Here is a 144179-nt window from a genome sequence, read left to right as displayed (position 1 = left end):
TCAACCCAAATGGTACGCCATAGTATGTCTTTAGGGTCATCTAAAGAATGCTCCCACTTAAGGGATCAATACAGAGAACCTCCCAGTGACTAGGCCAGTTAGCAGGACACCCCAATCCACTATACCACAGACACCGAACCAGCTATAAATTCCCTGTGGCTAAAAAACAAAAAAATTATAAAGATGCTAGATCTAGGGCTGTAAAGAATACACTAGGTAACGAATACGATACGTATCACAAATACAGGGTGGCGAATATGAATATTTATTCATAGATATGAATTTCAATGAACAAAAGTAATACTGACAACTTGACATGACATTGTATAGTACTGAAACTATGGGTATTGTCAATTTGATTAATTGAGTATCATGCATACTGAAAATATGAAATATAACACTTTGAAATAACAAGACACTGACAAGAACTGCTTAAACTTTGAACACAGCGCCAGACAAAACGACGTGTATTTGGCAGGGCAGGTCAACGATATCAAATAGCATTCACGTTGCTACTATGCTCCATGTTTGTTGTTAAGTTGCACGATCATTGGCGTAAAGATAAACAAAAGAAATTTCATCTGCCAAATCTTTTGTGTGTATGTTTGAGCATCAAAGCACTCGTATTTGCCTAAATAAACATTAAACAATCATCAAAAGATTTTTTCAATTCAATGTAGTTAATATTCAACCTGTGCCCGCCATTTTTGTTGATAATCTCACTGTGTACATAGTGGGTGGGGTAAACATAATGAAAAACGCTGGAATTAGGAGATGACCATTGAATCTAGGGGTTTATTGTATGAACCTTCATTTGAGAGGTAAGATGATTAAACTTTCAAACTCAAAACCACGTTGTTTGTATTCGCCAAATATTCGGTACGGGAGGTGGCGAATAACGAATACGATTCGTCCTCAGCCGTATTCGAGTAATTCGAATATTCGAATGTATCGTTACAAGCCCTAGCTAGATCTTTAAGCGTTGAACATGTAACTCGTTTTGAGATTGATTTTTTGGGATGCATTACTTAATTATTGCAACAATTATACTATTTTGAACACAATCATGTCCATATATTTATAAAAATACATGGTTATCAAAAAAACTTAAAAAGCTTTTGGCCCCGTAAATTAGGTAGCACCTATAATCATATTACTGAATTCATATAACACGGGGAACCAGTTTTCGGCAGTTTTCGTAAAAGGTAAAATGAAGAACGGTGTTGTATTATATATCTACCAGACAAATTTTCTAACGTATTTGCCACTATACTTATTCAGGTAAAGTGGACTTATTTATTAGACAAATTGCATTCGATTGTAATCCCTATTTCGAGCGTTGGGCTGTCATTTGGTTAGTGAATAAGGTCTGTTTGAAGTTAATGGACGTAAACATGTGATCATTAACGCTTCAAACGTCAAACATAATGTTAAACGTCAAAACGTCCCATAATATGATTGTGACGAAGGTGAGTTACCATGATCAAAATGTCTAAGTGTTGGCTTGTTTAACTTTAACTAGTAATTCCATACTGTTTCGATGCACATACTCGTTGCATTGTCTGTATCTAATCAACTCGTACCTATGTTAGTTAAATCATATCTTTTCAAATTATTCATTTTAATTTATCATCAATACGGCATAGACATTCATATATAATTAAAATGGAAAGCAACGTGACAAAATAAGTATGCTCAGTTACCTCATTTATAAACAAAAATAATTATCTATTCAGGAATTAAATGGTTTCTCTTTGTCATTTCAAATTATTCTATTCTAATACTTGTTTATACTCTTATCAGTATGTTGACAATCTTACACCTGTTTTTGTATATTGGGTACGAGATGACTTTGGATAGGTACCAGTTGACCATAAAACATGTATAAGTGACCAAAATGGGTTTGAGTTGACCCACGGTACGAATTGAACGGTTACCTAGTATTTAAAGTAGTAAAGATAGCGTCTTGAAACAAACACATTTTGATGAAGAGTTTTCTTGTTTAGACTTAAATGGTAGATCGATCTTGTTTGTCGTGCATATATAATGCGTGGCTCAGTAACCCAGTTAAGGTTTACGTTTTGTAACTCAGGGATCCTGGGTTTAATCCTCACATGCGGCGCTGATTTTTGTCATGGGAGTTTCCTATGGCATGACTGCAGAGCCCTAGCCTAGTACTGGTGAAACCAACCCATGAAGCGTAAATAAGTGAATTCATTTCCTTAATTTAAGTTTAATACACGGACATTAACACCATACAAACAAATAAAGATGATTGTAGATGTAGGATAATAGGGGGGGTGTTGATGAAGATTTTCATAAAGATGGTACTTTGATTATCAAGCAGATGATATCATATTTCTGAGTAAAAGTATAGACATTTTTAGATCAGAAAATGAATATCTGACTACGTAACAGTTGTTATCTCTTACTCTATCATTATACTACATAATAGTGACTTGCTTATTTTAATGTTCATGTATACATATACAGATATGAGCCAACAGCAACGAGCAGCTGCTCTTTTAAGGAAGGAAGCAGTTTTGTTGAATGTCAGCACAAGATACAGGAGTACACAATACCAGCTCCTGCACCAGTAACCTCTGTACACAATACAGCTCCTGCACCAGTAACCTCTGTACACAATACCAGCTCCTGCACCAGTAACCTCTGTACACATTATCAGCTCCTGCACCAGTAAACTCTGTCAATAGTTCTAGTCCTGCAAAGGCGATTTAGTGTTAGCCTATTAATTTAAGCTCCATTGCATAAAAAGCCTATGGCTTATTTGGAAGGCTCTCGAGTCCGTTTCCTGGGACTAGAACCAGTACTTGGTGTCTATGTGGGAAATCTAAAGACCGCTCCCACACTGGATATCAAACCCGTGACCTCCCGTTCGCTAGGCGGACACCATATCCGCTACACCACTGCGACCTCTTTCTTTGTTTCTTAGTAAAGCCTAAGCTTTTCATCAGTCAAGCTAAATATTAAAAGATTTCAACCTTAACAATACAAACGTGTTGCATTCAGTAAATGTTTTGATGCTGATGTGCTTACTGTAAAGCCGTTCATATTTCAGATTCAAAATACTTTTTTCTGCATTTCATTAGTGTATGTTTCGGGAAAATAACGCCTTATTAATCCATTAAGGCCGCCGGAGGAGTTCTGCTTGCGTACGAATTTCGTTCCACTTTTAATTGGTGTATAGAGCCGAAGTTGGGAGTTCAGCTCAAGTTTCTTGTAGGTATGCCTACAATAGTTGCCATTGCCAACAGTAATCCAGAAACCCATAATCACATGTATAAAAATAAATGGTAATTATTCTGTAGCCCATCTATGAAATAAATGCTTAAATTGCATTGCTTCTATGATCTTGTTTTTTTCTCTTCGATATTTATGAATATTACGAATGAAATATATCTCAAATGTGTGTGTTTTTCTTCTTTGATTTTTTTTATTTGCTTTTTACTGACCAGTACGAATTATGTATTAAAGTATAAAAAGCATACATGGGATATATTGTCATGGCCTATGTGGACCATTACCACCAGGAATTACTTTCAAAAAACAGTTAAATGAAACCAAAGTGGTAATTTATGCATTTTACACGCTCCAACATGTTTATTTTCTATGACCCAAATGATGTATTTTTATACGAACTAAAATAGTGTTATTTCTACGAACCAAATTTGTGTATGAACCACAAAGTGTATATTTAAATGAGCACAAATGTTTTTCTCCAAAACTTAATGGTGTATAAATGTGTCTGTATATCAATATGTCTATTTATCTAATAAAACAGCAGGATTCCGTATGTGACTGCCACAGCTGAAGAACACCAATCTCCGCGCACAGTTGTCGTTCCATGCCCTCACATACAACCTCGGGAAGTACAACCTCTTCCATTACAAGAAAATCCTACCTGATTTGGTAGCATTTTATTTATTTTGTTAAAGTATTGTATTAAAAAAGTAGGGGTTTTTTTCTTTTATATTTTGAAAATAATAATTTGAGGTTCATTCTAAACAAAATACCAAAATTATAAAAAGAAAAATAACAACGGCAAAATTATAAAACACTTGGCTAGGCTATCATCACGTGTTATGAAGGCAGGAATTTGATCCAGCTATGCTGATTCCAGTCAAATGTGTGCAGGTAGGAAGAACAAAACAGAAATGCTGCGGTGATTGCGCGTTTTTAAGTCCGGCGTTATATCACATTGAAATTGTAGTGGGAATGACAAGCATGTTGGTATATCGTTATCAATAAGTTTCGAACCTAAGTTTTATTTTTTTCATAGCAAGATTATTAATTTGCTTAAAATAAACACATGTATGCGGTGACGGCATCACATACGTAACATAATGATTGGCGTTTAATAATATTAATAAAAGGCTTTAAATAATTTCAATATTGAACATGTTCTTAATCCTCTAAAATGTAGTATTATTCAATATTTTTCATATTTATTAATTTAATTGTGTTGCAAATTATTTGAATGGAGAAATGTTCCATGTGGAATACGTGTAGAATTCTGATTGGTTGTTTTCGGATGACTCCGCTGTCCCCTTCCCGCCAAAAACCTTCTCTCCGTACTTCCGATTCGTACGCCTTAGGGTACCATGGAAACGGTCGAACAAAATTGTATTGGTTCCGAAATTACAGTGGAAATGCCTGCAAATATAGAAATCAATTGAACTTGTATTGTTTTAAAATATATGATTTGTTTGATCATACTATTAGACCTATGCCATACTTGTTGTAAAACATTAAAACGCTTGATTATGCATATACGTGATTTATACTGAATTGTAAATGATCTATGTTTCTGTTTAAGTGTTTGTTTTACGGAGTTCACAAATATTTTTTAATGCAATTGTATTGTTAAATAAAAACACAAAAAGTTTTGGGATCATACTGTAAGACCAAAGCCACACAATTTGTAAAACAATAAAATGCACAATTATGCAAAAACGAGATTTTTACTGAACTGTAGAAGATCTATGGAGCTGTCCCATAAAGCATGTCACGCTCTAGGCCGGTGGAGGGGTGTAAGAAATTGTGACCGTTTGTGAGAGGAGTGAGGGGAGGTTGACGTCATACATTTATTTATTTTTTAATTTATTTCTAATGTATTCATTAATTTTTAGGAGAATTTAATAGCATTAATTATTTGAATTAAATTCATCTAAAAATAGAATGCATACGTTTCTTTTGGATGTGTTGTTCACGATTCCTCTCGTTAGGAATGCAATAAAATGTTCAAAAGTGTGACGTCATTTAAGGGGAGGGGTTAAGAGTTTTGTGAAAATGCGTGACAGCGGGTAGGGGAGAGGTTAACAATGGTACAAAAAAGGCGTAATATACTTTATGTACGGCCCCTTAATTTCTTTTAAGAAATTGTTTTGAAATTGTTTTGACTCAGTTCAAAAGAATCATTTTTATTCTTAAACATGATTGTATTGTTTATAAAAAATAGTCCGCATGACTACGGACGTTCTCATGCTAGGCACCTGTGATGGTCGTCATGGAACATCGTGGACGGTTGCCATGGCCACAGTGCGTCCATCTTGATGCCTGAGTGGTCCATCATTCCGTAGTAATAGCCGTACAGAAGAATGGTTAGGAAAACGCCTGCAAAAGAAAGGTATATTGAGTTCACGGCGTTTACACTTACTGTACGGCATAATTAATATTGGCAGGTTATGTTACCTTTGCTTCCAATGTGTAAAATCGTGTATGCATTTTCTAAACTGACACGTAAAACATTGTTGTCTTGAATTTTGGCCGCTCACACAAAAACGGTATAATTAACATCGACAGGTTTTTTACCCTTGCTTTCTAAGTGAAAAATTAATGGTGCATTTCCAAAATTAAAAACAAAAACAAAATGCACTCAACTTAATAATCAGATAAAAGTTTGCATCTCCGTGGTCTGGTCCAGCGTCAACACAACAACAAGCTAAACCCAATACAAGTAACCAGCATATGCCAGTGTTAGTGCAAATAGTTTGAATGTGTGTGAACACGAAGAAATGGTATTCATATGACATGTTTCATCTATTGCCTCATTAGATCGTAACTTTTTACGATTAAAGACGACGGTTGTTAAATGTAAGGTTTTACTGGCCTACGTTATTTAATGAACAGTTTTTAATACATTAGTGAATGAGAACGGACAGTTGAAAGTAAATATATGTATTAAATTTGGACTTTGCGTTCGGTGCTCAATTTAGGTAGTTCGAATCTCGGCCGGCTTTAATATTACTAATACGAGTGATTTCGCTAACCCCAATAATTCAAAACTAAAGACCCGAAGCACAAAATATTGTAGTAATAACTCTTATTTGTACTGACGTGCGTAAGTAGGTATTTAACATACACAAAAAACACACAAGAAAAACGAGCTCATTTTTCAGGCGAAATACTTTAGAAACAACTTGGGTATGAAAACTATCATGTCATTGACATTACATGGTTATAATAAAAACGAATAAGTTATTTATTCTTAAAAAATATATTATCTTGTCGAACCTTATTGCTTAGAACAGGGAAATTATAGGCAGTATTTTACCAACATACACTTAAAATGTATGTTTGTCAAAATTCACGAATTAAGTTGTTATTGTTATTTTTGGTTTAATAAGTACTGATTTTTCATTACTGATAGTATCCCATCTGCCTGTAACGGTACAGAGACCACCTCACGTGTGTGTTCTGGTACCAAGAACAACTCGCTCGAGTGTAACGCTGGAGAAAACAACTCATATGCATGTTAAGATAACCACTTACCTTCGTGTACAGGTACAAAAAACAACAACTCACCTGCTTGTAACGGTACATAGTACAACTTACCTTAGTGTAACGGTACGGAGAACAACTAACCTTAGGTAAACAGTACAAAACCAACACAACTGCGTGTACAGGTACATATAACAACCCACCTGCGTGCACAGGTACAAATAACAACCCACCTGTGTGTCAGGGTACATATAACAACTGACCTGCGTGTAACGGTACATATAACAACTTACCCTTGTGTAATGGAACCAAGAACAATTCGCAACGCGTGTAACGCTGGAGGAAACAACTCATCTGCGTGCTCAGGTACAGAAACTACAAACAAGCGTGTACAGGTACAGAAAACCACGTACATGCGTGTTCGGGTACAGAGAACAACTCACCTGCGTGTAACGGTACGACAATCACGGGCCATGCCACTAAGATCTGGTAGAAAATGAACTCAAGCGGATGCGTGGCGAATACACCATACAACGTGGGGCTCTTGTTACGATGGTGAACCTTGTGAAAGTGACGATACAGGAATGGGGTATGGAACATCCGGTGAGCGTAGTAGATAATCGCCTCGTTGTAGATGAACAGCGCAGGAACGGAGAGGAGAAGGTATGCCAAGCCGTACTCGTCCGGCCTCGCGTATAACGTGCATTTACCTGAAGTTGAAAATCATGACAACGAGATGACTAACATATGGTAACAAAAACATGAGGTAAATGTATTAGTTAAAAAGAAGTTGAAAACGTCATCGACCCCCCACCCATCCACCCACCCCGACCTCACATTTCTGTTCATGTTGTGTAATGGTAGAAGGATATTTTGGATATTTACGCGTGACGATGAGCAAACTAAATCATAAATCATGGTAGCAAAACAAAATAAATCCCGAGAACTGTCTCACCTCCGTTCATGATATAACATGAGATAAATCCCGAGAACTGTCTCTCACCTCCGTTCATGATATAGCACGAGATGAATCCATAGGCGACGGAGCTTATGAGCACGTTGAAGGAACCCAGTAGGAACTCGTGCCACTCGGTAGAATTCGAGAGCCAGCGATCTGGCTGACACTTCCACTCCTCCGCCTGCGAATGAAATTTCGTTCAGTATTTGTGCTTAAAGTGTAAGCAACATTTTAGTACTCATGTTATCCTCCAACAAAGCGGGATGGGGGAGGGGCATTAAGCCTTTAACTAAAGCATTAAATAGGTCGCCGTGTCCTAGTGAATATGGTGTCCGACTAGCAACCGGGAGTTTACATGTTCGATACCAACTCATGTAGCGTTCTTTAGATCTCCCAAAAGGAAAGAAAGTATTGGTTCTACCCAGTCAACGAACTCGAGAGCGTTCAAATTGGTCATAGCCTTTCGATGCAATCGAACTAAAATAAATAGGTCAAACTAAGAGGGGATTCAGTTCTTGTGAAATACGTGACATGCTTGTAACCAACAATCTATTACAAATTTAATCCACCCACAAAGCGGGGTTATTATAATTAAACATTTTGACGATATATACCGTATAACTGAAACGCCAACTCATGTTGCCACCGAATATGTGATTTTTGCGTGAATCATTATATTTTTATTTTTAAAGATACACAACAAACATTTTGTTAAAGATTTTTATTTATAAAACACACACGTGCCGTCAAACGTCCAGTGCTCATGACGCTTTTCGTAAGGTCGACTTATACTGGTTTCGACCGAGGCTTTAGGCTAGCACAAACATACGTACCTTATATTTTCTATTCCTGTAAAAGTAATAGTCGAAACTCATCCCGATACCCCAGAACGTGCTGAAAGAGACGAGGACAGTAACCGCAACGTAGATTGGCAAGTCTTTAAACCCCGCAACCTGCAGCTGACGTCCAAGCTGAGACGTAGTATTCACTTTTACGTCAGACGTCGGCATGACGTCACGTAGGAAGTCCTTTCCTAAATATTTGGCGACTAGGAACCATTCGCCTATCAGAAATAAAATATGGTATTATCAATAAACACCATTTTCATATAACTACCTATTATTTTGCCATGATGACCTAACATATTACATGTTTACGCCTTATCCGATGTTCACAGATGTTTCATAAAAAATACATTATACAATGGAGTGAATGTCAACGATCAGTTAGGTTTAATTAAGCGAGATTTCGTTGTTAGTGAGGGGAAAGGTTGGCGGATTTTGTTAAACAATTTGCGCATAAGCGTTAAATTCAATCTGAATGTGTGTGGGGTTTTTTTTAAAGTAACTTTGTATATACACAACTTAATTTTAATACTGTTTTGATAAGCCGGGAAAAAAGTTTAAAATAAAATGATTATTCTTGTTGATTGAAGAAGTCTTAGTTCTTGTTTCAGTATCGGTAACATATATTGTAAGTACCGGCAGAAGTATAGGTTAACACGGTTGATGACATACAGAAACGATCATATGTTTGTACCCAGAGTCGATCCTATATTTACAGTATAGTTTATGACAACAATGCGCTTCGATATAACGATCTCCCATGTGTCCTCTCACTTTCGATAAAGAATGTTTTTGTTGTTTTTTGCTCTAGTTTTTTTTGTTTTTAATTTTTAATTACAACAATACACAGTGCTAATATTCACTTCTGTCATTCTAATTTGCGATCAATAAATTATGGTTCGATTGTTTTTCGTTGAATGTGTCCTCTATTTGATTACATGTCTTAAATTTCACTTTGTTTTATTTCTAAAAAAATCTTTTAAAAATGATGCATTGTCTTCACGTTTTTTTTTGTTGGTAAAAGATAGTCTGTTTTTTCAATGATATCAAAAAACGCGTTTATATTTTACCATCGCAGTTCTTACTGTATCACAAACAGATCAAATACAGGCAGGGTGTTGCGCCCGGTTTGGTTAAGTGTTGCTCGTTATAAGACATTGCTGATTATGTATCTTCGGATTAAACAACGAACAACTTTGTGGCAACAACAAAAAGGCTTAACATGCCAAATGTTATTGCCCATACATATTTCAACTATTTATCCACTTCATACCTGTTTACGAGTTCAGCTATATGACTCTTGATTTATAGCATCGCGTATAATCGCAATCAAGCTACATATATTAACCCATGTATGCCTAGTGGACTCTCCCATCCTTCTAAATTGGATGAATTTATTTCCAAAATTAGGGTTGTCTAGTATATTAAATTCTTTATTAAGAATAATTCTTAAATAAATTCCTTTAAGTTAATAGCGCAGACCCAGTCTCATCTGGGTCTAAGCTGTTTGCCAAGGCCTTTTTCTGGACGCTAGGCATTTAGAAGGATGGGAGAGTCCACTATGCATAAATGGGTTAAACCATGCGAGACGGCATTAACATAAGGCCTTTAAAGAGAGATCAATATTGCACTGTTCAAACAACAGCGTATGTAAAAGACAATAGTTAGACAAGTTCAAGGCTGGCCTTGACTTGATATCGCGCAAGTCGGAATTTACATAAGGTATTTAAAAAGCGGTGACAAAAGAACTGTTGAAACGACAGCTTATGTAAAATTCTTAAGAGGTCAATTATGCAAACAAAATTAAACGTTGTTTTCGGGGGGGGGGGGGGGGGAGGGGGGAGGGAACTGTATAGGAACCATCCATACTGATATGATATTAAATATACCTCTGCATAGAATAGAATATTGGAGTAATTGTTTAAGATGAAACATATAAGTATGAACGAACTGGCGTTGCTAATACTCTAAATGTGTGCAACTGCTGTGTCCGCTTATTATTTTTAGCGGAAATAAAATAGAACATATAAGCTGCGTTCTTAGAAAACTGGGCTTAATGCAATCTGCACAGGCTAATCAGGGACGGCACTTTCCGTTTTTATGACATGTTTCGTTTAAATGAAGTCTCTTCTCAGCTAAAGATCCAATTTAGGCGGAAAGTGTCGTCCCGTATTAGCCTGTGCGGACTGCACAGGCTAATCTGGGACGACACTTTACGCACGTGCATTATGACTAGTTTTCTCAGGACACGACCTATATGTTCTTTTGTTCTGAACAATCATTTTACATCGTTTTAAACGCAATTCTGCATGCCAATACTTTTCAAAAAAAAAGTGCAATTTTGTAGATATACAGTTTCATTATATGTTTATGAAACTCAGACAGCATTAAGTAGATTGCACGTTTTCTATTGCTCACAGTTTTTGTGTTTTAAGCATTTTTTCCTTAAACAAGAATCATTTTCTTAAGACACATACAATAAACATTCAAAACACCGACAAACCCATTCGTAAGCTTAAAATAACTTGCTTTCAATCTGTGTATATACTTAAGACTTTAAACATGACAGAGGTTAATAATTCTTCTAAAATGGGATGCATCTAACATTCTTTCCTTTCCGATCACTTTAAGTGGAAGTGATTGCACATAGTTTCGCGGACTTTACATCTATTTGTTATATACTGTCAAAGGGTCATACGTCTGTTTAAACTGGTCGCCTAAAGGTATGACCATCTAAGATCACTCACGTACAGTCGGATGGTAAAGCGCAAAAATTGACCCCCCCCCCCTTTATGCGTGCATAAAAATCCTTCCATATCTGTAATGGTGGCGGCAGTGGTTATACTTAGCTACGAACGTTTATAGCGATAAATGTAACATATAATGGAGGTATCTACAGCGAAGAGTGTGTAACCTATCAACAAATAAACCGCGTTATGGGCGTAGTGCATGTTCTTAAAGTGTCGTCCAAGATTAGCCGGTGCAAACTGCGTAGGCTGTTCAGAGACAACAATTTCCTCCTATTTTGGTTTAGAATAGACATCCTTAAAACGAAAAATTATATAAAGCAGAAAGTGTCGTCCCTGATTAGCCTGTGCGGCAAATGCATTAATTACGTTTTTCTTTTTCAGAATGCGGCTAATATAATTGCATACACTCTGACCTACCTCTAGCTGCGGTCGCCAAAACGAATACGCCGACCATAAACACTCCTTTACTAACAAGTCCCCAGACGTCCCACGATGATTTTAGCTCCATCCCCTGTTTATGAACATTTGTTGTCGTCATGCCTGGGCGTGTCCTTCCTTATAAAGAAAAACGTACACAGTTGTATTACTGTATTTACAAGTCATTAGTGTTATATCTTACATTTGGATGAATCAATGTACGTTAAATAATTATATATATCCTCTGATTTGAGACACGGCTATTGTTGCAAAAAGGTTATATTACAATAGCTAAAATCATTATCACATACGTTTTACAAAAGTCAAACATTTTAAAGATAAATGTGCAGATCCCTTGTGTAAGTACTTTAGAAATAAGACATTACTATTTTACTGAGTCTGAATCAATATCGTCTACAACAATAAATATCAATGCATGCAGTTGGTAAAACAACATATTATACACTTTTAAAAAAACGATAATTCCAAGATTGATGTATTATTCCAACTTGACATCGTCTGTTTTATTTTACAGTACATGTATATTGATTTGAATGGGTTGCTATATTTTGAACTCATAGAAAAATTATAAAGTTTTAAGACGCTTAAAAATAATTGTCAATTCCATGTCCTAAAATTTAGATACTTAAACATGTTCTCCGAATACTGTGTCCGAAAATTTAAATACAAAATAATAATATACCTACCGGTAATGAATGTGCATAGAATCAACTACGTACAATAGCGTGTGTTAGTCTATACCGAACAGTTTAGTATTAATTACCAGAGAATATGTTTTTCTTTTAATTTGCAATTAGTTACACCCATTTATGCCTAGCGTCTAGAAAAAATGCCTAGGCAAACAGCGTAGACCCAGATGAGACTGCGCTGTTTGCTAAAAGGAATTTCTGTAAGAAATGTTCTAAATATAGAAATAAATATACTAGACATCCCTAATTTTGGAAATAAATTGATCCAATTTTAAAGGATGGGAGAGTCCACAAGGCAAAAATGGATTAATATTATCTATATTGGTTTACCGAAATATATTCCAAGGCTGCACTAGACAACATACTGCAATAATTACAGTTGATAGACTGCCGTATGGATTTTTTAATATCACCCAAACCAATTATGAAAATTTTGATAACGTTGTCTTTAAAACTATGACATTTGCCGCCGTAAATTGTATGAGACTTGATCACACTAACGCAGAAACATATGGCGACTTTATCACACTTGCGCATGAACATATGGCGACTTTATCACACTTTCGCATGAACATATGGCTGTAGATAATTTGATTGTCTATAAAAAGTGTGCAACAAATTAACATTTTTAGTACTCATTTATATCATAAAGTGTACCTGGAGTGATTTACACCTAAACGATCAAATGTTTTAATCAGAAACGTTTTGTCTCCGTAATATGATCGCTTCATATCATGTGAAGCCATTGTCTAGTATAGGTGCACATACCTAATTACCAAAATAAACGAAATATAGGTTACAATATACTAACTCTTTTTGGAGTGCAAACCTATACCCTCTAAAATATGGAACGTCATTTATTTGAAGATACAATTCTCTCTATGGGCACTTGCCATGACTTTATTTTTGAATATTTCTGTGTGCATGTGGTAGGGAAAACATTGTTGTATACTACAAATTCAGTGTTTTGCTTATAGGTTGGAGACTACATGAGATTTTGACAGATGGTGGGAAACCCTCATCAACTGGAGATCAGCCGGTAAAAAGGTGGCCTTAAAACAGTGACCGTTGATTCGCGTCGAGTTCTTTCTTACATACGCTGGGTATGCGGATACTTTGATAACAGATGGCACTTCGATACCATATAACACCAAAAGCCACGCGCGCGAGGCAAGTTCATCAGTTTTTTTTTATAAAGTTATATCATAAAGATTAGTTTTTTAGACAAGGCGCATGGTCGAGTTTATAAATGGTGTATCCTTTTCTATTGCAAAGAAAAAAATCACGGAAGAATGGTAGATTTTTTCCCAAAAATATAGAAAATTCGGTCGGAAAACAGCATAAACTGAATGAACAGGAAACATTTCAACAAAATTTAACTCCTTAGAAATATTGCAAGAAATTGTTTGATATTCCAGCATGTAGAGTAATCAATGTGCTTCAAATACAGAAATTTGTATAGTATTTAAAGAAATATAAACGAAGATAGAGCACGTTTTAATGGGTGGTATTTATGAAGTTGCGGATACTTTGATATAGGGCACTTCGGATTACAGAGACTTTCAACATAGTGGGCACTCTGATAACCGAGTTTTGTCTTCTACTTGAAATGCATTTATGTATATTATGGCTATTCTTACCAAACAATTTGAAGTACGAATCAATTTCCATCGTAAAGCTCGACACATTGGGAATCTATGCATAACGTAATTACATACACACGTAAAAAAACCAATGGCGTTGTTCGTTTCCAAAAAATCTTATTACTTTTAATTTATATAATTAATATTCAGTGGAAGAAACTTCCAGTTAGGGAAACTAGGGGAATCCCCATATTGGTTTCCTGATCAGGAAACTCATAGACAAAATCTGCATTTTTATTCCCGATCGGGAAATAAAACAGCAATTTTATGGGGTTCAGAAAATGGGCTGGGGGAAAACTTTAATATACAAAAAATCTGTTTTTAACACCACCTTTCTGTAGAGGAAATACATATCTAAATTTTTACCGTGCTGATTTTTAAAGTCCCTGGTTATCGTTCAATAAGGTTGCAAACTTTGTATAATCTACGTAAAAATGTTAAAATCAGTGGTTTCCTGAATTAGAAACCAAATTTCCTGATCGGGAAACTATCAGAATTGACTGAATAGCTGTTCATGCTTGTGGACTTTACCACTGACAATTGCTCTTTTCTACGAAAGCCTATTATAGTACCACTTAATTTTTTAAATAAAAGAGTGCAAAAACGTATAAAAGCGAAAAAAGGCGCAAATAAACACGTAGTATCGAAAAACAAATGTATTATTACGCTAATAAACATGAAATAACGCGAAATAAAGGCATAATTGTGCGAAATAAAGGCGTACACATGCTAAAAATGGCTTAATAACGCAAACTTAAAGGCGTATAGACGCTAAAAAAGTCGTAATAACGCCAAACTTGAAGGCGTTCATACACTAAAAAGGGCGTAATAATGTAAAGTAAAAGGCGTAAAAACGCTAAAAACGGCGAAATAAAGCAAACTAAAAGGCATAATAACGCCAAACCAAGAGGCGTACATATGCTAAAAATGCGAAATAACGCAAACTAAAAGGCGTGCAAACGCTTAAAATGGCGTAATAACGCCAAAAAGCGTAATAACGACAATTTCAAAGGCGTACAAACGCTTAAAAAGGCATAATAACGCCTAAAGTACTATATAAAGTGATGGCTTCTTTACAGACATTATTTTAAACCAAAGCTTTATGAGCACATTTGGGTTTATTATCCCCCGCCTTAGGCGGAGGGATATTGTTTTGGCGTTGTCCGTTCGTCCGTCTTTCCGTTCGTCCGTCCGTCACTTTCGTGTCCGGAGCCATATCTCGGAAGTGCTTTGGCGGATTTCATTGAAACTTGGTATGAGCATATATATGGATAAGAGGATGATGCACGCCAAACGGCATTGTAAACCATCTGTTAATAACGGAGTTATGGCCCTATGTACCTTGAAAAAAATGTTTTTGTGTGTCCGGAGCTATATTTTGGAAGTGCTTTGGCGGTTTTCATTGAAACTTGGTATACGTATATATATGGATAAGAGAATGATGCATGCAAAATGGCATTGTACACCATTGGCTAATAACAGAGTTATGGCCCTTTGTATCTTTAAAAAATGCTTTTTGTGTGTGTCCGGAGCCATATCTTGGAAGTGCTTTTACGGATTACATTGAAACTTGGTAGGAGTATATATATGGATAAGAGGATGATGCACGTTGGCGTTGTCCATCCGTCCAGAAAACTTTTGTGTCCAGAAGTATATTGGCGGGGGATATCAATTCAATGAATTTGCTTGTTGAATCTGTAAAGACAATTTCAGTCTTTTACGAAATCGTCCCTGAAAGCCAGAATAGGCAACCGACATTTGTACGGAATCAACTTATTGTCATCCCCTATGAATGGATTGGTTTTATACGAAATACTCAATAGTGCGACGATGTTGTTATTGTTACCATCCATACCGGAAGGCGACAGTAGGATGACGTGAACACATCATAATGAGGATGATAACGCGACAGTTTGATTATGAAAACGCAATACCACGGCAATGCAATAACGATAACGAGACAATAAGATAAAGAAAACCAAATATATAACGACATTATGATGGTGAAAATTACTGTAGTAATTTCGCGTTTTCATTATTAAGCTACTATCATCGTGATTGCGCGTTTGCATCGTAGCAATATCGAGTATATCGCGTTTAAGATCAACCCGTTCATAGGCAATATCCATATCAGGATTGCGTACATTTGCCCGTTTGCAGTTAGTAGGACAGCTTGATTTCAATATTCAATCTAGTATCGTGCCTAGATTTTTTCATTTATAAACTGAAATGAAATATACAAGTTTATTTGTATATGATGAATGCAGCTAGCAAACTGAAAACAAGAGGACCTGAAAAGCCCAAAGTCGCTGCCTGAGATAACAAGATATTATTGGGACAAATTGTTAACCCGTTTCATGAAGATCGGAAAATACATGTGGCCTTTAGAGTGTTACCAATGTTTTACTATAGCCATATAGGAAAAATTCCCCGCCCTCTTGCAGCCATGTTTTTCAACCAACCAGCATCATTTTTCAACTTGTCAAAGATATTATTGGGATAAATCTTCTGACCAAGTTTCATAAAGATCGGACAGTAAATGTTGCCTCTAGAGTGTTAACAAGACTTTACTAAAGCCATATAAGGAAAAATACCCCGCCCCTTGGAAGCCATGTTTTTCAAGCAAACATAATTATTTTCGAATTCATCTAAGATATTATTGAGACCAATCATCTGACCAAATTTCATGAAGATTGGACAATAAATGTGGCCTCTAGAGTGTTACCAAGGTTTTACTATAGTCATGTATAGCCATATAAGGAAAAATGCCCCGCCCCTGGTGGCATGCTTTTAAAGCAACCATACCCATTTTCGAACTCATCCAAGATATCATTGGGACAAATCATCTGACCAAGTTTCCAGATGATCGCAAAATAAATGTGTGTTAACAAGGTTTTACTATAATAGCCATATGAGGAAAAATGCCCCGCCCTCATGGTGGCTAGGTTTTTCAAACAACCGGCATATTTTTTAACTCGTCCAAAATATTATTAGGATAAATCTTCTGACCGAGTTTCATGAAGATCGGACTATAAATGTGGCCTCTAGAGTGTTAACAAGATTTTACTATAGCCATATTTACATATAAGGAAAAATGCCCCGCCCCTTGGCAGCCATGTTTTTCAAGCAAACATAACCATTTTCGAACTCATCCAAGATATTAATAAGACAAATCTTCTGACCAAATTTCATGAAGATTGGACAATAAATAAGGCCTCAATAGTGTTAACAAGGTTTTACTATAGCCATAATGGAAAAATGCCCCGCCAACTGGCGGCCATATTTTTCAATCAATCGGCATCATTTTGGAAGTCGTCCAAGATATTATTAGGATTAATCTTCTGACCAAGTTTCATAAAGATTGGACAATAAATGGGGCCTCTAGAGTGTTTACAAGATTGTACTATAGCCATATATAGCCATATAAAGAAAATGTCCCGCCCCTTGGCAGCCATGTTTTTCAAGCAAAGGTTACCATTTTTGAACTCATCCAAGATATCATTGGGACAAATCTTCTGGCTTAGTTTCATGAAGATCGGAAAATAAATGTGGCCTCTAGAGAGTTAACAAGGCAAATGTTGACGCCGCACAACGCACGACGCACAACGGACGACGGACAAAAGGCGATCACAAAAGCTCACCATGAGCACGTTGTGCTCAAGTCAGCTAAAAACGACAATTTAATCTTTGTCACCAATTTAATTATTTAGAAACGTACAGTTTACACTTAAATTTGTGAAATCAAGATATACGCAAATAATTTTTTTTCAAATGTTTTCCTTGTTCAACATAACCAGATATGACACATTTTCAGTTAAATACAATTTGAACTTGTGTCGCTCGTAATACGATACGTAATGCTGCTTGAGTGATGAAACTGTATAAACATATATTAACCAGCATGCGCACTTGCGCGTCTGGATATTTTGGATCATGTTTACGTATGCACAGTTATGGCCCATATTTAGCAAAAAAGGACCGTAAAACTGTGTAACACGTAAATCTATGGTAGTTTTGCTAAAGGGATGATACTTAACAAACACATTTTCAGCATGTAAATGTATGCACTTAAGAATCTTGATGCATTTAACATGTAACCATATTTAAGAACCCTTTTTGCAAAACAACAACAACAAACTAATAGCATTAAAGCCTTTTGTCGCGTATAAAACACCAACTGTGTAACTGCTAGCTCGATTATACGTGTCTTATATTAATATTAATCACTCATCCAGGAACATAGCTATTATTTGACATATATTTGGTATCTAATTCGGGCAACCACTGATTTTACCATTTTTACGTAGATAATACAAATTTTGCAACTATATTGAAAGAAAACCAGGGCCTTAAAAAACAATTTGCACGGTAAAAATTTATATATTTATTTCCTCTACAGAAAGGTAGTGTTTTAAACAGATTTTTTGTATATTAAAGTTTTCCCCCTATACCATTGTCTGAACCCACCATAAAATTGCTGTTTTATTTCCCGATAGGCAATAAAAATGCAAACTTTGGCCATGAGTTTCCTGATCAGGAAACCAATATGGTGATTCCCCTAGTTTCCCGAACTGGAAGTTTCTTCCACTGATATTATAAGTGCAAATTTTAAATAATATTCAAATGCTTATTTCTGAAGTAATATATTTCAAGTGACGACCGATAATAATTGTCTAAATAATAAACTTGTTTTTAAGTGGTAAATTGAGATTAACATAATTGAACATACAACGGATCATGTGTCAACACGACTGTGTTCAATTGAACTTATAGAAGGACTCTAGATAAGGGGAGCAAGGGGTCTTAAAGCGTCCAATACACCTCATAAAATCCTTTGTCATCGGTGCTCATTAGAATCGCATCATGAAGACGATACAAAATTAAAAGGAGATTGGAAAACTCCCTTTATATTGAGCTTTACACTTCCCTATCCCTTTTATTATCATTTCCAAAGGGATAAGAAGATGTTTCGGTAATTCGTTTTTAATTTACGTCAGTACATACATTTTCATTTATTGCCTGCTTACAATAGCAGTATTCCACTGCGAATTCTGCATTTCTGATTCACTAAATTGAGTATGTTATATCTGGTAAAAAGTGTCGAGTTATCTGGAATCGAATTGCCATTATCTTTGAGATGATCGGTAAAAGAAGTGTCCTTTAAAATTTGGCATCCGACTCTTAAAGGGGCCTTTTCACAGATTTTGGCATTTTTTAACTTATTCATTAAATGCTTTATATCGATAAATGTAAACATTGGATTGTAAAAGCTTCAGTAAAAAATCAAGAATAAAATTAAAAAAAGGAAAAGAACATTGCCCGAACCAGGTTTCGAACCAGTGACCCCTGGAGTCCTGCCAGAGTCCTGAAGTAAAAATGCTTTAGCCTACTGAGCTATTCCGCCGTGTACACAAGTTGAACGGATTTTATACCTTATATAAGCAATCTTCGTAGTTTCACAAAATTTAACGACAAAAACAGAACTCTCCAAATTATTCATTCGTTTCGCGTTGCAACGCTTTATAATTTTTAGGTTTTAAAATCGTCAAAAGATGCATATAATGGCTCTATTAGACCATGGTAAATGTTCAGTATTACTGTTTCCTCACAAATATCATAACTAAAACGAAAATTTGCGAATCTGAAACAACTTTTTTAAATTTTGTCAATTTACCAAAGCGTGAAAAGATCCCTTTAAAACATTGAATTTTCTCAAATGAGCTTTTCAACTAAAATTTAACATGTTGCAACATTAATGGACATATTGATCTTTGGTTTCGATTAGTTGGCACGTTCTTGATTTTTTTCCAAGTAGTTTGTATTTTGTTGAAATACGTACTGATCATCGATTTCATGACGATTATCGATGAAATGTTATGTCTTTTTTGCAATCCACTGTTTTTTCCACGCCTTTCTTGCTCCGCAATACGAAGTACTATACCATTAATCGAACAATGTTACGCGTCTAAAAACCAAATGAACAGAACATAAATGCAAAAAAGCTGAAGAACTCAACTCAAGCGCGTGGCTTTTGTTGTTATCTGGTATCGAAGTGCCATCTGTTATAAAACTATCCGCATACCCGGAGTGATACTGCATGACCTATCTTTTTCTATTGTTTAAATCAATTCGGCTTGGTATACTCTTTAAGAAAAGGTATGGGTACGGGGGTGTCTACGCGCATAAGTTTGACTTAATTTTCGTTGAAGTGGTTAGTTTTACATTGAATTTGTTAACGAAATATTTAAGTATATTGTGACCTATAGCGGTTAAGTGACCTTTCACCTGCAAGGATTGAAGGAACAGAACATAACATAATTTTATTACAAATTAACTTAACAGTTTCTAGTGTTAAAAAAAATAATGATATAGAATATATAAATATTGCAAGTTGATCTTGCCAAAATGTTATAAGATAGTAATGTAACGTAACACATTGATTAAAATGGTTCGACATCTGAGTCGAATAGTTCAACCTTAATCATTGTTGTATAGCAGATTTCAAATGTAAGAAAGTTATCACAGTGAAATTAAACCCTATTGTCGGAATCTCAAAGATCATACATAACAGCGGTCAGAGTACTAGGTATAATAAAGAAAATCAAATTCTGTAATACAGGTAAGCGAAAGAACAATCTAAAGTCGACCCATTTCATAACAAAATGTTACGATATTGTATTTCCATGATTACCATGTTGGTCGTGGATACCCGATCCAAAGACAACCATTTAGTATAAAAGAATGGGAAAGTTTGTATTAGATAGTATCGGCTAGACTTGAAAGATTTTGTTGAGGCATTTAGACTTTTCGCCGAATTAATAAATTATATACTTTGAAATTGTGCAAATATAAAATTGGTATGAAATTCAATAACATCGCATTATAAATATTACAGTATCATATAGTAAGAAATAAATTTACAACAACGTTACAAAGGCTTTATTGTGAATTGCATCCATTGTGTCGCAGTCACGAATAACGCTACAGTAATTGATAAACTCTACAGATAATTGAACCGAACTCGTTTTATATCACTTGTCGAGCTGATTATGGGATCTTTTTGTGCATAAATGAACTTATAATAAATTAATAAAACAGTAATCGCAATTAGGTTTTCCTGCTCGTTTGATCTTACTTCGTACAGCATACTCGGTTTTCATTAACCCATTTATGCCTAGTGGACTCTCCCATCCTTCTAAATTGGGCCAATTTATTTCTAAAATAAGGCATGTCTAGTCTATTTATTTCTCTATTAAGAATATTTCTTACAGAAATTCCTTGAAGCAAACGGCGCAGACCCTGAAGAGGCGTCTCATCTGGGTCTACGCTGTTTGCCAAGGTCTTTTTTTCTAGACGCTAGGCATAAATGGGTTAATGTTATATAGCACAAATCTTTTTTGTCGGATAATGTGTCTGTTTTAATTTGTATATATTACCAACAAAACAAAAGCAAAATACTCCATTTTATATTACATCACCATAACTGTATGAATTTTTAACCCATTTATGCCTGGCGACTAGAAAAAAGGCCTTGGCAAACAGCGTAGACCCCGAAGAGACCAGGGTATGCGCTGTTTGCTTAAAGGAAATTCTGTAAGAAATATTCTAAATACAGAAATAAATATACCTTATTTTGGAAATAAATTGATCTAATTTAGAAGGATGGGAGAGTCCAGTAGGAATAAATGGGTTAAAACGTCAACGCTAACGTATATATTTCATCAATGAAAGTAACTTAACTAGAATACCATACTTACATTTATATAACTGCTTAAAGCTTACCTCTAGTTGCACTCCTAACACAATGGTCAAACTTTTGCAGCAAACTGTATAAACTAAAGCGTTTAAATAAGCGGTCAATAATAACACGAACAATGAAACGTCTTAATATAAAGCAGGGATTAATCGTATTTCCACATTATTGATCAAGCATAACATGTTTGAGAGCTGTAATAAACATTGTGTAACATCACAGAATTTCTTATTTTTCCATTAACTCGAATGGGTATTGATTATTTAAAAAAAATATTTTGTCGAAACAAAATCAAGCGATAATTTTTAAGGATCTAAGAGCTCTGTGGTGTAGAAGTAAAATGAACGTTTCACGGGGGTCATTTCTCACGGGAATCAAATATTTGTGTTAACGTTCGTTTGCTTTTATACTTACTTGAGACAATTGCAAGTGGTTGATTGTTGTAAGCAAATAAATACATTAAATGACATTTAACAACTAGTTCACGTGTTATAAAAAATACAATTTTGGTGTGTTATTGCTTTTTGACCTATGTATGTACCATGTAAATAAACTGAACAGAATAGTTTATTTATACTTAAGCATTTATACAACTCATCGTCATTACCATACATATGCAATTACAGCAAGTGTTTCAATTGAATAAAAACATGTAAATTAACTGTTGGGACGATAAAATTTGTCTATAAACTCTCCATCACTTCACATATTTAACCCATTTATTCCTAGTGGACTCTCCGATCCTTCTAAATTGGATAAATTTATTTCCAAAATTGGGATGTCTAGTATATTTAATTCTATATTTATAATATTTCTTACAGAAATCCTTTTAAGCAAACAGCGCAGACCCTGATGAGACGCCGCATCATGCGGTGTCTCATCTGGGTCTACAATGTTTGCCAAGGCCTTTTTTCTAGACGCTAGGCAAAAATGGTTTAAACATACGTTTGCACAATAGACTACTATGTATACAAAGTATGTAATACTGAATATTAAGGTGTATTTGTGCAGTATGAACTGATCAAAATGAACTATTTCGGACCCGATTGCTTTTGTAAAACAAATTATGTAATACATGTTTATCATACTTGTAGACAGTTAATGAAAGTTGCATGTAAAAACGACGTTCATTATATTTAATGTATATAACATTTAAAACTCCTAATAGCAAAATTGTTATGGTATTCTGATTTATGCAAACGTGGGCACTTTTGCAAAAGAAGCTGGAGCTAAAAAAGTGCCGTAAAATTAAACTATGTATCTAGTTTCCGACTACAAATACGAGTACTTTATTCGTAGTTTCCTTCTTCCGCCATTTCTTTAGGATATCTTTTCAAAAAAGATTAATTAACGACTTGAAATTTATTTGTGATTTTCTGATGGGAGACAACATCAGTTGCGTGCTTATATTTTCTTTGTTCCACTTGATGCTCCTGTTTGTCTTACAGTTATATATATAAGGCAGTCATGAATAAAAATATACCAAGTTAGTCCTCCTTAATCAATATTTAGGTTCATATGAGTGATTTAATTATAAACTGCTATGAAAATAATGGGGACAAATATTGAGGTTTGGAAACTTGGAATGTCTGGTAATCCTTATAAATTCGGTAAAAGTTTATAAAACTTTCGGGTGCAGCATTCCAAGGGAACAAGAGACAGAGAAAATATCGTATTACAGTTCTGACACCTTAAATCATTACGCTAACTGTAATTATTACTATTATTTTGCCTGTTTAATTCAATATAAAGTATGTCATTACACAATTTCGTGAACTACAGCTTTATAGTCTGATAGTTTTATGGGTTTTATTGATCTGTTTGTTATAATAATAATAATAATAATTTTATTTGTGCACATAACATTATACTACAATCCATATGAACAGTTATTAACAATTCAGATATATATATATATATATATATATATATATATATATATATATATATATATATATATATATATATATATATATATATATATATATATATATATATATATATATATATATATATATATATATATATATATATATTCACACATATGACCAGTTACGGGGTCTCTGATTTAGACATAGGTCATGGGGTTCCCACTTTAAACACGTGTATCTCCATACCCTTTTTTATCCGATATTAACACGAATTAAGGTATATAAGGGTACCTTATATATTGTTATTTATGAACACGCCATTTATTTAACGTCTTATACAAGGAATATATATAGCGAACTTATTTGCGAGGTATATACAATTTCAATTTCAGACGTGATTGTGGTTTTCGATTTAAGACCTTATTGTGAGATTTGATTGCATTACCTCCCCTACACCCCCCTCATAGTAATTAAAGGAGCCTAGATTGCGGGGTTGTATATAGACCCCGTTTTTTTTATTGACCTCGTAAGTACAGTCTGAAAACTACAGAGACCGCGTAACTGGCACTATGTATTGGTATATATATATATATATATATATATATATATATATATATATATATATATATATATATATATGGTTTATATTCTATTACACTTTAACACACTTATTGGTCAAAATTAAATTATGTTGTAATATAGATATAAAAGTGCACTGGATAACCCGTAAAATTTTGACGAAAGATCGTACAAAACTTATTTCCAACGAGGTCTAAAGCCGTCACATGTAGATCTGAGTGACGTAATATTATATCATAAATTCGTAATATATGATGGAAAAAAGTGACAACGGTCTCACAATGTCATATTATGGTATTAATAAAATAATTCTTGTTTTTTAATACGAAAACACATCGTACGATGATGAACTTGACAGGATTGCATAAACACAGTTTAAAAATGTATTACAAAATGGTTTACAGTTTAAAAATGTATAGCAATATAGTTTACATTTTAAAAATGTATTACAATATGGTTTACAGATCTAAAACCAAATGATAAAAAGTTAATAATACAGATACTCTTGTTTCTCAACTTTTTCCATTTCTTCTAATAAATGTTTTTTAACAAGTTTTTTGAACGTATTCTTAGACTTTGTGCATCGTATATTTTTTGGCAAGTTATTCCAGTCTTTTATTGCATTATGGTAAAAAAGATTTGGAAGTAAAAGTATCAACTGGATGTAGGTGATAATCACCCTTATCATTAGATCTAGTCCCGTAAGAATGGATATTACTACATTTAGTGAAATTGTTGTGCATATAACTGGGAGCTATATTGTTAAAAATCTTATATACATGATGAAGTCGCAATTGTTTACATCTATATTCAATATTCAGAAATGTAAGATCCTTAAAATCTGCAACACGAAGTAATGTTCTACAATGGTAGTTATGAATAAAACGTACAACTTTGTTTTGAGCTACCTGCAGTTTCTTTTTTAAAGTTTGTGTAAGACCACAGAACCAGGAAGATGATGCGTAGTCTAGATGGCATTGTATTAAGGAATTACAAAGAGTCTTCCTAAGGGACTTATTTAAACAACTTTGTTGACGATAAAAAAATTAATTCTTGAATTAACTTTACCTAAAATACTATCTACAATAGATGTACCTGACAAATCTGAATCTAAAAATGAACCGAGATATTTAACTGTACTTGTAGATTTTATTTCCTGGCCATTACATGAAATAGTAAAATTTTGGATTTTGTTTAACTTTTTCTTGGATCCAAAAAGAATACATTCTGTTTTCCCAAGATGCAAAGACAGTTTGTTATCAATTAGCCATTTACTGCAATTTTCTAGCTCTTTGCCTAGAACCTGGCTAATAAGATGGATCTGTGTGGGAAAACAAAATGGCACTATCGTCTGCATAAAGAATAAGTTTGCAAAACGAACTAATGCTTGTGCTCATATCATTTATATATGCCAGGAACAATAAAGGCCCAAGAATACTGCCCTGTGGGACACCGCACACAACCGACCGGAAGTCCGACCTTGCATCATTTACGTGAACAGACTGAGTCCTATCAGACAAATATTAGCGGAACCACTCAACCGACTCCACGCCCATCTCCAGGAGGTTTCGACAAATGATGTCATGTTCCACGGTGTCGAAAGCCTTCTGAAGGTCAAGCATAATCATACCCGTGAACATACACCTAGAGGTCTGTGCACGAATGTGATCTTTAAGATTGATAAGGCATGAGTCGGTAGAGTACCTCCCCCTAAATCCACTCTGTTATTCGTACAAAATGTTGTTATTGACGAAAAAAGACTCCAGCTGGCTGTATACGGCGCGCTCAAGAATTTTTGAAACTATTGACAATATACTAACTGGCCTATAATTACAAACATCAGATCTATCATTCTTCTTAAAACGAGGCTCAACTTTGACACTTTTCATAGCATCTGGAAACGAATTATTTACAATAGAGCTATTAATTAAAATGTAATGTGAATTTTAATAAAGGATGATGAATCTCTCAAAAATCGGGCAGGTATATCATCTAAACCTGTGCTTTTCGAACAATTTAACTTACGTAATTCCTTGTGAACAAATTGTTCGGAGATTGTACGGAGTTTAAACGACTTAGCTTCAGGATTTCTTTTTATGTAAAAAGCTTTAAAAGCATCAGAGGCTACATGAAAACAATTTGGAGCAGCTGGAAGTTTGTCTACCAAGACGGCGGCTACCGTGGTAAAGAAATGATTAAAATGATCAGCTATATTTTTAGCTTCAAAACAAAGACGGTCTTTTATTTTAAGGACAACATTTGGTGAAGATTTACTTGTGTCACTATATCCTAATGATTTTAAATGAGCCCAGAGTGATTTTCGATTGTGTTTACTTGCTTTTAGCTGCTCGTGGATATAGGTTGCTTCTGCCTTTTTAACTGCCTTTTGGACTTTATTTCGATAAAAACAGAATTGTTTATAAAATTCTTTTTCCCCATATTTCTTGAATTTATACATATTTTTATCTCTATTTTTTATTAGATCTAAAATGTGTGAGTCAATCCATGGTTCTGTTCGTTGTTTTAAGCGCACTTCTTTTATTGGTGCAACCTCATTCAAAACAGATAAAAAAAGTGTCTCTAAATATTATCCAAGACTCTTGTGTAGATTCGGAAGTAAACATTTTATCGCAATCCTTTTGTTTTAACTTTGCGGTAAAATCGTCGGCATTATAGTTCTGCATGAATCTAACATTGACAGTGTTATGTTTAAAAAAAATTCCCTTTCGTCACTTTCCTAGTACAAAAGATCGGAAAGTGATCGCTTAAATGCAAAGGAAGTACGCCAGACTGAGATATCTTATCTGTATGACTAACTAGAACATGGTCTAATAAAGACTGAGTGGTGTCTGTTACTCTTGTAGGATCAGTAATCAGTTGTGTAAGAGTGAATAAGTTAAGCAATTGACTATACTTAGAAAGAAGACTGTTCTTTTTCTTCAACTGACAGATGTTGAAATCACTCAAAATGAACCATTCTATATCACTTCTAAGTTTGGCTAACTATTTACTACAATAATTAATAAGCGCATCGAATGTTTTTGTGAGAATAATAATAGTATTTCGGATGCACAGTTCGGATTTCGTAAGGGTTATTCAACAATCGATGCTATATACATATTAATGTCTACTGTACAAGAATATATTAATGACAATAAAAGGCTCTATGTAATATATGTAGACATGATGAAATGTTTTGATAGTATATATAGAAATGCATTGTGGTTAAAATTGTATAAAACTGGCATTAGAGGTAAAATATTGCAAATTGTTAAAGACATGTATGAAAATGTTGAATCGTGTGTTAAGTCATGTTCTACTTATTCTGACTACTTCCGTTACTCGGTTGGTCTACGTCAAGGGGAAGTTATGTCCCCTTTGCTATTTTCTATGTTTGTAGAGGACTTAGAGATGTTTTTACAACATAATATAGAGTCTGGATTAACTATTGACGATGTTTCACTTATATTACTCCTTTTCGCCGATGATATGGCCATATTGGGTAAAAATCCAGAAGAAGTACAAAACCATTTGGATAATCTGCTTGTGTATTGTAATACTTGGGGCCTTAAAGTAAACACTTCAAAAACTAAAATTATGGTTTTCCGTTTTCCTACGCCAAAATGAGGCATGGACATACGATGGCCAAATCATCGAAACAGTTGATAACTTTAATTATTTAGGTACTGTTATACATTATACAGGTAGTTTCACATTAAACCAAGAACATTTAGTAGGTAAAGCCCTTAAGGCTATGAATACTTTGCTATACAAGTGTAAAATGTATGATATAAAACCTAAAACACTTTGCCAGTTATTTGATGCATTTGTTGGTTCTATTCTTAACTATGCCTCCGAAATATGGGGTTTTACAAAGTCTGAAGAAATAGAACGTATCCATTTAAAGTTCTGTAAACGAGTGCTACAAGTAAGACTCAACAGTTGTAACCCATGTGTTTACGGAGAGTTGGGTAGATACCCACTTTACATAAATCGTTTTATAAGAATGTTAAAATATTGGTTTAAAATTAGATTGAGTGATAATATTATTCTCCATACTGTGTATAATATGAATGTTGAAGAGTGTCATAAAGGAAACATCAATTGGGTCTCACATATTAAAAAGTTGTTAAACGATTATGGTTATGGATATGTTTTTAATAACCCTAGCTCTGTGTGTGTTAATTCTTTTATATGCCAGTTTAGAAATAGACTTATAGATACATTTAAACAGGAATGGTTTGGTACATTAAGTAACAGTCCTGTATTAGACATGTACAGAGTTTTTAAACCTACAATTGTATACGAATCTTACTTGGATTTGTTACCAAGGAGTTTGCGTACCCAATTTGTTAAGTTAAGAATTTCTGTTCACTCACTGAGAATCCAAACTGGGAGGTATGGGCGTAATAATATTCCTCGCAACGAAAGATACTGTGTTTGTTGCAATAGTAGAGATATTGAGGATGAGTTTCACTTTGTTTGTATTTGTCCATGTTTTAGTGTTTTACGACAAAAATACCTTAAAAGGTATTTATATGTTAATCCATCTGTGTTTAAGTATCACCAATTACTGACTTCATCCGATAAAAACGAACTTATCAAGTTGTGTAAATATATAAAAGAAGCATTTGTAATTCGCAATTCATTTATCAATAATACCATATAACCGGTATCACCTACAAATCTTTCTGTCATTATATGTTTAGAAAATGTACTATATGCTCTTTCTTCATTTGTATTTTTTTTTGTGTTTTATATATATATTTGTTTTCAACTTAAATGTAATGAAAACGTGACATATTTATTTTATACTGTTTGTATTAAGACGATGTACTTATGTATAAGTCTAAATAAAATGTCTGTTCTGTTCTGTTCTGCTAAAACATTTTCAAATTCTTCAATAAAGTTATTTTGATCTGGTGGTCTATAACATGAACTAATTAAAAGTGGTTTGGTTTGCGCAAGGTATAGTTCTACCCATACAGCTTCAATTGTGTCGCTCTTGAGTTCAGGTTTTTCCGAAAAAGCAATATCTTCACGTATCTATAGACACACTCCGCCTCCAGATCTGTTCCTATCGCGGCGAACAATATTGAATCCAGGAATAGCCACCTCATTGTTGGTGACTGAGCCATCCAACCAGGCCTCAGATACTGCAATCACACTTACTTTGCACTGTAGAGCAAATAGTCTCAATTGATCGATTTTTGAAAGTAAGGAGCATGTGTTGAAATGAACAAAATGCATCCCTTTCTGTCTGAAAGCGTCGAATTGATCGAAAGACTCAGTTTTCGTTTGATCGTTTTCGAAGTTAATGGTACCGGTAGGGATTTCATTTGAATCCGTCGATGAGCATTCTCCAAGAAGAAGTTTCAGACTACACTCGTTGCAATAAACGACGATTTTAGTTGAGGTCGGTAATGCATCGAGTCCAGAACATTTGATATGAAATTTTGTATGATAAGTGGCACAAGTAACATACTTGCTTGTTGCAATGACACCCTTCAAACATACTGGACACGGGAACTTGGGCTTCCGTTGCTTACGAAGTGTCGAAACACCTGTAGAAGGTCCTGGATTGGGTTCAACGTCGCCTGATATCATTAGACAAAGAATGGCGATGTTTGCTGTATATGGTCTAAATACAGAAACTATGATCACTGATCGAGCTTTTGGATCAAAATGATGGATGTCAATGTTTATAGTCTGTGATTTTGTAATAAGAAGACCACTTATAGAAATGAACTCGTTGCGTTGACTGCCATTTATAACAAACGATCCTGCATCCGCCGTTAAACTAGGTAGAGCTAAAATGTTTTTTGAAAGCCTTATGCGCTTCTGTAGATTTATTTGTCGATAACGCCGAGGTATGCAGCACGGGATCCTCGTGTATAAAGATAGTACCTGTAGATGCCAAATCACCGGTATCGGTCGGGTCCCTCTGTTGATGTATTTTGCCCACGTTAGAATCACTTTCTTTCCTGTTTCTTTGTTTTCTTTTGTTATTTTGTAATTTTGACGTTGCGCTTCATTATATTCCAGCATAGAGTCCAATATAAATCACTTTCGCGCATATAATCCAGGTAGTTGTCCAATTAAAATTTAATACATGTATAATTTGGTGAATTTGCTGTATTTTTATCCCGTCTGAATCCAAAAAATGCGTATTTTACATTTGAAAATATGAATTATTTATTTTATTTTAAAAGAATTAAAAAATTGTTGATGTTAACCGGACGTGACGTTAGCTCAATGAGCAGATATTTTGACGGGACAGGTTAAGGAGATGTCGCTGGTACAGGGTATCTCCCGTTTCCCCTACGTATACAAAGGTCTTACATCATTCGCAGTGTACATCGTAGACTACATTGGTGGATTTGCAGGTGACCTCGTTCCGCACATAGTAGTTTTTGCCGGTGGTATCGCTGAACTTTTCGGCCTCAATCATGTACGGACAGAACCTCCTTAACCTGTACCGGATACGGACTCGAAACAATGACTCGGTTGCCGAGCACTTTTACACGAACGGCCACAGCGTCGCGGAATTCCGGGTCATGGGACTCGAAAAATTGAGGAAGTTCAAACCATATGGACTAAACACAAAAGACTAATAAAAAATTGCGCGCAATGTAACGTTCAATAATATAACGTCACTTCCGCCAAACATGATATACTTCACAAATAAATGCCTCTGAAGAAGACCGAGAGGTCGAAAGCTACGGCAAATTTAATAAAAGCGTTTTATTTTATAAATATATATGTGTGTGTCTTGTTCTGAGAAAACTGGGCTTAAATCATGTGCGTAAAGTGTCGTCCCAGATTAGCCTAAGCAGTCAGCACAGGCTAATCAGGGACGACACTTTCCGCTTTCGTGGTATTTTAAGTTTCAAGGAAGTCCCTCCTTACGGAAAATCAAGTTTAGGCGGAAAGTGTCGTCCCTGATTAGCCTGTGCGGATTGCACAGGCTAATCTGGGACGACACTTTACTCACATGAATTAAGCCCAGTTTTCTCTGAACAAGACACATAAATATATATATGACAGACACAAACATGTACTGATACACAGCAAATTTAAAGAACTAAACACGGCTTGTGAAAATTGTAATTTTAAGATTTGTATATGTATCAGAAAAAGTGCTAAAATATGGTGATATAGACCGTGTCTTTGATGCAGGTAATAAAGTTTCTGATTACTCAGAACGCTGTCATAATATGTCATGCAATAATAATGATGTTTCAATCTCAATCCCTATTGCAACTGAAAGATTAAATTTCTGCGAGGATAAAGATAATTCAGCAGCGTCTTCCCTAGAATTTTCAAAAAAGGGATTTCATATCGTAAGTTTAAATATTCAACACTTTTTGCCAAAACTTCATGAAATTAAGTACGTTTTGTTGTCCCAAAAATGTAATGTGGAAGTTATTGGTTTTTGCAAAACATTTTTAAACGAAAATTTGTCTGATATAAATTTAAATATTCGGAATTTTACATACATTCGTAAAGACAGAAGTCAGAAAAGGGGTGGTGGAATCTTGCTTTATATAGGTAACCATGTACCATTTAAACATAAGGTCAGACTTAGAGCCTGATGGGATTGAATCAGTTTTGTATTGAAATTCGCTTTAAAAACACAAAATCTTTTCTGTTAAATTTTATCTATCGTCCACCTAATGAAACGCAAAATTGGATAGAAAAATTTGATGCGTTACTTGATAAGTTTGAAGGTTTAAACGTTGAGTATCACATATAAGGTGATTTCAATTTTAAATACTTTGCTGACAGCAAGTCCTATGAATGCAAAATGTGGTCAAAAACGGTATTAAAGCATGGCCTCTTGCAACTTATTAACACACCAACCAGAGTCACAGATAAATCGTCTTCAATAATTGATCATATATATACTAATCGAACTGACAGAGTAAGTACTACTTATGTCCCACAAATATCTATAAGCGACCACTATCCGGTATGCATGACAAGGGAAATTAACTATAAAATCTCGAAACAAGACACTCACTCGAATATTAGATATAGATGCTTTAAAAAGTTTTCAAAATCTGATTTCCAATGTGATCTATCAATTTCGCAACTAAACTTTATTGAAACTGTTCACGATCCAAATATGTCCATTCAATCTTTATATAGAATTTTAGAAAAGCACGCCCCTTAAAAGCAAAAGAGAATAAAAAGCACACATATGCCAAAATGGATAAACAAAGAAGTTATTAAAAGTATGTGCGATAGAGATCACTTCCACAAAATTAAAGACTGGGACAATTATAAACTGTTACGAAATAAAACTACGGCATTAATTCGCAAAAGCAAGAAAAAATATTACAACAATGCTGTTAAAAATGGTACTAGTACGACAAATATTTGGAAAAATTTGAAAATGATATCTAATAATGACAATGATAAAAACTGCGGAGTAAATTTGCCAAATAAAATTTTAGTGAACGGTGTGTATGTTGAGGACAAAAGTAGGATCCTAAGTGCCTTAAATAAGCATTTTACAAACATATCAAATATTGCTGATAAGCTTAAATTTCACGAAGAAAACTTTGCTTATTTGAATTTATATCTCGACAAATCTTTAAAACAGCATGAATTTTCTATAAATTACATTACCCCTCTCAAAGTAAGTATAATAATTGGTAATTTAAATGTTAACAATGCTACGGGACTCGACGGGATCAGTGCAAACATTATAAAATACTGTGGAGAGCATATTATTTTACCAATTACCTCGATAATTAATAATTGTATTCGTACAGGAATTTTCCCCGATTTGTTAAAACAAGCGTATGTTCTACCAATATATAAAGACTCAGACAGAGAGGACTGTAATAACTATCGTCCGATTTCAATTTTGCCAACTATATCCGAAATATTCGAAAGACATCTTGCAAATGAATTGAACAAATTCTGTCGAATAACAAATGTGTTGAATAAACATCAGTCAGGCTTCAGAGAAAATCATTCTTGCCAAACAGCACGGATTCGACTTATTGATGAGTGGCTCAAAGATGTAGATAACGGTAATTGTATTGGTTCTGTTTGTATTGACATGAAAAAAGCTTTTGATTTAGCAGATCATGAAATTCTGTTATGCAAACTAAAACTTCATCACTTTTCGGATGGTACCATGTCCCTTTTTTATTCTTATCTTAGTCAAGGACAACAATGCGTTAAACTAGGAACTAGTTTTCTACCCCTCTTACTATTAAGAATGGTGTCCCTCAAGGTTCTATTTTGGGCACTCTCTTGTTTCTAATTTATATAAATGATATTGGGTTATTACTAAACCAATCAGACATAGACTTGTATGCTGATGACTCGACACTACATGCTACAGGGGTCAATCCTTCAGAAATACAAACTAACTTACAAAATGATATTTATTCCATACAAAAATGGTGCACCCTCAATAACATGATGATAAACCCTAGTAAATCAAAATGCATGCTTATTGGATCAAAACAAAAAATTAAGAATATCAACCTTGATCTAAAAATAGATAATAATGCTATTGAAAATGTCACTAGCCATAACATTTTAGGACTTTATATTGACAAACATATGCAATGGAAAGTACACATTGATAAAACATGCTCTAAAATAAGCAGTAAAATAACTCTACTAAAAAAGATATCCAATTATCTCACTTTTGATATATAGAAATTATTTCATAATTCATATATTCTAACATGTTTCGATTACTGTAGTACGATCTGGGGCAACGCTAATAAAACCAATTTTAAAAAAGTGAATATTTTACAAAAACGCGCAGCGAAGGTCATTCTACAATAGCCAAATAGAACACCATCCAAAGAATTGTTTTTACAGCTTAATTGGCTCTCGTTTAATAATAGATGTACATACCACACAGTAATCTTGATATATAAATGTGTCAACAATCAGACTCCAGAATATTTAAATAATATTATAACTTTTTCTCAAAATCAAAAATATAACTTAAGATCTGCCACCCATAGCGATATTGTTAATACCAAAGCAAACAGGTTATAAGAAACGAGCTTTTTCATACCATAGCTTGGATATTTGGAACAGTATACCGATTGGAATAAGAATGGCATGCTCTATCTCTTCGTTTAAAAGGCAATATAAAGCACATTTATTTTCTAATCAATAATATGTCATATGTTGTGGGGTTTTTTTTTTGGGGGGGGGGGGGGGGTTGCTAATCAATGATATTTCATGTGTGTCTGTATAAAAGGCAAAATGTGTGCTATGTATTGGTGTAAGAAAATATTGCTTTAATGTTTTACTTGTTATAGACCTATTTGTGTATGTTAGTTTAAGAAGGCCACATTGTAAAAAAGTATTGATTCATCTGCATAATATGTATAATGCGTCATTGTCTTTATGTGTAACCTTCTGTTAATAAAGCTTTTATTATTATTATTATTATTATTATTATTATCAATAATAGTGGTAGGGACCCTTTGGTATGGACTTTTTTAGGTGACACTATCAATGCGCATTTTGTGAGATGAAACAGAATTTTTTTTAAACCTACACAGTTCTGTTCCATAAATGACAATTGCACACGGATGCCAGTAAAAAAGGAAACCAATGTTAATAAAATGAACTATGGAATATTTGGGGGTTACAACACAAAATCATAGATAATGGTTATTTGGGGGTTATAACACAAAATTATAGATAATGGTTGTTTTTGGGTTATAACACAAAATCATAGATAATGGTTATACCAGTATCTTTTTCTATTTTGATTAAAATAATCGGCCAATATATTAGTATTTACAGTAGAAAAAAATCGTTCCATATAACTTCATTGAGTGCCTTTTACACTGGAATTCCCGACGCCCTTTGATGCTTTGCATTAATACTTATCTTGTAATGAATTTAAAACGTTAAAGCATATATGATCAGGTGGACGTTAACGTTTAATGTTCATTAACTGTGACGGATCTTGAACATATGGGCAAAAAAGTCAATATTTTGTCTTCAACGTCCTAGTATACATTTATAAGGACGCTGAGACTATAGGACCAGTAGTTTGTGGTTATAGGGTCTTTATGAAGCCTTAAATGTTATATTTTGAAATTCGTTTAGAAAAAGATAACTCATTTGTTTAAAATATTATTTTTTTAAGTACAAGTTACCAGTTATACCATTTTGATTTCTGTTTAGTATTGATGCAGATTAGAGAAGACCCAGTTTTGTTAATCAGTGTTTGTTGTACAATACACCATGAGCACGTTTAGAGCAATGCTAGGCCTCGGGTACTATCCATAGTAGCAGACAAACAGATGTTTAGAAAAAAGTCAAATATTTCCTTTTAATTTGCTTGATTTAGGAATGGTAGAATTTTGGAATGGTAAAATACACAAATTTGTTCAAGATTCCAATGAATAATTATATTGTATACCGTTCTTATTGTTGATTTTATATTCTATCAATGTGTTGTTGCATATGTAAAAAAAGTGTGTGCGCGCATACTTGCTTCGGGTATAAAATAATGTGTTTCCGTGCCTGATCGAAAAAGGTGGTTATTGGAAAACGGCAGTGTGGAATACATGTATGTTATATCATATTCATTTCGATCAGTCACTGAATATAGTCAATAAAATATCGAATTTTCATATAAAAATGCTCTATAACTTAAGTCTCTGAAAACAGAAAAAAAAACACTAGAATGCAGGATTTTACTTTTCATTTTCTAGACCTTCACCCCTCCCCCCCCCCCCTCCGATTGCAGGAGGGGGACACCCCCTCCCCCACGACCCGCTTCGCAACTTCGTTGCTCAATAACATTCTTTGATGGGAAAATTCGCGCCCCCCTTTTCAAAGTTCTAGCTACGGGCCTGAATTCATGTTACTGTCGCTCGATTGGTCATTGTCGGCTCGGGTACTACTTACATGTACCCCGGGTACTCTTAAGTATACTCACATGTACCCCGGGTACGGTAAATATACTTAATCGTACCCGGCCGATATAAGACTGTACCCGAGTTGTATTCCCGCACATATTCCGATGTCGTAGAACGCGCTACGATTATCTTAAACAAACTTCTCTTTAAAAAAAATTGTGTCAACATGCTTTTTGAGTATGAGTAATATAGAGGCCTTTTAGCAGAAAATTGACATACATATAACTATAATTATTTTTAAATTTTTAAAGCCGACAACGACCGATTAAGCGTTAAATTTCCCGGGTACGCATTATTATATCTACCGTACCCAGGGTATATGTAAGTATACTTAAGAGTACCCGGAGTACATGTAAGTAGTACCCGAGCCGACAAATACCAATCGAGCCTTACTGCTGGTTACTTTACTATGTGAATTGAAACTTAATTAAAACAACTTCAATGTTTCAACTGTTCGAAATGACTTAATATATTTGAATTTTAATAATTTCTTAACTTACCGTTTACATTTCATTTTTGTAAAATATATCCAACAACAGCATTAAATTACGGTTAAATTACGGTTTACAATTATGCAAGCACTTTTGTTTGGAGTACCACACAGACCTCAAACTCTATTTAAAGTTACATATATACTCAAAATCATAAAATATTTTGCAAAATATTTCGTTAAATGGAGTTAACCCGAATACATCAGGGTTCTTAATAGCAATAGCAAAATTATCAACGCTAGATGTGGTATGGTAACATATATTTTACCAGATACAAAATGCTCGTGTTTATTTTTTTGTGGCACACTATATGCCATTTTAATTTCACACAACGATATATATTCATACGACACACGAACACTTATATGGTACATGAACATGTGTTAAATATACTGTCCAACAAAAAAGCGCATTTTGTATTTTGTTAAATATATTTACAAGACCCCATCTAGCGTTGAAATTTCGGCTATTGCCATAAGGAACATTGTTTTTTTATGTGTTAACTTTATTTTTCGAAATATTGTACAAAATATTCGTTGATTTTGAGTATCTATGGGAAATCTAAGTAATGGCCAATGAACAGAACCTACCATCAAATACGCTTAGAGTTGAATTAATGCGCATCGTGTTGTGAATTGTTAAAGGGGCCATTTCATGCCTTGGTAAATCCACAATATTAAAAAAAGTGTTTCAGAATCGCTAATTATCTTTGTAGTTATGATATTTGTGAGGAAATAGTAATACTGAACAATCACCATGCTCTAAAATATCCATAATGTGCATCTTTTGACGAATTAAAAACCTGAAAATAATAAAGCGTAGCAACGCGTAACAATTGCAAATGAATATTTTGAGAGTTCTGTTGTTGTCGATATATTTTCGTGATACTACGAGGATTGCTTATATAAAGTATATCATCTATCATGGTATGAGCAAGGATGGTCCGGTGGTCTAAGTGATAGACTTTTACTCCAGGGGTCAGTGATTCGAGCCCAGTTGAGGGTTACTTTATTTTCTTTTTTTAATTTTATTATTGTATAGTACAGAAGCTATTTAGATCCAATTTTTACATTTATCAATATACAGCATTGAATGAAAAACTTCAATACATACAAAATTTGTGATAAGGCCCCTTTAAAACCTATATTTTAAACGTGACTACTCATGCTGTAAAAGCAGAATAACAGTTCATTAACACACACACACAAATATTATTAAATTCGATCTTTTGTTTTAAATGAGTTTTGGAAGCCTAACAATATCGTGTTTTTTGCTAAATACTCTATACTAAGATTAACCAATACAAGACGGAACCGCAGGGATGTCTAGGAGCAGTTGTTCCCCTTTTCCCATGGTGGTAACGATTAATTTACTTAAACTAAGTCCTTATGAATATTTGTCGATTCTTAATTTCTATAATATCGTGCATTATGTATATGGGTATTTGAAGTCACACCTTCAGATATTCACGTTTAGAATGGCCGAGATTCAACCTTAACCGATAACCAAATAGTTACTGCTAATAGCCTCATTATCGTTGTCGCTATTATAAAAAAACCTAAAGTGGCTTTGAGAACATTGTTCTATATGAATATATTTTTTTATAATCTTATTTCTTACTTCAAGTGCAACTAGTTTTTGTATAATGTTATGTAAACTCCGATTTGACATTTTAATTATAAAGTAAACTTTATGTTTACAACTTCAAACACTGAGAATGATTTCTGAGAGTTTCATGGACACATGATATTTTTTTGATTTTATTGCAATTATGTCCACTGGAGGGAAGCCCATACATATATTTTAAAATATATAATATATACTATATAGAATATATATAAAAATACAATAATAATTTATAGTACTATGGGCCTCCCTCCTGTGATTATGTTTAGAATAAAGTGAAAATAAGTCAAAAAAAGTTAAATGTATAAGTATGAGAATAATGCGACATGGAGTGTTTACAAAAAGAAGGTTTTAATGATCGGGTTACAAAATACTAAATAACGAAATAATTTAGTTAATGATGTGTAACTTGCAATTCGATTTCGAAGTGGTGTGAGTGTGAAATTATATATTATCAAGAACGCATATGAAGCACAAATATAAGGATAGGGTTCGTCAAACAAACTAAACGAACAATTGATTTCGTGATTTCTGTCCATTACTTAAAATTGAAAAGCAATTTAATGGTAAGTATTTAACTAATTTAACCTGCGAAAGATCTGAATTTTCATCAAAAGACAAGCAAACTGTTATGCCATGGTAAACATCAATCTTTAAACAGCGAACAATCCTGAAATAGATTATTTTAATCAAAAGAAGAGACTGTGAAATACTTTCGTTTAAAAACCATCTTCTAGTATTAAAAAACTGAACGATTTTTTATTGTTTGTGTATGTTATGAAACTGTTCTTTCGGGATTAACTGAAATAACGTTTGAGTGAAAATGTAATCGTGATAAAATATCTTTGTGCAATAATAAAATAAAAGTATGCACTCACATTTATCAGCAGAGTTAACTAAGACACACATCTCGGATTAATATGAGTTTTTTTAATGTGAGTCGCGTTCTGAGAAAACTGGGCCTAATGCATGTGCGTAAAGTGTCATCCCAGATAAACCTGTGCAGTCTACACAGGCTAATCAGGGACGACACTTTCCACTTTTATGATATTTAAAGTTTCAAGGAAGTCCCTCCTTACCGAAAATAAAGTTAAGGCGGAAGTGTCGTCCCTTCTTAATGCATGTGCGTAAAGTGTCATCACAGATTAGCCTGTGCAGTTCGCACAGGCTTATCAGGGACGACACTTTCCGCTTGTATGGTATTTTTAGTTTCAAGGAAGTTCCTCCTTACCGAAAATAAAGTTTAGTCGGAAAGTGTCTTCCCTGATTAGCCTGTGCGGTATGGCATTTTACGCACATGCATTAAGCCCAGTTTTCTCAGAACAAGACTCATATGTTTGCAGTCTACGAATTTCTTGTAATCAAAGGTTTTTGCTTTTCATAAAAAAGATCTCCCAAGATTTTCAAAGTATTTGTGTTGACATACCCTGATTAGCAGCAGGTGGGGCAAGAAAAGCAGCACCCGGCTGCCTCTGTAATTACTAATCTGTACCTGTAAATGTTCATAAATGGTAAATATACAAATAGACGGTGGAAAACAGCATATATAGGAGGTTGGACATATACTTGTTTGACGCATGCGGAAAGTAGTATGTTCACCGTCTATTTATAGATTATGCTATCCATTCGAATGAGTCTCGAAAGACACACTTTATACGGGTTTGAAAGTTCATGAAAGTTCATGAAAGTTCATGAAAGTTTGTCAGAGGGGTTGTTTGTTCTGTTCTTGTGATAGCGACCAATCGCAACGAGCCAGGGTAGAGCTAGCTTCTTTGGTCGAACCATTTTGTTCGAATGTCATATATTAATTTAGTACTGCAAATAATTGTGAAAGAAAATTGATAACGCAATAACTTTTGAAGACTTAGCTATCGTGTTAAGGAAGAGGAATCAGTTACATGTATGTTTTGGAATTGTCTACGATGTCATATGATTAATATAATAATATAATGACAAATGCACACAATATAATGACAGATTGACTTAATATAAGGATGGTTTCACAAAGTATATTGACAAAAGCACCCAATATGATGACAGATTGACTTTATATAAGGATGGTTTGACACAATATATTGACAAATGCACACAATATAATTACATATTGACTCCATGTGAGGGTGACTTAATATATTGGCAAATGCACTTCATATAATGACGTATTGACATAATATAAGGTCACATCGACATGATATATGGGTTCGTTGATTCAATATAAAGGTGGCTTGACATACTTTATTGACACAAGCACCCAATATAATGACATATTGACTTAATATATTGACCAAGTGACTAAATATATTTCTATATGGACACAACAATGTTCATTTTGTACGTATACGACAGTCAAGGCTTTCCATACAGTTCCGCGTATAATCGTGAAAGCATACGCCCTACCGCTAAAATCGTGATAGCATACGCCCTACCGCTCTATTCACTGAATGCATTATGGGCATCAAATCTGAAGTCTAGGGATTGCATTGATTCTTCACAAACATAGCGTCACACGTTGTTTGAACATGAACGTAATACACTCGGCGCATCCGATCGTGATCATGCATGTAGGATCGAGACCCAATTTTCCGACAAAAAGTATGTACTTATATCTGAACTTGGGATGAGAATGTGTCAACTCGTGACATTTGTAATTGCCAAATCATTAACGGATCGAAATTTAGCTCAAAGCAGAGTATCATAACGTACGGTCACGAATACATTTACAACGAAGCTTAAAATCTCAAAGAAAGACAGCGATCAGAAACATATTCCCAATCTTTCGCGGCGTATCGCACGAGAGAGACAACCTGGAATAAATGGTATACTTAATGTATGTTAATTCGTGTCACGTTATAGTTTAAACATATCATCATGAGGACACGTACGACAATTGCAAACGCCACTGAGTAGAGATGATTTATAAATGTCAAGAAACGCCGAAAACATAATAAGAATGAAAACGACTGCAGTTATTTTTAAATAAGAAAAATAGCGTAAACATCATAATAAATATCACGTTTATGTTAAGGCTACGGTATTTCCACCTAAATAATTATTGTCATTTTAACTAGGTACAGTCAATCTGCATGTTTGTTCAAACATTTTTTAACACTACGATCATGATGTAAAAAGAGCGCATGCGTATAGACAACAATATCAATATATTGCAGTAAGTATCAAAGATGTTTCAATCGGATTATCGAAAGTTTTATTTACTAATAATATTTAACCACTCAAGAAGATCGTTCAGTTACAGAGCGAATCGTCTAATTATGCAAAGGTGTGTTTAGAAACAAGGCACACTCGCTCATAATTTTACCGCTTATACATGTACTATAGACTAAATCTCAAAACTGAGATTTCCGTAGTCAAGCCGTCACATTTAACGTTTTTTTTTATACCTACCATCAAAAATTGTATGATATACTTTATTTTATATGAAATTCGAATTGTGCATCGAGTACGAAGAACACAATATCTATAAATCATGCATGCAAAATATAAATCCATTCACAAAACTCATGTTTTTTTTTAGTCTAACACTTTCATATTTCCCTTCAACGGGTATGATACGCTTTTGGTGTAGACAAAACTTGAGTCTCCAGTTCTCCAGCATTGTACAGTGGAACCCCTCTAAACCGGACACCCCCGGGACCGAGAGGAAATTCCGGTTTTGAGAGGATTCCTTTTTAGAGGGGAAGTTGACTATTTTACTTTCAGTATAATCTGGTGTAGCAATAATAATGACAAACTTAACATTCAAATCAAAAACAAAGGGTTATCACCGAAATATGGTCGGGTAAATAGAAACAAAACACATTTCTGTTAAGCATACATAGTATGACGAATGTTTATAACACGATACAAAATGTTATTTCTGCTGAGGGATCGAAGAAAAAAAAACTGAGTTAAGGAAATACCAAATAGAAATCGTTCAATGTTTGATAAAGATAGTTTTGGAAGCATACCCTTGACCTTAGAATTGAGCATACACAACGAATTGTGTAACTAATAACCGGAACGTTCACCATGTTGTAAATATAACTACCTGTTTAAGATGCATACGGTTCATATTCTACAGAAACATTGTTTGCGTAAAAGTTCACATACTTGCTTCATTCATATCATGGCAATTTTTCTTTGTTTTCGAAGCAATCATGCTTTCTACAAAAGTCGCGATATTGGCCTAAAATATATATATCAATGGACCGTGCTCTAAAAAAATTAAAAGGGGGTTAATTGCATGTGCGTAAAGTGTCGTCCCAGACTAGCCTTTGCAGTCTGCACAGGCTAATCAGGGACAACACTTCCGCTTCTTTTATATTTTTCGTTAAAAGAAATATATTTTCTTAGAAAAAATGCAGTTCAGGCGGAAAGTGTCGTCCCTGATTAGCCTGTGCAGACTGCATATGCTTATCTTGGCCTACACTTTGCGCACATGCCTTGTTCTGTGAAAGCTGGTCATAATGAATGTGCGTAAAGTGCCGCCACAGATTAGCCTGTGCAGTCCGCACAGGCTAATCAGGGACGACACTTTTCGCCTAAACTTGATTTTCGGTAAGGAAGGACTTCCTTGAAACTAAAATACCATTAAAGCGGAATGTGTCGTCCTTGATTAGCCTGTGCGGACTGCACAGGCTAATCTGAGACGGCACTTTACGCATATGCATTATGTCCAGTTTTCGCAGAACAAGACACATATATATTATTTATTCAGACTGAATTCACATGGTAAACATAATTATATTACATATATAACGCAGGACGTGATTATTTAAAGTGAGTATGCACGATTTTGTCAAATATTTATGAATTTATATAAAATGTGTAAAAAAAACTTATTATACATATATTTCAATATCAATTAAAATAAAAGTTAAGAAAAACATGTGTCGAAAAATGCGAAATAAGCCAGATATCTAATTCTGAAATTGAAAATATCTGTACAATCGAATTCGCCAGCATGTATATCATGCATGTACGATGTGAATCTAAATTTAGTTTTACAGATCATTTTAATTTTCCGCAGTGATATCTATTCATACGACACACGGACACTAACTCCGATCCTAATAAAAGACGAATGCTTCGGTTAATGTAGGAAAATATATACGAAATATCTTTGTCACAATCGGCTCGTGACACTAATTTGTCTTTCCTGCATTTTATGAAATTCGTCTTCAATGTATTCATTTTCGTGGCCATTTTGTGCTATGTTAACATATTTTTATCAATATTTTACTATTTAGCACATGACAAAATCGTGCATACGCACTTTAATCGTTAATTTGATTTAACCCATTTATGCCTAGCGTCCTGAAAAAAGGACATTGCAAACAGCGTAGACCCAGATGAGACGCCGCATAATGCGCTGTTTGCTTAAAGGAATTTCTGTAAGAAATATTCTAAATATAGATATAAGTATACTAGACATCCCTAATTTTATAAATAAATTGATATAATTTTGAAGGATGGGAGAGTCCACTAGACATAAATGGGTTAAGCATTCCTTAAAAAGGGCATGCATGCGTGTGTGTATTCAATAATCTAACCGTTTAACCATTTGAGCCTTGTTCTGAGAAAACTGGGCTAAACGCATGTGCATAAAGTGTCATCCCAGATTAGCCTGGGACGACACTTTCCGCCTTAACTGGATTTTTGTGTAGAAGAGACTTCCATTAAACGAAAAATACCATACAAGCGGACTGCAGGCTAATCTGGGAAAACACTTTCCGTACATGCATTTAGCCAAGTTTTCTCAGAACGCGTCTCAATTTTAAGTTCCGATTTTATTCGTCGTATTGATATAGCTGTATAAATATATACATCCTTTCTTCGTATTATTATGTAAATACCTTAGTGGAAGAACTTGGAAGAACTGCTAATAAATCTCATTAAATGGCCCATAAATACATAACACATCTTTGTATTGTTGTACTAAGATGCATTAGATTATTTAAAAAATGCTCTTGAAATATGACAGGCTACGAGAGCGGTGTTTAATTTTCGTATTAATGCTCTTGAGGTGATTGTCGTTAGAGAACGAGACGTTGTTTGTAAATGAAATCAATGATAATCCATCAAACGAATGGAGACAGCATATTTACGAACGCCACTTTCGTCCAGTTGTTCTAATAATTGAATGCGAAAAATGACAAACTGCAGTACCGGTAAATTTGTATTTCCACATTTAAAGCGGGACTAATATTTATTTGTCAAATATTTATGAATTTATATAAAATATGTAAAAGACGAATTCTTCGGTTATTGTAGGAAAATATGTACGAAATATCTTCGTCAGAATCGGCTCAGGGCGCTAATTTGTCTTTGCTGCATTTTATGAAATTCGTCTTCAATGTATATTTTTTCTTGCCTATTTTGTGTTATTGTTAGCGTCGCACTTAAGTGCGGCGACTAGTATGTAATACGTTTTTTTTTTCGCTTATGGAAGGAGAAGTTTATTTACGGATCAATGTATATATTTTTGTTTAAAGAATATCTTGCATAGTGGTGATTTTTTTTTGTGTAAATTAGTGTAAATGAGTCCTGCATTTGTGCCTATAATATTTACTACAACACTTATTGCCAATGATTCAAAGCTAATTCTTTTAATTAATAACTGATCACAGGCACTGGGCAATAATAAAAGATCACAGGGACTGGGCAAATACGAGAACCGGTGAAACTTTCTGGTATTGTATAAAACAAAACATAATCAAAATATATTTACTTTGTGGTTTTTCTAACAATAGCGCAGACTTTTGCTGTTCGAGTTTTGGTTAATGCGTACTTTGTTCAATTTTACAAGACGACAGCGATTACACGCTTTATTGCTTTATTGATAACCGTTACACTACAGTCACTTATTAAGGCAGTAGGTTCCTAGTGAGATCGGGAATAGTCGGTCGATATCGCCGTATTCGGAAAGCGTTTCGACTATAAGCGATATCTACGGTAAAGTCCGGAAATTATACTAAATACGCGAAATAAATTTGTATTCTTTTATTTAAGAGGTAAATTTGCTTATCTCTTTAAGATTTAATAGCTATACAATAAAAATATAAGTTAAATTAATTCGTTTCATTAAATATTTGTGTTCATGACGTCACGGTTGTTGACATTTTCTTAGCAAAATGAAAGTGCGAAATAAAAGCGAGCGATTTGCAAAATCGAAAAAGAAGCAAAAACCGATCGACAACGTTGTGTTCGATAACAATTATTCATTTTCCGAGCTCTGCGATGGAGATTTGTGTGAAAATAACTCACGAAAAAACTATTCGCATATGCTAAATGGCGTGAAAAGAGTAAGCAGAAGTGGGTGGGGGATGGAAGAAGATTGATTGACTCGTTGAGCTGGAGATTTGCTAAACAAATTACAGTATGGACAGTTTTGTAATCTGTGTCCCATTCCTTTGACAATATATAACTTTGTTGGCGAACAACAAAATGGCCTCAGTGGTTATTTGTACGTTGTTTGTGAAAAACCTGACTGTAGAGAAGTCAATCGTGTTGCTTATGGAAAGCAGCACCATCTCAAGATCAGGGGAATGCCATGCTTTGACGTAAATACCAAGCTTGGAACAGGTATGCATGTCTTCATTTTTCAACCTGACATTTCTATCAATGTTTAATCATTGTGCAATTGCCATTGATCTTTGGACTTCTTACACATTTTCAGACCCCTTAAAATTCCAAGTGTCATTCCCAGTAAATATTTGTTTATCGTGTAATATATAAGGAAACATTCCGATGTCCATCATATTCAGTTTTCAAATTTAGTTTCGCATTTGTGTTGTTATATCCAATGATCCAATTGATTGCCCATTCATGTTGTTTATTAATGTAATGATGATACTAATGGATTCTATGAAAATACATTGTGATTTCATTATTAAGTAACTACGGCCTTATTTCATTTGCATGTTCTTATCATTTTCAATTCTCTTTTCAGCAATGAAAGTCAGTTTGGGCAGGCCGGTGAAGTTAAATTACTTCCTAACCACTCTAAACATAACGCTTATTGCAAATAGAAATCTAAAGAAGATGGAGGCTCGTGCTGGGGAGGCCATCAAGAAAATCTCAACTGCGTCGTCTAACAAGGCTGCCATTGATGCTTATGAGAAAGAAATGGAGTTAGTGTAAAAACTAACTTTTAATACATTGTTGTTGACTATTCTGGTGCCAAATTTAAGTATTTTTTCTCATCAACTGTCTTCTTATTTCCTATTTTAGATGAACATGAAACATATTAATAATAATTGTTTTATTAAAGGCACTGTGTTCATAGTTTGGTAAAATTACATTTTTTTAAGATTTATGGTTAAAACCCTAGGGCAGAAACATTGTTCAAAATATTTGCGATTGTTATTATAAATATTAAAAGCTATTCCAAATATTACAATTTTTAAAAATAAATTCATTACTTTTAGTAATTAATCTTATGAAGGAGCATATGTATATTAAAATTCTGAGCTATTCATATAAATGGTGAATTCTTTTCACAAGCGATAATTAGAGTTCAACGACTTGTCAATATGTAATGTGCCTGTTGTGCTGCAAATTGATTTTTCTCATTATCAACGATCATATAAGGCGTCAGAATGAAACTGAAAGGGGAATTATAAAATTCATGAAATACGAATTGTGTGAATTTAATTTTGTATTTCAGTTCGAGGTACAGTAATGCATGATATTACTCAGATTGCTGCTGTGCATTTGAAGACGGGTTTTAAATTCTCGACATATGTGAAGACAACAGTGCCAATTTCTTCTGAAGCTCAGAAAGTGGCATCTCTGTTGATGATCATGGCATAATGCGTGTAAATGGTGGAAGTGTTGATAGTGTATCAATTAAAACTTCTCTACATGATTGTATGTTGTGGCTTGCAAAGTTTCCCAGAGCCATTTTTGTTGCTCATAATGGGCGCAGGTTTGATTTTCCGGTTTTGGTTATTGCATTGCTGAACACACACTGTTTTGAAACGTTTTGTAATTGTGTAAGCAGTTTTGTTGACTCTTTGCCGGCTTTCAAAAATCGTATCCTGGACAGTCACACAAATAGGAAGATCTAGTGAACGTGTTCTCCAGGCAACCTGCAACGCCCACAGTGCTCCTGGTGATGTTGAAGCACTGGCTTCTTTGCTTAAAACGTGTAAAATTTCTGACAATATGGCCCACATCTTTACTGTTACTTCAATCCATAATTCAGTGTGTTTAAGTCATGAAAAGCCTTAAAAGCAAAGAACATTAGATTGTTAGACGTGCTGTTGCATAGAGGAACTCTAAAGAGACCAACAGCTGAAAACATTGCGGGATATGGACTGGCCTTGTGTCATTTGAAAGCCATATTTTCTAGTTCCGGAGAGGATAACTTTAGGGATATTTTCATTGCTAAAAACAATGAGGGACTACCAAAAGTCACAAACGCAAAAAATATATTATCTGAAGTGGTCCTTAAAATCGATCAGTTTTTCAGTGACGAAAAGTGACAGAACAGTATAATATGGCTTTCAAATGACACGCGGCCAATCAAATTCACCCAATGGCTTTATACTGATACTAAATTATGTACATCTAGTTGTAATTAATCTGGCTGTTTTTATTACAATATAAGTTGTATATTAGTGTGCTACATTTTTAAAGAAACATGATAACTTATACATCTTTATGCTACGTAATATTGGGACAACTTTGACATTTTGTGGTGAACTGCGCCTGTATACATATGTTGCCGTTTGACTTTAGGTGACCTTAAGATTGTATTATTAATGTATTATTATTTCAATATTAATTCAAAGTTAGCTAAATTTCTTCACATGTCATGGTTTATAACTGTAGCTTTTAATAAGCAACTATAAAACCCCCAAAAAGAAGTGATATGCACATTTATACTTAACTTCATTGCGTGAAAATGAATTGGGGCAGGCATACTCAAAGTACAATTTCTTGAGATAAGAACGGTAAAACTTCCTGAAATTCATTCAGTGTGTAGAAAATATGTTGTGTTATATACATATGTACAATATATGCATTCCATCACATTACAAGTGACATAAACCGTAAATAAAGTTTCTTGTCACTGAACCATTTGTTGTAGTTTTTGCCATTGTATCCAGATAAGTGCATATATTATTGGACATCAAAGGCACAATTCGCTTTAAATGACACTTTTTTCATTCTGTATCTACTAACAAAATCTTGTCGAGTACACAGGTACTTGGAAAAAAATTGGTCCTTATATTTATATAATAAGAGTAAAGGTATCCAACGATGATTTCACAGGTGTATTGAATAACACAATGAAACAGCATAAACGATCAAACAATGCACACATATGTCGTTGTTGTTGCCAGCAGGAAGGGTCCATCTATGATAAATCACCTTGTATTTGATGAAAATTGTCCAAGTATGTCCAAAACAGCCAAACGATTCACAAACAGCACCCCAAAATGAAAAAGTGTAATTCCGAACGTCCAGCTGTCAGTAATGAATGAAGGCGATTTTCGGTCGATTGTTCACACTTAAACAAGAACTTTGCTATAAACTCCACGTACGTTTGTCATTTACTCAGTTTGCCATCAAACTACGTCGTTCTTTGGTAACGGCACAACAACAATACTCAGAAAAAGTAGAAAATACACCAAATATTATATTTTATGTTCAAACTGACTCCATTTTATTGATGGAACGCGGTAAATTTTTATCTTGTTTTCGATTGGTTGAATAAGTCGTAAATTATAGAACAATATTACCAATTTTATTTTCAACCAATTGAAACGTCTTCTTTCCTTACCACCGATTTCTGCCTCAAAATGATGGTCGTGAAAGTGAAAGTACACTAAATGTGTTGTTTCTTCTGAATTTCCGACTTTTTACCGTTCAACTGGGACTTAAGAACGCCGTAGTTCGAAGACAAACGTAGTATATGAAAAACATTCGTGGACTTTACAGCAATGTTCTAATTTTATTGTGAAAAATCGACCGAAAATCGCCTTCATTAATTACTGACAGCTGGACGTTCGGAATAACACACTTTCATTTTGGGGTGCTATTTGTGCTGGCCGTTTTGGACATACTTGGACGATTTTTATCAAATAAAAGGTGTTTTATCATAGATGGACCCTTCCTGCTGGCAACCACAACGGCATATGTGTGCATTGTTTGATCGTTTATGCTGTTGCATTGTGTTATTCAAAACACCTGTGATATCATCGCTGGATACATTTACTCTTATTATATATGTAAGGACCAAGTTTTTGTTTCAAGTACCTGGGGTCGAGTACGTTTATTAAGTTAATTGTCAAAATATATGTATATCCCATTACAAAAAAACTATATATTTTGGTTATAGGGTAAATTTATAGAAAACGACCAACCGAGTCAAGGGGTAGGTGTATTCAACCAAGTATAAAAAGTTAACCGGCTGGTAAAAAGTTTTAAAATTTTGCAATTAGTTTTGATATACAATTTACTATGTGGACATAATAACAGATAGTGTTTCTGGTAAAGTACCCATTAGGCTCCCACTACTTAGTTAGAAGGTGATTTTTCAAGCGGTTCCGTAGTGTAGTGGTTACACGCTCGCTTCACATGTGATAGATAGATTCTTTATTTCCTCCATTCATGGAGAGCTTAACACATTTTCAACAAGTATTTACATCATTAATGTATACATTAGATAATAATATGTGTATATTAATATATGTACATGCATATCAACAACAATAGAGAGACTATTTTATAATTAGACACTCACAAACTAACAAACTAGTCTCAGCAATAGGATTGCTAATTGATTATTCAGGCGATTGTCATCTGTAGTTGATAGCGTCATTTGAAACAACGTTACGATTTGTTCTAATGGTGTCTTTCGTATTAATTTAATAAAACACTGAGACCCCTTTTGGTAAATGACAGCATCCCAAAGTGATTCATGTAACAGTTCCCTTCTCGAACAAAAACACACTGAATGAAGTAGTTTGTTTTCCGTGTGTATCCCACACAATGAGCACACTGTTGGGAGGTCCAAGGTTCGAGCCCCAGTAGAATCAAATTATTTTATTTGTGTTCTATGTTAACTTTTTGTTTTGATGTAGACAATTTAGTTTAAATGAATATGCTATTTTATTGTAACCATTTTAGCTCACCTGTCACGAAGTGACATGGTGAACTAATGTGACCGTGTGATGTCCGGCGTCCGTTGTGCGTGTATGCGTGCGTCTGAGCGTGTGTCCGTCAACAATTTGTTTTTGAAGACAGTAGAGGTCACCATTTTCATCCAATCTTTATGAAATTTGGATAGAATGTTTATCTTGATAAAATCTAGGTTGGGATTGTACATGGGTCATCTGGGGTCAAAAACTAGGTCATTAGGTCAAATAAGAGAAAAACCTTTTGTAGACAATAGAGGTGACAGTTTTCATCCAATCTTTATGACATTTGGTCAGAATGTATATCTTGATGAAATCTGGGTTGGGATTGTATTTGGGTCATCCGGCGTAAAAAAAACTAGGTCACTAGGTCAAATAATAGAAAAACCTTGTGAAGACAATAGAGGTCACAGTTTTCATCCAATCTTTATGAGATTTGGTCAGATTGTTTATCTTGATGAAATCTGGGTTGGGAATGTATTTGGGTCATAGTGGTCCAGAAACTAGGTCACTATGTCAAATCATATAAAAACCTTGTGTAGACAATAGTCGTTACAGTTTTCATCAGATCTTAATGAAATATTGTCAGAATATTTGTCTTGTAAAAATCTTGGTTGGGATTGAATTTGGGTCATCTTGGGTCAAAAACTAGGTCACTAGGTCAAAGTAAAAAATACTTTTGTAGACAGTAGAGGTCACAGTTTACATCCAAACTTAATAAAATTTGGCCAGAAAATTTATATTGATGAAATCTGGGTTGGGATTGTATTTGGGTCATCTGGGGTCAAAAACTAGGTCACTAGGTCAAATCGTAGAAAAACCTTGTGTAGACAATAGAGGTCATAGTTTTCATCTGATCTTAATGAAATATGGTCAGAATGTATACCTTGATAATATCTTATTTCAGATCGTTTATGGGACATCTGGGGTCAAAAATTAGGTCACCTGGCGAATTCTAGTTAAACCTTGTGTAGATGAAATAGGTCACAGTTTTCATCACGTCTTCATAAAATTTCGTCAGAATGTATTAATTAATGAAATCTGGCTTGGGATTGTATATGGGTCTGATAGAATTTAAGTTGATGTAGGAAGGTTAGTCAGGTGAGCCATCTTGGCCCTCTTGTTTGTTTTTATTATGCGAATGAAATATATGTGTGAGAGGGTGGGGGGTTCGTAAGCACATTAAAACCTTCTTTGTTCCACTATCCTAGCAACCACTTAGTTACTAATAAAGGCGCTATAGAGCACGAAGCGCGACATGTATTATTAATTGTAATAATGAGTCTTGATAAAGGAAGCAGCCGCTTATCAATGAGGAGCACCATCACAGCACCCCAGTCTCATTACTATCAAGTGCGCCTACAGGTTTTTTTTAAGAACCACATATAGAAGGCCGCATGCCTGACCCGTATCTTGCCAGTGGTATGGACCCTTTGGTATGGACCTTTAACCCCGCTCACTATTCAGCGTTTAAACTTCCGGGTTTACATTTAAACCGACTATTAATAGCTTATTAATATCTTAGTTAGAAGGTGATTTTTCAAGCGGTTCGGTAGTGGACTGGTTACACGCTCGCTTCACATGTGAGAGGCCTAAGGTTCGAGTCCCAGTAGAATCAAATTATTTTATTTGTGTTCTATGTTAACTTTTTTTTGTTTTGATGAAGACATTTTAGTTCAAATAAATATGCTGTTTTATTGTAACCATTTTTAGCTCATCTATTTTTTGAAAAAAAAATATGAGCTATTGTCATCACCTTGCCGTCGGCGTCGGCGTTGGCGTCGGCGTCCGGTAAAGTTTTGCGTTTAGGTCCACTTTTCTCAGAAAGTATCAATGCTATTGCATTCAAACTTGGTACACTTACTTACTATCATGAGGGGACTGGGCAGGCAAAGTTAGATAACTCTGGCGTGCATTTTGACAGAATTATGTGCCCTTTTTATACTTAGAAAATTGAAAATTTTGGTTAAGTTTTGTGTTTAGGTCCATTTTATTCCTTAAGTATCAAAGCTATTGCTTTTATAATTGCAACACTTACTAACTATCATAAGGGGACTGTGCAGTCAAAGTAATGTAACTCTGACTGGCATTTTGACAGAATTATGTGCCCTTTTTATACTTAGAAAATTGAAAATTTGGTTAAGTTTTGTGTTTAGGTCCATTTTATTCCTACAGTATCAAAGCTATTGCTTTCATACTTGCAACACTTATTAACTATCATAAGGGGACTGTGCAGGCAAAGTTATGTAACTCTGACTGGCATTTGGACGGAATTATGGGCCCTTTATACTTAGAAAATTGAAAATTTGGTTAAGTTTTGTGTTTTGGTCCACTTTACCCCTAAAGTATCATAGATATTGCTTTCATATTTGGAACACTCGCAAGCTATCATAAGGGTACAGTAAAAGGACAAGTTGCATAACTCTGGTTGTCATTTTTACGGAATTATGGCCCTTTTTTGACTTAGTAACTTTGAATATATGGTTAAATTTTGTGTTTCGATCCACTTTACTTCTAAAGTATCAAGGGAATTGCTTTCAAACTTCAAATACTTTCATGCTATCATGAGGTTACTGTACCTGGCAAGTTGAATTTTACCTTGACCTTTGAATTATTTAATTTTGCTAAAAATGCCATAACTTCTTTATTTATGATTAAATTTGATTGATACTTTGACAAAACTACTCTTACCTGATATACCACAATAGACTCCACCCAAACCATCCCCCGTGCCCCCCCCCGAATCCCCCCTCCTATTTTTTTTTCTTTTTTAAGATCATCTCACAAATGACCACCACACCCTCACACTATACTATACCCCCCCTCCCACCCTACACCCCCAAATTGGTTTTTTTTGGAAACGGTTAAAAAACACAAATATTTATTTTTATTATTTTATTTTGAAATACCGTTCAACCATCGCACCCAAGAATACCCCCCTCCCTCCTCCCCCCTCCCCCCCCCCCCTGAATTCCCTCCCTATTTTTTTTTAAAAAAGATCATCTCACAAATGACCACCACACCCTCACACTATATTATACCCCCCACCCCCCCCCCCAATCCCCCTCCTAATTTTTGTTTTAAGATCATCTCACAAATGACCACCTCACACTATACTATACACCCCCCCCCCCGAATCCATCCCCCCCCCCGAATCCCCCCTAAATAATTTTTTTTTAAGATCATCTCACAAATGACCACCACACCCTCACACTTTAACGGTTAAAACACACAAATATTTATTTTTATTATTTTATGTTTGAAATACCGTCCAACCATCGCACCCAAGAATACCCCCCTCCCCCCCACCCGAATCCCCCCCCCCTATTCTTTTTTTTTTAAATCATCTCACAAATGACCACCACACCCTCACACTATACTATACCCCCCCCCCACCCCATCCCCCAATTTTTTTTTTGAAACGGTTAAAAAACGCAAATAATTATTTTTATTATTTTTTGTTTGAAATACCGTCCAACCATCGCACTCAAGAATACCCCCCCCCTCCCCCCCCCCCCCCGAATTCCCCCCCCCCTATTTTTTTTTTTTTTTTAAGATCATCTCACAAATGACCACCACAACCTTACACTATACCCACCCAACCCCCCCCCCCCCCAAATTTTTTTTGAAACGGTTAAAAAACACAAATATTTCTTTTTATCATTTTATGTTTGAAATACCGTCCAACCATCACACCCAAGAAACACCCCCCCCCCCGAATTTTTTTTTATTTGCATTTTTTTTCCGCATTTTTGGAAGATAATGTAATAAATGTCCACGCCCCCACACTATACACCCATCTCTTCACTCCACCCCTCCCCCCTTTGTGATTGAAAATGAGAATCCCTTCACCTTTAAAAAGAAAATAGATGAGCGGTCTGCACCCGCAAGGCAGCGCTCTTGTTTGTTTTTATTATGCCCATGAAATATATGTGTGAGAGGGTAGGGGGTTCGTAAACACATTAAAACTTTTATTTTTAAATATTAAGTACATAAATTTGAACCTCGCACTTTCGCCGTATCATCCACCCTTGAATTATGAAATTTAAGTCCCTTTGCTTACTAAATCGGAGCATGTCTGGTAAGAGTGATTGATGACAACGACTTCAGATTCAAAACAAGGCAAACAAAATTTAAATTTTAAGAATATCAATCACATCCACCTCTCAAAGTATTAAAGACCTGTCATGCTGTTCAAATAATTATGCGCAAAATGTTGAAATGTTTTTCTAGTATCTAGTACAACGCCTTGACATGATTACTCTAATATCAGAAGTATGTAAATTATACCGTCCTTCACCTTTAATCACATACCTTCAATCACGCAAGCGCGAGTGTGTGGTTACCATGATCATGACACAAGTTACTGTTTCGATACTGCATAATTATGTTGTTTTTTTTAATGTTTATTTGATGTTCCTGCTTGTATTTTTATTGAATAGTGCAACTGCCCCATTTTTTATCCAGTTATAGATAGGTGAGTGGGCTCGTATTCATCAATCCATTGTTAGGATTTAGAATAAAGAATTGACTTTGAACCAAGAAAAATGCGTTCAGTGTTTGAATACATACTGACCTCCACTGGTGCACATGTGATTAACAAAATGTTTTACATGACGAATGATATAGACAGAGGTGTGAAATGTCAAGTTTGACTCAAATTTCAAGCAGTTTTTTTTAATATATCAATTTAAAGAATATTCTTTATTCTTAGACTTAAGTCTAAGAATTGTTTGGTGAATACGGGTCCAGGAAATTGTCATATCATTGTCCGATCAGCACCACGTGGACGGTTACAAGGATAGTAGTTTAAAGTAGTGTAGTCATGCGCTCCGTATATCATATTGACATATCATAACATTTAGAATACCTCTTCTAAGTCATTATTATAAGTTGAGAACTACCCATTATGTCTAATATGACTGAATGAGGCATTCAATATATTGCATAGTGGACAGTTTTAAACTCGTGTGTTACTTAAAATAACGCAAACGTTTTACCTAATTCCCGCTTTGAAAATGCTGCCGATAAGTAACATTATAGGCTTGAAGGGGTCTTTTCACGTTTTGGTAAATTGACAAAATTTTAAAAAAAGTTGTTTCAGATTCGCAAAGTCTCGTGTTAGTTATGATAATTGTGAGGAAACAGAAGTACTGAACATTTACCATGCTCTAAAATATCCATTTTATGCATCTTTTGACGATTTAAAAACCTGAAAATTATAAAGCGTTGCAACGCGAAACGATTGAATAATTTGGAGAGCTCTGTTGTTGTCTTTATATGTTGTGATACTACGAAGATTGCTTATATAAAGTATAAAATACATCTCTCATTACATGAGCACGGATGGCCGAGTGGTCTAAGTTTTAGACTTTTACTCGAGGACTCCGGGGGTCAGTGGTTCGAGCCCAATTGAGGGTTACTTTTATTCCTGTTTTAATTGTTGTCGTGTTTTTTTACTTGAGCTTTTTATATCCAATGTTTACATTTATCAATATAAAGCATTTAATGGCAAACTTCAATACATGCCAAAATTTGTGAAAAGGCCCCTTTAAATAAGAACTCAGCTCGTATGATAGTATGCCTTGCACAGACCAAAGCAATGTCGAGCGCGATGATTGATTTGCAGTAAGGTGTTTTGAGGAAAACGGCGTTACTCTACAAAAACACGAAGAATTTTGGAAGCAAATATACGTAAATTGCCCTATAAAAAAGCCAGCGTGAAACGGGTGACCGGTTAACCCTTAAAGTGATATTATGGGCATCTAACAGTTTATATGTGTCTATTACAACCGTTGTTTATTTTTGGTGTTTTCACTTCATATACACTTATATTTGTTAATGCAGCATCATCATACTAAAACAATATCCCGGAAAGAGAAAAATAATGCATTTGAATATCAACCGTACTTTCGTTTGACAACTGATCATGCATGTACGATGTGAACCTAAATTTAGTTTTAGTGCAGATTCGTTCATACGACACAAAGACACATTTTTGTATTACGGATCATTTCGGATTAGAAGACTGAGTGAGTCATGTAAAATATCGAATATTAAATACATTTTTAATAAACAACTGGTAACAAGATGGGTTGCAGATAATTGGTCAGTAACCACATTTTAACTAACTCTTTTGACCTATTAATTCTTTTAAGGTCAATTCAACAGTGAAAAATGCCAATAACATCACTTTAAATCGAGGGGAATGCGTGTATGTGAACTGGTTTCCGGACATGATGATGCGGTTTAAATTCGAATTTATTCGTCTTTGCGAATTTTAAATGCTGTGCAAAAAATATTATAAGGTTTAAGCTAGTGGTTACTTTTGATTTCATTAAGGGGACCTTTTCACGTTTTGGTAAAGATTCCCAAATTTTCGTTTTAGTTAGGATATTTGCGAGGAAATAGTTATACTGAACATGTACCATGCTCAGGGGGGGGGGGGGGGGGCACGCGTATACGGGAGCTTACCGCGTTTAAGTGAGAAATTTGTTGCAAAACTTCCAAGATGGCGTCGTTTGTTGGATTTTCTTAAAGGAAGGGAGGATATTTTCACCCGGTAAGCCCCTTTGTATTTATAATTATTTTAAATGAATACGACGTTTCGGCTCTCCGGTGTGTGTGCTTCCCTCGGTTTTTTGTTTCAAGATCGTAGACGGCGGGATAAAAAAGTTATTGAAGGAAAACCGTCCACAAATCTGTTGTCAACTTACGGGACGTTCGAGAAATTGGATGTACAAATATCATTTTCTCTTATAATACACAATATTGACACACGTGAACAGTAAAATATAAATAAAATCATGAATATTTTATTTTACCGACGCCGTTTTATCACTGATAAGTAATTTATTGGCAAACATTATTGGTTTAACCCCCTTATTTGGAACTGACTTTCTTTTAAGCACATTTTGGGACCTGACTTCCAAATAACAAACAGCTCTTTCATATGTAAAAGAGCTTGACATGATATACCTACCCATCTTAAATAAAGTGTATATGTGTACTTCAATATTATAGTTTTATAGCATGTTACGTGGTGCAATATAAGTGTTTTCTTAATCATGTTACTTACTGTAGAATAATAATAATGCTGTTCGAAAAACCTGCCGACCAATTGAATCAATTCACCTATTTTCAAGAAGATGGGTTGTGTGGTGGCTGATGTACGAGATAATAGAACGTTTATCTTTCAGAAATATTATAATTAATTTCATGTATTTTATGACGTGTCGAACTTATTCTGCTATGAACTTTTTTGAACCATTCTTTTACTGTCTTTTCAGATGATGCAGGTTAAAGGGCGAAAATAAGTGCATCTTACGTTGCAGTATATGTTATGAGGAATTTTACATCCGGGGAGGATTGAGATATCATGCCCAATTCATGGACCACATGAGTTTAAATGTAGAATATGCAAGAAAGAATCCTTCAACAGAGCCGGACTAAAACAGCAAATAAAAAACATGAACATAACAAAACATGTACAGCTGATGTTTGTAGTGTTTTTGTTTTATTTTTTAAAGTCTACATAGACACGTCTGACATATACCGGTAATTGCTATGAGTGCAACTTACTTACACGTTTTATTCCGTATATGTCATGATGCTAGTTCCTCTCTTTGTTATGAAAATAAACCATTATCTGTGTTACGTAATTTCTTCCTACGATGTCTCTGCATAAATTTTCAATTGTATTCAGCACTTACATACATGATAAAAAAGATTTGGGTCGGATTTAATTCGTTATGCATTTGACATATAATATTAACATTACTTACGATTAGAAGGCAATGTTAGGAACAAACGAAATAATTTTTCTTAGTGAACCAATACTTTATTCCCTCAATACAACAGTCATAAATAATATGTATTCACATAGGTATAAAAGAGAAAACATACATGTATAACAATTATATTGATCACTTCTACTGAAATCATATCGTGTATTGCATTTGCACAAATCTTTCTATCCACTACAAATTCACTTTTTGCGATTATAATATAGTGACCAACGCATAACTGGTTTAAAAGAAGGTCGTCCAAAATGGGTCACATTAAAGTCACATACATGTATCAGTATCGTTATGGTAAAACGCGTCAAATGTCATTGTATTAAATAAACAATTCATATTTAAGTATCATAAAAAACATCCCCCGATATGCATCTTCTAAGCAGATGTCAGGTATTCCAAATTGCCTCATGTATTCCGAATCGCAACAATGGCAGTATTTGGTTACATCAACCTTATACTAGTATCAAACCGGCTTTACCCTCTTCTGTTTTTCATTACACTTTTATTGCACGTATATGTGATTGTTTGGCAAGGTACTTCGACGTAATCTTTTTTGTTTGATAGGTGGGTTTTCATGTACCTATCGCATTCTAGAGCGGTACACACTTCGTTACGCCGTCTTTTTTTTAATCTTGGCATCCTCAACATATATAACTGGCGTCTAGATATCTTGAAATAGTAAGCATAGTATTCCGTTGGATGCATAATCAAACATAAGTATGTCCATATGTGTTAAAATAAACAGGTAAGAATTACACTGTGTTTATAATACCGTCGAATGTTTATATTACACACACTAAATGTTAGCGTATGCGATAAAACATATAATAATACAAATTAATAATAAAACAATTAATAGAAAAAAGAAAACTCTTGATTTCTTCAAGTGAAAATGTTTTCCAAGACATTCGCACCAATGCGGAATACGTTCACGAAAGTTATTTCGCATACAACCTTGTAACATAGGAAAGAGGTGTTAATCATTTGGAAGTCAGATCCCAAAATGTGCTTAAAAGGAAGTTTAGTTCCAAAAATAGGGGTTAACCCGTTATAATTCGGCATTAAATGAATTAATAGACATAACAACGCGTCGAGATAATAAAATATTCGTGATTTATGTTATATTTTACTGCACACATGCACAAATACTGTTTATTATGAGAGAAAATGATATTCGAACATCCAACATCTCGAAGGTCAAGAAATTAAACAACAAATTTGTCGACGGTTTTGCTTCAATAACTTTTTTATTCCGACGTCTACGGTTTTGAAACAAAAAACCGAGGGGAGCACAAACACCGTAGAGCCGAAAGGGCTTATTTATTTAAAAGAAATATAAATATAAAGTGGCTTACCGGGTGAAAATATCCGCTACTCCTTCACGAAAAACACTTAAACGACGCCATCTTTGAAGTTTTGCAACAACTTTCTCACTTAAACGCGGTAAGCTCCCGTATACGCGTGCCCCCCTGATGCTCTCAAATATCGATTACATGTATATGCAACTGTTAACGATTTAAAAACGTGAAAATTATAAAGCGTCACTAACGCGAAACGATTGTACAATTTGAAGAGTTCTGTTATTATCGTTATTATCGTTATTTTTGTGACACTTTTATGATTGCTTTTTTAAAGTACAAATACCCCCTCTTTGTATGAGCACAGATGACCGAGTGGTGTAAATGTAAGACTTTTACTCAAAGAGTCAGTGGTTCGAAGCCAGTTGTGGATTACTTTTTTTCTTTACTTTTTTTACCGGAGCTATTTAGTTTCAATGTTTAGCATTTAATGAAAAACAATACATGTCAAAATCTATGAAACTGTACAATTAAACATGGAAAATTTTCAGGTCCCGATTATACAAGCATCTAAAGACTGGGGAACAAATGATCAATGTTTGAGTATATTTTTGGTCACTTTTCAATATTATCATTGTTTGGGTTATTTCTCTGTCGCTTGAATTGAAGGATTAATTGTGTCGCGTTCTGAGAAAACTGGGCATAATGCATGTGCGTAAAGTGTCATCCCAGATTAGCCTGTGCAGTCCGCACAGGCTAATCAGGGACGACACTTTCCGCTTTTATGGTATTTTTAGTTTCAGGGAAGTCCCTCCTTTCCGAAAATCAAGTTTAGGCGGAATGTGTCGTCCCTGATTAGCCTGTGCGGACTGCATAGAAAAATTCTAAATATAGAAATAAATATACTAGACATCCCTTATTTTGGAAATAAATTGATCTTATTTAGAAGGATGGGAGAGTCCACTCGGCATAAATGGGTTAAACTGCTTCACATTTACGAGATACTTTAAGCTGCATTGAAATATTGTTTCAGGGTGAAGGGTATTCGAAGGGTTTTACATATGTTACTTAAGTGATAAGTTTACATTATATTCAATCAAATGAGTCGCGTTCTGAGAAAACTGGGCATGATGTATGTGCGTAAAGTGTCGTCCCAGATTAGCCTATGCAGTCCGCACAGGCTAATCAGGGACGACACTTTCCGCCTAAACTTGATTTTCGGTAAGGATGGACTTTCTTGAAGCTGAAAATTCCATAACAGCGGAAAGTGTCGTCCCTGATTAGCCTGTGCGGACTGCACATGCTAATCTGGGACGACACTTTACGCACATGCATTATGCCCAATTTTCTCAAAACGCGACACAAATTATTACCTGATATATAACTCATAGGTGTGAACGTTATTTTCAACTACACGAACTTCTAAGTTCTGTTCCGCTTCTTACTTCTTGCATAATAAGTTATACATCGAAAACAGGTATGTACAACTTTAATCGAGCATCATATAACTACAAAATGCGCATTTTATGTAATGGCCTTGACGAAAAAAATCCATGGACGAAAACTTTGTTGTCTGCGTTAAAGTCTGCAAATAAATTGTGTCGTGTCAGCGATTGTTTGAATCAAATTGTTCCCTCGTAGATTCGATTCGGCATTATATAGTACGGAATTTGGTTATGCTTATTGTTTAAGCATTTAATATAAAACACTTATGGCAGTGTAAGCGACGTTATGAGAAAATGTTCATAAGCTTTTGGTGGTACATGCGCTTCTCATCTCGGCGACACGGGTTTCAATCCCTGTTGTACATGCGCATCTCATCTCGGCGACACGGGTTTCAATCCCTGTTGCCGTAAGCTTGTGAGTTTAGTTGGTGGTCACCACACCAGACAGGTACTCCGGCATGTCCCCCTCCCCCACAACCCAATACTACGACTTCAGTGAAATTCTTTAAAACACAACTGAAAAGCAGGTAATTGAAGCTTTTATTAAAAATTCGTCCCAACTTTAGTAGGTAACGTACTTTAATAAGGTATGAGTGCTGGAAACACTTCAGGTCTTAACTTAATGGAGCCTCATGCGCGTAAGGACCTCATAAACTTTTAAATACTTACACACAGACACACACGCACGCACGCATACGCACACACACACACGAATTCGTCCGGAAAAAAAATAAGTTTGACGTTGTTACAGCCTGTCTTTTGATCAACGATTAAGTACGTTCAACACTATATTGTTTAAAGGGCTGTATTGTCAGTAAGTGTTTCTCGTGTTTTTTCTTTGATGATTTCCTCGTAGGTAAATACTTGCCTCTCTAAGAAATGTTTAATTTATTAAATTTGCAAAAACAAAAGTCTTAAATTATTTATTTAAAACATATTTTAAGTTAGAACCTTCAGTCGTATTATAAGTTTACCCTCATTTTTTAATTAATTTTCTATGCCTGAGTAAAAACCTTTAGCGCTTTGTTTTAATTCGTTTTACTTGTTATGGTCAGTGCAAAACTACGATCGGATGCACAAAATGCCAAAAAACAGTTCTCTATTATTTTATTTTCCATGTATAAGGAATATAAACAACGAGCAGATCATACCTATGAACAAAACACATAATGATCTTCGAAAGGTAAAATGAAGAATAAAACGTACCCTAGTATAAAAGATCTACAAACTTCACCTAAGCTAGCGCTATTTCTAAAAAAAATGAATATATTGGTAATAAAATGAGTCGTGTTCTGAGAAGACTGGGCATAAAGCATGTGCTTAAAGTGTCGTCCCAGATTAGCCTTTGCAGTCCGCACAGGCTAATCAGGGACGACACTTTCTGTTTTATGACATTGTTCATTTAAATGAAGTCTCTTCTTAGCAAAAATCCAATTTAGGCGGAAAGTGTCGTCCCTGATTAGCCTTGCAGACTGCACAGGCTAATCTGTGACGACACTTTACGCACATGCATTAAGCCCAGTTTTCTCAGAACAAGGCTCATATGGTGTCAACAGTGTATACTTTCCGGACACTATATCGCACATTCTTATAGAAATCGACTATGGGGCATGGAATTGTTACTTCGTACTGTATCACAGGTTACATCGATGTAAACCAATTATTGTATTGTGAATAAGACTTACAGAAGAACTTGTAAACAATTAGCACATACAGTCGCATACAAATAAAACAATAACATACAAATAGTGTGTATAAAACCACAAATGGTTAAGCATTTAAAGAAGACAACAATTAACAGAATTACAATTAAATAGCATAAACAATATTTGACACGACTATATACACGGTATATTAATCGAACGAAGGATTTACTATAAACATTTATCAATAAGGCTTGCATAATTCCTGAACACTTCTTAGATTTAAAATTACAGGATAGGTCAAATAAAGTAGGGCAAACAATGCTTTTGGAGTTCCCTTACAATACTTATTGTACCTTCATAATTTGCACATCCACAGATTTTTTTATAATTATCATGTCATAACAATATCATTGTTTATGAAGAATAATAATGAAAGCGGTGACAAAAAATGTCAAGCGCTATTCCACATAACGGCTTATTAAGTACATCACAATAGTAATAATTTACCCTTCGGTAGAATTCGACCGAAAGCAACTGAACTGCATTCGCTTGCCCGAGGCCATGAATGTGTTTTGCCTTTTGACCTTCCGTAGCCCCGCCCTTTTTGCTATTTTGACGTAAAGTTCCGAGTCATCCTCCATCGTGATTGGAAAGCCTTCCGTCTCGAGCCACTCCTTGTCTTTCTTGAACTCGTAATCTGCGCGAGGAATATACTATGGTTATACGTTTATGAAGCTTCTAAAATAAACCAGTTACAGACAACTCGTGTTTGTGTATCCAATGTTATTCGTCCATGGTTATAAAGAAAACGGATTTGAACTTGAAACCGCGAGCATTTATTCAAAGCTAAACACGTGATTGGAATGTGCATTCCATGACCGCACATTTTCTACTGGCCTGTTGGAAATTCTTATTATGTGTTTCTGATATGCGATTCGTCTCTTGTTGTGTATCTACTTAAAGTAACGTGCATATTTTTGTAAATCATAATTGAATTCATATTTAATTTACTATTCCTTAAATGTAATACTGAATTTACGTTACCAGAAAATGTCTTCAATCACCACATATTTACCTGCTTTTAATAGTCGTCTTGTGATCTGGTTAACGTTGATTTTGTTGCAGTGCGAAGCCGCGAAGAAGCAGGTCATTCCATTGGCTGCCGTTTTGTTGACGTCACACTGTTTGTCTAACAGGAAATCAGCAATTGCGTTCCATCCGCTTTGGATGGCTCTGAAAATTGGGGTACAACCGGTGACGTCACATTTGTTTACATCTGCTCCTGAAATAGGAAATACCGTTTTAAGAAATTGCAGCCTTGAATCTGTTAAAATTAACATCAATGCAGATGTTCGTCAGTTGTGATGGAAACAGGTTGATATTGGAAAATTGTTCCCCTCAAATCATGTCAGCATGGGCTGTTGTTGTTGCTTTTGAAATTTTCGCAAATGCTTTAAATGTTGTTCATTCTAAAAACATGCTAGAAATGAACGCATTTGTGGCTATTATGCAAACACAGGACTGAATTGGAGCAAGGATGCAAACGCAAGGCTTACTTTCGGAAAAGATGCGCATGTATGTCTATCTGAAATTTACTGATACGAACGTGCTGTTTGTAAAATATCACTTATAGGTGATTGCTTATGTTTATATCATGCTTAAGCTCATCTCTCAGATTCCATATTACAATGTCCGTGGTGTGTGTTTATACTGAGTGCAAATGGCGAAAATGCCCGAACAAATTGGTAGAGAACACTTTGAATAACAAATATCCGGTTGCAAAATAGCTACGTATGGATTCACATTGATGATATGGTGTCTTGTTTGTCGGCTATCCATATCGCCTGTTGTTTAAAAGTAAACACGTCTTTGGTGTATTTATGATTAATTATCTAATTATCTGATTACTTAAACAAGTGTTACTGTGTTTTAGAGATAATTCGTTTTAAAACACGTCATGTAAGAACGATTGCACATAAGATCTAGTTAAATTACTGCGTTATCAATTATGAGTAGTGGTTATAGAAGTAGTATCAATCACTTTTTCTATATGCCACAGCTGTCATTATTGATAACTACTGCTTGCAACAAACGTAAGTTATTGGGCGTGGTCAGGTTTGAATCTGAGGTAAAGTTATAAACACCATTTTAAGAGGCCCGCTATACTACATACCAAATTTTACTCTGCGTTCAGACAATAATAGTTATGTAAGTACGGCGATATAAAAGTTTGAAAACTCCGGGCCGTGACCGGTTTTCACTCAAGTGGCATCACTGAAGCACATTTGTTAAGGTCCAATACACGATATCCTATCCCAACTATTAAATCTTTGTGACTTATAGTTTGGATCAAAGGTTTTTATTTGTTGTTCAATATAAGTATATGTTAACCTTTTGACCTAAGAGCGAGGTAAAGTTATTATTAAGAAAACTTTGAATAGGATTTCTTTATGATGTTTTCTTTCCAATATTGCACATTTGGTTTCTTATATTTTTAGATATTTTGCCGATAGAACATATTAATGTTCATGATGTCGTAGAATCTCTTCAATTGTTTATTCTGGCACTCGTTATGTAAGGCTTTATCTCCTTACGAAGTTTAAACTATGCCTACAATTGCCTAACAGATGTGCGGAGTGAACAATTTAATAATAAGCTCCTTAAAGCCAGACAATGTAATTGGTGTATATACAAAGACGTTTGATAAATGCTTCTGACTTTTCAGTGAAGACATGTCTATCAATAGTCAATTGCATTATAACGTATGGCTGTAAAAACGTTAACACTATTTGATAACCACTTGAACAGCATCGCTTTTCGCGTGATCAAAACACGACCTTAACTCTTTCAGTGCTGGAACCGAATTTTGAAGGCCTTTGCAAACAGTTTGGATCCAGATGAGACGCCACAGAACGTGGCGTCTCATCAGCATCCAAACTGTTTGCTATTCTGATAGTATTCTTTGAAAAAACATCGAAGAAATGCTAATTTTAGAAATTCAGCAGACGACATTTTAGCAGACGACACATTTCCCAGCATGCAAAGGGTTAATCAGATACTGGATGTGTTTAGCGACCGAAGAATGTCAGGCGGGCCCAGAAGGCATGCAACCAACATGATCATATTAGGGACCATATTTTAAAGATATCCTTCGAATTAACTGAACTGATTGATCGCTGACTTCTATTTTTTGTAATAGAATTTGTTTAAGGTATGAATCCTTAATGAAGTAGGAAAATAAATGCTAATAGCATAGACTTAGCACAAAAGAGCATAACAACGAAGAAAGATGTCACGTCAAACGTAAAAAACTTTAATATTATAATATAAACTTCTTGAATTTTAAGCGCCAAATACTATAAACGAAGCGTTTTAATACACATTATCTCCTTATAATTTCATTGTTTTTTCTGTTCTTGGTGTACGTGTTTTCACAGCATCATCTTTACATATTAGTACAATAAGATTGGATGAGAAGATCTGTACATTATAAGAAGATGTGTACAATAATACAGTAACCGATATAAAGTCTACAGCTGTATATAATAAAAATGAATGCCTGCTAACATGTTCTAACTAGAGCATCATTTTACAATTTGAAATTCTGATTTGCTTTAAAGCAAATGTGTACGAGCATGGTTTAAATTTGGTAAGCGGACGGTCTAAGCTGATCTGCCTCTTGGCATTGACTTATCAAGATTACAACTCCGGTGAAGTATGAAATAAGTGTAAAGGTCAAAATGAATTCCGCTGCACTTATCAATGCAATGACCGAAGCTCTACCTGTCAGCGATTGCAAACCAACCATAACCATTTAATAGCTTTTTACGAAAACACATGGATACTTCGAAATGCACACACAATGCACATAGCATTGAAAGGTATTGCTGGCCACCATGCACTGTTCGATTTGGATCAAAATTATTACTTTGTCGTAAAATTGCCCTACTAAGGCTCAAAATGTTTTCCACTGAAATGTCACATGCTAAGAAGAGACTTCATTTAAACGAAAAATGCCATAAAAGCGGAAAGTGTCGTCCCTAATGTGCGGACTTCACAAGCTAATCTGGGACGACACTTTAAGCACATGCATTATGTCCAGTTTTCTCAGTTTTCTCAAAACACGACTCAAATAATGCTATCGTAAGTTAATATTGCCTATAGGATCATTTATGAAACGGTTCCCTGGCCTGTTGTAATGGTAGTGAGTTAGCATTTGTTCTAAAGTACGGGTTTTTAATTTCCCTGTTTTCTTTTTATAATACTATTGCAGCTCTGTTAGATTTTCCAGTGAATTGTTTCCATTGTCATGTGACTGAAATGCTTCGAATTAAAAATCCCTTTGTAAAGAGCATTGCAGTGTCGCATATAATTCAAAGTACCTTGCATTAAAATGTAACTTGCTTTGAAATATTTGCGATTTCTCAACGCATATGTGATTTTGAGTGGTACCTAAAAATAATGAGTGCGTTGAGAAAACTTTTTTTGTAAAAAAGAGGTCAGTGACCTTTCACTCGGACATTTAATCTGAATGTTAAGAAATATATCATGGTTTTATACCAGCGCAAACCAGACATTAACGAACTGTAATGAGCAAATGATGTTTGTACATTCATACAACATGTTTTTGATTTTCGGGGTTAAACTAACTAAATCTTGTTGAAAGCATATTAATGATCAGTAATTATCATATTCAAAAAGAACATGCAAAGGGGTGCAAAGTAATTAATATGAAATCTACGTCAAACTTACTAGCGTTGTAATCTAACAAACTTGTCCAAAGTCAACATGAATAAAACTAAATGGGAATTGTGTTGAATCTACACACATCCCAGTCTTATCATTCCCAGTGTGCATCAATAAAATGTGACACACAAAACCGTATTTTGGACAGAAGTGCTAAAAGAATTATTTCATTTTGCAATCCTTAAATGACACGTGAAGCCGTATTCTTGAGGGAACAGCGCAAACTATGATTTTACTAAAAGATATTATTCAACATACCGTATTTGTGGAGCAGACGAACCGCGTCCAGGTCACCGCGTGCCGATGACGTAATCAATGGCGTCATACCGTCACGCTTAGGAATGTTAGGATCGGCCCTGCCTGCAAAAAAAATAACATCACAAAATAAATCAAATATTTCCAATAAATGATTTTATATTATAAATTAATTTATTTTTTTTTCTTATATAAATGATAAGCGGTTTTATGTTTCGTTTGATTTTTTTGTGATTTTACTAAAAACTGATTTTTTTAGTTACGTTTATCGAAATGTTAAAATGTCATAGGAGAATATAAATGGTAAGCGTTTAGATATCTCGTTTTAGATAGCTTTGCTTGTAATAAAAAAATACATCTTCGAGTTACGTTTGTCAAAGCAAAAATATACAAGTTGCATAGGAATAACCGAGAGGTTTTTGGGTTCTATGACGAAATAAATATTTTATGCACATATTGGACTGGTCGCCAAACTAAAAACTCGAGACATGACCTTATACAACGACAAGATAACGACAAGACAAGACAAATATTTACATAATCTTAACACTAGATATTTCACATACAATTATGTCACAGAGATGAACATAGTAATAATAAAAACATAAGCAGTATCATATACGGTTACGAAAATACTAGGTAACGAACTTATTATATAACTGTTTGAAGTTTAGTAACAACATTAGAAATATTATTTCTTAAAATCATAGCTTCTTTTACAAATTTTGCTAATTTAATAAGTTCAAATTTATTCGTTGTATTCAGCAATTGGTGGAATTTATAAACAGAAGGCCTAAAATAATAACATGTCTTTAGATTATAAGGATAAGACTCAGAATGGCTTTTCATTTTTATTTTATCCTGTACTAATAATCGATTGAACTTTGCATTTCAAACTACAAAATGTACATGTACCGTTCAGTATTCCGGAACGTGATTCATGAATGTTCAGATGGAAAACCCTCGTTTGTATTGGACGTCAATTGCATCATAACTTTCAATAGCAACATTACCATGATTACCGGATGATTACTCGACAGAAAAATGCAATTCTGTAACACTTAAAACGTCATTTTAAGCATTTAAATAGCAAATTTAATCGTGCTTCGTAAACACGTGTATAAATCAGGTAATAGATATGGTAGTAGAGAGCATTATGTCACCCGGTGCCGGTTAAAAACAAGGTAAATGTTCGTCTCATTTTTTCTTTGAAAACACCTAATCGGATATCTCGAACTCTCGTTATCTCGATATTTTGTTCTTGTTCCCGCCGACTTCGAGATAACGAGAGTAGAATATAGTGGATTGGGGGTATAGTACATGCAAACTTAATTTAAAAGGCATTCATTTCGATGACACATGCAGCGTTTAGAATCGAGCTCTTTTATCATTGTGTTAAAATGATTTATTTATAAGAATATTGAACCAAAATTTGCATGCACTATTAACTTTAATAACACAGCGCGCTTCATCCAAGATTAAATAGCGAAGTATCTGGGCAGGCATAGGACAGAAATACTATCTTACAGGCAGTGAGGCCAAATTCCAAATCTCGGGAAAACATAAATACGAGATGAGACCTTATTCTGCTCCTTTGCAATGCACACTTAAGAGATAAGGGCAAAGAAGATACCGTGCCTCAAACGCATTTGCCGTACAAAAATCATAACCAAATTATATAGATACAGAGAAACAAATTGTTACAATGATTCACTATGTTATCAAATTTACACTTAAACAAATTTGCACTGTATTTGTAATAACATGCGATATTAGTTACGAAGGGAATCATTCCTGAATAATGATTGACGTCCGACATCTAAACGTCTGTTAAACTACGTCATAAGTGCGATGTTTGTTTTTAATTGCGGATGAAGAGGACTAGAAAACAGATGATCATGTTTCACACTGCATTTTACATTTGATCCGAATAACAGACAAATAAGCATTTTATGAATATAATATAATGCGGGTAAACACGTTAAAACTGGTATTACACTATCACGTCATAATTGTCAGCTTTTAAATCCTCAACCGATTAATATACAGTCCACTCTTGTTATCTCGAAGTCAGCGGGAAGAAGAAAAAAATATCGAGATAACGAGAGTTCGAGATATCCGATTAGGCGTTTTCAAAGAAAAAATGAGACGAAAATTTACCTTGTTTTTAACATTTAAATACCTGCTAAGTGGTCTAACTAAAGCCGTCACCGTGTGGCATAATACTCTCTGCCTGATATATACGCGTTTTTACGAGGCAAGATTAATTTTGCTATTTAAATGCTTACAATGACGTTTTAAGTATTACAGAATTGCATGAACACATGCGGTTATAATTTTTCTAAACTGTCGAGTAAACATCAGGTAGTGTTGCTATTTAAAGTTATGATGCAATTGACCTCCAATCAAGACGAGGGTTATCCATCTGAACATGCGTAAATCACGTTCCGGAATACTGAACTGTACATGTACATTTTGTAGTTTGAAATATTCTTTCAAGTAAGCCATGATAATGATTTTTGGAGTTCAATGATAGAACAATATTCTGTAAATTTGCAACGGTTAATATACGCAAAAATATAACTCAATGCATTTTGGAATGTTGTTTGTAAAAACAAATAGTCTTTCGGCCTTTCGGCAGGCTGTGTATTAATTGCAGTTAATTGATGTTAAAAAGTGACAGGCCTTACTCAAGTGTAAATGGCTAACGACATTAAACACGTGTGATCAGTGATGCAATTAACGGATCAATTTCCTACCGCACAGTATCGGGAGCAGCCGGGCGAAGCGGGACAATGAAGTATCATAGAAAATTTTTCTCACCTTTTGCCGACACTGGGACAGTTATTCGCACTTCGAGATAAACCACAGTAAATACATGTTAAATCGGGACTCGGGACAAAATTTTATATCGACATATCGAATTATTCGACATAACGAAAATCGAGATAAGCGATGTTTATTTATATAGATAAAGAAGGAAAAAAAATGGGACATTGAGCTTACTTCGATATATCGAGAATATCGAGATATCCGATGTCGAGATAACGAGAGTGGACTGTAGTAGATATTTTGGCGAATGATAAATGTTAAGTACCACGAAAATTTGCGATCTTAACATTTTTTTCACTTTTGTCAATTTTTCAAAACGTGAAAAGGTCCCTTTTACACGCGTATCCATTTGGCAAGACGTATGTTTCTGTGATAATACTGCATTATAATGCGCATTTAAAAATAAAAGGAGACGTTGTTATCCCAGACATCAACGACACGAAACTAAGTCGATTCCACAAAATAGTAAGTCGGTCTTACGCCTTTCTAAGTCGATTCTACGAAACAGGTAGTCGATCTCACGACTTAATTAGTCGTTACCACCGAACAATTAGTCGATCTAATGAAAAACTATATCTTTCATATGAGTTAGTAAAAGTCGTGGATATATTTCTGTACCACACTGTTAAAAACTAGTTCTTTATATTAAAAATGAGCTGTGCTCTGTAAAACAAAGTGGGTTTAATGCATGTGTGCAAAGTGTTGATCCAGATTAGCCTGTGAAGCCCGCACAGGCTAATCAGAGACGACACGTTCCGCTTTTATGATATTTTTCGTTTCAATAAATTCTCTTCTTAGCAAATTATCAAGTTTATGCGGAAAGTGTCGTCCCTTATTAGCCTGTGCGGACTGCGTAAGCTAATCTGGGACGACACATTACATGCCTGAACCCCTCTTTCCACAGAGCACGACCCTTTAGTGTATTCTATAATGTAGATTTTCAAAATTTACCTACGGATTACACCAGCTAACACTCATATAGAAAGTTTCGAATAAAATTAGAAACTATACGTTCAAGCACAAGATCGTCATTAGTTTAACGATTGAAATGCCTCCACCTTCTTTTGTTTCAAACTGTGACTCGAAGTGCTTCCTGTGCTGTAATTTGTTAACGATCTTGACGTGGTCAAATAAAGACTTATACGTGACCGTATGTGCAAGTTTGAACTTAGAATATTGACAATCTGAACGGCTTCTGCGTCAAAGATATTTCTGCCTGTGAACACACAGGCAGAGGGACACAAAGAGATACGGACACACATCCATTGAAATGCCTGTAAAAACCCAGGGGTATAAATATGCTCTAAACCAAGGCCTCTGTTGATGTGGTGTAGTGGATAAGGTGTCCACCTAGCGACCGCGGATCATGGGTTGTATCCCTACTGTCGGAGCGCTCTTAAGGTCTCCCTAAACGCCACTAAATAGTCGTTCTACACAGGAAAACGATTCAATAGTATTTCAATTAAAGTGGTATTATTGGCATTGTTCACTGTTGAGTTAAGCTTAAAAGAATTAACAGGTCAAAAGAGTTAGTTAAAATGTGGTTACTGACCAATTGTCTGCAACACATCTTGCTAGCAGTTGTTCATTAAAAATGTATTTTATATTAGATATTTTACATGACTCACCCAGTCCTCTAAGCCAAAATGATCCGTAAAACAAAATTGTGTCTTTGTGTCGTATGAACGAATCTGCACTAAAACTAAATTTAGGTTCACATCGTACATGCATAATCAGTTGTCAACCGAAAGTACGGTTGATATTTAAATGCATTATTTTTCTCTTTCCGGGATATTGTTTTAGTATGTCGATGCTGCATTTTCAAATATAACTGTATGTGAAGTGAAAACACCAAAAATAAACAACGGTTGCAATAGACACCTATAAACTGTTAAATGCCCATAACATAATATCACTTTAACCTGTGGGATTCGATGCAATCAATCTAAAATGAAAAGATTAAAACTTAACTTTTCTCTAAACCAAGGCACTCACCGTCTTTCAAGAACACCTCAGCGATCTCTAGATGTCCCTTCTCAATCGCCTCGTGAAGTGGCGTCATTCCCAGGAAGTCGGTCTGGTCAAGGCCACACCCAGCCTCTACCAGCTGTCGAGCCGTCTCCAACTGCCCGTAGCGCGCCGCGTAGAAGAGCAGCGTGCGTCCCTTGGAGTCAACGGCGTTGACGTCGCCGCAAAGAACTGGATCGCAGCTGACGCGCTCGCCGGGGGTCAGCTTCCGGGGCTTATCACTGCGGGAACGTTTCCAGAATCTGCGCACGATGCTTCCGAGACGTTCCCGACAATTCAACGCCTGAATGTCGTAAACGGACGAGGAGCGGAAAATCTTTGGAAGATTGTCTTTGGGCGATGTCTGACCGGATGTGCTGCTGGAATCGGAGTCGTTTGAGCTAGAGAGGCTTTTGTAATAAAATGTTGATAAAGCTCTCATGGACTGGCTCCGTTTCACTTTTCCTTCGATCGTCATTTTTTGTTTCGTCGACACCGACGGGAGATCTTAATCAAACAATACAAATTAAAAATAGTTATGCGGATCCAAATTGGTGGTGGTGGTGGTGGTGGTGGTGGTGGTGGTGGTGGTGGTGGTGGTGGTGGTGGTGGTGGTGGTGGTGGTGGTGGTGGTGGTGGTGGCGGCGGCGGCGGCGGCGACGGTGGCGGTGGTGGTGGTGGTGAAACTTTTAGCTGTTTTGGACATAATTGGTGGATTTTCATCAAATAAACGGTGTTTAATCATAAATGGACGCTTCCTGCTGGCAACCACAACGACATATGTGTGCATTGTTTGATCTTTCATGCTGTTGCATAGTGTTTTTCAATACACATGTGAAATCATCGTTGTACCTTTTCTCTTAATATTATATATATATATAAGGACCAAATTTTTTTCAAGTACCGGTGCAATATACCTTGTAAACGAAAATGTCCTGTTATTTCCATTTCAGCACGTTGTCACTATTCACTATTAATGATCAATAATTATCATATTTAAGACAAACTTGCAAAGTCATTAATATGAAATCTACTTCAAATTTACTAGCGTTGTAATCTACCAAACTTGTCCGAAGTGAACATGAGTAAAACTAAATTGGAATTGTGTTGTATCTACACACAGCCCAGTCTTATCATTCCCAGTGTGCATCAATAAAATGTGACACACGAAACCGTATTTTGGACAGAAGTGCTAAAAGAATTATTTTATTTTGCAATCCTAAAATCACGTCTTGAGGGAACTGCGCAAACTATGACTTGCTAAAAAATATAATTCAACATACCGTATTTGTGGAGCAGACGATCCGCGTCCAGGTCACCGCGTGCCGATGACGTAATCAATGGCGTCATACCGTCACGCTTAGGAATGTAAGGATCGGCCCTGCCTGCAAAAAAAAATAACATCGCAAAATTAATAAATAATTTCCAATAAATGATTTTATTTTATTTTTCTTCGTTATAGAGATGATAAGCGGTTTTATGTTTCGTTGTGCATTGTTTGATCTTTCATGCTGTTGCATAGTGTTTTTCAATACACCTGGGAAATCACCGTTGTATCTACCTTTTCTCTAAATATTATATATATAAGGACCAATTTTTTTCAATATTTTTGTGCAATATACTTTGTAAACGAAAATGTCCTCTTATTTCCATTTCAGCACGTTGTCACTATTCAACACTAAGTGATTTCACTTTTAATGCATTGCAGCATCACTATTTAACACTAACCACCATTACTTTCACCTCAGCGTACTTTCTTTTCCGAAATTTTCAAGTCATTTTTATTTGTTCAAATACTAGCATCGAATGAGTAAAATTTGCAGTTAGGTATTGGATTTAGAAATAAATATACAGTCGAAACTCGATTGATCGAACTCGCTTGGCTCGAATTTCCTGTTGGCTCGAACTCTCCCCGAAGCACCGATTTTTAATTGCTACATATATATTCATAAACATTTTTGGCGAATTGCTCGAATACGCGAGGGTCGAATTATCGGATGGCTCAAACTGTTTTTACAGTCCCGGTCACAATTTTCACACGTTATTTTGTTCGTTTGGCTGGAACGCGCTTCGGGTCGCATAAAGTTGTTAATCGATTAGGAGCGCTTAATTAAAGCCACGTCATAAATGCAAACATGTCATCGACTCAATCGTTTATAATTGTTTGAGTAAAAGACGTCTTTCTGTATCAGATCTGGCGTTTGTGTAGATGCAGAATTACTATTGCTGGAACGGCTAAAATAAATATCATAACATGTTCAGTGTCAACTTTATGGAATAGAAAATTTTCTATCTATACGACAACTTATTAACATAACACATATTAACATCATGCCATTCTTTAAAAAAATACATACATTTATGTAGTGCTGTTTAATATTCCAGCGATGTGCATATAGTTCTTATACATGTTATGTTTCTTACATGAACACGTAAATGTGCTACGTAAAAACGCGATTATATAATATGTGTTTATTACACGATAGCTTTTTGATTGTTTGTGTAACTGTTTCAATATACTGATTAAAAAAAATATTTATATTTAGTTCTTGTTAATACAATAGCAGAAAGTAGTACGGAGTTTAGGCAGTATGAAATACTCTTCAACTGGAGATGTAAATCTATTGCAGATTGATGTCAACCTCCGCGCAGAGTTTTGACGGGAACCAGCATAACTGGATCAAATCCCTGCCTTCATAACCAACAACGTGATGATAGCCTAGTCACGTGGTACAATACTTTTACCGTTGTTATTTTTTTGCACTTTTTAAATTTAGGAAAAATTTAGTATGAATCTAATCTTATACACTATTTTCAAAATGTCAAAGAAAATGATACTACTTTTCATAATATAATACTTAAATCAATAAAATAAAATCCCGCAGATTGGATTCATGTTAGTAAACATAAGCATATTATAAATCGGTTCGCTCTTATTCCGGGTGGCTCGAACTATTTTTGCCGGTCCCAGCGAGTTCGAGTCATCGGGTTTCGACTGTAATTGAACGAGACTGATTTTTTATTGATTTTTAAAATATATTTCTGTTATAGCGCCGTTTCAGTTGTAAATATAGATGAAGTTCGCCCATTCATTAATAATAATTAAATAAATTATTTTACACTTTATTTATGAATGTATGTATGTATGCATGTATTTAATGATAAGTTTTTTGGTTTTGTATTTATTTATCTATCTTTTCCAATAACTATTTGTTTATTTTCTTTCAGCTTTTGAAATAATGCTAACACTGCCCACCTTTTATATTCTGTGTTCCAGTCAGCAGGGGGATATTCGCCATCTTAAACGTCATTATTATCGAAACACGTATTTCCAATTTGTTGTCAAGCGTCTAGATAGTAGATAATTATAATAATCATATTACCGAAAACATCCTTTTATACGAATATTCAATAGATACCGCAGTTATGTGAACAGGAAAATACCAGCTTTGACAAAGCAGATTTCATGTTTTCGACAGTTTAAAATGTGTATCCGGGTATATATGAAATTGGATAACTTGCGTCACGGGCATTTTAAACGATCATCGTCATTTTATGTCAAACCAGATCAAGCGGCAAGCCATCGTTGTTCATAAACATATTTTCTTATTTTCATAAAAAAAACAGAACACTATTATTACTAATCTTAAATAATCGAAAAACTAAAATAAATATATTTGAAATAAAACAAACAAAAACAAGATACAGAGTGAGATAGTAGTACAATATATTAAACATCATTTATGTTATACAAACATGAGTGGCAAAGCAAGTGTGCACAGACCAATATTGACTTCTTGAAATAGTTCCCAAACCACCAACGGGCTAGTTTAAACCTATTTATTTTAGCGCGATTGCATCGAAAGCGTCAGGTTTATTGAACAGCTCTCGAATCCGTTTCCTGGGCCTAGAACCAGTACGTGTTGTCTTTTAAGGGGGGGGGGGATATAAAGAACGCGCCCTCAGTGGGGATCGAACCCGTGACCCCTCGCTCGCTAGGCGGACACAATATCATTTACACCACGGCGACCAAAGCCACAGACAGGAGCACTGAGTGTGACGCTTAACACGTATCATTCAGATGGTTAAATCGTTACGATCCGGTTATTTTTACAGTGATCTAATATCAAAGGTCAAGACCCCCATTCAATACATGCACTGGTGACCTTCGGTCAAAATTGCTATACATATTTACAAATCGCAACACGGTCCATGATTCGTAAATGAAATTAAACTTTGACGTAATTTATCAATTGATGATCAATACACAATTGTATAATATTATATCCGTCGGCGCCTTCTCCTTTATGAGAAAAGTCCTTCAAAACAAAACTAATCAGCACTTTGACAATTTCTTTAAACATATTTTTTTTTTAAAGGCTGCTTTTCTTGCATGTTTTGATCAAAAACTATATACAAAAATGTCTTATTAACCTCAAATTTATATCTTTTACCCATACCATTTAGAACTGGTTTAGATAGAATCAGTATAACGATACATTGAACAATCATAATATAATATATATACATTAAATGGACATGTTCACAGATGTTCGTATTTTTAAAACGGTCATACAATATGTTAACTAGCAATCTATAATGTTTTAGATAGGCTTAACTTAATATAAAAGCAAGAAGAACAAGTTAAATAAAAATATGTTGCCTTTCAAGAGATTCGAACCCGTATTGTCTGGAATAATAAATATAGAACACTGAACATAACAGTAGTACAATCTCAATTACAATTGAGCCACTGAACATAACAGTAGTACAATCTCAATTACAATTGAGCCACTAAACATAAATGTAGTACAATCTCAATTACAATTGAGCCACTGAACATAAATGTAGTACAATCTCAATTACAATTGAGCCACTGAACATAAATGTAGTACAATCTCAATTACAATTGAGCCAATGAACTTAATGAAGTTCAATCTCAATTACAATTGGGTCACTGAAACTGTAGTACAAACTCAATTAGAATTGAGCCAACAAATGTGTACCTTTCAAAACCCATCTTATAATCAAAACGCGTAACAAATGCCATTAATTTCTTATAAAGTGATACTTGAAAAAAAAACAGTATTAATGTGAAGCATTCGCATTTACTGTTTGGTCATATTTACATAATAAGTAAACACGCTTTCGACAAACACTTCATGTAGAATAAGGCATTTAAAATTAATTATGTATGTTTTACAGCGCATCCCACTTTGCTTCCTAAAAAAGATACTCCGATTTATCGTTTTTTTTTCGTTCATAAGTATTCGCTCAGTCGTGTGGTTAACTGAATAAGACACAAACATGCTTGAGAATGATTTCCCTTTACGATCCGAACATATACATCTACAATGAGTATGAACAATTCGTTTGTTAAATACAAACTCCGTTATTAAAACGAATTGTTATTTATTGACAATTAAGTATATTATTTCTGACCACATTGTTTCGTGGAATATTGTTGTGTTGAAAATCTGAACTTTAATTACATAATTGAGAATTCTCAACGAACAAACTAACCTTCAAAGAGTCAATATTTTTATCATCCGGTTCCGTCTCGCGTATTAGCCGGAAACGCTCAAACGTGGTCGGTATAGACCAGTTCATTGTTATTTTTTTTATTCCCGATTTTCGCGCATGCGCAATGCACTCGTAGGCAAAAGCATGGGTTACAGTAATGCAAAACATATGGATAACACTAGTCACTTGTTTAGTCAATAAATCGAAAAGAAATTCCGAAAAAACAACACCTAAATAATATTTCAAAATATAATATTTAGTGCCAAAAGAATTTTGTAAATTATTTATTATTTGTAAATTTTATGAAAAAAAAACTGCTTTAATTATTTATTTTAAACATATTTTAAGTTCGAACCTACAGTCGTATTATTAGTTTACCCTCATTTTCTAATTAATGCGTCGACGAAAAATAAAACTCTCGTTTTTCTATGCCTGAGTAAAAACCTTTAGCGGTATGTTAAAATTCGTTTTACTTGTTATGGTCAGTGCACAACTACGATCGGATGCACAAAATGTCCATCAACACTTTTATAACATTTTATTTTCCATGTATTAGGAATATAAACAAAGAGCAGATCATAGCTATGAACAAAACATATAATGATACTTGCTTCGAAAGGTAAAATGGAGAATAAAACGTGCCCTAGTATAAAAGATCTGTGCGGACTGCACAGGCTAATCTGGGACGACACTTTACGCACATGTATTATGCCCAGTTTTTTCAGAATACGACTCAAATGGTAAAGAGTGAAACCCATGCTCAGACAACTGACTGTTTGCAATGGTTACTCCCATTACATAGGTCTTAAGAAGACTTACGAAAGCATGTAACAAGTAGCATTATAGACTAGAGTGATAACACGATAACAATAATTTTTGATGATGCGAAAATGTTGTAAATTGCAAAATACCGATTTTAAGTAATGCATAAAACATATAACAAAAACATCTGACGACCAGTGATAATTTGATATAATAAACTGAAAAATACGTTTTACCTAAAGAAAATATCAGATTAAAAAAAACTCGAAAGAACACGGTACTTGGTGTAGTAAAAATCATCTTCATTCATCGTTTATTCAACAATTGCAAGCAATTCTAAGTTAAGATATGAATAACAGTTACGATTGCAAAATTGTAAAGAAAAAGGTTTCATGAATATATTATAACTGTAACCGTTTCATAATACGTGTATACTTTTTACAGTTTCACATTTTAACATTTACACTCGTACTAAATTGGAGAAACTCGAAGAACATTAATACAAGCAACAGTGTCATGCGGTTGAAAAAGAATGCCAATGACGGTTCATCTTAAATTGTTTTTCATATAAACAATTAAAGCCACACACCTTATTTTGCATAGTAAATTTAATTATAAATTAGAAACATATTTTATCTATGCCAATTAGAATATATCTGATGGTTACAAGGTATAAATCCGTCTTTTTAGCGCTTTAAAACTTAAGCATAATCGCGTTTGTCGAAATGGACGTATACGTCTAGAAATCCTCTTTCGGTTTTAAAAGCGGTACCGTTTGAAAAATAATAAATTACTTGCTAACTAGGCTATAGATTTAATTTCATGTATGCCAATTCGAATATATCTGGTGGTTACAAGGTAGAAATCCGTCTTTTTTGCGCTTTAAAACTTAAAAATAATCGCGTTTGTTGAAATGAATGGACGTATACGTCTAGAAATTCTACTTTCGGTACCGTTTGAGAAATAATAAATTACTTGCTAACTAGACTATAGATTTAATGACAATTTTGCACACTTTCAAATTGCATCTATATGTATTGATTAATATGTATTTCATTTCAAAGTCAGAGGCAAGGTGTGTGGCTTTAAGTTGGGCATATTATCTGTAGTAATTCTATGAAAATAGGACATCACCGGTTGTGGATACTTTAGCCCATTTATGCCTAGTGGACTCTCCCATCCTTCTTATTTGGATCAATTTATTTCCAAAATTAGGGATGTCTAGTATATTTATTTCTTTATTTAGAATATTTCTTACAGAAATTTCTTTAAGCAAACAGCGCAGATCCTGATGAGACGCCGCATCATGCGGCGTCTCATCTGGGTCTACGCTGTTTGCCAATGCCGTTTTTCTAGACGCTAGGCATAAGTGGATTAATAAGGCATATTATATAGTGAAATACATGATATGGTGTCAACAGTGTATACTTTCCAGACACTATATCGCACAATCGTGCACGGAATCGACTTTAGGGCATGTAATTGTTACTTCATACTGTATCACAGTTACATCGATGTAAACCAATTATTGTATTGTCGATAAGACTTACAGAAAAATTTGTAAAATGATTAAACAATTAGCACATACAGTCGGATACAAATAAAACAATAACATAAAAACAATGTGTATAAAACCACAATAGTAAAGCATTTATTAAGTAGACAACAATTAACAGCAATACAATTAAATAGCTTAAACAATATTTTACACGACTATATAGACGGTATATTAGTCGAAATAAGGACTATTTACATTTATTCATAAGGCTTGAACATTACCTGAACACTTCTTAGATTTACAATTACAGGATATGTCAAATTAAGTAGGCGTCGCTCTTATTCTAAATGCACAAAAGTCCAAAAAAGCGATTTTGAGAAAATTGCTTTTAAAGTTTTGAAATAACAACCAGGTATTATACAACAAGATATCTTTATGAAATTTTGACAGGTGGTTGAGATGTATGCAATCTATCAATTTGAAAATTTTTAAAGACAAATGCTTTTAAAATAAAAATATATTTATTAATTAATTATTTTTGTACATATGTCGATATGTGCAATTTTTTGACATTCGCGACTTTAGATTTAAGGCGACGTATAATTGGCTGAATCCTACACAAGACATTCGCGATTTAAGAATAAAAATGAATAGAAAATTGTCGTGTTTCGCCAATGTTGAGGGGTCAATAGTGCCTTAGTAGAGAAAGGTACACATATGCCGTTTGTTGCATCGTGTAGAGCTCGTCAAGCCCGACAAAATGATACCAAATATGCCAATTTTTGCAATTTTTGACACTAGCGACTTTAGAATTAAGTGTTGGGCAAACACTGCTTCTGGAGTTCCCTTATATTACTCATTGTACATTCATAATTTGCACATCCACAGATTTATAATAATTCTCATGCCATCACAATATCATTGAATGAAGAATAATAATATAAGCGGTGAAAAAAATGTCAATCGCAATTCCACATAGCGGCTTATTAAGTTCATCACAATAGTAATAATATATCCTTTATGTTAAGTCTCAAATCAAGAAACTGGTTGATGATAATAAGCCCAAGTTGGTGGATATCAGGTAGAAATCGACCGAAAGAATCTGAACAGCCTTCGCTTGCCCGAAGCGATGAATGAGTTATGCCTTTTGACCTTCCGTAGCCCCGCCCTTTTTGCTATTTTGGCGAAAAGTTCCGAGTCATCCTCCAACGTGATTGGAAAGCCTTCCGTCTCTAGCCACTCCTTGTCTTTCTTGAAATCGTAATCTGCGCGAGGAATATACATGTACTATGGTTATACGTTTATGAAGCTTCTAAAATAAACCTGTTACAGCCAATTCGTGTTTGTGTATCCAATGTTATTCGGCAATGTTTATAAAGAAAACGGATTTGAACTTGAAACCGTGTGCACTTATTCAACGCTTAACATGTGATTCGAATATGCATTCGTTGACCGCACGATTTCTACTGGCCTGTTGGAAATTTTGATCATGTGTAGCTGATATGTGATTCATCTCTAGTTGTGTATCTACTAACAGTAACGTGCATATTATTTGTTAATCATTATTGAATTTAAATTAATAGTTAAAAGCTTTTCCCTAAATCTAATACAAAATTTACGTTACCAGAAAATGTCTTCAATCACCACATATTTACCTGCTTTTAATAGCCGTCTTGTGATCTGGTTAACGTTTATTTTGTTGCAGTGCGAAGCCGCGAAGAAGCAGGTCATTCCAGTGGCTGTCGTTTTGTTCACGTCACACTGTTTGTCTAACAGAAAATCAGCAATCGCATTCCAGCCGCTTTGGATGGCTCTGTAAATTGGGGGACAACCGGTGACGTCACATTTGTTTACGTCTGCTCCTGAAAAAAAAGGTCACACCGTTTGAGAAATAACAGCCTTGAATCTGTATAAATTTACATCAATACAGTTTTTTGTCAGTTGTGATGGAAACAGGTCGCTATTGAAAAAGTAATCACCTCAAATCATTTAAGCGAGGGGCGGTTATTGTTGCTTTTAAAATGATAAAATGATCGCAAATGCTTTAAATGTTGTTCATTCTAAAAAATACTACAAATGATCATTTTCTACAAATTGCATAAACACAAATTACTGCAGTATTTGAAACACAAACTGGGTCTTTAAACAGGAATGTACTATTCGTGATACATTTCTCGTCTACATACGTCAATAGCTATGAGGTAGCGTGATAAAATAACAAACTTAAAAATATCATCACTTGAGTAGGTGAGAGTTCAATGCACACTGACACTATACATATATATGATATGAGCCTTGCTCTGATAAAACTGGGCTTAATGCATGTGCGTAGAGTGTCGTCCCAGATTAGCCTGTGCAGTCTGCACAGGCTAATCAGGAACGACACTTTCCGCCTAAACTTGATTTTCGGTAAGAAGGGACTTCCTTGAATCTAAAAATACCATAAAAGTGGAAAGTGTCGTCCCTGATTAGCCTGTGTGGACTGCACAGGCTAATCTAGGACGACACTTTACGCACATGCATTTTTCCCAATTTTCACAGAACAAGACACATATAGACATACGTATTACTTTATATTAATATTTACTAATCACTATATAGCTGATGGTTATCAAAATGTCATTGAATTGAGCTTATCCGTCAAATGCATGCATTTTACATATTTCGACATTTTAGTAAACAATCACAAAGAGACCAGTGTGACAATTTTCTTGAATTGATGGTGCTTTTATTTGGAACATACTTATGCTGTTTACAGGACACTTGACACGAGAAACATGGTAGGTTAACACGGTCATAGCAAACCACAAATAGCTTATAAAAATTAATTCGTATTACTATAACCCAAAAGTAAACGATGAAAATATAGCATTTTGGTCAGAGTTAGATTTCAGGTAATGCGAATTTTAGAAGGTCTTACACCAGTGGTATTGTCATTGATTTTATCATCGGAGTTCTCTTACCGGATACACCTTTTTACAAAGGAAGAAAAATAAGACCTTTCACTTAGCTACCAATTTGGTCTACAAGACGGATTTGCGGCTATTATGCAAACACATGACTGAATTGGAGCAAGGCTTACTTTCGGAAAAGATGCACATTTATGTATATCTGATATATACTGATACGAACGTGTTGTTTGTTAAATATCACTATTAGATGAATGGTGATGTTTATATCATGGTAAAGTTCATCTCTCAGATTCTAAAATATGATGTCCGTTGCGTTTGCGTGTTATGAGAATAAAATAATAAAAATGCCCGTACAAATGTGTAGAGAACACTTTGAATAACCAATATCCGTTTGATAAATAGATATGTATGGATTCACATTGATGCAATGGTATCTTGTTTGCCGGATATCCCTATCGCATGTTGTTGGAAAGTAAACACGACTGTGGTGTATTTATGATTAGTTATCTGATTAATGGAACAATTATAACTCTGTTTAAGAGATAATTCGTTTTAAAATACGTCATGTTACCACGATTGCACGTAAGATCTCGTTCAATTACTGCGTTATCAATTATGAGTAGCGGTCATAAAGAAGTATCAAAGATTGTTTCTATATGCCACATCTATCTTTTTTTATAACTACAGTTTGTAACAACCGTAAGTCATGGGGCGTGGTCAGGTTCGAATCTGAGGTAAAGTTATTAACACCATTTTGAGAGGCCCGCTATACTACATGCCAAATTTGACCATGCGATTTCAGTCAAAAATATAGTATTTATGTAAATACGTCAATATAAAAGTTTGAAATCTCCGGGTTGTGACCGGTTTTTACTCAAGTGGCATAACTGGAGCACATTTCGTTTAGGTCCTTAATACGCTATCACAAGCCAACTATTAAATCTGTGTGCCTTGTTGTTTCAGGCCAAAGGTTTTTCGGCGTAAGCTGCATAAGCCAGCTTTTCACCTTAGCCTGACCTTTGTAAGTGTCCAATAAAATTCCAATAAAATTTCCCGCGGCTAGGTACGAATGAATACACTTCATTTATTCCATTGGCTGATTTGAGTATACCACCAGAACATTGGAAACATATCCGCGTCTTTGTTACACTGTTTTACTGTATGAAACAATTTTATCTCGAATGAAAAGGCTTAATAGATAGAACAGTTTTACACTCAATTCTCGACATCAATACAGTTTGTGCGTACACCTTTTATTTTCAGAGTATTACCAGCGCAAGAGCGTTTATACTTAAAAGGCTATGTTCTCATATTTAGTACTTACTTCCTTATTCCTGTCAACATGTTAACATGTAAAAGTATAAAGAGCAATGGAAGCGAGGCCTCACTTTAAAGCATTGCATTTCAACCCGCGAGGTATATCGGGTCAATTCGCGGACATTCAGAGTTTATATACAAGTCATCACCGGAGTTGGCGGCCAGTAAAATAATCGTTATATAATAAAGACGCTATCCGTGAACTAGGTGACCTGGAATTTTCTTTAGACCAGAAATATGTTAAATGAAGATATTCAGCAATATAATTATGGTATGTAAATAATAGATTCTTAATGTGTTTTCAACAATACAATGATAAATATTATTGTTGATAAATTTAACAATAATTATTCGTCCATATTGCCTAATGTACTAAAGTGATATTATGAGCATGTAACAGTTTATAGGTGTCTATCGCAACCGTTGATTATTTTTGATGTTTCTACTTCATATACACTTATATTAATTAATGCAGCATCATCATACTAAAACAATATACCAGAAAGAGAAAAATAATGCATTTGAATATCAACCGTACTTTCGTTTGACAACTGATCATGCGTTTACGAATTGAACCTAAATTTAGTTTTAGTGCAGATTTGTTCATACGACACAAAGACACGAAATTGTTTTACGGATCATTTCAGCTTACAGGACTGGGTGGGTCACGTAAGAATATCGAATATAAAATATATTTTTATAAACAACTGGTAGCAAGGTGAGTTGCAGATAATTAATCAGTAACCACATTTTAACTAACTATTTTGACCTGTTAATTCTTTTCAGCTCAATTCAACAGTGCAAAATGCCCATAATATTACTTTAAGCATTAGCACGATGATAATTGATACTGTTAATAATCGAATCAAATAGCAATGCCCGACAAACCACTAAAAAAGGTTTGTTCGAAGAACGCGCCTATAAATACGGATACTTCTCGTGTGGCCGGTTGACTCATATGTTTAAATTTCACTTCCATTCTTCTTTTGGTTTTCTGTTTTGTATCTATAGGTTTATGACCAGCAATATGTTATAATGTAAAATAAGCCGCGAAAACTCCCCGTAACATCCCGTACTGCGTGTGATGCAGCTAAGAACTGCACAGAAAAAGACATTCGCTATCCTTGATCTCATTCATTAAACTATTTACGCCGTATATCTTTTTTAAAGATATTTCTTGTTATCTGTTGTTTCATATAAGTAAATGTTAACCTTTTGACATCGGAGCGTGGTAAGTTTTTACATCAGGGGCATAATTTGATAAAACTTTGTAGATGATTTCTTCATAATGTTTTCTGTCCAATATAGCACATTTGGTTCCTGTAGCTTTAGATGTTTTGCCGAAAGTATATATTAATATTCATGATGTCATAGAATCTCTTTAATTATGTATTATGTCACTCGTTATGTAAGGCTTTTCCTCCTTACGAAGTTTAAAATATGCCTACAATTGCATAACGGATGTGTGGAGTGAACAATTCAATAATAAGCTCCTTGAAGCCAGACAAGGTAATGGGTGTATATACAAAGACGTTTGATAGAAGCTTCTGACTTTTCAGTGAAGACATGTCTATCAATAGTCAATTGCATTATAACGTATGGCTGTAAAAACGACGTTATATTAGTTCATAACTATTTGAACAGTATCGTTATCCGCGTGATCAAAACACGGCCTAAATCAGATACTGGATATGTGTAGCGACCGAAGAATGTCAGACAGGCCCAGGAGGCGTGCAACCAACATGATCTTATCAGTTATAAAAAGAAGTTATAAAAAATTAAAATGCAAGAATTATTTTGAAAATAAAATAGAGCAGTGTGTTTACAGAAATTTTGATAAATGTGATATCGGTCCGTGTTTTAATTTCCATTCCCGCTTACATAACTTGTGTGGTGATTTGTCATACAACTATTCCTATGGCGATGTACCTTCTAATGTTGACTCAAGTAGAGCAGTTATCAGTTATTTGCACTTATAATGTGAACTGAGTACTAGTGAACCAACTTACTCAGGACATGTGTGCATAGATCTAAGGTCGGTAATGGAATATGTTTAGAGCTTTGGTACAAAAGACATTTTGTAAAACAGTATTGTCATAGTTTGAAAAAGCAATGTATTTGTTACATTCAAACAAGAAAAACAGCACTCCTTATAAACAAAAACCGTTCAAACTATTAGGTCGTTCATTTTTAATAATTATTCAAAATTTGGTAAAGTATCAAGCGTATGTAACGCTTTTCAAAATATTTAAGTAAAAACTCATATTACCCACATATTGTTTACACTATCCTAAATTTTCAAAAGCTGGTGACCGTTTCAATAAACACCGTAGTACACTTTTACGATACGATTTAGTTTTCGATGATGCATAATTGCTCAATTCCATATCATAAGATTATAACTTATAAGCACATAACTTAATTTCATTGGCATCTCTGACCATGTATAGATTTGGGAAGAATGGCGATCGAATACGCCTACATTTTTAGATTAAATAAGTCGTGCTCTGTGAAAACTGGGCACAATGCATGTGCGTAAAGTGTCGTCCCAGATTAGCCTGTGCAGTCCGCACAGGCTTATCAGGGACGACACTTTCCGCCTAAACTGGATTTTTGCTAAGAAGAGACTTCATTTAAACGAAAAATGTCATAAAAGCGGAAAGTGTCGTCCCTGATGTGCGGACTGCACAGGCTAATCTGGGACGACACTTTACATTATGCCCAGTTTTCTCAGTTTCTCAGAACACGACTCATACACGACTGCACAGACTAATCTGGGACGACACTTAACGCACATGCATTATGCCCAGTTTTTTCAGAACACGACTCAAATAATGCGCTCGTAAGTTAATATTGCCGTACGATCATTTATGAAACCGTCCCCCTGGCCTGTTGTAATGGTAGTGAGTTAGCATTTGCTTCTAGAGTACGGGATTTTAATATCTCTGTTTCTCTTTTATAACACTATGCACACTATTGCAGCTCTGTAAGATTTTCCAGTGAATATTTTTTAATTATTAAAATCTGTAAAAAAGTTCTTTTTAATGTCCATTGCCATGTCCATTGTCATATGACTAAACTGCTTCGAAAGAAAAATCCCTTTGTACAGAGCATCGCGGTGACGAATATAATTCATAGTACCTTGTATTAACCCATGTATGCCTAGCGTCTAGAAAAAGGGCCTTGGCAAACAGCGTAGACCCAGATGAGACGCCGCATGATGCGGCGTCTCATCAGGGTCTGCGCTGTTTGCTTAAAGAAATTTCTGTAAGAAATATTCTAAATATAGAAATAAATATACTAGACATCCCTAATTTTGGAAATAAATTGATACAATTAAGAAGGAAGGGAGAGTCCACTAGGCATAAATATTTGCGATTTCTCAGCGCATTTGGGTTTTTGAGTGGTTCCTGAAAATAATGAGAAAACATTTTTGTAAAAAAAGGTCAGTGACCTTTTCGCTCGGACATTATATATCGATGTTCTCATTACTTAAGTACAGATAGGTTAAGACCCGTACTGTCCCGTAGGTCTATGCGAGTACGGATCACGCCATATTTTAATGCTTGACACCCCCCGGAAACCAACAGCCGCCGACCGCAAGTCGACCTGCGTCCTGCCCTCATGGAACAAATGCGCATACAATCAACATTATGTTTGCATTTTGCTTTAGTGAAAAGCTTGCGAAATATACTTTCAATGCCCGTCCTTAAGCCAATTTGTTTTGACTATACTTGACTTTTCGCTTTTAAACATTTCAACATGTCTCGTGCAATGTGGGCCAATGAACATGATAATATTTACACTATACTCATAGTGCCATAGTGTCTGAGCAAATATTTTGAAAAGTTTACAAATTATATTTTCTGTTTTCCAAAGTCAAATAAAAATCTAGTTTTGGAGGGAGTTGTCGTCTCTGGCAAGCCTGTCCGGAGTGCTCAAGTTAACCCATTAATGACCAGCGTCCTATATTTGGGACACCTAGGAAATCTGGTCAGTGTTAATTATTTCAGTGATTAATATACAGTTATCTCTGTTGTGTGGCTGTGCTATCAGTCCTTTGTATCAGGTAACACAATTTGAGATAAAAGCAGAAAGAGATTTCATGCATTCATAAGGCTGCATTTAACGACAAGGGGCAAATTTTTCTTGGACTTACATTGGCTAAAAAAGGTATGTATGTATTTATGCTCAATCATACATTTTTGTAATACAGTCAAAATTATTGATTTGTAACATTGAAATATGTGATTTTTATAATGTACACTAATGGAAATATAAGTATTTACTTATTTTCCCTTGACTTTTTACTAATCAATATCATGTCCAAAATTTGGGACGCTAAGCACATATGTGTACAAAATTGAGATTTAGTGTGGTCTGTAAAAATAACAAATAATACTATTTTACAACTTCATTTATATAAATTTATGTTAACAGGATCACTGTAAATGATGTGTTGCATCTTCTTGAAGATGATACAGACTTTCAAGTAGCTGATGTGTTCATGACTGGACCAGAAGATCCTACAAAACGTGATGTCGATAGCGGGGATGAAGACCTCGGAGGCCATATTAACAATTTGACAGGGAACTTCGTGCTGATGTGACTGTTTCTGTGCGAAGTGCCACCGGATCAGTCCCAAACATCACAGACATTAACCATTCGGACACATCGCAGGATGAGAGTAATGATATAGATTCTGTGTCCGATGCATCGGACACCACTATTGACTATGACGATCAGATCAGTGTGCAACAAAACCAGAATGAGCAACGGATGCCCAACATTCCTAGAAGGGGAAGATGAACATGGTTGTGTAAAATGCCTGGATCCTGTACAGGTTAACCGTATCATATCAGAACCAACCCATGGATCTTCTAGATTTCAGGCGGGAAATATGCAAAGTTTATCTTATGCGGTATTCCCAACGAGCTTTGCGCGGACGTCCGGTTGGGAGGGTCATGCACATTAATCGCAGAGTACCGGCTGCTGTCAGGTAAGACAGGCGCGACCACTACATTGCGCCAAACAACACACATAAACGGTTTGCCTTATGTGGCAGAAAGTCAACCCGGATCTGCGTAAAGTGTAATGTTGGACTCCATGACAGATGTTTCATAGCATTTCATCGCCAGTCATAAGTGGAGATATATATTTCACAATTCATAGACAGGTGATTGGATGGTCATAAACATGCAGAAAAACATACATTCGTGCATATTTGGAAGTAAATGTGTCATTACTGAAAGATGGAATATATACGAATATTGATATCTTATGTGTCTGTCGTCCCAAATTTGGGACATGACTAAAATTGCATAAAGCAATGATATGCCAAAAGTAAATATCATTATAAAGTTGTTTAAGAGCATTATTATATAGTTCCTTACAGTTTTTAATCAAATTGCAAAAAATAAAATAATTTGGTTATTAATGGATTAATACGAGTAGCCAAAACTGAATTTGCATTTTATGCAATAGATATACAATATCTTCTATCTTGAACACTTAACATTTGTGAAATTAAACTGGCAGATACGTGATAATATATCATATGCTTATGTGATTTATCACAAGTAATATATAATATATAATAATTTAACTATATGTTTTTTATAATATGTGTTAATTTATATAAGATTTACGACTTTAATGCTCCGACAAGGATTCGCTTTAGTAAGATGTCCTGGACAAATTTACATCTTTAAGGATCATAAAACATCAGCGGCGCGGTCATGTTACATGTAAATCTCATTTTCGAGTCCACGAATGTATCTACAATATCGTATTGATTGTTCTGGTTCATTCGACCTTGGCCTCGGCCTCTCACGCTTTTATGAAATGTATAATGGTTTTATACCCGCACAAACCAGATATTAACGAACTGCAATGTATATGGTGTTTGTACATGCATGCAAAGTGTTTTTGATTTTCGGGGTTAAACTAACTAAATGTTTGTTGAACGCATATTAATGATCAGTTATTATCATATCTAAGAAAAACTTGCCTAGGGATGCAAAGTCATTAAATTTAGATATATGTCAAACGTACTAGCGTTGTAAACTTATCCGAAATGAACATAATACAACTAAATTGGAATTAGTGTATTATCTTCACTCATCTCTGTCTTAGTAATCATATTATGCATCAATAAAATGTGACACATGAAACCGTTTTTTTTATAAAAGAATGCAAAAATAATTACTACAAATGTAGTATTCAAATTCTGCGATCCTAAAATGTGACACATGCAACCGTATTATTGAGGAAATTGTAGAGACAATTATTTGCCAGAGACCTATACAAACTGTTTGTATTGGTCCATGGCTTTGCTAAAAACATATATTGCGCATACCGTATTTGTGGAGAAGACGGACCGCTTCCAGGTCACCACGTGCCGATGACGTAATCAATGGCGTCTCACCGTCACGTTTAGGAATGTTGGGATCGGCCTTGCCTGAAAATAATAATAGTGACAAGTATATAAACAAATCTACATTAACAATGTTATTTTAAATGTTTCAAATTTTAATTTCTTATATAATTGTAAGCGTTTTTATGTCTGTGTTCAAGATTGCTTTGCATTTAATAAAAAAACGGGCTTCCTCAAGTTACGTCAAAGCAAAAAAAGCTGAGGTATATAGATGAAAACATGATGTTGTGGCTTCTATGATGAAAACAAGAACTTATGCAGATATTTGACTGGTTGTCACAACTAATGGCGTCGTTGGAACTGTAAAAGCGACACATGGTACGATACTCGACATTGTACAACGACATATGACGTTTGACGATTTGAAATGTCGTTGATCTTTATCGATTATCATTATTCGGAAAAAAAAATCTAGAAGAAAATGGTGCGAAACTAAATCGGACAGGAATATATGTGTGGCTGTCGTGGTTTGAAGGAACAGTACATTTGCAAATTGGATTGAAGAACAACAACAACATTTGGATGACAAATGCAAAGTCTAGAATTGAGATCTGTATTCATTGTTTTAAAAGGATTTATCTGTGAGCTTAGTCAACCCTATTTTTGCAAACTATGTCCTTCGAGATAAAAAATATCACGTGCAAATTTGGGTCGAGTAAGGCATACTTTTAGCTTAAATGACCCAGTTGCTTCAACCGAAGATTAAATAGCGAAATATCTGGGCAGGCCTAGGACAGAAATAGTATCTTACCGGCAGGGAGTTCAAAGTCCAAATTTCGGAACCACGTGAATACAAAATGTTACCTTACTCCTGCCAAGGCCAAGTTAAATTTAAAGATTAGCCCATGTATGCATAGCGTCTAGAAAAAAAGGCCTTGGCAAACAGCGTAGACCCAGATGAGACACCGCATGATGCGGCGTCTCATCAGGTCTGCGCTGTTTGCTGAAAGGAATTTCTGTAAGAAATATTCTTATTATAGAAATAAATAAACTAGACATCCCGAAATTCGGAAATAAATTGATCCAATTTAGAAGGATGTGACTAGGCATAAATGTGTTAATGCTAAGAAGGGCAATGGCTCAAACGCATTTGTCGAAGAAAAGACATAACATTATTCTACTGATATGGAGATACACATTGTAACAATTGTTTGAACCTGTGAAAAAGATAAATTGTGTCTTAATCTGTGAGAATTGGACAAAATACATGTTCGTAAAGTGTCGTCTCAGATTTAATGGTATTTTTCGTATAAAGGAAGTCCCTTTTAATGGTAGTTTTCGTTTAAAGGAAGTCCCATTTTACCAAAAATCTAGTTTAAGCGGAAAGTGTCATCTCTGATTAGCCTGTGCGGACTGCACAGCTAATCTGGGACGACTCTTTACGAACATGCATTCTGTCCAATTCTCAGAGATTAAGACACAATTTTATTTTGTTCACAGTTTCAAATAATTGTTACAATGTGTTTCTCCGTAACAGTAGAATCTGGGACGACACTTTTCGCACACGCATTATGCACAGTTTTCTCAGAACAAGACACCAATGATTCGAACCTGATATAAAATTTAAAATTAAACACATTTGCATAGCGTTAATAATGCCATGCGATATTAGTTATGACGGGAATCATTACTGATAAATGATTGACGTCAGACATCTTAACGTCTGTTCAAATTCGTCTTAAGTGCGATGTTTGTTTTAAGGGCGGGTGAAGAGGACTAGAAAACAGATGATCATGTTTCACACTACATTTAATATTTGATCCGAATAAGAGACAAATTAGCATTTTATGAATATAATATGATGTGGGTACACAAGTTAAAACTGGTATTACACTATCATGTCATATTTTAAGTATTATGTATGATCGCGCACGCATAACCTTTATCTCTATAAACTAGCACCATTACCAGCATGTGTGCTCGACATGCATTCGGGTGGCATCGAGTGTCAGCCCGTAAACAATTTAACCCATTTATGCCTAGTGGACTCTCCCATCCTTCTAAATTAGATCAATTTATTTCCAAAATTAGGGATGTCTAGTAAATTTATTTCTATATTTAGAATATTTATTACAGAAATTCCTTTAAGCAAACAGCGCAGACCCTGATGAGACGCCGCATCATGCGGAGTCTCATCTGGGTCTATACTGTTCGCAAATGCCTTTTTTTCTAGACGCTAGGCATAAATGGAATAAATGCTTTAAATTGATGAATGTAAACACCGGAACTAAAGAGTTCCAGTTTAAAACAAACATCAAATTAAAGAATGAATAAAGTAGTCCACACATTGGCTCGAATCACTGATCCTTGGAGTAAAAAGTAAACAGTTTGAACCACTCGGTCATCCGTACTGACATGATGTAAATGTATTGTATACTTTATATGAGCAAACCTCGTTATGTTGCAAAACATCTCGATTACAACAAAATTTTCCAAATTACACTTGTATCCAAACGATCCTTTCGCGATGGTAACGCTGCATAATTTTCAGGTTTTTAAATCGTCAACAGATGAATATATTTGATATTTTGGAGCATGTTAAATGTTTAGTATCACTGTTCCCTTTCAAAAAAACTTCAACAAAAATTTGCAAAACTTAAACATTTTTTTTCAATTTTGTCAATTTTTCAAAACGTGAAAAGGTCCCTCTTACACACGTCAACATTTGGCAAGATGTAAGTTTCTTTTATAATGCAGCATTATAATGCGCATTTAAAAATAAAAGGATACGTTGTAATCCAATACATCAACGACATGAAACTAAGTCGAGTCCACGAGACAAGTAGTCGATCTTTCGGCTTAATTAGTCGTTACCACCGAACAATTAGTCGATTTAATGAAAAACTATATCTTTCATATGAGTTAGTAAAAGTCGTGGATATATTTCTGTACCACACTGTTAAAAACTAGTTCTTTATATTAAAAATGAGCTGTGCTCTGTAAAACAAAGTGGGCTTAACCCTTTGCATGCTGGGAAATTTGTCGTCTGCTAAAATTTTGTCTGCTGAATTTCTAAAATAAGCATTTTCTTCGATTTTTATTTCAAAGAATACTATCAGAATAGCAAACAGTTTGGATTCAGATGAGACGCCACGTTCTGTGGCGTCTCATCTGGATCCAAACTGTTTGCAAAGGCCTTTAAAATTCGGTTCCCGCACTGAACGAGTTAATGCATGTGTGTAAAGTGTTGTTCCAGATTAGCTTTTGAAACCCGCACAGGTTAATCAGAGACGACACGTTCCGCTTTTATGATATTTTTCGTTTCAAGACATTCCCTTCTTAGCAAAAAATCAAGTTTAGGCGGAAAGTGTCGTCCCTTATTAGCCTGTGCGGACCGCGCAAGCTAATCTTGAACGACACTTTACGTATTCAATAATGTAGATTTTCAAAGTTCACCTGTGGGAGCGTTCTTTAGGTTTCCCCAAACAACAGAAAATAATGGTTCTACCCAGGAAACGGACTCAAAAGTGTTTAAATTAACTTCATGATTTCGATGTAATCAATATAAAATGAAAAAATTAAAACTTAACCAATGTATGCCTAGCGTCTAGAAAAAAGGCCTTGGCAAACAGCGAAGACCCAGATGAGACGCCGCATCTTTGCTAAAAGGAATTTCTGTAAGAAATATTCTAAATATAGAAATAAGTATACATGAACTAGAAATCCCTAATTTTGGAATAGATTGATCCAATTTTGAAGGATGGGAGAGTCTACTAGGATAAATGGGTTAAACTTTAATAACTTTTCTCTTAACCAAGGCACTCACCATCTTTCAAGAACACCTCAGCGATCTCTAGATGGCCTTTCTCAATCGCCTCGTGAAGTGGCGTCATTCCCAGGAAGTCGGTCTGGTCAAGGCCACATCCGGCCTCCACCAGCTGTCGAGCCGTCTCCAACTGCCCGTAGCGCGCCGCGTAGAAGAGAAGCGTGCGTCCCTGGGAGTCAACGGCGTCGACGTCGCCGCAAAGAACAGGACCGCAGCTGACGCGCTCGCCTGGGTTCAACTTCCAGGGTTTATCACTGCGGGTACGTTTTCGGAATCTTCGAACAATGCCTCCGAGACGTTCAGGACGATTCAACGCCTGAATGTCGAAAACGGAAGCGGAGCGGAACGTCTTTGGAACATTGTCTGTAGGCGATGTCTGACCGGATGTGCTGCTTGAATCGGAATCGTTTGAGATAGACGGGCGTTTGTTATAAAGTGTTGATATCGCCCACATCGACTGGCTCCGTTTCACCGTTATCTCGATCGTCATTTTTAGTCTCGTCGACACCAACGAGTAATCTTAAACAAACAATACAAAATATAAATACTAAGGTGATACCAAATTCGTGGCGTTGGTGGTGGTGATAATAGTGGAATTGATAGTCGTGGTGGTGGTAGCTGTGCTGGTTTTTGTGGTGATCGTGGTTGGCTGGTTGCGTCCACCGCTATGATAGTTGTGGTTGCGTTAGTAACGTTCCCTGTGGTAGTGTTGAATTGCTTATGTTTATTCTTGTGGTCTTCTTTCGTTATGCGCGATGTTATGTGGTGGTGTCTGGGTTGTAAACGTTGTCTTAAATTGATTGTTTATCCACGACTCATGTGTTGGTAGTAACCTGGTGTTCATTATTATTAGTCTGAAAAGTCGATTTTAGAAAGAGCCTTTAAAAGTAATTTTTTCGAAGTCCGGATTTCATGAAAACAAAACGCTATTGCAAACACTGCAATATACATCGTCAACGAAAATGTCCTGTAGTTTCATTGCACCACGATGTCACTATTTACCACTAACTGATTTCACTTTTTACTGCTTCGTAGCATCGCTAGGTAAAACTTCCCACGATTATATTCACCTCATCGAAATGTTTAAGTTTGTTTTTTTGTTCAAATACTAGCATCGAATGATTCAAATTGCGGTGATTTATTGGATTGAGAATTACACATAATTGTACGTGGCTTATTCGTCATTAATGTTTAAATGAGTCGCGTTCTGAGAAAACTGGGCATAATGCATGTGCGTAAAGTGTCGTTCCAGACTAGCCTGTGAAGTCTCTTCTTAGCAAAAATCCAATTTAGGCGGAAAGTGTCGTCCCTGATTAGCCTGTGCGGACTGAACAGGCTAATCTGGGATGCCACTTTACGCACATGCATTAAGCCCAGTTTCTCAGAACATAAATTAAAATTGTGTTATAGCACCATTTGAGATGTTACTATAGATGCAGTCATTCGCTCTTTAATTAATGATAATTAAATAAATTATCTTACACTTTTTTATGAATGTATTTACGTGTGTATGTATGTATGTATGCATTTATTCATTAGTTTTTGTGTTTGTTTTTGTATTTTTTTAATCTATTCCAATAGCTATTTGTTTATTTTCTTTCGGCTTTTGAAATATTGCGAACACTGCCCACCTTTAAGATCATTTGCTCCAGTCGGAAGTGGGGAATTCGCCATCACAAGCGTCATGATAATCTAGACACGTATTTCCAAAGTTTTGTAAAGCGTCTAGATGGTAGATAATTAAAATGGTGCATTTAGCGAAAACATCCTTTATACCAATGTTAAACAGAGCCTGCAATTATGTAACAGTGATATAATATCAAAGGTCAAACCACCCATTAAATACATTCATGTGTGTCCCTCGGTCTAATTGCTATACACATTTACAAATCGCAAAGCTGTCAATGATTCGTTAATGTAATTAAACTTTGATGCCTTTTATCAATTGATTAGGAATTGATTTAATACAAAACGTTATAATATTTAATCTGTCGGTGCATTCTTCTTTATGAAAAACGTCCTTCAAAACACAACTTATCATCTTTTCGACAATGTCTTTTCAAATATTTTTAGTTTTAAGAAAGGCTGCTTTGATTGCATGGTTTCATCAAACCGTTATTGTTTTGCATGGAAAAAACTATGTATAAAACTGTAGTATTACTATCTAATTGAGTCGCGTTCTGAGAAAACTGGGCATAATGCTTGTGCGTAAAGTGTCATCCCAGATAAGCCTGTGCAGTCCGCACAGGCTAATCAGGGACGGCACTTTCCGCTTTTATGAAATTTTTCATTTAAAAGAAGTCTCTTCTTAGCAACAATCCAATTATGGATTTAGCGGATACCGCTAAAATAAAATTCCGTCTTAACACAGTCTTATAAAGAGTGTTCGTTAGTGTATGGAAGAACACAATTAAAACAAGCATTTTCATTGACCACAACGGGGTTTAAGAATGTTTCCGAAAAATAAAGACACACACACACACACACACACACACACACACACACACACACACACACACACACACACACACACACACACACACACACACACACACACACACACACACACACACACACACACACACACACACACACACACACACACACACACACACACACACGCACACACACACACACACACACACACACACACACACACACACACACAAGAGAGATTTTTGACATGATTTGACATATAGTTATCACTTATAATCACGTTAAAAGAGAAATCAAGGTGCATGCATATATGGCAAGCGGTTCGACGCATAATCCCAAGAAACTAGGTTTCTCATGAGAACCTAGGTTCTCAGAATGAGAACCTAGGTTCTCAGAATGAGAACCTAGGTTCTCATGAGAACCTAGGTTTTCAAATGAGAACCTAGGTTCTATTGAAAACCTAGGATACCAAACGAGAACTTAAGTTCTCAGAATGAGAACCTAGGTTCTCATGAGAACCTAGGTTCTCATGAGAACCTAAGTTCTATGTGTCTATGAGAACCTAGGTTCTCATGAAAAACCTAGTTTCTCATGAGAACCTAGGTTCTCAAGCGTAAACCAAGGTTTTCAAATGAGAACCTAGGTTCTCATGAGAAACCTGGTTTCTTGGGATTTCATAAACCTTGGTTCTCATGAGAACCTAGGTTCTCATGAGAACCTAGGTTCTCGTGAGAAACCTGGTTTCTTGGGATTTCAATAACCTAGGTTCTCATGAGAACCTAGGTTCTCGGAGAACCTAGGTTCTCAGAGAACCTAGGTTTTCAGAGAACCTAGGTTCTCTGAGAAACCTAGTTTCTTGGGATTATGCGTCGAACCGCGTGCCATAATTAACCTCCAGTTGTCTCCCATTGCTTGGTACACGCTGGCGGCATATGTGTAACATGAATAGAAATAGGCGTGAAACCGTGAATGTTTCTCCCCAAGAGCATTTTCTGAACAATGTTCAGACAATGCTCAGTAATATTCTACGAAACTTATCTGTTGAATATTTGTGACCACAGGCATTAGCCGTCAGTGACCGCCTCTTGTTCATGTTTCCGTGCATGGGTGTTATTTAGGAATGAAATTAGTAAAGTAATCGGTCGACATTGGTCTGAACACGTTAATAAAAAATTGAACTGTTTATGGAATACATCTTTAATTGTAAATATTATTTTGAGAGTAAAAATTCAGATCAATCGTTACATAATATATTGTTACAGCATTAAATGAGTTTCAAATATTCAATTCCCTTGTTCGGGCCTCAAACGACTGTACGGTACAGTTTTCTATTTTAAGTATGTCTGTGACCTACATGTAGGAAGCAATCATTATGGTATAAAATACAAGTTTTATCCCTATTGATTATGTGTAATAATGTATTATTCAATAGTAAGATATCGGCAACACTGCAAGAAAACTTTATGCGCTAAAGACTTTGCAAACATATTTCAATAACTTGAGATATCTGCAAAAATAAAGTTCTTAACGGCGTGTTTTCATTCTGTCCAGCCCGTGTGTAATCATATGTGAACCCCATTGATCCTGCGCCCTGAATAATATGTGTCCCGTATTCCAAACGAGCAAGTTTACGCCGTCCGACGCGTAATTATGAAAACCTATGTTCTCTGAGAACCTAGGTTCTCAGAGAACCTAGGTTTTCAGAGAACCTAGGTTTTCAGAGAACCTAGGTTCTCAGAGAACCTAGGTTTTCAAAGAACCTAGGTTCTCAAGAGATCCTGGGTTCTATGAGAACCTTGGTTCTCATAATGAGAACCTAGGTTCTCATGAGAACCTAGGTTTTCTGAAAACCTAGGTTCTCAGAGAACCTAGGTTCTCAGAGAACCTATGGTTCCCAAATGAAAACCACGGATATGGCAAGCAGTTCGACGCATAATCCCAAGAAACTAGGTTTTTCATGAGAACCTAGGTTCTCATTAAAACCTAGGTTTTCAAATGAGAACCTAGGTTCTCATGAGAACCTAGGTTTTCAAATGAGAACCTAGGTTTTCATGAAAACCTAGGTTCTCGTTTGAAAACTTTGGTTCTTGACGCCATGTGCAATCTTCAAGCGAAAACCTAGGTTCTCATTCTGAGAACCTAGGTTCTCATTCTGAGAACTTAGGTTCTCATGAGAAACCTAGTTTCTTGGGATTATGCGTCGAACCGCTTGCCATATGCATAGACAGTTCAGTTTGCTCCACGTTCGTTTTTTCACCTGTATAAAAGAATTCTTCAATATTGTCTTTCACTGTAAAAGAACATTTATTACAGTTATTAAAACGAAAAATGACACAACATTTAAACCGTTCATGTGCTTTGCATTTTCTTTTGCTTTTTCTTATGATTGAGTCAACACACATTTTACACGTTCGATCGTTCGTGAAAAATATTACGGACCGAAAAACATTCCTTTGAGAATTTAAGTTATATAATAACGTTTTGTATTATACGACTTGTGTATATTTTTGCTTTGTGCAATTATCAATGTTTATTCTACATATCACATTTGTTCTGATGACAATGGGTATCTTGAATTTGAATCAAGATTAAATAAAATGTATACGGTATAGATCTACACTAGTGGTACGATATAATATGGCTTTGAAATATGACTTAGGTGTGAGAATGTTTATGTCATAACCCCTTATCAATATTTTATTAAACAACACATCCATGTATGCATATGTTTGCCGTAATTGTAACCAGTTTCAGTGCTCTTGAAAATCGCGAATGTAATTAATAAAAATCAATTGGTCTATAATCATCGATACATGCTCTGCCAAAACTATACACGTTCAGCCTCGTTCTGAAATTCGACGCGTCACGTGATATCTAAAAATAGCAACAGCGGTTGTATTTTGAAACTGGTCTATTGAGCATTATCATTAACACATTTATATTTAAAGCGGGTATATACGATCTTGTCAAATATTTATTTATTAATATAAAATGTGTAAAAAACTTATTATACATATATTTCAATATAAACTAAAATAAAAGTTAAGAAGAACATGTGACGAAAAATGCGAAATTAGCCATATATTTAATTCTGAAATCGAAAAAGGCTGTACAGCCGAATTCGCCAGCATGTATATAATACATGTACGATGTTAATCTAAATTTAGTTTAACGGTTCATTTTAAATTCCTGCAGCGATATCGATTCATACGACACACGAACACTCACTAAAAAGACGAATGCATCGGTTATTGTAGGAAAATATGTACGAATTATCTTCGTCACAATCGGCTCGGGGCGCTAATTTGTATTTGCTGCATTTTATGACATTCGTCTTAAATGTATCATTTTTCTTGCATATTGTGTGTTATGATAACATATTTGTATCAATATATTACAATTTAACACATATAAAAATCGTATATACCCGCTTTAATCGAAGGGAAAAGCATTCGCGTTATGTATTCCACTGGAACATTTATAATTTTAAGTAAGAAATAATGTTTTTCAACAATGTATGAATTTCAGTTTACTAACATACATGTATACATAAACTAATAAAAAATATTATTAAAAAAGACAATTCGACGGCCTTAACGTTAATATAAAAAATATAATTGTTGGAGATGTTCAGGAATATATATCCCCCTGGAGCAATTTTAATATTCACAGGATAAAAAAAAATCATGAATGATTGAACACAGTCCTTTAATTTTTCCAATCGATTCAATGATAAACATGGATTTCGATCGATAGCGGAAGCGATTCTTAACTAAAAGTTAGACATGGTAGCAAATAAAGGCCCAGACGGACGATACACGACTCACTAATGACGTAACGTGATGTCATTATGCAGCGTAACTCTATTTAAAGTTGAACTTGAAATTGCAAAGTTGTTAAACGCACTTAATAACACCACCAATTTGTTTCACGCTTTGTTGCCCGCACCTATCTTACCAATATACCCATACGGCTAACACCATCAATTCGTTTCACAGGTGTTGCGCCCGCACTTGATGACCTTTATAATCCCAGACGGCGATAACAACAAACAATTACGATGTTGAATGTAATCTTAAATCAACTGTGTTAACATTCTAACACACAGGTAAGCCCAGACGTACGCTAAAGTAAATCTTTGTGCATTACTATTATAATCTGAATACTAGAAACGGAAACCGAAAACAAGAGGGCTTTAAGGCCCTAAGACTCAAACGAAAATCACTGTTTCGATCTGATTATGTTTCACTATAGCCATATAAATACAACTGCCCACCGTACCAGTATCTTTTTCAGCGGATCCGAACAAGTTTTACAGTAAATTAATTTGGTTATTTTCATGTAATTTAATGTGTATTTAGAGAATATGCTCGAATGTAGAAATGATGTCGCAAATTAAATAGTAATCTTAGCGAATGTAGCACAAACTGGTCGAAAACTGAATTTGGGGAATAAACAAGTTAAGAGTCGATACATTGTTGTCAATTATCGGATAAGTGGAAACAACCAATTGTTTTCCAAGCCTTACGTGTCATTGGCAAATAAACTCATTTTATAAGTAATATTACTGCGTAATCGTTGTTGCAGACGACATGTTGATCTCCTGTGCATTTGTGTTTTTAACGAAACAATTAGGACAACAAAAATGAAGAGACCAGTCAAAGATACACAATACTGTAGCATATGCAAATAATTAGCTAGCAGCTTACTGTAAATTAATTTGATGTGATTCCAAAAAGTCGAATCTTGGCTAATTTTAGAGATGAGGGGGGGGGGGGGGGCGATGCATACGGCATATCCGCTCACTCTAAATCCCCATATGCTCCGTAAGCATGTATCGATTTAAAGAACTTGGTTTGGGAGTGGGGCGTTGATTTTTTTATACATATGAGTCCTGTTCTGAGAAAACTGGTCATAATGCATGTGCATAAAGTGTCGTCCCAGATTAGTCCGCACAGGCTTGTCAGTGACGACACTTTCCGCTTTTATGACATTTTTCGTTAAAATGAAGTATCTTCTTAGCAAAAATCCAATTTAGGCGGAAAGTGTCGTCCCTGATTAGCCTGTGCGGACTGCACACGGTAATCTGGGGCGACAGTTTACGCACATGCATTATGCCCTGTTTTCTCAGAACGCGACTCATACATGACTGCTTGTAAACTGTGATCACTTCGAACCAAAGCTATTATCATTTGGGTACTCATTACGTTCAATCAATCAAGAGTGACGTCACTGTGTTCGACTATACTCACTATAGTGAACTGATAAACTTATCAATGGACATTTGGCGAAGTCCGCATACACTTAAATATTGTTCGTGGGAGAGTGATTTATTGAAAAATCCGTCAAATTAGTTAAATCTGAAATAACCTTAGGTCCTACAACACTGTGCATAATAGAGATATTTGCTCCCGGTAATGTTTAGCGGACGCCTCTCGTGCATAAGTCGACGCGCAATGAACACAGTTCCTCTCCATCATGTTTAGCACAATATCATACGGCTAAGTTGTAACATATATTTTCTTAACCCATTTATGCCTAGTGTACTCTCATATCCTTCTAAATTGGGTTAATTTATTTCCAAAAATTATTGATGTCTATTCTATTTATTTCTATATTTAGAATATTTCTTACAGAAATTCCTTTAAGCAAACAGCGCAGACCCTGATGAGACGCCACATAATGCGGCGTCTCATCAGGGTCTACGCTGCATAATGCGGCGTCTCATCAGGGTCTACGCTGTTTGCCAATGCATTTTTTCTAGACGCTAGGCATACATGGGTTAATAATTGTATTAAATAAGTTTATATCTGTTTGCGTATATCCTCATTTGATTCAAACATGTTTTAATAGACCATGATTTTGAATACAGGTTTACTAGCAACATGGTGCGTTACTCACAGGAAATTGGTAAAAAGAGCTCTGATTCATATGCGGACCTTCAAAGCTCTGAATCATATCCGGACCTTCAAAGCTCTGAATCATATCCGGACCTTCAAAGCTCTGAATCATATCCGGACCTTCAAAGTTTGTGTCATGCGTGCGTGATAATAGGTGTCCATGCATAAAGTTGTTCTTTTCATGTAATCGTGGAAGTGGTGAAAATACATGTAGTAACCGCAAATATCAGAGTTTAAATGTAGTTACAACAATCATTCGCGACAAGTGACTAATACACAAAAACGTTATGATTTGATCAATCAAATCATTTCGCCCAACGGCAATTTAATATAAGCCAATTAAATAAACAAACTAACGCTCCGTTATATAAGACTAGGTAACGTATAGTATAGCGTACAGGTCATATGCGGAAGCGACGTAAACACGTTTAATTTTAACGTCCGTTTATTAATCCATGTTGACAGGAGAGGCTTGTTAATGTCAATAAAATATGAGAATTTTTTAATGAACTGTTCGAAACCTCAATGGACAATCCGTTCGTACATTTTGAACACATAGTGACCCGAGCCTATTTTTGCCCGAGGGATAAAACAAATGTGTATTCGTTTCAATTAGTATACATGGACTTGTTATACTTAGTATATATGTAATATAGGCATGTTCAATATGTACAAAGACAATATCCCGACTATTTCTTTGAAAATTCAAACAATTTTTTAAATTGTATATAAAGAAACGTAACGTGAATTTGGTACGCTATTCATTTTTGGCACGGTTTACTTCTGCTTAAAAAGATAATCTCTTACCGAAACAATTTTCCTGGCACATTATTGTGTGATATTTCTTGTATTGGTTCTTTATTGGTGAATATTAGGAATATTTGACGCGCAAAATTGCGTGTATTGTTATCTGTTCTGTTCTGCTACAATTGCAATCCAAGTAGGAAAAACGTACCCGTAACCGGTTTCATGTAGAAATTAGGAACACACATTTTCGGCATTCAATTGGAAACTAGTAATAGCTAGACTTTGGAATGAAAGTTTAAGAATCAAGAGCATGTAGAATAAATTAACTTCAGTGACGCAAATGTTGAAGTCCGTATTATGTTTAACTGAAAAAATAACTGAAATGCATGTTAAACCCAGAGTTTTTAACCGTGTCTGAGGATACGCTAGTTTAAGCAAGAGACAGCTTCCGTTGTTCTAGTTGACACATTCCTGCGTATTATGTCATACACTATATTGAATTTCAACTGCTTGTATCGTTAAACATAATCAGAATCACCTACTTGTGTGGCTTAAAGCAGTTTTAAAATAATGCTTTCGAACGATGAAACGAATAATAAAAAAGAGATAAGTTTTATAAGTATTGAGATATTTTTTGAAATTGGCAATAATTCATATGTGCAATACAAACATTCCATTCGCTTCGATCCTATTGATTTGTTTATGGGCATTTTGTTTTGTGAAGTTGTTGTTTGCTTGGTTGAGTCATTTTGGATGTCGAAAAAAAACAGCGTCATGCGAAAATGGTTCATATGCCACATTTGGTAAGGATAGCCCCAGATCAGCATGCGCAACCGCACAGTCTCAGAGGATCTACCCTATATGGTATCTTTGTCTCAACCAACAGACACCGTAGCCCAGACTGCATGGTTTGCATTTGAAAAAAAAATCGCGTGACGCGGCTCAACTGACAACGATACGATACTGAACAGAATAGCGATTTAAGGTTAATTTTGCAACATTTTAAACCTCGTCGCATTTAATTGCAAATCGCTTTCCTTTTTATGCTGTTGTTTATGTTTAATATATATAATTTTGTGATGGATTGTGTTAAATATAAACAGATCCGTTTAAAAGTTGTAAACTTTGTTTATTAGTTTTTTTTCTATATATCTTATACCGCATAAAAATATTTTACTGACTAAATTATAAAATATTTTATTTAGTTTATTTAAAATAGTATTTCTTTATTATTTACTTGCAAATATTATTACAGTTAAAGGGGCCTTTTCACAGATTTTGGCATTTTTTAACTTATTAATGAAATGCTTTATATTGATAAATGTAAACATTGGATCGTAAAAGCTTCAGTAAAAAATCAAGAATAAAATTAAAAAAAGGAAAAGAACATCGCCCGGACCAGGTTTCGAACCAGTGACCCCTGGAGTCCTGCCAGAGTCCTGAAGTAAAATCGCTTTAGCCTACTGAGCTATTCCGCCGAGTACACATTCTTGACGTATGTTATGCGTTATATAAGCAATCTTCGTAGTTTCACAAAATTGAACGACAAAAACAGAACTCTCCAAATTATTCAATCGTTTCGCGTTGAAACGCTTTATAATTTTTAGATTTTAAAATCGTCAAAAGATGCATATAATGGCTATATTAGACTATGGTAAATGTTCAGTATTACTGTTTCCTCACAAATATCATAACTAAAACGAAAATTTGCGAATCTGAAACAACTTTTTTCAATTTTGTCAATTTACCAAAGCGTGAAAAGATCCCTTTAAACCCTTAAAGATCTCTGAAAGTTATAATTGCGCACGTACATAATTCGCACACACAGACAAGTATAATATGTTCAAACGTGACTAAAATAGTTACTAACTATAAATTTAAAATCATAGATAAATCATAAATACCTGATGATGTTAACTATTCCCAAATAATAAACTGGTTGAAGATATATTATTGATATTCACTTCTTTCCTTTATCTGCGTACACACTATTTAAGCCTCACAGTGACTTTCGTTTCGTATTTAAAGCAGTATCAATACCTCCACGCATGCGCGCAGTGTCCTTCTTTATCGATGTTGTATTTGGGTTAGGTCGGAAAACCTGGCAAACGCTTATATAAATATTAATATAAAAGGTCGGTGTGATTGAATTAAACTTGAATTAAAGCTGTGTCTGTAAACGGACAAGGGCGGTGCTCTGTGAAAAGGGGGCTAAAGTAGTGTGCGTAAAGTGTCGTATCAGATTAGCCTGTGCAGTCCACATAAAGTCACATAAAGTCTCTTCTTTACCATACATTCAGTTTAGGCGAAAAGTGTCGTCCCTGATGAGCCTGTGCGGACTGCACAGGTCAATCTGAGACGACACTTTACGCACATGCTTTAAAGGGGCCTTTTCACAGATTTTGGCATTTTTTAACTTATTCATTAAATGCTTTATATCGATAAATGTTAACATTGGATCGTAAAAGCTCCAGTAAAAAATCAAGAATAAAATTAAAAAAAGGAAAAGAACATTGCCCGGACCAGGTTTCGAACCAGTGACCCCTGGAGTCCTGCCAGAATACTGAAGTAAAAACGCTTTAGCCTACTGAGCTATTCCGCCGAGTACATACATGTGAAGTATTTTATACCTTATATAAGCAATCTTCGTAGTTTCACAAAATTTAACGACAAAAACAGAACTCTCCAAATTATTCAATCGTTTCGCGTTGCAACGCTTTATAATTTTTAGGTTTTAAAATCGTCAAAAGATGCATATAATGGCTATATTAGACCATGGTAAATGTTCAGTTTTACTGTTTCCTCACAAATATCATAACTAAAACGAAAATTTGCGAATCTGAAACAACTTTTTTCAATTTTGTCAATTTATCAAAGCGTGAAAAGATCCCTTTAAAACCCTTTTCACAGAGCGAGGCCAATATATAATTAAATATTTTTGCGATGTATAATCAGTGCTGCTGCTGATGATGATGATGACGACGATGACGATGATGATTATGATGTTGGTGCTGGTGGGGGTGGTGCTGGTGGTGGTCGTGCTGCTGCTGCTGCTGCTGATGATGATGATGATGATGGCGGTGGTGGTGGTGATCGTGGTGGTGATGGTGGTGATGATGATGACGATGACGCCTGCTGCTGCTACTGCTGCTGCTGATGATGATGGTGGTGCTGGTGGTGGTGGTGGTGGTGGTGCTGCTGCTGCTGATGATGATGATGGTGGTGGTGGTGGTGTTGGTGATGGTGTTGGTGATGTTGGTGATTATGATGCTACTGCTGCTGCTGATGATGATGACAACATAGAGGATATGTTTCTTTGTTTCGGGGTAAAGAAAAAAATATGAACACTTGAAATATATATATATATATATATATATATATATATATATATATATATATATATATATATATATATATATATATATATATATATATATTTATATTTATATATATATATATATATAAATATATATAGGCAATCTATTATTTTATTCTTGACGTCATGTAAAAAAACAACAGGATACGACCTTATAAACCGGTGATCCTTTATTTTGGTTGTTTTTCAGTTGTCTAAACGATTGACAATTGATATAGTGTTTCATAAGTTCACGCACCTACTACCAAAATGCATTATCAGGATATGAAATCACCTTTTGTGGAATGGAAGGTACCGGGAATATAACAGAAAGACCAACTGGTGGTGTTGACATGAACCGAACACTTTCGGTTGATCCAAATAATGCATAGATTAGGGCTTTGATTTACAGGTACTGATGCCATGGATCAACTATATGTCACGCATTATCTATACACATAATTGACAATCTGCTATTAGCGTTCAGTAGTATAGTAAGTAAATCTGCGCAATGAGTAATGCATTCGAATATTGTATTCTATGAATGAAAAAGATGCTAAAACACTAACCAGTAAACTTCTTTTTGAAAAGAAACATTCGAAATGTGTTTAAGCATACTCTCAAAACTGTCATATTTCACGTTAATAAACATACTTACACCATTATAATACCATAGTACATGTTCTGAAAGTAGCGTTTTTTTCTGTCAGAGAACAACGAGACAGATAGTTCCAACTGCGTCTTACGTGGACAAATTATATGCTTAAAGTATGAAAAGACAATAGAAGAGACAATTCCACATGCAAGTGTCTGCAAGGCTGAAACGGTGAACAGAGAGAATAATAATAGGATTAATGCATTACCATTAGTAATCGACCAATAAACACTTGCTTGAGATGCGTGTTTTATATGCATGGCTGCTAAAAAACGGGGTTAATTCGTGGTCTAATTCCTACGCGTTACGAATCCAAACGTTTATATTATGTATGCGGTTGATGTTATAAGAGTCCAACGGGAATAGCCCTTCCGCCGTCGCCCCCAGACGCCCTATTAGCTGGGTTACGTGGGATATTGCGAGATAGAGCAGATCTATGTCATTAAAGGGACCTTTTCTTAGATTTTGGCATGTATTAGTTTGTCATGAAATGCTTTATAATGATAAATGTAAACATTGGATCTAAAAAACTTCAGTAAAAAAACAAGAATAATATTGAAAAGAGAAAAAAGTAACCATCAACTGGGTTCGAACCACTGAACCCTGAAGTAAAAAAGTCAATCTCTTTGACAATTCTGCAGTACGTGCTCATACAATTAGTGGTGTATTTTATACTCTATATACGCAATCCTCGTAGTAACACAAAATATAACGACAACAACAGAACCTTCCAAATTATGCAATCGTTTCGCGTTACAACGCTTTATAATTTTCAGGTTTTTTAATCCTAAAAAGATGCATATAATGGATATTTTAGAGCATTGTATAACTGTTTCCTCACAAATATCATAAATACAACAAAAAACTGCGAATCTTAAACATTTTTATTTTATTTTGTCAATTTACTAAAACGTGAAAAGGCCCTTTAAGTGCCCAGCGTGCAGCACAAGGTCCATTGAACCTCGGTTTAACGTCTCATGCAAAAATGAGTTAATGAGTAAGGTTTGAGTGGGAGAAAACCGGGCTTTATGCATGTGCGTAAAGTGTCGTCCCAGATAAGTCTGTGCAGTCCTAACAGGCTAATCAGGGACGACACTTTCCGCCTAAATTGGATTTTTGCTAAGAAGAGACTTCATTTAAACGAAAAATGTCATAAAAGCGGAAAGTGTCGTCCCTTATTAGCCTGTGCAGAATGCACTGGCTAATCTGAGATGACACTTTACGCACATGCATTAAGCCCAGTTTTCTCAATACGCGACGCTAGGAAATCAAACCTGCAACCGCTGACTGGCACCAGTGTTTTATCCCTAGACCACAGATCAAAACGTTGGGGCCAGAACTTCGCTATGTGTTGACCGATGAACAATCTTTAACCCATTTATGCCTAGTGGACTCTCCCATCCTTCTAAAGTGGATCGATTTATTTCCAAAATAAGGGATGTCTAGTATTTTTATTTCTATATTTAAATAATTCTTACAGAAATTCCTATAAGCAAACAGCGCAGACCATCATGCGGCGTCTCATCAGGGTCTACGCTGTTTGCCAAGGCCTTTTTGTAGACGCTAGGCATAAATGGGTTAATCGAATCATATTTATTTAGTTCGAATGCACTCTGATATATTGCATAATTCACGAACGTATTAATCGATTAAAAACGTAGTTTGTGACAATGGGTGGAGTTTAAAGCGATCTTCTTGTTTAACCTCGATGGCTTTATCCTGTTTTGGTGTATGTTAAACATCGTGTATTTTTCATGTTTACAATGTTCCTTGAATTGCCGCCCGTATGGCAGTTGCCACAAAACCCTCTGTATTGACTTGACTCGACAGGGATCGAGACATGTAAATTGCCATTGCAGACAATTGCGACTTAAAGGGGCCGCCCAACAGATTTTGGCATGTGTTGAAGCTTGTCATTAAATGCTTTATAATGATAAATTAAAACATTTAAACTAAAATTCTCCAGTAAAAAACACAAGAATACAATTCAAAAAAAGGAATAAAAGTAACCCCCAACACGGCTCGAACCACTGACCCCTAGAGTCCTGGAGTAAAAAGTCTCCCGCCTAGACAACTCGACCATCCATGCGCATGCTTACGGCGGATGTATTTTGTTACCTAAATAAGCAATCCTCGTAATATCCCAAAATAAAACGACAACAACAGAACTTTCCAAATTATTCGATTGTTTCGCGTCGCACGACGCTTTATAATGTTCAGGTTTTCAAATCATCTAAAGATGCATATAATAGATATTTTAGAGCATGGTTTATGTTCAGTATTACTTTTTCCTAACAAATATCATAACTTAAACGAAAATTTTCGAATCTGAAACATTTTTATTTTAATTTTGTCAATTTATCAAAACATGGGTACTCTCGGGCAGCCAACCACCCACCGTGCAAGCCAGTCTGTCTATCAACGGCAAACGCGTTAAGTAAAATACGCATGTTTCGCAACTTTCTCGGTATAATCAATCTAATTAGCGTCAATCACCGCTCATAGCTTTAAATTAGTTTACAAACACGTGATACATGCTTTACAACTTGTCTTATTATTGAAATGAGCGTAGATGTCCAAATATAGAACGGATAATTGACAACAATGTATCGTAAACGAAGTGTCACAGGATCAATTATCGCCCCAGACTATGTCGAGACGATGTAATGTGAGTATGATGCAACTTGAAAATTAAAAGTAAGTCCCCAATAAAAAGTGCTGTTCCTTTACTTTTGTATTCATTTTAAAATACGATACCAGTTTTAACATTTGAGATAATATTGAAGTGAAGTTCAAAGCATTTTGATTGTGTTTCAAAATTGTTGAACCAATTCGCCACAAATTCGCACAATGCGCTTTTGAACACATACTTTTAAGCTAAAATCTTTTCAGACAAAAAAGTGCCAGTAAACAAAACGTCATTAACTTTAAGCATTGATGCCATTTTGAAATACTAAGTAATTGAATCGTGTTAGGCAGCCGGATGCGTTAAAGGGGCCTTTTCACAGATTTTGGCATGTATTGATGCTCGATATTAAATGCTTTATATTGATAAATTTAAACATTGGACGTACAAATTTTCAGTGAAAACAAAAAGAATACAATTAAATAAAGGAAAAAAGTAACCCTCCACTGGGCTCGAACTACTGACTCCTGGAGTCCTGGAGTAAAATGTCTCCCGCTCAGACCACTCGACCATCCGTGCTCATGATATGAGCGGATGCATTTTTTTACCTTTATAAGCAATGATCGTAGTTTCCCCAAAAATAACGACAACAAAACAACAGAACTTTCCAAATTATTCATTCGTTTCGCGTTGCAACGCTTTATAATTTTCAGGTTTTCAAATCATCAAAAGATGCATATATAGGATATTTTAGAGCATGGTAAATGTTCAGTATTATAATTCCACACAAATATCATAACTAACACGAAAATTAGCGAATCTGAAACAACTTTTTAATTTTGTCAATTTACCAAAACGTGAAAAGGCCCCTTTAACTTGTGGAATTTAGCATTTGATAAATGTACCCTTACCGCGTACACACCTTCAGAAACATTGACATACAGGAATGAACTAAACTACCTTTTTGCAAAATGTTAAATTAGTGAAAATCATTCATATTCGTATAATCCTATTTCGCACAGCCTCTTATAGCTAAACTAGAAGTCATATTAAACGACGACTTAGTTCTACTGCATTTGATTTAATATAAAAACACACGATAAGAAAATAATATTTACTAAGAATGCATCTAATTACGATACGTTTTATTAGTTTTCGTAAGACCATCGTGTCAAATATTTAAACATAAACTGTTCTATTTTCTGTACATCTAACCGATCGATAAACAATTTCTTAATTTTTTGGAACAATTCGCTGTTCGTGTTCAAAGTTTTAAATATTCAATGAACACATACAATTCATATATAACTGCTAAGCGGAAGTGAGTGGATGTGACTGTGTTATAATCGCTTGCTTTAAATTGTTTCCTGCACATGACTGTCTCCACCAGCAGGTCGTTCACTTCACTTTGAGAGGATATATTTAAGTGACAGGTGAAGCACCGTTTCCGCAGCGATTTATCGAAAGAAACTAAATCTCTAACAATCGCATCTACAATTTTACCCATTTATGCATAGTGGACTCTCTCAGCCTTCTAAATTGAATCAATTTTTTTCCAACATTAGGGATGTCTATAATATTTCTTTCTATATTTAGAATTTTTCTTACAGAAATTCCTTTCAGCAAACAGCGCAGGTCCTGATGAGACGCCGCATCATCCGGTGTCTTATCTGGGTCTACGTTGTTTACAAAGGCCTTTTTTTCACGACGCTAGGCCACGCCGGGTTTGCGGATACTTTGATAACAGATGGCACTTCGATACCAGATAACAACAAAAGCCACGCGCGAGAGTTGAGTTCGTCAGCTTTTTTGCATTTATGTTCTGTTTATTTGGTTTTCAGACACGTAACATTGTTTGGTCGATTAATGGTATAGTACTTCGTATTGCGGAGCAAGAAAGTCGTGAAAAAACAGTGGCTTATATAAAAAAAAAAATACAACTTCATCGATAATCGTCATGAATTCGAAGATCAGTACGTATTTCAACAAAATAAAAATACTTGGAAATAAATCAAGAACGTGCCAACTAATCGAAATAAAAGATCAATATGTCCTTTAATGTTACAACATGTTAAATTTTAGTTGAATAAGGTATTTGAGGAAATTCAAATGTTTTAAGAGTCGGATGCCAAATTGTCATGGACACTTCTTTTACCGATCATCTCAAAGACAATGACACTTCGATTCCAGATAACTCGACACTTCTACCAAATATAACACACTCTATTTAGTGAATCGGAAATGCAGAATTCGCTGTGGAATACTGCTATAGTAAGCAGGCAATAAATAAAAATGCATGTACTGACGTACATTAAAAACGAATTACCGAAACATGTTCTTATCCCTTTGGAATATGATAATAAAAAGGAAAGGGAAGTGTAAAGGGAAGTGCTTCCTATAAGCAGAGCGCAATATGAAGGGAGTTTTCCAATCTCTTTTAAATTTTGTTGCTACGCATTAGTATCGTCTTTATGATGCGATTATAATGAGCGCCAATGACAACGGATTTTATGAGGTGTATTGGCCGCTTTAAGACCCCTTGCTCCCCTTATTAAAAGTCCTGCAATAAGTTCAATTGAACTCAGTCGTGTTGATCCACATGTCAGATCCGTTGTATTTTCAATTCTCTTAATCTCAATTTACCACTTAAAAACAAGTTTATTATTTAGACAATCATTTTCGGTCGTCACTTGAAATATATTACTTCAGAAATAAGCATTTGAATCTTATTTAAAATATGCACTTATAATATTAATTATATTAATTAATAGTAATAAGATTTTTGAAAACGAACAACGCCATTGGTTATATTTTACATGTGTATGTAATTATGTTATGCATAGATTCCCAATGTGTCAATGACTTGACAATGCAAATTGATTCGTTCTTCAAAATGTTTGGTAAGAATAGCCATAATATACATGTACATAAATGCATTTCAGATAGAAGATACAACTCGGTTATTAGAGTGCCTAATTTGTTGAAAGTCTCTGTTATCCGAAGTGCCCTATATCGGGAATCAAAGTATCCGCAACTTCATGAATACCACCTATTAAAACATGCTCTATCTTCGTTAATAATTCATTGAATACTATCAAAATTTCAATATTTGAAGCACAGTGGTTACTCTACATGCTGGAATATCACACAATTTCTTTCAATATTTCTAAGTAGTTTTATTTTGTTGAAATGTTCACTGTTCATCCAGTTTATGCTGTTTTCCGACCTAATTTTCTATTTTTGGGGGAAAAATCTACCATTGTTCCGTGATGTTTTTCTTTCCAATAGAAGAGGATACACCATTTATAAACTCGACCATGCGCCTTGTCAAAAAAACTTTTCTTTATGATATAACTCAAAAAAACTGATGAACTTACCTCTCGCGCGTGGCTTTTGTTGTTATCTGGTATCGAAGTGCCATCTGTTATCAAAGTATCCGCATACCCAGCGTGTAGGCATAAATGGGTTAAACTTCGTCCATACTCTGTAAGTCTATTAATTTAATTATGCGGGAGTGCATAGGACACTTTGGGCTGAACACACTTCGGAGCATCTCATTATTAGTCACAGGCAAGGAAAGATGCCATCAATTTTAAAATACACTGCCGTACGCTCGCACTCTCACACTTCTATACAGATACCTTTTTGCACTAAATACAGTCAATTTAGAACGATTTTCTGCACAGTTTCAAATTTTCAGATATATTTGGATTGGAGATTTTAGTCGCATGATAGGGTGCATTGTGATTTTTTTAGTTTTGACACTGACCTACGGCGTGGTAAGTTCATTGCACTTTGCACTTGACCTTGCCCCACTGCTCGGATTATGTCTTGCCCGAGGAAAATAAAATTTGCTGACTTACCAAATCAATATTGGTGTTGGCAGTCATCCGCGGTGGGGTCGCACACAACAAGGAATAGTGCTGTAATCAAATGTTCATGAAAGGGGTATTTTCCAATAATTGCAATCTGTTCGTTCAGGCGTCGCCTAAATACAACCGCTCCATACATAGACTTAAAGTAACATTACAACTCAAAATCAACGAAAATTTCGTTCAATTTTTCGTAAAATAAACTTAACCAACTAAAAATCAGTGTTCCTTATGGCAATTGCCGAAATTTCAACGCCATATGTGGTCTGGTAAAATAGATGTTTGTAGATACAAAATGCTCGTTTTTATTATTGTTTTGCATATTTAATTCCATTTTAATTCGCAACGATATCTATTCATACGACACATGAACACTAACATGGTGTTCGTGTGTCGTATGAATAGATATATTCGCGGGAAATTAAAATGGAATTAATTGTGTCACAAATAAATAAAAACGAGCAATTTGTATCAACAAACATCTATGTAATCGTACCACATCTAGCGTTGAAATTTTGGCTATTGCTATAAGGAACACTGATTGTTCAGGTGTTAACTTTATTTTACGAAATACTTTACGAAATTTTCGTTGATTTTGAGCGTTATAGAGACTTTAAATCATATCTGCTTGTTTACTTCGCTTGATTCGTAATTACCTGGTAATACTACTATTACTATAAATTCTTCTATTACAAATTCTCCGCCTCCTCCTCCTCCTATAACAGTAGTAGTAGTAGTAGTAGTAGTAGTAGTAGTAATAGTAGTAGTAGTAGTAGTAGTAGTAGTAGTAGTAGTAGTAGTAGTAGTAGTAGTAGTAGTAGTAGTAGTAGTAGTAGTAGTAGTAGTAGTAGTAGTAGTAGTAGTAGTAGTAGTAGTAGTAGTAGTAGTAGTTGTAGTAGTAGTAGTAGTAGTAGTAGTAGTAGCAGAAGTATTAGAAGAAGTAGTAAGAGTAGTAGTAGTAGTAGTAGTAGTAGTAGTAGTAGTAGTAGTAGTAGTAGTAGTAGTAGTAGTAGTAGTAGTAGTAGTAGTAGTAGTAGTAGTAGAAGTAGTAGTAATAGTAGTAGTAGTAGTAGTTGTTGTAGTAGTAGTAGTTGTTGTAGTAGTAGTAGTTGTTGTAGTAGTAGTAGTAGTAGTAGTAGAAGTAGTAGTAATAGTAGTAGTTGTTGTTGTAGTAGTAGTAGTTGTTGTTGTAGTAGTAGTAGTAGTAGTAGTAGTAGTAGTAGTAGTAGTAGTAGTAGTAGTAGTAGTATTAGTAGTAGTAGTAGTAGTAACAGTGTAAGAAAAAGTAGTTGTAGGGGTAGTTGTTGTAGAAGTGATAGGAGTTGTAATAGTGCTTGTGGCTGTTGTTATTGTTGTTGAATTGTTTGTTGTTTTCTAGTTCGGTTAGATGAGTATTTCAAAACATTTCGGAATAGTTTCAATTTTTAAGAAAGTTTTGGACTGTAAGACTGAACCTATTATTCGTGTTATTTTATCGTAGTTATTTGTAGGTGCGATACTGACCAGCGGCGTAGAAAGTTCATTGCACCTGAACTTGACCTTGCCCCTCATTTAGCCCCAGTAAAATGCTAATGTCCAATACTTGTGCTAGCAGTGATCCGTGGTTGGGACGGGTAACAAAGAAATGTTACGTGATCACATGTTAGTACAAAGGTCACTATCCAATAGTTGCAAACCGTTCGTCCAAGTGTCAAGGTGCCTGTACCACGTGACTTTTTCGGCTATGTGTTGGACAATCGGATGTCAACAAACCATCGCTTCAGGTAACGTTTTTGATAATTTCTTCATTAATTCAAAACCATTTTCAAAAAAACAAAGACGAGAGCCCGGTCATTGTCAAAATACACAACTGTGCTAAGTTTGCGCAAAATTAATTTAGTATTTTTTTACATTAAATGCAACCGCGCGTTTGAAAAGACACGAATTGAAATGCTATGTGTGGTATATTTTTTATTCAATTAACATAAACGTTCATTATAATATTGTCGAAGGTTTAAAAGGGCGGACATGGTAATTCTTCATAGAGAAATTACATACATTGTATGTTTGCACAAATACTTCTGATTCGGAGTGTGTGCTTAAAAATGCAATGTACCTTGAGTGTGGTCTCAATAAACCCACTAAACTTACATGACAACACGTAGTTGATGGCTGGTTGTTCGCATGGCTTAATTCGTCCTTCAATGACATTTTTGCAAAATCAAGTTGTTGTTCTTGTTGCAGAAGACTGAAGTAGCAGTAATATAATTAAAATGATATTTATTTTGACAGGGTTTGCACCATCTTGTTAAGTTGTACATAACGGTTTTTCCAATTATGTTTATGATCAGCATGCATAAAAAGCTGGCTGTTAAAGGGGCCTTTTCACTGATTTTGGCGTGTTTTGAAGTTTTTTCATTAAATGCTTTATATTGATAAATGTTAACATTGGATCTTAAAGGGATCTTTTCACGCTTTGGTAAATTGACAAAATTGAAAAAAGTTGTTTCAGATTCGCAAATTTTCGTTTTAGTTATGATATTTGTGAGGAAACAGTAATACTGAACATTTACCATGGTCTAATATAGCCATTATATGCATCTTTTGACGATTTTAAAACCTAAAAATTATAAAGCGTTGCAACGCGAAACGATTGAATAATTTGGAGAGTTCTGTTTTTGTCGTTAAATTTTGTGAAACTACGAAGATTGCTTGTATAAGGTATAAAATACATCAAGTATGTGTACTCGGCGGAATAGCTCAGTAGGCTAAAGAGTTTTTACTTCAGGACTCTGGCAGGACTCCAGGGGTCACTGGTTCGAAACCTGCTCCGGGCAATGTTCTTTTCCTTTTTTTAATTTTATTCTTGATTTTTTACTGGAGCTTTTACGATCCAATGTTTACATTTATCAATATAAAGCATTTGATGAATAAGTTAAAAAATGCCAAAATCTGTGAAAAGGCCCCTTTAAAAGCTCCAGTAAAAAATCAAGAATAAAATTTAAAAAAAAAGAAAAAAAGTATAACTCAGCAGGGCTCGAACCACTGACCCCTGGAGTAAAAAGTATACCACCTAGACCACTCGGCCATCCTTCCAGATACAATGTCAAATGTATTTTATACTCTATATAAGTAATCCTCGAAGTTTCACAGAATATAGCGACAACAACAGAACTCTCCAAATTTTTAATTCGTTTCGCGTTGCAACGCTTCATAATTTTCAGGTTTTTAAATCGTTAAAAGATGCATAAAATGGCTATTTCAGAACATGGTAAATGTTCAGTATTACTGTTTCCTCACAAATATCGTAATTAAAATGAAAATTTGCGAATCTGAGACAACTGTTTTTCAATTTTGTCAATTCACCCAAACGTGAAAAGGCTCCTTTAAAGGGGCCCTTTCACAGATTTTTGCATATTTTGAAGTTTGTCATTAAATGCTTTATATTGATAAATGTAAACATTGGATCTTAAAAGCTCTAGTAAAAAATCAAGAATAAAATTAAAACAAGGAAAAAAAGTAGCCGGTACCAGGGCTCGAACCAGTGACCCCCGGAGTCCTGGAGTTAGTCTGAAGTAAAATCGCATTAGCCCTCTCGGCTATTCCGCCGAGTATACACAGAAGAAGTATTTTATACAATATATAAGCAATCTTCATAGTTTCGTAAATTTATACGACAACAACAGAACTCTCCAAATTATTCAATCGTTTCGCGTTGCAACGCTTTATAATTTTTAGGTTTTCAAATCGTCAAAAGATACATATAATGGCTATATTAGACCATGGTAAATGTTCAGTAATACTGTTTCCTCACAAATATCATAACTAAAACGAAAATTTGCGAATCTGAAACAACTTTTTTCAATTTTGTTAATTTACCAAACCGTGAAAAGATCCCTTTAATGACGACAAATACTAGAACGATATTGATTGGTTTTTATGTTTTTCATTATAGTGATCATGATAACAACGCGATGCGTCAAGAATTAAGATCAATTACAACACCGAATCTTTTTTCTGTCGCACGTGAACAGTAATTAATGCAGAGATCCTTGAAACGGCAACCAGTAGTAATCCGTAATTTCGCATTAGAGTAATTAATTATCATTTTGTTTACACAGGTAAATATAAGCTTCATCTTATTTAACATTCACGCCCGATTTAAATGGTCGTGCAATTTGCAAAAAATGCAAAACGCCTCCACAATAGCTATGATCACTTAAGCTCGTCATAGTTATACGTGCCCTTTGCATCAATCACGTTTGCCTATATGTCATGACGATCGTTTATCTTTAAAATTTATTCGCTCTCGCCGATTAGGTATTTAATACGACAGACCATGGGACACGTCCATATTTAAGTGAACCTTTAAAGTGGCCTTTTCATGTTTTGGTAAATTGACAAAATTAAAAAAAGTTGTTTCAGATTCGCAAATTTTCGTTTTAGTTATGATATTTTTGAGGAAATAGTAATACGGAACATTTACCATGCTCTTAAATATCTAGTATATGCATCTTTTGACGATTTCAAAACCTGAAAATTATAAAGCGTTGCAAGGCGAAACGAGTGAATAATTTTGAAAGTTCTGTTGTTGTCGTTATATTTTGGGAAACTACGAGGATTGCTTTTATAAAGTATAAATATATCAGTCATTTTATGAGCACGGATGGCCGAGTGGTCTTAGTGGTAGACTTTTACTCCATGACTCCAGTGGTCAGTGGTTCAAGCCCTGTTGAGGTTACTTTTTTATTTTTTGAATTTTATTCTTGATTTTTTACTGGAGCTTTATAGATCCGATGTTTACATTTATCAATATAAAGCATTTATGGACAAACTTCAAAACATGCCAAAATCTGTGAAAAGTCCCCTTTAATACGACCGACCATGGGAAACGTCCATATTTAAGTGTACCTTTAATTATTTTCACTTAAGTTCCTTATTTTAATTATTATATTTTTTAAATGCATAAATATGACAATTCTAAAAAATATATATTTAAATTTGACTTTAGTGGAAGTTTCAAATAAAATAATCTATCTGATAGTCAAAGTCTCCAGTTGTTGTTTTTTATAAGAAAAGTTTAAAAATTGGAATTATCATTCGCAATATGGCCTAGTTCGAAAAGATTTTATGTAAACTCCAATTAATACATGCAATAAACATTGACGGAATAGTTCATAGTGAAGAAAGTAATGGAGTTTAAGCATGTTGTATGTTTGAAGTTCGCCACGAAGCTCTATATAAACCCGGTATCATGAAATTTTAGATATAGAGCATCAAATAGTTTGTGTAAACAAAATTCATGCATCACTTGGATACAGAGATATGTGAACCGAGCTAACGAACGTAGAACTGTGTGGAAACGTGACTTTCAAGGGCATTTAAGTAGTCGACTCTTGTAACTAACCGTCTTCCAGTCTTTCTACACTGAACTTCTATTGAAAAAGTGCTGTTTCTAGCCATTTCCTTAACCCATTTATGCCTAGCGTCCTGAAAAAAGGACTTTGCAAACAGCGTAGACCCAGATGAGACGCCGCATATTTTTCTTGGCTTAGCATGTTTTCAATCGTCACCAAAATGTTCGATCCATTTTCACACTGGAGACAACTCAACTTGCGGTATTTGATGATGAGAATGTGAAGTATATGCGTCCGAATACTTGTTTTTGTTTGTTTGGAATCTGTATTCAACGGTATTTAAATTATATAACAGCGGCCATTAAACCTTCTTAAATCATTCTTAGGTAAACTGTTTTGTTTAGTTCCACGTGTGTTGCATGTTGTTTTGTTCTTAATTATTCAACCAATATAACATTGTTAGTAGATAAAAATATGCTGATAAATAGAATATTGTTTCAAAAATTGTTTTAAAAATTCTTAATTTAAGGGAAAATTCCGTCGATGTTCACCTTCTAATAACATTCAATACGTAATATTTTCAAATAGCGCACTCTTTTCGGGAAGAAATGTTCGAGCTAAAAAATTATTACTCCTGAGGCAAAAAAATGTTTGTTCGTTTCCACTAACCCCACCGACCCTATAGTTTGGTAACGACACTAAACTTGTTTTATTTTTAAATAACTATTAAGTTCGTGATCACTTTTGCAACTTTCTATAACACTCTGGAAATTAGCTTTAATTAAACTTGGAACCTTAAAGAAAGAATGTTAAATAGAGATTCTGAAGATTATTGCTCATCATAACGTATAATTAGTAAATAGGTAGTCATTTAAAATAAACGACACATAGAAGCGTTTTATTTCTCCTGCGCGTGAGCGTTCTAGCGTGTGGGCTCACGAATAAGCGTGTAAACATGAGATTAATCAAGATCACTTCATAAATTAACCGAATTATTGTCAGAGTTCGACAGCAGGTTATCTCAGGAGTTACAATTCATTTATCTTGTGAACCTGCTCCGTGACCAGGAAACGTGTTTACTTCGGACAATGTGGCCTTGCTTATCATCACGCGTAGATAAGGAGAAGAGTTCGAAACCGTGTGCTGTTGGTAGCACGTTTTTGAACTGACACATAATAAACATCGGGATTGTGATATGAAAATGAACGTTGTTTGTCAATATTTGATAAGAATGCAGCATATCTCGTTTGTGACCAAAAATCTAATTTGTTTGTCAACACATCTCAAATATACTAAATGAACTTTGTCGTTTACCATTTGTGTCAAGTGTGAATCACGTGCCCCAAACTATTGGTGTGAAATGTAGTTGCAATAATGCAACTCACTGCTATTGACCCTCCGGGTCAACTGATAAACCTTGCTTTCTGACATTAATGTACACAAATAGAAAACAACTAACATGATATGGTGTGCTCACAGAAGAAAGAACTGTGAGTATTTACTCGTAAAAGCTCAAGAAGAACTATTGTGAAATCGCGCGGTAACTGAATTGTCCTATTAATAGAGTTTTTAAAACATACGGGACATCAATTCCTTATGATGCTCGCCTAAATATTGGAATAACATTGTGGTGGCCAAATGCTATTAACTACACTTTGTTTCGGTAGAGTGTCGTCCCAGATTAGCCTGTGCAATCCGCACAGGCTAATCAGGGACGACACTTTTCGCTTTTATTGAATTTTTCGTTTAGAGGAAGACCAATCTAAATGAAATCGGAAGTGTGCGGACTGCAGAGGCCAATCTGGGACGACACTGCACGCGCTTGAATTAAACCCCCTTTTCACAGAGCGAGGCTCATTTTTATGATAAAACAAAGTGTCTGTGATGTTTATAATCAAACTTGGTTCGCATATGCATGTATACCGTGTCAAAGTATGCTTAATGTCTTGATTAAATATAAACCACATTAAAAACACGTTTTGAAACCTACCATAGTTGTATAGATACAGAAAAACATAGAATTGCATTGGGTAGATTCCAATTGTGTTTGCATCATTGGGAAATAGAAGGTGGAATTTTTAATCATATTGACGTCAATGATCTTAGGTGTTAAATGTGCACTTCTGGTTTAATTGAATCTGAATTCCCATTGCTATGTATTTTCCCAAGTTATAGAAATTTAATGTCCAAATACAACATACGGCTTCTTTTAATACCTTTAATTATTTCGAACAAGATATGCCCTCAAATTCTGGAAAAAAAATCGTTTGGAAATTACCGGTAATCAATAAAGCAATGTTAAAGCGAAAATATATCTTCGATGCTTCTGTTGCTTCTTAGTTGATTCAAACGTGTCTTCATCACCTACGATTGTTCTTGTTATATTATTTTGTATTTTTTTATTTGAATAACTTTCCTAAACTTGTAGTCTAATAATCAGAATTGCATACACTAATTCTTTGTATAGCCCCATATCATCCATTGCATACACTAATTCTTTGTATAGCCCCATATCATCCATTGCATACACTAATTCTTTGTATAGCCCCATATCATCCATTGCATACACTAATTCTTTGTATAGCCCCATATCATCCATTGCATACACTAATTCTTTGTATAGCCCCATATCATCCATTGCATACACTAATTCTTTGTATAGCCCCATATCATTCATTGCATACACTAATTCTTTGTATAGCCCCATATCATTCATTGCATACACTAATTCTTTGTATAGCCCAATATCATCCATTGCATACACTAATTCTTTGTATAGCCCCATATCATCCATTGCATACACCAATTCTTTGTAAAGCCCAATATCATCCATTGCATACACTAATTCTTTGTATAGCCCCATATCATCCATTGCATACACTAATTCTTTGTATAGCCCCATATCATTCATTGCATACACTAATTCTTTGTATAGCCCCATATCATTCATTGCATACACTAATTCTTTGTATAGCCCCATATCATCCATTACATACACTAATTCTTTGTATAGCCCCATATCATCCATTGCATACACCAATTCTTTGTATAGCCCCATATCATCTATTGCATACACTAATTCTTTGTATAGTCCCATATCATCCATTGCATACACTAATTCTTTGTATAGCCCCATATCATTCATTGCATACACTTATTCTTTGTATAGCCCCATATCATCAATTGCATACACTAATTCTTTGTTTAGCCCCATATCATCCATTGCATACACTAATTCTTTGTATAGCCCCATATCATCCCATCATTTGATAAATGCATTTATGATATGATTGTATTTTACAAAAAGCATGCATTGCTGATTGTGCGAATAAATAAACCAGAAATGCATTTGTATAGATCTCTGCTGTATTCAATACACATTCAAACGTTTCAGTCCAGTAATGGGTTCACAAGTTTAATCTAGAAGGCTTGGCACACTCGGAACGCCTCTGGCTAAAACATCGGCCGGTCATTCGGGGGTTCGAATGTACTTTCGATGTTATCTCACTTCATTGTTTGCGCATCATTAAGCCCGCACATGTTTTTGACATGTTGCCTTGTTCCCGTTTATTTCCGTTTGAACCAGTATTACGAACAAATGAACAATATATAAACAGTATCGCACCGTTAAAGCGACTTTAATCCCATACACGCATATTTCCTGCAATGTCACCGTAAAAGCAATAACATTTTGGCCGTGCTCTGTGAAAAGGAAGTTTATTGCATGTGCGTAAAGTGCCGTCCCTGATTAGCGCGTGCAGCTTGCACACGCCAATCCAATGGGATCCCAAACAAAAAAAATCTTTAGCAAATTGTACCAAAATTGTCAATAAATTGGTAATAAATCTGAGAAATACAATTCATTAGCCCCTTTTATTGACAATTCATTTAACGAATAAGCAATAAATTGGTTTCTTCAGTGAAAGCCCTAACCCTATTTGTTGTCAACTCATTATAAAGGCCCGATTTCTGTACAATTTATTTGAGAAAGCAAATACATAGAGTACTCCTTATTGCCAATCCATTGTAACAGAAAAATGTTTAGTACTATTTATTGCCAATTCACTATAGATAGAAATAAGACAAGCACTATTTATTGCCAGTTCATTATAGATAATAAGAAATAGAGCATTATTTATTGCCTATTCATTATAAATAGAAATAAATCAAGCACTATTTATTGCCTATTCATTATAGATAGAAAAAAATGAGAAATATGTATTGCCTATTCTTTATACTTAAATATGTACCTTGTACATATTTAATTCATGATCAATATATATTTGCGTAATGAAAATCGTTTCCAGCTAATTTCAAACATTATTTGTAAGTAACGATAAATTGGTAGATTTAAGTTAAAATTACAAAGCCATAAAAAGCTGGTTTCTGTCAATTTTAACATGATTAATTTATACAGTAAGCCTGATTACAATTCTTGTTTATCAGAAGACCATGCAGCCATCTTCATACTGAATTCAATACTAATTGAAATATATAATTTTTGGCAAAAAAACTGATGAAGATCAAAGATATTTGCAGTTATGTCTTCCATAAATTAAGGTCATGGACGCTATACCTTGCTCAGTGCAGACGACACAGCGAACACGAAAGCAAAATTTGTTTTTCTATGTAAATGAACATTTCTTTGTTTGTTTTTTATCCTTTTAAAAATGTTTTGTCAAACAACAAAACACAGTCAATGAGAAACAAACACATTATTCTAGCAATGTGTATACATTTTTAACAAAACCTATGCGCTGGCTATATCGATCATATGTAACCGTATAATATTGCGCTGCTTACTTCCCTTTGGTAATTTCAGTGTTTGTTCACCTACGAATGTTTGAAGCGTTTGCCGCCATTGCTATTTCGGCATTTTCTTAAGACGTTATACCGGTTTATAGCCCCGAATGGTGTAAGTTTCCACATGTTATCAATGATATATAACTTGTATTTTGTTAAGGCATTACTTATTTTTGAGGTATATTCATTCATTCTGGGTTTTTCAGTAAATGCTATTCGTACCCAAACTACGTCGTACCTACCATTTCGACCCAGTTGAGGCTATATGTCCTAAATGTTAGGGTAACTTCCAAAGCTTTTCTTTCTTAACTATGTCATTGTTTATTAATTAGGTAAAGGCTATATGTTTTACCTTTTTTCAGTCATTTTAAGTATTTTTTTATTACAATACACCATTTTCTTTGTATCATTGATACTTAATTTACTGCAGAACTAAACGTCTTATATTTTGTTTTGCAGCATTTACCACAGACATCGAGTTGAATCTAAGAATAAAAACTGAATACCACCACATACAGTATTCTTTTTCGACACGATCGGTTCACTATCTGTTTCCAGAACAGAATAGTAAATTTACATACAATTTGCTAGTAGCAGATGGAGATGACGGGTACTGGACATCGAACTAAATACACATTCAAAATGGTCACACTCAAGTCTCATCTGTATTTTAACCGGCTTTAGAAAGTTTATTGTATGTCAACACAGTGTGAACGTCTGTTATCTGTATAAGGAATGGCTCTTGATGAAGAGAGAATTGATGACTTTAGGAAGCGCTGTTCTGCTTCATGGCGCAAAGTGGCTGAAAGTTTGGACAAATTAAGTAAGAAGTTTAACTTATGAGAGTTATGTTGGTGAAATTAACCTGATTGAACAGCAATTACAAGAAACATATGAAAGTTACGTAAAAGTAAAAGACACATTTGAAGTGTACTTAAAAAATGTGTAAAGTGAAGCAAGTCTTAAAGAATTATTGGCTCTCACTATACAGACCCGTTGCTACAGGAAAAAGCAAAGTTACACGCGCTGGAAAAGATTGACCAAATTAAACAATAAATATTAAGAAAAAAGTCATGTTAAGCATGAAGCCAAACTCTGTTTATGGTGGTGTGAATTAAGACACACAGTTCGAGATACTAGCCGTTGGAGTGAAGTTCAGTGAACTCATCGCATTGAAACAAGCAGAAGCCGAATCTGCAAAGATAAAACAGAAATATACTCAACAGGAAGCAGCTCTTTTGAAACAAAAAGGCAGATTCAGAAGCGAATTTTCAAGTTCTTTCTCAGCAAAAAGCTTTTGAAGCCGCGGCTGCAGAAATAAAGGTACTACAAGAGCATGATGTCGAAGGCTCTGATGGGTCGGAAAGTCATGTTGCACCAGACATTCAATTCAAATTGCAAACTTTGCCTGTTGTAAAACGTGATGTTCGAGATCATGGATACAAGCGCTTTTAAGGAAATGAATTTGGCTGTGAAGTGGCCAAGTTCTCGCCAGCACGCAGTTCAGGGCTCGATTTTTTTTTCTACTTGCGAAACATTGCGAGCAGCTTTTTAGTTTAAAACCAACTCGCAAAATCAAAAACATTCTCGAAAATTTTGCTGGAAACATAATTTAACTTCGTTTTTTTTTACTCAACGGTTAACTTTGCTTTATCTTTCGTATTGTTATTTACGCCTGTGGGCAAAAAGAAACTAGTTATTTTTCGCTTTGACGCCATGTCTGTTCAAGTTCAATGAACACGTGTGAATTAGTAGACTGTTTAACTTTCTCTGTATCAATACAATCTGCGTATCTGTACTATAAGTATACCAGTCTACATACAAGGTGTGGGCTTCAGCATACAGGTATATGGACGTTCTATGACCTACGGTTTAGCCTTCAGAACGTCGAGCACATTAGCAATATTCCTTTTTTTCACTATTTCTTTACTCGCAAAAAATTACTAGTGGCTTAAAACTTAACTCGCAATCCGTATTTTTCACTCGCATTTTGTGAGTGTGCGAGTGTTAATTTCGAGCCCTGCAGTTAGCTTGAGATCATCGAACCGCAGAGATCCAGTCTTAGCATGCGAGAAACTATGGTCTCGACTGGATGAACGTTATGGAAAAGCGGAGATTGTCCACCAATCTATCACAAGGCGTATTGAATCTTTCCCTCTGCTGACCTATAAAGACTCAAAAAATGGTATGAGCTTAGTGACTTGCTGAATGAAATACGTGCCTTGAAAGAAGACAATGAGTTCTCAACGGCTCTATCGTTCTACGATACTTGATTGGCTTAGCCCCTATACTAGCCAAGCTTCCAGCAAATGTTCAAGAACGTTGGGCAGCCAAAGCCAACGATTACAAGAAGAAACATATCGTTAGTTTCCCTCCATTCACTGCCTTTGTGGAATTCATAAGAGACCAGGCTACTATATGTAAATTGTAAATAACTAATATTGATAAAGGCACCTGATATGTACATTTACGCAAAACAAAACTCTGCGCAAGTTTTCATTACAAGAATTATAGAGCTACAATTCATATTCTTAAGATAAAAACATAGTTACATAAATTTTACATACATTTTTGTGGTCACTACCATTTTGCGTTTATTTCGATCCCCTAATTTGAAGAGTTTAACTATAACATTTTTGAAACATATTTGAAATATATATTTAATTTTATATACAATTTCATATCATTAAGCTTGAATGTTGATTTTTCTTCGAAAATACTCTCCATTCTGTATATGGTCTCAGACAATTAAAGGCTATATTCTTTTCCTTCAATTACTTTCATATGATTTCATCATCAATACTACATGTTGTTGTACCTATAGCTTACCAGATATCTAATAAATTGTATAATGCCCCACTATTATGTGGCTATATATTTCTTTGTAATGTATTATATGTGGAAAGATGGGCATATTGTTTTTTTTCCTGAATATATATGGCCTAAAAATATGTGTTCATGAACTTTTATTAGCATAAACAACGCTTTCTTATTATACAGCCCATGCATAAAAAATCTCTGTAACAAACCAATACATTTAAAAAGAAAAATACAGGAACAAATTAATACTTTGTTACTTTTAAACTTCCATCAGATTTTTTTTCAGTTTTCAGAATTTATCAACACTATTTATTGCATACTTGTTAACCCGATTTATTGTCAATTTATTGTGTATAGGCTTTGTACTTAAGTCCAATTTATTATCAGTTTATTGAACGTATTTATTGACAATTCATTTATCATGTATGAATAAATTATTTACAATTTATTGCCGATTTATTGATCCAATTTTTTGCCAATTTATTGCATATTTATTAGATACCCTATTTATTGACAATTCATTTATCATGTATGAATAAATTATTCACAATTTATTGCCGATTTATTGATCCAATTTTTTGCAAATTTATTGTGTATTTATTAGCTCATTTGCATGTGATTTGCATTGGCAATAACTATGCAATAAATAGCTTATTTATTGACTATTAGTTAACCATATTGATTCTCAGTTTTTTTTTGTTTGGGATAAACCCGTTTATCGGGTTTATACATTTAAGATGATTGAACGCTAAAAGCAAGATGACAAATACGACACAAAAATGACCCTCTTATTGCCGGGCTTTCGTCCCAAAAACTGAAACAATAAGCTATTTCCCATTAATCAAATTATAGGAAATATATATGAAACTTTTACAACAAACATACGTAATTATTGCACACACATATGAAAGTTAAGAACAAACAAATATTTTGAAAACTATGCAACACAAATATCATAATTATACAATATATAAATATATATATATATATATATATATATATATATATATATATATATATATATATATATATATATATATATACATATTGCATACATATATGACATTTTAGAACATATTATATAAAAATACAACATATACTTGCTGTGCAATACATATATAGGATTTTACCATATATATACGCTTAAACCATACGCGATCAAGTCAGAATGGTGAACAACTCGAGTTTGTAAAATCTGTCATTAAACGACGAATAAAGCGAGCTGATCAACCAGCCATGAATTAGATGTTTATAAGTAACGGGAAAGTGGGCATTAGTTTTTTATTAATATAAAGCTCATCGCCATAAATATACGAAAACATAAAGAACAACATGCGTTTGGAGTTAGCACAAAATTACATAATTTCGAAGAAAAATCAACAGACCCGAAATAAAATGGGATTCTTGAGAATGTCGCCTGAATGACGTTTATACATAGAAACCATGCAATGTCAAATGTATCAATAGCAATAATAATAACATTTCTGCAATTGTTTTATTTATTGTTTTAGTTTATTTTCCGTACATGTTATAGTATTGCTTAGCATTTTAAACAAACATGGCTCGTTTTCTTAACACTATTTTGTTCGAGAAGTTACTTTGAACTAGTTCGATAAACGTTTACTTGGAAGGTATTGGAAATAATGTATCCCTAACATCATCATAATAACGGCATTTAAGAACAACATGATATACATTCTCGATGTCATTCAGGTTGCATAACACACATTTGATCTCTGGCAGTGATCCGGTGTTTTCTCGTTTTTATAAATAATTGGTGAGATGACACACGTTATTTAGCAATAATGTTCATCTCATCTTCATATTCGCTTGTGGTCCCGTCTGGGCGTTTCGGTTCTGGACTAGTCTCTCCAGCTGTTCCAACGTCTTTTTCCATCTGCTTGGCATCTGCATTCAGGTCAGCGCGGTGTTTCTAGGCCGCCCTCTCGTCATATGCCCTCTCGTTCCGGGTGAGAGATTCCCATGTCGTATTGGATGCAGGCTTGTGAAGGTTTGACTTGTCCATCGCTTATGTCTCTGACGAATATATTTTGCAACGGGCTGCTGGCCGCTGCTTTGCCATTCTCCAGTCTTCGTTGTAGATCTCGTCTGATCTTAAGGATCTGCTTGAGCCATGTGTTGAAGAAGACCTCAATTTACTTCATTTAAGTGAGGGTGAGTCAGGTCTCGGCGCAATAAAGTAGTACACGCGTATTGATCGTTTTTGCGCTGGATCCTGAGACGTACTTCATCTGATGGAAGTCTGCTCGTATTGACCATTGCGGATTATGACGTCTACATCCGTTCCTCCATGGTTTCACATGATGTTGCCGAGATGGATGAAGCTTTAGACCTCTTCTAGCACCTCGCATTGGACAGTGATGGGTGTGTCATTGGAGGGTAGCTGAGTTTTCCGCAATGAAAGTTGGTCTTTTCTTGCATATATTGTCGGGTATGAGGCACGGGCCATGGCACAGTCGTAGAAGTCCAACTGAATTTAAAGTGTCCACTGGATTCCGTTTCGTTCCTGGTCCACCGAAGTCTTCATGAACTAGTCTATTACTAGCAGGAATTGGAAAGGTTAGAGTAAGCATCATTGGCACACTCCGTTTCTTACTTCGCAGGCGTCGGTGAACTGTCTGCAGTTAACTATTTTACATGTCATCCCTTCATTCTATTGAAGATTTTTTCTCTGACACACCATAGCGCTTTAGTATTCTCTAAAGGGACTATCGGTCAATGATGTCGAATGCCTTCTCATAGTCGATGAAGTTGACGTAGAGGATTGAGTTAAACTCCAGAGACTGTTCCAGAATAATTCGCAGGGTTGCACTCTGATCCGTGCACGAGTTTTGCTTTCGGGCGTGGTAATTTCTGTCACGTAGATGCGGGTCTAACGCGTCGTTCATTCGGTTAAGCTCGAGGCCATTAAACACCTATATGATGGACAGCATCGTTCGCGTTATCCCTAGATGGCCGGATTAGGAACTGCGGTGGCGTTTCTTGCGGAGCTGGATGTGGAAGCCCTCTTTTTTGTCGTTATTGTTTCTTCTTCCCATTTCCTATATCTTGCTGAAGATATTATAAGAAACAGTTTACATGAAAAACTGATTACTACACGGAGCTTAGTCTCGCCAGTATTTTGTCAAAACATTGCAGATGTTAATGCATTGTTTTGTTTTATCCAAGAATACACATAAAAGGGATCTTTTCACGGTTTGGTAAATTGACAAAATTGAAAAAAGTTATTTCCGATTCGCAAATTTTCGGTTTAGTTATGATATTTGTGAGGAAACAGTATTACTGAACATTTACCATAGTCCAATATAGCCATTATAGGTATCTTTTGACGTTTTGAAAACCTAAAAATTATAAAGCGTTGCAACGCGAAACGATTGAATATTTTGGAGAGTTCTGTTGTTGTCGTTTAAATTTTCGAAACTACGAAGATTGCTTATATAACGTATAAAATACTTAGAATGTGTATACCTGGCGGAATAGCCGAGAAGGCTAATGCGTTTTTACTTCAGACTAACTCCATGACTCCGGGGGTCACTGGTTCGAGCCCCGGTACCGGCCACTTTTTTTTCCTTTTTCAAAATTTATTCTTGATTTTTTTACTGGAGCTTTTAAGATCCAATGTTTACATTTATCAATATAAAGCATTTAATGACAAACTTCAAAATATGCCAAAATCTGTGAAAAGGCCACTTTAAACTATAACTTGACGTATTGAACATGCATGTTTTTCTTTTATATAAATATTTTCACAAAAAATATTTTGATGTTTTCATTAAGAGGGCAGATACTACGGATACACATGCTAATCTGTTTTTTATGTAACGGAATCAATTGTTCAGTGTTCACAGATTACGGGCTTTGCCATAGATCGATAAAACAGGTTTGATTAACAATTCTTCTTTTGCATTATTGTGGCGTTCAATGTCTAGTCACTGTGAAAGTGCCAAGTTTTAAGGAATATGATTTCATTCTTTTGCAGTTTATAACATCGTTAAAGATTTTGACGATCCGGACTTATCTGGCTATATGCCAGTATCGACTAAATTCGACACGCTTTGATAAATCCCCGATCCTCGCAGCTATTGTTAAAATAGAGTATACACAAGCATTAAATAAATTGTACATTATAAGTATAGATACATTCATTCCATTTGTTAGGGTAAACAGAGTGTAAAGGAGAATTAACCAATGTCCCTCTGGCCAGACATTATCCGAATGTGGGTCAAGGTTCAGTCAAGTGCAATCCAACGCCGCAGGAAAGTATAGCATCTAAAAATAACCACAATTGGTCCAAAAATACTTAAATCTGCATTCCTAAAATATCTTAAAAATGAAACTTTCCGGTCCGCATTGAAATCGGTCAGACAATGGTAAAGTGGTAACTTTAAATGATGGGATAGTTTATGTACAGGAGAGGTTGGTGATGTCTCTACCTGGACATTAGCATACACTCCCCCCCCCCTCCCAAAAAAAAACAGTCCGTTTTTTTCTGTATTTGAAATCATTTTAAAGATAAACGTCGCATTTCGCCAGTAGAATGTCTTACGATCACAATCATGTATGTTTAATAATATATATATATATATATATATATATATATATATATATATATATATATAACGGGGCGGGAGGGCTAGCTCTAACTCTCAAAAATCGCAAAGGAATCAAAATTTGCTTATTTCATCAGCTTTTGCTGTCTACAACTTGAAAGGAGAATTCAACTATTAGCAAATATATATCTATTATATATTACTGCCAATATCCGCATTTATCTTTGATTAAGAGCTTTCTCTCAAAATAAAAATATAGGAAATATCGCAAGGAATCAAATGTTACTTATTTCATTAATAAAGTTGTTTATTAAACTTGGACTTGGAAAAAAATATCATGGAATGAAAATAAGCAAAATAACAACTAGAAATATATTATTTTCCATAATTTATTTGTTTGTACTTCAGGGAGCTCATTCCCAAAATTAAAAATCGCAAACTAATCAGAAGCTGGATTGCAATAATTAAACAATAATATGTAGAAAGGGCATATACATCAGTTTAGTTGTTTAATAAAACAAATAATACATGCCATGGATTGCAATAATGAAAACAAAACAAAACAATATGTTGACAAAAATCTTTTTTTAATATTTGATCAAATCAATGTAAAACAATAAAACTATGAAAATAATAAAAAGCATGGATGACAATATTGAATAAATAATATGGAGTAAGAAAAAATAAATATAATAAAAATCTGTATTAGATGTTTTTTAGATATGATCACATCACTGTCCTTTGGCGTGTCATCCCCCCACCACCACCACCACCAATATTAATTTTATAGGTCAGCAGATACAACGTACCTCAGGGCTCAAACAGAGGGACGGACATACCAACTATTATATTGAAGCGATACAAACTGTGCTCGGATATTAATTGTCTCTGATCTGTTCGCGGTGCACGATCCTATGTTGGATTGTTATTAGTTTTCCTGTCATTATTTAGTCAAGTGGATTGACAATAAACTTATATGAATGAACCAAATATGGTTGATCTACAATAAAATTGAAATGCAAATTACCGCAGACATGACAACCTTCTGTTGATATACTAATATCACCAAGTAATTTCATTTTCCTATCAGAAACTGTTTACATGTACTGTTTTTATTTTATTTGAGTAAGGTATAGTTCAAGTATTTGTAAAAAATCGTATTGATTCAAGTTTGAAATGTTATCATAGTCTGTAAACGAACTCACATACCACGTCTTTTGGCTATTATTACAGATAATGAAACGGGATAATGTCATTGCTTTCTGTCCAAACTAAAGATTTCGCACACTGTGATCTCTTCAGTACTGACAATCAGGCGGGAAAAAATAAGATAGAGAGCAGGGATTTTGACAGTAAGGCGGGAAAATAACTACCACTAAGATAGAGAGCAGTCAGTGCTGACAATCAGGCGGGCAAAATTACGACCAATAAGATTGACAGCAGTCAGTGCTGACAACCAGGCGGGCAAAATAACTACAACTTAGATAGAGAGCAGTCGATGCTGACAATCATTTTGCGGACAAAATAACTACCACTAAGACAGAGAGAAATCAGTGCTGACAATCAGGCGGGCAAAATAAATACCACTAAGATAGAGAGCAGTCAGTGCGAACAATCTGGCGGGTTAACTCATGACACTTAGAAAGAGTGCAGTCAGTGCTTACAATCAGGCGGGCAGAATAATTACAACTAAGAAAGAGAGCAGCGAACGATGACAATCAGGTGGACAAAATAACTGCCACTAAGATAGAATGCAGTCAGAACTGACAATCAGGCGGGCAAAATAACTACCACTAAGAAAGAGAGCAGTGAATGCTGACAATCAGGTGGACAAAATAACTACCACTAAGATAGAGAGCATTCAGTGCGTACAGTAAAAAAAAATATCACTAAGATAGAGGGCAGTCAGTGCAACCAATCAGGCGGACAAAATAACTACCACTAAGAAAGAGTGCAGTCAGTGCTGACAATCAAGTAGGCAAACTATCTACCACTAAGATAGAGTGCAGTCAGTACTGAACATCGGGCGGGCAAAATAACTACCACTAAGAATGACAGCAGTCAGTGCTGACAATCAGGCGGGCAAAATAACCACCACTAAGATAGAGAGCAGTCAGTGCTGACAATCAGGCGGGCAAAATAACTACCACTAATATAGAGAGCAGTCAGTGCTGACAATCAGGCGGGAAAAATAACTACCACTAAGATAGAGAGCAGTCAGTGCTGACAATCAGGTGGACAAAATAACTACCAATAACAAAGAGAGCAGTCAGTGCTGACAATCAGGCGTGCAAAATAAATGCCACTAATATAGACAGCGATTTTAATAGCGACTCTCACGCTTGCATGATGGTCTACTGAAATTCTGAAAACACAAACGATTGTAGCAAGGACGCCGTCGTGCGGCTTTGTTGCCACCAACCATCAACCGCGACGGAAAACGTTATTGACGGCATACGCATAGAAGAAGGCGCACTACGGTGTCATGTTGCTACATTAATATTCGACGGAGCATTCTCTTCCACTAGTTCCTGTCCCTGCCATGTATCGTTCAACGTAGTCATGATGGGGACTCAAGCGAGGTGCTTGTGCCAACACTCTGTTGTATTGCTCCTAGGGTCGTGTTGTATTATATAAAGCTTATATACCAGCACTCAATTGAAGTAGCAGAACAAAAATCCTTATCTATTTCAGTATTCATGTATTTTTTCAGCATGTCAAATATTCTCTGCCCCGACGTTTAACTGTTTAAAACGCTCATTGGAAAGTTTAAAGACTAATGAGTGCGAAATTCAGATTTTAAAACAACTACTAATTGGTGCGAAGGTAAACTATTAAGACTATATAATGTAAAGTCCAGATTTTTGACTAATAAGTGCACAATTTAGAGACGAAGACTAATAAGGGCGAAGTTTAGATACTTAGACTTATGAATGCTGGGAAATTTGTCGTCTGCTTAAATGTCGTCTGCTGAATTTCTAAAATTAGCATTTTCTTCGATTTTTTTTTCCAAGAATACTATACGAATATCAAACAGTTTGGATCCTGATGAGACGCCACGTTCTGTGGCGTCTCATCTCGATCCAAACTGTTTGCAAAGGCCTTCATAATTCGGTTCCAGCACTGCAAGGGTTAATGCGAAAGTCAGAGACTAAGAAAAGTGCGTAGTTGAGATACTAAAATTTGTTTTAGTGCGAGGTTTAGAGAGTGAGACTTCTTTTTGTGAAGTATAGAGACTAAAAATTGGACTTATGAGTACGAAGCTCACAGATTAATTATAAGATTGACGAAGTTCTGTGCATCTCACCGTGAACCTCCGCACTTAGTTCGTGTCTCGTGGCGGTAGTATTTAAAAGTGACATTCGGAAATCGTTTTCCAGTATTACTGTACAGTATCATGACAATTAACTATACTTCTAAACATACTAATACACGTATAAATACACGTACTAGTATGCCGAATTTGTGAAAAATAATGACGTTTTAATATGAGGTATGAAACGAAAGTACATAGCTTCTGCGTAAATAATATGTCGTTTCTTTAATAATTAACACACAATATTATATTTTGTTAATTATTTCGTTAAAATTTCGTTCACGTTTAAGATATTTCTTAGTAAGCCTTAGCGTGTTTGTTTTCTACAAAGTACTTATATATAACGGTTGCGGCTGTTTTTTTCATAAATGTGTTATATGTACATGTCTAATGTTTTTAAGTGCACACACGATAACTGCTTGTATTTAAAGGGGCCTTTTCACAGATTTTGGCATTTTTTAACTTATTCATTAAATGCTTTATATTGATAAATGTAAAATTTGGATCGTAAAAGCTCCAGTAAAAAATCAAGAATAAAATTAAAAAAAGGAAAAGAACATTGCCCGGAGCAGGTTTCGAACCAGTGACCCCTGGAGTCCTGCCAGAGTCCTGAAGTAAAAACGCTTTAACCTACTGAGCTATTCCGCCAAGTACACATACCTGACGTATTTTATACCTTATATAAGCAATCTTCGTAGTTTCACAAAATTTAACGACAAAAACAGAACTCTCCAAATTATTCAATCGTTTCGCGTTGCAACGCTTTATAATTTTTAGGTTTTAAAATCGTCAAAAGATGCATATAATGGCTATATTAGACCATGGTAAATGTTCAGTATTACTGTTTCCTCACAAATATCATAACTAAAACGAAAATGTGCGAATCTGAAACTACTTTTTTCAATTTTGTCAATTTACCAAAGCGTGAAAAGATCCCTTTAATGGTTCTACACAAAGTGTGGTCTAATTGCATTAACCCATGTATGCCTAGCGTCTAGAAAAAAGGCCTTGGCAAACTGCATAGACCCAGATGAGACGCCGCATGATGCGGCGTCTCATCAGGGTCTGCGCTGTTTGCTTAAATGAATTTCTGTAAGAACATTCTAAATATAGAAATAAATATACCAGACATCCCTAACTTTGGAAATAAATTGATCCAATTTAGAAGGATGGGAGAGTCTCCTAGGCATACATGGGTTAACCGGATCTCCACCGTAACGGGGACATACGGCACACGTTCTGGGATAACTGGACTTAAAGTGAGATTGTACGATTTGTATGTGTTAAATTGTAATATATTGATGAAAATATGTTACAATAACACAAAAAGGCTAGAACAATTATAAATTGAAGACGAATTTCATAAAATGCAGCAGACAACTTAGCGCCCCGAGCCGATTGAGACGAAGATATTTTCCTACAATAACCAAAGCATTCGTTTTTTTATTAGGATCGGAGTTAGTGTTCGTGTGTCGTATGAATAGATATCGTTGCAATAAATTAAATGATCCGATAAACTATATTTAGATTCACATCGCACATGCATGATATACATGCTGGCGAATTCAACTGTACAGACAATTTCGTGTAAGAATTAAATATCTGGCTAATTTCGCTTTTTTCGACACATGTTATTAAAAACTTTTATTGTAATTTATATTGAAATATATGTATATTAAGTTTTTTTTACACATTTTATATAAATTCATAAATATTTGACAAAATCGTGCATACGAGATTCGTTCTGAGAAAACTGGACTCAATTCATGAGCGTAAAGTGTCTTCTAGATTTGCCTATGCAATTCGCACACGCCAATTATGGACGGCCTTTTCCGTCTTAAAGGGGCCTTTTCACAGATTTTGGCATATTTTGAAGTTTTTCATTAAATGCTTTATATTGATTAATGTAAACATTGGATTTTAAAAGCTCCAGTCAAAAATAAAGAATAAAATTTAAAAAAGGAAAAAAAAATAGCCGGTACCAGAGCTCGAACCAGTGACCCCCGGAATTAGTCTGAAGTAATAACGCCTTAGCCCTCTCGGCTGTTCCGCCGAGCATACACAGTTCAAGTATTTTATACTTTATGTAAGCAATCTTCGTAGTTTCGTAAATCTAAACGACAACAACAGAACTCTCCAAATTATTCAATCGTTTCGCGTTGCAACGCTTTATAATTTTTAGGTTTTCAAATCGTCAAAAGATACATATAATGGCTATATTGGACTATGGTAAAAGTTCTGTAATACTGTTTCCTCACAAATATCATAACTAAAACGAAAATTTGCGAATCTGAAACAACTTTTTTCAATTTTGTCAATTTACCAAACCGTGAAATGATCCCTTTAACTGGATTTTACGTACGAAGACACTTCCTTCAAACAAGCAGAAAGTGTCGCCCATGATTCGCCTCTGTGGACTGCACATGCTCATCTGGGACGACACTATGCATATGCATTAAGCCCAGTTTTCCCAGAACCAGGCTCATGTATCTTTATAAATTGTATTAACCCTTTGCATGCTGGGAAATTTGTCGTCTGCTAAAATGTCGTCTGCTCAATTTCTAAAATAAGCATTTTCTTCGATTATTTTCAAAGAATACTATCCGAATAATAAACAGTTTGGATCCTGATGAGACGCCACGTTCTGTGGCGTCTCATCTGGATCCAAACTGTTTGCAAAGGCCTTCAAAATTCGGTTCCCGCACTGAAAGAGTTAACGTATTGCCTTTTGACACAAGCCCTTTGATGAATTTCGAAGATGTGTTTGCATAAATATACCCGGATTAATGACAAAAAAGAACGTATTTTGAAGCATGGAACGTGATTTCTCAACTGATTATAATCTGTTGTGATCAAAACAAAATATTTCAGCCAATCAACAAACGAGAAATCAGTTTTCGTGAGCTGTAAATGATATATCAGTGGAAAAACTATGCACGTACGCCAATGTTTAAAGTGCATATCCGCGTTCCCATTCTTAGAAGCAGACAACCACATAAAAACACTCGAAATCATAACAAAAATATCGAAACTTCAACTTTAGCCAAAACAAAAATGATAATAGCATTTGCAGTGATTGCAAACAGAAAGCGACTGACGCGATAACTTAATTCTCACAAAGCCCCCTTCAATTTCATTTATCCAATTAACGTATGATACGTTAGGTCTTTATGCCAACTAAAAAATATAATACAAAATAATTTGTTATCTAACACCTTCAAGTAACTTACCGGCTTATTGATTGTGACATACCGGTATTGAGGTTTTAAAAGTATGTGCTCCGCAGCTCCAGGTTAGCGTTTGCAATATGTTAATCATATAGATTCGTTTTCATATCAGCTGCACCTGTGTAATTCAAATTGAATTTGCTGTGCAATAGATTGTTATTTCACAAAATAATCCATGGGATGAATATTCGTAAGTTTATTCAGGCCAGAATGGTGAAAACACAACACAAGACTGTGATTTGTGAAACAATTTTATCATAATAATATTTTGCATATAACATACATATTTCAAATACTGTAAAGAATACTGCAGTAAGGTCTGCAATAACTTACAATTGGCTTGCTGAGATTTGATCAAGAAGTCTTTTAACTTATTAATGTTAAACTAACGTATTTTCTGATAGATTCGCCATATTGTTCTTTCAGGATCTAATATAAGTTAATGAAGCGTAAAATATACAAAGCTTTATCACAAACTAGTTCAACTCATTTAAAACAGCTTAATCAATTAACATATCACTCAAATCTGAAAATATTATCTTTACTTTTTATCGAAAAAAACAAAGATTACGATAAAAGACCGCTCCCTATCTAGGATTACATTAAATATCATTCAATCATGAACAGAGATTTATCAATGTTAATGAATTTCACACCTGTGCACAGTATGTCGAAATGTAAAGCTATTAAATCCATAAAATGAATTAACAATCAATTATTTGAAAACATCAACATTTCAACATTTAGACAAATTATATCAAATAATAGATATACCAAGGAAAACCATAAGTATTCAAAGAGAAATTTAATTTTCTAAAGAACGAGTTAAAAATCTACATAAATCAATATTTGAACTATGTGCAAATTAATGATACTATAAATGCTCAGCTATCGATGCATTCCCTATTCCAATGGCAAAACCTCTTAGATATTTAACCCTGCTTTAATATCGCATATGTTCAAATTTACTGTAAAAACTTTGTATCATACTTGATGTTGCATGTAATATGAAGCTTTTTTAAGCAAAGTACATCATCAGGTAAATGTGATAATTTGTAGCCTTTAGCTAATTTTTGGGGGATGGAAGAGTAAACCCTGAATTCCCACAGGGAGGTTTCTACATGTAAATTACAGGGCAGTTTCAAACAGTCTGCAATTCAAAGTCTCTGAGGTTATCAGTGAAAGTCCGTCACAGTTGCATCCCTGAACTGCATAAACTGCAAGACTTTGTACATTACTGTACCCTAGTTAGGCTAGACCAATTAAAATACCCCGTAAACAAAAGCACAGTAGCCATGAAAAAGTCCTTGTACCAAAAGGTCTAAGCCAGTTTGTGGCCTTTTTTTATTTTGATCATATGCTACTTTAGGCCTTCCTTCCTTCTTCTACATCATGTCTATATTAAAAACAATGTCATTGTTTGGTGTGCACAATGAGGCACAAGGCCATATTTTGTGTTCATCTCCATCATTCATGTTACCATTCACAACCAGGAAGCTGCTACTGTTTGGCTGTCATTTCTAGGGTGTGCTGCAGAGACAGGTCATCAAATATGTCCCTGCAAAGAACAAAATCAATGTCACCCAAAACTAGTGTGCACAAATATTGTTTATATACTGCAAATTTGAATAAACATTAAGATTCAATTTTTAAGTCTTTCAACCCCACAAAAAGACAATAAAAGAAACAATGCTCTGCTATCAACAGAATCAAGCTTAAACAAATAACAATTAAGTACACATTCCAAATAGTAATTTTTGTGAAACATTTAACAATAAAAACATTTAAAATGACTATATCAATAATAAATTAATAGAACAAGAAGAGTTAGCATTGGGCACAACAAGAATGTTAGTGAAACTGGCATGCTCCCTGATAATAAATTGTCAATATAGTTGTTGTGTGAAAACATACAAGTATTTAAGGGTATTAAGTCTCTGAATGACAATCTGCACATATCCATCCAGTAGGGATACTGTATATAAAGTATCATCCAGTAGGGATACTGAATATTAAGTATCATCCAGTAGGGATACTGAATTACTAAATGTAAAGTATCACCCAGTAGGGATACTGAATATAAAGTATCATCCAGTAGGGATACTAAAATTACTAAATGTAAAGTATAACCCAGAAGGGATACTGAATATAAAGTATCATCCAGTAGGGATACTATATATAAAGTATCATCCAGTAGGGATACTGAATATAAAGTATCATCCAGTAGGGACACTGAATATAAAGTATCATCCAGTAGGGATACTGAATATAAAGTATCATCCAGTAGGGACACTGAATATAAAGTATCATCCAGTAGGGATACTGAATATAAAGTATCATCCTGTAGGGACACTGAATATAAAGTATCATCCAGTAGGGATACTGAATATAAAGTATCATCCAGTAGGGACACTGAATACAAAGTATCATCCAGTAGGGATACTGAATATAAAGTATCATCCAGTAGGGACACTGAATACAAAGTATCATCCAGTAGGGATACTGAATATAAAGTATCATCCAGTAGGGATACTATATATAAAGTATCATACAGTAGGGATAGTGAATATAAAGTCAGATCATTAGTTCCTGAGATCTGATCCAGAAAGAAAACAATTTATTTGAAAATATCATACTATGAAAGTACAATAACTGCCTTAACAATTAATAAAGTGAATTAACCACAAATATACCCAATTAGGATGCTGCAAATGACCTGAAATTCAATTTGGACTGCTAGACAGTTTCATGAAATTCGGATCATCACTTGCAGCCATCTGTCGGGGTTATCAAAAATCGATCACAAAGTAACATAATAATAATCAAAGGGCATTATCTCTCGGAAAAATCATCAGACTGGAAAGGCCTGACATAGGGATGCAGCATGAGATCTTGAGTGGAAATGAAAACAAGGGCTGTTTGTAAAACATGCATGCCCCCCATATGGGCTGTCCGTTGTAGTGGCAGCCATTGTGTGAAGACGTTTTTTGTCACTGTGACCTTGACCTTTGACCTAGTGACCTGAAAATCAATAGGGGTCATATGCGAGTCATGATAAATGTACCTATGAAGTGTCATGATCCTAGGCAAAAGCGTTCTTGAGTTATCATTCGGAAGCAATTTTACTGTTTCGGGTCACCGTGACCTTGACCTTTGACCTGAAAATCAATATGGGTCATCTGCGAGTCATGATCAATGTACCTATGAAGTTTCATGATCCTAGCGTGAGCGTTCTTGAGTTATCATCCGGGAAACATTTAACTATTTCGGGTCACCGTGACCTTGACCTTTGACCTAGTGACCTCAAAATCAATAGGGGTCATCTGCGAGTCATGATCAATCTACCCATGAAGTTTCATGATCCTAGGCATATGCGTTCCTGAGTTATCATCCGGAAACCATTTTACTATTTTGGGTCACCGTGACCTTGACCTAGTGACCTCAAAATCAAAAGTGGTCATCTGCAAGTCATGATCAATCTACCCATGAAGTTTCATGATCCTAGGCATATGCGTTCTTGAGTTATCATCCGAAAACCATTTTACTATTTCGGGTCACCGTGACCTTGACCTTTGACCTAGTGACCTCAAAATCAATAGGGGTCATCTGCAAGTCATGATCAATCTACCTATGAAGTTTCATAATCCTAGGAGTATGCGTTCTTGAGTTATCATCCGAAAATCATTTTAGTATTTCGGGTCACCGTGACCTTCACCTTGTGACCTCAAAATCAATAGGGGTCATCTGCGAGTCATGATCAATCTACCTATGAAGTTTCATGATCCTAGGCATATGCATTCTTGAGTTATCATCCCAAAACCATTTTACTAATTTGGGTATTCGTGACCTTGACCTTTGACCTAGTGACCTCAAAATCAATAGGGGTAATCTGCGAGTCATGATCTATCTAACGATGAAGTTTCATGATCCTAGGCGTATGCGTTCTTGAGTTATCATTCGGAAACCATTTTACTATTTCGAGTCAACATGAACCTTGCCCTTTGACCTAGTGACCTCAAAATCTAAAGGGGTCATCTGCGAGTCATGATCAATCTACCTATGAAGTTTCATGATCCTAGGCGTATGCTTTCTTGAGTTATCATCCGGAAACCATTTTACTATTTCAGGTCACCGTGACCTTGACCTTTGACCTAGTGACCTCAAAATCAATAGGGGTCATCTGCGAGTCATGATCAATGTACCTATGAAGTTGTGCAAAGCAATATACCCCCTCTTCTTCGAAGGGGGGCATAAATATTCAAAGGGCACTATCTCCCTGCATAATCACTGGCAAACTGACAAGAATACGGATGTCAACCTAATAGGGATACTGCATATCAGATTTCATCAAACTTCGATGGCATGTATACCTAATAGGAATGCTGCATATCAGATTTCATCAAACTTTAATGGCATGTCAACCTAATAGGGATGCTGCATATCAAGTTTCATCAAACTTGGATGGCATGTTAACCTAATAGGAATGCTGCATATCAAGTTTCATCAAACTTTAATGGCATGCCAACCTAATAGGGATGCTGCATATAAAGTTTCATCAAACTTGGATGGCATGTCAACCTAATAGGAATGCTGCATATCAAGTTTCATCAAACTTTAATGGCATGCCAACCTAATAGGGATGCTGCATATAAAGTTTCATCAAACTTGGATGGCATGTCAACCTAATAGGAATGCTGCATATCAAGTTTCATCAAACTTGGATGGCATGTCAACCTAATAGGAATGCTGCATATCAAGTTTCATCAAACTTGGATGGCATGTCAACCTAATAGGAATGCTGCATATCAGATTTCATCAAACTTGGATGGCATGTCAGCCTAATAGGGATGCTGCATATCAAGTTTCATCAAATTTGGATGGCATGTTAACCTAATAGGGATGTTGAATATCAGATTTCATCAAACTTGGATGGCATGTCAACCTAATAGGGATGTTGCATATCAGATTTCATCAAACTTGGATGGCATGTCAGCCTAATAGGGATGCTGCATATCAAGTTTCATCAAATTTGGATGGCATGTTAACCTAATAGGGATGTTGAATATCAAGTTTCATCAAACTTGGATGGCATGTCAATCTGACAGGGATGGTCCATATCAAGTTTCATTAAACTTGGATCATAAGTGTCTAAGATCTCATACCCAAACACAAAGTGTTACATACGGACAGACACAAGGACCGACAAAGAGAGGGACAGAAAAAATTACCTGGGAAACAAGTTTCAAAAAACCGACAAAAACTCCATCAAAATTAAAATACAAACATATGGACAAAGTGCTCACTATATGCTCCCCATTCACAGAGCATACAAAAGAAAGAAAAATAATTCAATGGATGTGACAAACTTGTTCAAGTAGAAAAAGATGTATCCGCTTCTTTCTCGCTTGGTCTGCACGTCGACCTCTGTGACCTTTGTCACATGACTGTCATCACAGCTGAACCAGCTCTTCTTCTTAAGGTCATACACATCACTGATGTAGTGACCTGCATGGGAAAGAAAATAGAAAATCAAACACTGGGGAAATGGAGGTTAATGTATGTGCGTAAAGTGTCATCCCAGTGCAAAAAGCAAACAAGATATGTGTTTGTCAGAAACACAGCGCTCCCTTCTGGGCGGCTTTGAAGCCATATATTTGACCTTGGAGGATGACCTTGACCTTTCACCACTCAAAATGTGCAGCTCCATGAGATAAACATGCATGCCAAATATCAAGTTGCTATCTTCAACATTGCAAAAGTTACGACCAAAGTTTTGTGACAGAATGACAGACACATACAATGACAGACAGACAGGCCTA

At 35.1% G+C, this 144179-nt stretch overlaps 4 protein-coding genes and 2 long non-coding RNA genes across 9 annotated transcripts in view; 2 read left to right on the top strand and 4 right to left on the bottom strand.

Moving 5' to 3' along the window:
* Nucleotides 1-4490: 4490 nt before the first annotated feature.
* On the bottom strand, nucleotides 4491-8711 carry LOC127849218 (uncharacterized). The gene is made up of 5 exons (XM_052381937.1): nucleotides 8533-8711; nucleotides 7745-7880; nucleotides 7185-7451; nucleotides 5514-5634; nucleotides 4491-4674 (listed from the first exon to the last, which is right to left on the bottom strand). Exons 1-5 carry the CDS (start codon nucleotides 8707-8709, stop codon nucleotides 4491-4493), a joined length of 885 nt encoding a protein of 294 aa, XP_052237897.1. The 5' UTR covers nucleotides 8710-8711.
* Nucleotides 8712-45450: 36739 nt separating this feature from the next.
* Nucleotides 45451-48275, top strand: LOC127847126 (uncharacterized). Its single transcript, XR_008033829.1, has 3 exons — nucleotides 45451-45889; nucleotides 46257-46437; nucleotides 46974-48275. It is a non-coding gene; the product is annotated as an uncharacterized LOC127847126 (long non-coding RNA).
* Nucleotides 48276-62086: 13811 nt separating this feature from the next.
* LOC127847117 (poly [ADP-ribose] polymerase tankyrase-like) lies at nucleotides 62087-73863 on the bottom strand. 2 transcript variants are annotated; one of them, XM_052378755.1, is made up of 5 exons: nucleotides 73766-73863; nucleotides 72471-72989; nucleotides 67647-67748; nucleotides 63718-63924; nucleotides 62087-63339 (listed from the first exon to the last, which is right to left on the bottom strand). In XM_052378755.1, exons 1-5 carry the CDS (start codon nucleotides 73830-73832, stop codon nucleotides 63146-63148), a joined length of 1089 nt encoding a protein of 362 aa, XP_052234715.1. In that variant the 5' UTR covers nucleotides 73833-73863; the 3' UTR covers nucleotides 62087-63145. The 2 variants fall into 2 exon arrangements, with proteins under 2 accessions (XP_052234715.1, XP_052234716.1); XM_052378756.1 differs by lacking the exon at nucleotides 73766-73863 and adding an exon at nucleotides 73400-73601.
* A 4663-nt stretch (nucleotides 73864-78526) lies between these two features.
* On the bottom strand, nucleotides 78527-105837 carry LOC127847118 (poly [ADP-ribose] polymerase tankyrase-1-like). Its single transcript, XM_052378757.1, has 5 exons — nucleotides 105684-105837; nucleotides 94697-95215; nucleotides 90853-90954; nucleotides 81921-82127; nucleotides 78527-81530 (listed from the first exon to the last, which is right to left on the bottom strand). The coding sequence occupies exons 2-5, from the start codon at nucleotides 95184-95186 to the stop codon at nucleotides 81343-81345; spliced, it is 987 nt and encodes a 328-aa protein (XP_052234717.1). The 5' UTR covers nucleotides 95187-95215; nucleotides 105684-105837; the 3' UTR covers nucleotides 78527-81342.
* Nucleotides 88444-90596, top strand: LOC127847123 (uncharacterized). The gene is made up of 2 exons (XR_008033826.1): nucleotides 88444-88667; nucleotides 88935-90596. It is a non-coding gene; the product is annotated as an uncharacterized LOC127847123 (long non-coding RNA).
* A 32760-nt stretch (nucleotides 105838-138597) lies between the features above and the next one.
* Nucleotides 138598-144179, bottom strand: part of LOC127847112 (ubiquitin carboxyl-terminal hydrolase 37-like) — an 82814-nt gene continuing 77232 nt past the window's right edge. For 2 of the 3 annotated variants that reach the window (XM_052378743.1, XM_052378744.1), the window contains exons 21-22: nucleotides 143727-143865; nucleotides 138598-139918 (exon numbers count right to left, since the gene is read on the bottom strand). In XM_052378743.1, coding sequence (XP_052234703.1) covers nucleotides 139861-139918; nucleotides 143727-143865 — 197 coding nt within the window. In that variant the 3' untranslated portion in view covers nucleotides 138598-139860. Of the gene's footprint in view, nucleotides 139919-143726; nucleotides 143866-144179 lie in introns of those variants that run through there. The other variant, XM_052378745.1, reaches the window with a different exon arrangement.

The sequence above is a fragment of the Dreissena polymorpha genome, chromosome 10, assembly GCF_020536995.1.
Source record: "Dreissena polymorpha isolate Duluth1 chromosome 10, UMN_Dpol_1.0, whole genome shotgun sequence".
Classification (NCBI taxonomy): Eukaryota; Metazoa; Mollusca; class Bivalvia; order Myida; family Dreissenidae; genus Dreissena; species Dreissena polymorpha.
The sequence above is the reverse complement of the archived record's forward strand: the minus strand, read 5'-3'. Positions and strand labels throughout refer to the sequence as shown.

Coding starts and splice junctions, on each gene's coding strand:
- LOC127849218 (XM_052381937.1), bottom strand. CDS start 8,709: ATGCCGACGTCTGACGTAAAAGTGAATACTACGTCTCAGCTTGGACGT. Junction 7,881..8,532: donor ACAGGAATAGAAAATATAAG/GTACGTATGTTT, acceptor TTTCATTCGCAG/GCGGAGGAGTGGAAGTGTCA. Junction 7,452..7,744: donor GTGCTATATCATGAACGGAG/GTGAGAGACAGT, acceptor TTTCAACTTCAG/GTAAATGCACGTTATACGCG.
- LOC127847117 (XM_052378755.1), bottom strand. CDS start 73,832: ATGACGCCATTGATTACGTCATCGGCACGCGGTGACCTGGACGCGGAT. Junction 63,925..67,646: donor TCGTCTGCTCCACAAATACG/GTATGTTGAATA, acceptor TTCCTATTTCAG/GAGCAGATGTAAACAAATGT. Junction 63,340..63,717: donor AAGACGACTATTAAAAGCAG/GTAAATATGTGG, acceptor TTCCTCGCGCAG/ATTACGAGTTCAAGAAAGAC.
- LOC127847118 (XM_052378757.1), bottom strand. CDS start 95,186: ATGACGATCGAGATAACGGTGAAACGGAGCCAGTCGATGTGGGCGATA. Junction 82,128..90,852: donor CCGTCTTCTCCACAAATACG/GTATGCGCAATA, acceptor CTTTTTTTTCAG/GAGCAGACGTAAACAAATGT. Junction 81,531..81,920: donor AAGACGGCTATTAAAAGCAG/GTAAATATGTGG, acceptor TTCCTCGCGCAG/ATTACGATTTCAAGAAAGAC.